This window comes from Fistularia commersonii, chromosome 12 (assembly GCF_037954325.1).
Source record: "Fistularia commersonii isolate RoL2024-O1a breed Wild chromosome 12, RoL_Fcom_v1.0, whole genome shotgun sequence".
Taxonomy (NCBI): domain Eukaryota; kingdom Metazoa; phylum Chordata; class Actinopteri; order Syngnathiformes; family Fistulariidae; genus Fistularia; species Fistularia commersonii.
The window spans coordinates 9,507,444-9,651,622 of NC_141295.1; the positions used below are offsets into that span (position 1 = coordinate 9,507,444).

The 144,179-nt window shown below is 40.6% G+C and overlaps 6 protein-coding genes across 26 annotated transcripts; 2 read left to right on the forward strand and 4 right to left on the reverse strand.

Moving 5' to 3' along the window:
- The first annotated feature begins 7,246 nt into the window (after positions 1 to 7,246).
- cxcl8a (chemokine (C-X-C motif) ligand 8a) lies at positions 7,247 to 8,397 on the forward strand. 2 transcript variants are annotated; one of them, XM_086156094.1, is made up of 4 exons: positions 7,247 to 7,428; positions 7,553 to 7,685; positions 7,802 to 7,888; positions 8,014 to 8,397. In XM_086156094.1, exons 1-4 carry the CDS (start codon positions 7,371 to 7,373, stop codon positions 8,024 to 8,026), a joined length of 291 nt encoding a protein of 96 aa, XP_086012220.1. In that variant the 5' UTR covers positions 7,247 to 7,370; the 3' UTR covers positions 8,027 to 8,397. The 2 variants fall into 2 exon arrangements, with proteins under 2 accessions (XP_086012220.1, XP_086012221.1); XM_086156095.1 differs by lacking the exon at positions 8,014 to 8,397 and having other exon boundaries at positions 7,802 to 7,892.
- Positions 8,398 to 9,447: 1,050 nt separating this feature from the next.
- Positions 9,448 to 47,281, forward strand: camk2d2 (calcium/calmodulin-dependent protein kinase (CaM kinase) II delta 2). 15 transcript variants are annotated; one of them, XM_086156912.1, is made up of 22 exons: positions 9,449 to 9,906; positions 14,707 to 14,801; positions 28,486 to 28,545; positions 29,543 to 29,597; positions 31,356 to 31,421; positions 32,287 to 32,359; positions 33,670 to 33,772; positions 33,965 to 34,048; positions 34,220 to 34,314; positions 34,643 to 34,765; positions 34,944 to 35,027; positions 35,282 to 35,324; positions 36,264 to 36,304; positions 38,263 to 38,322; positions 39,684 to 39,728; positions 40,231 to 40,279; positions 40,608 to 40,706; positions 40,984 to 41,004; positions 41,367 to 41,442; positions 41,533 to 41,627; positions 44,755 to 44,983; positions 45,725 to 47,281. In XM_086156912.1, exons 1-22 carry the CDS (start codon positions 9,845 to 9,847, stop codon positions 45,726 to 45,728), a joined length of 1,662 nt encoding a protein of 553 aa, XP_086013038.1. In that variant the 5' UTR covers positions 9,449 to 9,844; the 3' UTR covers positions 45,729 to 47,281. The 15 variants fall into 15 exon arrangements, with proteins under 15 accessions (XP_086013048.1, XP_086013038.1, XP_086013040.1 ...); XM_086156914.1 differs by having other exon boundaries at positions 36,267 to 36,304; XM_086156918.1 differs by lacking the exon at positions 40,608 to 40,706.
- An 834-nt stretch (positions 47,282 to 48,115) lies between these two features.
- ank2a (ankyrin 2a, neuronal) lies at positions 48,116 to 120,488 on the reverse strand. 5 transcript variants are annotated; one of them, XM_086156907.1, is made up of 47 exons: positions 120,363 to 120,488; positions 115,928 to 116,029; positions 109,586 to 109,684; positions 108,176 to 108,274; positions 107,957 to 108,055; positions 107,684 to 107,869; positions 106,168 to 106,266; positions 105,701 to 105,799; positions 105,496 to 105,594; positions 104,962 to 105,159; positions 104,492 to 104,590; positions 104,304 to 104,402; positions 103,153 to 103,251; positions 102,734 to 102,931; positions 101,863 to 101,961; positions 101,640 to 101,738; positions 101,117 to 101,314; positions 100,903 to 101,001; positions 99,961 to 100,059; positions 99,759 to 99,857; positions 99,571 to 99,669; positions 99,312 to 99,384; positions 98,858 to 98,908; positions 98,237 to 98,363; positions 97,884 to 97,965; positions 97,667 to 97,770; positions 97,336 to 97,371; positions 96,358 to 96,582; positions 96,140 to 96,238; positions 95,514 to 95,668; positions 95,119 to 95,330; positions 94,425 to 94,632; positions 93,359 to 93,455; positions 92,412 to 92,640; positions 92,140 to 92,265; positions 91,930 to 92,052; positions 91,798 to 91,830; positions 91,687 to 91,708; positions 82,772 to 82,849; positions 82,530 to 82,661; positions 82,163 to 82,303; positions 81,857 to 82,067; positions 81,397 to 81,475; positions 51,218 to 51,301; positions 50,949 to 51,107; positions 50,690 to 50,863; positions 48,116 to 50,176 (listed from the first exon to the last, which is right to left on the reverse strand). In XM_086156907.1, exons 1-47 carry the CDS (start codon positions 120,486 to 120,488, stop codon positions 50,162 to 50,164), a joined length of 5,568 nt encoding a protein of 1,855 aa, XP_086013033.1. In that variant the 3' UTR covers positions 48,116 to 50,161. The 5 variants fall into 5 exon arrangements, with proteins under 5 accessions (XP_086013033.1, XP_086013034.1, XP_086013036.1 ...); XM_086156908.1 differs by lacking the exon at positions 97,336 to 97,371; XM_086156910.1 differs by lacking the exon at positions 96,140 to 96,238.
- Positions 67,994 to 73,644, reverse strand: LOC147228738 (uncharacterized). Its single transcript, XM_086156106.1, has 8 exons — positions 73,597 to 73,644; positions 73,345 to 73,476; positions 71,444 to 71,502; positions 70,796 to 70,963; positions 69,751 to 70,582; positions 68,436 to 68,541; positions 68,086 to 68,225; positions 67,994 to 68,002 (listed from the first exon to the last, which is right to left on the reverse strand). Exons 1-8 carry the CDS (start codon positions 73,642 to 73,644, stop codon positions 67,994 to 67,996), a joined length of 1,494 nt encoding a protein of 497 aa, XP_086012232.1.
- On the reverse strand, positions 75,890 to 81,363 carry LOC147228739 (uncharacterized). Its single transcript, XM_086156107.1, has 9 exons — positions 80,991 to 81,363; positions 78,727 to 78,866; positions 78,532 to 78,585; positions 78,306 to 78,411; positions 77,705 to 78,095; positions 76,886 to 77,491; positions 76,332 to 76,549; positions 76,173 to 76,228; positions 75,890 to 75,898 (listed from the first exon to the last, which is right to left on the reverse strand). Exons 1-9 carry the CDS (start codon positions 81,361 to 81,363, stop codon positions 75,890 to 75,892), a joined length of 1,953 nt encoding a protein of 650 aa, XP_086012233.1.
- An 18,018-nt stretch (positions 120,489 to 138,506) lies between the features above and the next one.
- hpf1 (histone PARylation factor 1) lies at positions 138,507 to 143,615 on the reverse strand. Of its 2 annotated transcripts, none has more exons than XM_086156096.1 (8): positions 143,542 to 143,615; positions 142,715 to 142,898; positions 141,304 to 141,490; positions 141,089 to 141,187; positions 140,207 to 140,366; positions 139,922 to 140,009; positions 139,614 to 139,786; positions 138,507 to 138,838 (listed from the first exon to the last, which is right to left on the reverse strand). In XM_086156096.1, exons 1-8 carry the CDS (start codon positions 143,578 to 143,580, stop codon positions 138,704 to 138,706), a joined length of 1,065 nt encoding a protein of 354 aa, XP_086012222.1. In that variant the 5' UTR covers positions 143,581 to 143,615; the 3' UTR covers positions 138,507 to 138,703. The 2 variants fall into 2 exon arrangements, with proteins under 2 accessions (XP_086012222.1, XP_086012223.1); XM_086156097.1 differs by having other exon boundaries at positions 138,507 to 138,842.
- Positions 143,616 to 144,179: the final 564 nt, after the last annotated feature.

The following is a 144,179-nucleotide window of genomic DNA, read 5'->3' on the forward strand; positions in this document are numbered from 1 at the left end:
TGTGGAAAACGGTGAAGAATACAGTATATCGGTAGAAGGATGGTGAGGTTGGTGCTGCCAGGCGGGAGCCCTAAAGGAAAAGTCGAAAGGAAAAGAAGAAGGAAGTTAAAATATGCAGTTGCAGGTTATTGAAATGTGTGAGATATAGGGGCTCATGAAAGCCAAGCAACTCACAGTTAGAAGCAAGCACAAAAGAGAACCCTGTTTTTCATCCATACTCACTCAATGCAATGTTGTCCCAGAGCGAGTGAGCTGCAGGTTTACCAGGGATGAGAAAAAAAACAGCAAAGTGAAAACTGCACTAAATGGATCGGCGACATCTTGTCATGTCTGACTTTCCAAAAGTCATTTCTTCATTATTTCATCTTTGTTTCTGTTGATGCGAGCGGGTGGGTGAGCCACAACTATGAATCTCTTTGCTACATTTTTTTCAATCTTCTTTTCTTACCTCAGAAGGTCACATATGAAAGGATAAATCATGTAGCATTTTACATGGCTGTGGTTCATAATGTGGAGATACAACAACTCATAATGTCTGTGGAGGTTCTCAGTCATCCAGGTCATGGTGAATTCTTGTCAAAATCTTCAACTGGACTTGAATTTCTTCACTTGGAGACGTTTCACCCCTCATCTAAGAGGACTCTTCACTTCTAAACTGAACTGAATTCTCATCGCAGAAGCAAAAGAAGCTTCTTACACATCTGTTCTTGTGAGCAAATCGGGGTTTTTTAATGTCAATCATGGAACAAGATGTTATTAATCACTTTTGAGCATTTCAAAATAGGATGTTTAGAAAGTTCAAGTGTCATAAGCAGATGTGGCAACTTCCTGTATCTTCAGCTATGATGACAATTACTTGAGAAGAATGTTTCAAGGGATATTTTTTAACAAATATGTTACAACTCATTGACTCATAAGTGATATCTTTTTTTTTTTTCGATTTAGAAAACGTGAAAGGTATAATTTATTAACATTATAGTTTACACGAACCCTTGTCAATAAATTTGAAAATTTATTTAATAAGACTCAGAACTGACTTTGCAGGATTTTTTTTTTTGACAATTGCTTATAGTAATACTAATTATGTTTTTCTTTCAATTTCCTCTTCTTTTTCAGTTGTATTGCATCTCCTTTCTATTCTCTGTATCCTCCTCTCTCACAACAACTAACTTCATATCCTCTCCCACTACATCCATAAATCTTATCTTTTGTCCTCCTCTAGACCTCCCGCCTGGCTGCTTCAATTCTAGCATCTGTCTAGCAATATACAGTATTCACTATCCCTCCTCAGTACATGACCGAAGCATCTCAGTCTGGCTTCTCTGACCTTCTCTCCAAAACATCTAACATGTGCTGTTTCTCTGATAGACCCATTCTTGATCCTCTCCATCCTTGTCACTCCCAAAGAGAACCTTAGCATCTTCATCTCTGCAACCTCTAGCTTTGCCTCCTGTCTTTTCGTCATTGGCAGTGTTATTAGGCTGTACAGCATCGCTGGTCTCACCATTGTCTTGTACACCTTTCCTCTCATTCTAGCTGATAGTCTTCTATCACATTGTACCCCTGACACTTTTCTCCGCCCATTCCAACCTGCTTGAACTGTTTCTTCACCTCTTTTCCACACATTCCACTGCTCTGGAGTGTTGACCGCAAGAACCTGAAATCCTCCAATTTCTTGATCTCCACTCCCTGTAGTCTCACTGTTCCACCTGGGTTCCACTCATTCACTCACATATACCCTGTCTTGCTGAGACTAACCTTCATTCCTCTCCTTTCCAGGACATACCTCCACCTCGCTAGATTTTCACAATATCATCTGCAAATATCATGGTCCATGGAGATTCCTTCATAGGCTCATCTGTCAGCCTGTCCATCACCACTGCAAACAAGAAGGGGCTCAAAGCTGATCCCTAATGGAGTCCTGGAGATATGTATTGACGCACACCGGACCACAAATTCAAACTCCTGGAGAGAATTCAAGTGGAAAGTAATTATTAGGTTTTTCAGAACACCGGAAGTAATAGCTAAGATGGGGCCGACACGTTGTAGTTCTTGCTTGAGTAAAAATTTGTCAAAGATATTGCCAACCATACACATATATTTTGGCTTTGCCCCAAATGAAGTTTATTTTGGAAGGAGGTTTTTGACGTCCTCAAAGCGGTCTTAAAACTGGACCTTCCACAAAGCCCTACAACTGCATTATTAGGAGCAACCCCTATGGGTATAGACAGAAAGGATGAAAAATACCTCCTAAACATATTGTTCACAGCAGCATTAAAAGCTATAACTATCAGGTGGTTAAAACCAGATCCCCCTACATAATACATAGATCCAAAAAGTATTGGATGTTTACATTTAAGTATGGCGCAAATTACTTGTTAAAACTTCAGAAGCCTATCTTTACTAGATGATGGGCTCCTGCCATGTCTTTACTAATACAATAAGGTTAGACTCAAAGAGTTTTGGACTGGCACTGGACATAAGTATCATATCCTTTTAGATTACCTATGTGGAGTGGATTTTTTTTTTTTTTCGCTTGTTTGTTTTCTGTTTCTTGTTTTTGGATAATGATATGTACCTGTCATTGATGTAGAGAAAACCTAAATAAAAAAAACAAAAAAAAAACAATTTTAACAAATTTGTGCGGGTTTTTTTTTTTTTTTCTTTATGAAATACTTAAAGGTTGTAATCTTACATAACAGCAGTATTCTCAGTGTCATGGTTAAAGTCATACTATTATGATTCACCATTTAACTGTATCATTGTAATATGTTATTATATGATCAGTATGTATGATTGATATATACAAAATATATGACTATATCATCATATGGGAAAATTTCATGACAGAATGGCGAACGTGTACAGGCATGACATGTAACGTCAGAGGGAAGCTGTTACACATATATGGAATGTAAGAACCTTCAGGCAACACATGCACTCATGTATATCACCCCTTTTTTCGTAGCCAGAAATTTTCTGACATTTCCTAACCTGTAAACAGCTAATGATTACAGTTTCCTCCAGGGATTTTCTTTAGCCACATTTGAAGAGTTTCAACATCAGGCCCACCCCACATTGTCAGCTATTATGCAGAAGCAGCTGTATGAAATGCCATACAACACAGTGAAACTGCCGCTTTATTATCAGCTGCATATAGTTCCCAAAGGTGAAAGACAGGATGATGACATGTTTGTGATTCATTTCTGAATTTCCCGGCAACTGTTATTTATCCTCACTTGTCACAGACCTCTGCAGAAGTGTTTTTCCAGTCTTGAAAACCCATTCATAAATCAAGTCACTCTTCATGACTCATTAAAACTGCAGACCCAATCTCAGCTAATCACATGACGGGGCCTATGGTAAATAATCCACAAGTGCAGTGTAAACTTCCTGCTAAAATTCCTGTTTCTTCTCTTAAGATGCAACAACTGAAATGCTGATTATATACTTATTTTTTATCTTAATCTTTGCCTCCCTAACTTCTCACTGTTTCAGTGTTTTTTACGTTCCTTTGGAGCATCATGGTATAAACTTTGCCACTGATTTAATCTTGATAATTCAAGAATGTAAGGTATAAATGATAATCCACAAGTACACTGTGACCTATTCAAAATCCCGGTTTCTTCTCTTAAATTGCAACTACTTAAATGCAGATAGTATACTATTTTTTGCAGTTTCAGGGCTGTAGTAGTTATCCAGTAGAAAGAGACTGATTTTTTTTCCATCAAAGAACATATCATATGTATATACATACGAATATCTATATACACATACATACATATTGTCACGAGGCGCGGGGCGAACTCGGGCAGGGAACCGCACCTCAGAACAGAAAGCTAGATCGAAAGCGCTTTATTGCGTTGAAATGGCATGTAGGGTGTTGCAGGTAAGCCCCTGGCCCCGAGAAAGAGTTGCACAGGCCTGGGTCTCACCAGGACGGGTTGCAGACGGGACTGCAGACGGGATCAGAGGTTACACCGGCCGACTGGGTCCGGTCGTAACGGGGTTGGGGTCCGGTCGTGGCAGGGCTCTGCAGTGGTCTGAGAGCCACAATCCCCCGGCGGCATGCAGAGCGTGCCGCTGCCCTTTATAGGGATCTTGATTAGCGGCATCTGCTGCAGCTGGCGCCGATTACAAATCGGGATTAGGTGTGAAACCCTGACACATATATATATATATATACATACATACATACATATACATAAATATACGAATATATATATATACACATGAATATATATATGTGTATATATGTATATATCATGTATATACGAATATATAAATATATTCAGTTTGATGTATGTATATATATATATATATATATAAACTATTAATTTATTTATTTTCTAAGTTACCCAGATATTTGAATGGTTTAATGTCTCCATATGTTGCTCTATAAATGACCTTTTTGCTCTGTAAGTGATAACTCCAGGGTGGGCCCTGCCTCTCGGCCAATTTTACCCCGGTGACCGTGACTGCAGGATAAGCTGTATTGATGATACATAAATAAAGCATATTCATAACTTGAAGGATAGAGAGAAGAAGTCAGTTTAAAATGAGAGAAATGTTAGTTTAATGTGAGAAAGCTGTTGGTCAGATAATACATTAACACTTAATGTCCGATGTAGAACTACAAACGACCATATCAGCCTTACCAAACTACCAGCTTGGGCTCCTTCCTCGCCAGAGAGGTGACATTCCTTTTCCCAAGAGCCAGCTTCTGGCTTCTGCAGTCGAGGATCAGACCCCCTTGTCCCTTTCTGTGGGTGGTGAGCCCAGGGGAAGAGGGACCCCGTTGATCCTTCAGGCTGTGCTCAGCAGAGCCCAATGGGTGAATCCCCGGCCACCAGGTGCTCGCCATCGAGCCTCGCCCCTGGGCCTGGCGAGCTCTGGTGACCCACTGTCCAGGCAATGGAAAGCAAGGTCCAAAGTTGTTCTTCTCGAGGGTCTTCTGAACTGTGCTCTGACCTCACCTGGAAACTGTTTGCCTTGGGTGACCCCCCCCAGGGGTATAAAGCATACATAGCTCCCAGGAGCACTGGGACGTGCATGCAAATCCCTCCACCACGGTGAGGTGGCAGCTCACGAAGGGATCTAATGTAACAGCCCACATTTAATCAATTATCACTGTCTCAACAGCACTGACATCCTGTTCACTAAGGGAATGTGTTCAAATGAATAGATCAGTTACTTAATATTATGTTTATTTCATTTTTAACTAGTCCGTGTCTATAATGGTTTCTCTGAATGGGAGATATCAGTTATTAAAAGGTGATTGTGATCAGTCAGTTAATTACACCTTTCTTAAACACAAATTTACATGAAAACATTTCTTTTTTGCATTTGTTGCTGTTGTTTAGCTAAAAAAGCATTGTTAAAGTTGTTTTATTTTTTTTCTGCAGGATAGTTAACCCTCTCAGGCTCAAATTAAGTTGTGGCGTAATTAGCTAAGTAGCATTTAGCTGTCGCAAATCTGCAACATCTGCCTGGAGAGGGTTAATATCATATCATAGCAAATATCAGTGATATCCATCCAATACATGACAAATATCACCCGCACTGTCACCAGAAAGGGTTACGGTATTGCCAAAGTTACTGGAGATGCTCTCTGTGATCACTAAACGACAGAAATCTTTCTTTGGAAATATGAAGGATTTTTTCCGAAAATGGTCTGTTTTCTGACTTGTTAACTGGAATGTAACCGAGCCTTCCTTTGTTTATTATGCACTTGTGCTTTTGCCAAGACGACTGGAATTGCTCTTTTGCAGCAAAGAAGGGTTTCACTCTACTGTGCGTGTTTCCTATCAGATATATGATATTTTTGATGCTCCAAAGCCTTCCATTAATTTATTATTTTAAATTGCATGAGTTTAAATTTCAGCAAGTCTTAATGTTGTAAATCTAATCTGTTGTTGGATGCCAGTGTAGCTATGCTGATGCCCTCTTGGCCAGGTCTCCCTTGTAAAAGAGATCTTTGAACTCAACGGGACAAACCAGGTTAAATAAAGTCTGAATAAACAAACGAATGAATAAACATTTACATACAAGTATCATATCATTTGCAATGGCCACAAAAGAAATACAGGTATTGAGTAACAGCTGATCAGATGTCCTTTATGATTAATTACATGTAAATATATATATTAAATACTAAGACAAAATTCAGAGTAATTTCATTAAAGGTCATTAGATGCTCCACATTCAGCTGCAAGCAATTTTTACAATTTGTTTCATGCTTCACAGGAGAGATTAAGTCATAGGAGGAGAAAAGAATACCGAAATGTATGAGTGTAAAGATAAAATCTGAAATAATTATGCCTTTATCTATTTTCTTTGTTGATCTTCCAATCAACACTTGACGATGAAAGAGTTTAGAATGAACAGTCAGTATGTCAAAACCACAAAATGATCCGCCGTCTTCACAAATTTCACCACACATCCTTCAAACTTCTGACAGTTGCTGTAGTGACGTCAGCCACAGTGAGATCGGGACCTTTAGCGATGCGTCACTCTTTATAGCTCAAGAATGTTTCATTTGCATGACTTTGCGTTTTTAATGCAACACTGTGACACATCAAATTAAACTTTATCGATATAAACACAGCCTTGTAAAGGGAGAGTTAAAAAGATGTAATTTTTTATGTATTTTTCTGTTGAAATGCATGTTCTTTACGTGCTCTATTATCATAAGAATGAACCTGCAACCATGAGCATTGTTGTTAATAACACCGAAACATGACGTTTCACAAAGTTTGATTATGTCGGTTCAGCAACTGATTCGGGAATCGGTTACTGACGTGGACTCGGTAAAAAAATTTCCAAGATTGAGAGTCATTGTGCCTCAGAATTGACAAATGGTTGACTTGGATGACTTGGTTCATTTGTCATTGGCCGCTTCACAAATACCTCAGTTTATAACGTGGACCCTGCAATTGTCATTGCTTATTGTTTGATATAACTAAGATATGAGCAACCGGTTTATAAGCAGTGATTGCACTTTCGAAGCATTCTTATTACACATAGTAAACTTCAGTCACTATATATTTCCTGAATAACTAATACAGGTGACAAGATCTCAAATCAGAACTATCAAATACCTCACTGCCTCCTCACAGGGTGAATTCCCCCGGGATTATCTGACAGTCCAGCCTTGCGCAACACTTGCATGTGACGTGACTCATTACAAGGAGACTTCTTTAAAAGGGGGACGGCACCTCTACAGCGATAGTCAAACAGACCTGGGAAAGTTGAAATCAGTTGAAAGGAAAGTTGGAGAGGACAGCAGCTCAAGGACTTTGGAGTTTAGTGCTTCAGCTTCTGCTAGACAGTATTATTGCAGTATTATATCAGACCTAGAACACAACAAAATGATGAACATGAAAGTCGTCGTTGCAGTTCTCCTGACGTGCATGGTTGTCACTGAAGGTGAGATCACTTCGCTTTCCTCAGCTTGGCTTTTAAACTGTCACTATTCTGCATTATTCTGAGCTATAATGTAGCCATATCAGCCTTGTTGCAGTGGACTGAAATTGACTTCTGACCCCTTCAGGCATGACTCTGAGAAGCCTGGGAGTGGAGCTGCGCTGCCGCTGCATCCAGACGGAGAGCAAACCCATCGGCCGCCACATTGAGAAGGTGGAACTGATTCCTGCCAGCGCGCACTGCCAGGACACCGAGATAATGTAAGACCAAATTTCATTTTAAGGCTGATCTTAAAAAGTGCAGGATTGAATATGTAGTTGGGATTTTGATTTGTCGAAGCATTCTTGCTCTAAGTTGCATCTCTGCATCTTTATAGTGCCACTCTGAAGAAGACTGGCCAAGAGGTCTGCTTGGACCCTGAAGCTCCTTGGGTGAAGAGAGTGATTTCCTTGATCCTTAAGAGGTAAGTTAATAAGTTAATAAGGGTGTTCGGACACGGGCACATTTTTGTACTACACTACTCCGAGCTAAAATGTCTGATTTCATATTTGATTTGTCTAAAGTGTCTTTTTCCTGTTTTTCCAACAGCAAAAAACGCTGAGTGCACATGTACCATCAGCCTGATCTAGTTGGAAACTTGAAAAAGGCCCATATGGATCCTACGATGAAATCTTGAAGACATAATTTGAAGACATCTTCATCGTGCACCTGTTGAAATGGACAACAGAATTCATTTGAGCCATGTTTGTATCAAACGTCCTAAAGTTTTTACTTGGCTGCTTAGGCTGGTTACTGTGATTTGTGAAACAGCAATATTTTATCTGATATATATATCTATACATATATTTAACATATTGATTTATTTATATACGTATTTATAGCTTGCAAATCTGTTTTTTACATTATACCTATCTTTTATATATTTTTTGTAATGTGATTTCCTCAAATGCGTGTGTCTCAATAAATATGCACATGAAGTAGAACTTATGATCGCTTTTTCTTTATTTCTCCCTTTCACACAGTGCTTGATAGATAGATAGATAGATAGATAGATAGATAGATAGATAGATAGATAGATAGATAGATAGATAGATAGATAGATAGATAGATAGATAGATAGATAGATAGATAGATAGATAGATAGATAGATAGATAGATAGATAGATAGATGCATATGTTTTTCTCTGCACTGCACAGTTTCTTTGAACTGTTGGGATGTCCAGCAGAAAGTTTGGAGTTTGGAAGTGGGGAAGGAAATGTGGAGAATACGCTGAGGTTCTCTGAGGGTGATGAGGATGGATAGGATCAGGAAGGAGCCCATCAGATGGACAGCAAGTGTGGGATGTTCTGGAGAAAAAGTCAGACTGGGATGGTTTGCCACGTACAAAGTAGGGATGGTGAACATCTGGCTGGAAGGATGCTGAGGTTGAAAGACCGTAGAAGAGATTTATGGACGTGAAGTTAGTTGGCCCCCTGAAGGGGAAGGAAAATGTACAGGACTGTCTCAGAAAATTAGAATATTGTGATAAAGTTCTTTATCTTCTGTAATGCAATTACAAAAACAAAAAATGTCATACATTCTGGATTCATTACAAATCAACTGAAATATTGCAAGCCTTTTTTATTATTTTAATATTGCTGATTATGGCTTACATCTTAAGAAAACTCAAAAATCCTATCTCAAAATATTAGAATATCATGAAAAAGTATTTTTGTTTGTTTAATTGCATTGCAGAAGATAAAGAACTTTATCACAATATTCTAATTTTCTGAGACAGCCCCGTATATGCCAACACTGAAGACAAGTGGGAAAATGGGTTGGTAACACTTATTCTTATTTTTTTTATTAACAGATTTTTCTCATAATCCGTCGCCGATTTCGTTTTTGTTGTCTTATTAGTGACATTGAAACAACGACAAAAGGGTGAAGACATATCTGTGCGATCGCTTTTCTTGTTTTTTTTTAAATTTTTTTTGGCCTTTGTGAGGATACAGGCGAGGGGGCGGGACTGAGCGCTCAGCCGGGGGTAGGTGCGGTAGTGCAGCGCGGGTTCGCGCAATAAGACGAGGCTGCGCGCGGAAACAGGCCACGCACAGACCATTACCCCTAACGCAAAAATAACAAAAAAAAAAATGCTGCGTCTACGAGATGTTACAGACCGCTGGATGTAAACGAGAAGAAGAAGAAGCTCCAAACGTCTGAAGGGTTCACACGGGCAAAAAAAAAAAAAAAATCTCCCCGCCACGCCACGCCACGCCACGCCAGATCTCCTCGCTGACGCGCTTCATTCGTGCATGAATCCCTCGCTTGCGGTTCCACGGCAGAAACCGGGCGGTGTTGACGACTGCTTGCGGCGGCGGCGGCGGCGGCGGTGGATACCGTTTGCCAGTGAACACACCCCTTGGCACCTCCTTCAGGATGGCGTTAACGATCTGCACGCGATTTACCGACGAATACCAGCTGTTCGAGGAGCTGGGGAAGTAAGGACACATGTGTGTGTGTGTGTGTGTGTGTGTGTGGGTGTATGTTTAATTTTCATATCATCATCCGGCATCTTATATGTACATGTCAGCACATTATGTAATAGGCCGCCTTGGTTTAAGGACGCGTATTCCCTTGTCTGTGCGCATTGACGTGTGTGTGTGTGTGTGTGTGTGTTTGTATGTGCAAGTGTGTGTGTACACGCGCACGCGCCTGTCAATGGAGAGTCGAAGCCCGACCGGTGTGTGTGTGTGTGTGTGTGTTGGGGGGGGGTCTCAAATCTCAAATTATCATGCAGGTTTTCTGCGTTTCCAATCCGGGTTTAACCCCCGCATTTGAAATCCCGCCCGCGTGTTGCGTTTACGAAAGAGGACGTGGGAACGAGATCTCACCCCCACCCACCACCCCGCACTACCCCACCCCTCCCAACCCCATCCTGTGCGGGTGCAAATGTGTCATTTCAACCTTTTGCGGTGCCATTGAGATGCGGGGAGCTCCCCGTGCTGAAAAAAAAGTGCGTCGCGGTGTGCGGATGCGCATCCAAATCAATAGAGATATAAAGAAATGAATAAACAATCATCCCCCACCCCCTCACCCTGATCTGCCTGAAATACTCAGCAGTAATGCGACAGTAGAACATGCAGTTGGCAATGGCAACGGGTTTTTGAATGACACCCGTGCGGGGAGGTTCTCCTAGGATTGTCTGCATGTATGCGGGCTTCGGGATGACCTTTTACACCTTTTACGCACAGTTGCGTGGCACGTTGTGCGTCTCCCCCCCGTGCACGTACAGGGGGTTGCGTGCGCATTCATGTGGTCACACGCACACTGACCTGCTCGAACTCCCGCGGACGGTCTACTTTGTCCCAGATGTCTGCAGAGATAGAATAGGAGAGAGAGAAAAAGAGATGCACTGCCAGTTTCTGATTTTCTGTTCCAACATTATAAGAAAGCGTCAGCTTCTTTTGCATTTATGACTGTGCTCATTCATTCATTCACTCATTCATTTGTTCATTATCTATTCCGCTTGTGTTGCGCTCATGTTTGCATGGGAACGGATCCCAGCTGTCATTGGGCGAACGGCAATGTTCACTCTTGACCGGTCACCAGTGGATCACAGCACATAGAGACAAACAACCATTTGTCATTTACTCATCGTATAGGCGTACGCTCTGTTATTTGCATGACCTTTAGAGATAAAAACACACATGCAGCCCCTCCTCATTCACCCATCATATAGAACCATACAAACAATCATCCTCTCATTTACACATGTTATAGAGCAGGGGTATCAAACTCATTAGGCCACATATGGCCTAATTTGATGTAAAGGGGGCCAAACTGGTAAAATCATTACCTAGAAGTAACACTAAGTCCAAATTTTTGCTTTGTTTAAGTGAAAAGGAGGTAAGCAGGTAAATTATAAAAATCTCCATACGTCTTGAACTGTTCCTCTAAAGAGTAATTGATGAGATTACAAAATTCACCTTAAAATTATTGTTGAGTTAAAAGAGAAAATCTTGTCGGAGTGGGAAAATTTGCCACTACAATTTATTAGAAAATTGATTAGTAACATGTACAAGAGGAGGTATAATATTTATAAGGCTATTCTGGTTATTAAATCAATCTTTTTAATTTTGCCGCAGGTTTTTTGCCATCGTTTTTTTTTTTTTTTTATAGAAATAAGAAAATATCATTTTAACAATGTCACTAGACAATCATTTTGTTTTTCAAATTTTGAAGCAAAAAAAATACATTGCAAAGTTACGTTTTCATTTTTTTCCTTGCCAGTTTTTTTTTTTAAACCCACTGATGCATGTGAGAAAAAATGTGCGGGCCGCACTAACACAAATATTTGATTTCAGGCAGGGGGCCACAAAATATTGTTCCAAGGGCCGCGAGTCTGAGACCCCCGTTATAGAGACATACAACCATTTAACTTCTCATTCACACGTCATTTAGGGACATATAACCATTTACCCTGTTATTCAGGTGTCATATAAAGCCATTCAACCCTCTCATTTACATATCGTATAGAGACATACAACCATTCACCCAATGGCTTGGGTTTTGCACTGTTGGTTGTCCGCACACAACCTAAAAACATGCATACAGAAAACACGCCATCACATAAACACACAGATACATACAGACACATGTTAATCAATGGATGCCAGCGGATTCGTCTTACTGTAGAACAAACTGCTAACATGGTTTTAAATTTGCAGCATAATTGGAGGATCGGTGATCTATTTTATGTTGTATTTTTGATTCGAAGCACATTTTAGTGCGTGATAAATAAACATATAAACATGTAATTTTTTTAAAATCCAAGGTCGATAAAGGATCCTGTTGATTTATTAACAGATGATGTGGAAATTTGCATTCTCTTGATGTACAGTCATCAAAATGAGCTGTTTCTCCACTGTTCTATCATCACAGAGTCACTTCCTGTCATAATCTAAATCCTGTTGTTTGTCAGTGATGACTGTGGTTGCTGTCTATGTACTTAATATTACGGCACCTATTTCTGATTGGTTTCCTTTATTTCACTTCTAAAAGCAATCATATTCAGACAGCAGATGCAGTTAATATATGCACTTCTCTGTCAAATCTCCTCAACTATCCAAAATAGTTAAGTAAAATTCTTATATAACATGTAATGCTATGATAATTTCTTTACCAAATCCCCTATTAATAAGAGGTAAGCCTTAGTGGCAAGCTGCTCACTTCAGAGGATGTTAGATAACATGGCAGACATCACAATATACTCAGTGGTGCTCCGGCAAAGCTTTATTTATTTTCTTTATTTTCATATTTAAATATTTAAATGCACTTCACCAAATAATGATGACACCCAGCGTACAGGAAGTGGTGCACAAGGTTCATTTAAGGCTAGCTTACAAATACTTTCAGCTCATTCCCTGTTTCCTTATTGTGCCTGATATTAGCGTTAATATCGGGAAGTAAAATAAGTTTGGCTTTGGAGCACAACGGATTCATTTTGAAAGAACTTATGCACGCAGACATAGATGGAGGTTGAATATCGCCTGTTTGGCTGGAGAGGAACTGTCCACGGCTGCATTTAGACATGGGAGATGCAACACTCCAGTCTCCTCTTCCATTCAAATATAACCGACCTAGTTTTTGATCTTCATATATGTGTCAGAAGTAGCATAGAACACATAAGTTAAACGACATTTAACACGTTTGGGTGTCTGTTGCTGCTAATAGGCTTGTCTATTGATTATGATCGTGTTATATAGGGATTATGACAGTGTTCCTTATCGCAAATACTTTTGTCACCATCAAAAGTTAGAATTTCATCTCAAGGTTACAGACGACCATCTGTGATATCTGAGGACTCCTTGGTGAAGTCATTTAAAAGAAGCCAGACTTATTTCTATAAATTGTGCTTTTTAAAAGTTCAGCCTGCATTCATTTGGAAATATATGGACGTATAATATATTAAATGTCTTATAAAATTGGGAAAATGGCAACTGAGAGGGGGTGGCACAGCAGCACAGTGATCACCGCTTAGGCCTTACAGCACTTTTCCCAGTTTGCATGTTCTCCCCTGGTTTCCTCCCACAATTCAAAAGCATGCAGCAGGTTAATTGGAAAAAAAATCGGGAAAATTGCCCGAATGAGTGAGTGAATGGTTTTCTGTCTTTGCATGTGGCCCTGCGTTTGACTGGTGAGCAGTCCAGGTTTTACCCCACCGCTCACCCGATGACAGCTGGGATGGGTTCCAGCATCCCCTTGTGACCCTTAGTGCAGGATAAGCAACTGGGAGGGCGTATCGATATCTTCGTCACGCTGTGGGTGGCATTTGCAGACATTTTCTGCCTGTACTCGTACTACTCACAGGTGGGGTTGCAGAAATCATTGTGGTGGTGCTTTTGGCCCTAAATTAAATGGTTGAGTCATTTGAAGAGGAATCATATACGATTACAAGCTCTTAACTAAAATCAACACCAACGGGAATTTTTTCGGGTGATGTTTCAGACTTGACTTGTGATAGGAATCAATGTCTTAAGGTATTTGCTGTTGCCCAAGACCTTTTTTTTAGGTCACTTTCATGGGGTTTCTCTTTAATCACTGTCCAGTTGTCTGTCTTCAAATCAACCTGAGCTCAGTCTAAGCCGTGTTGGGCTCATTCTCACAAGAGATTTTAATATCCCAGCCAGTCTTCAATTCCCCCAGAGCGCCTTTATTATTAACGGTAGCCAGATTTAGGAATATACTGATACACTGTTGCACATTAGTTTGTAATTCACATATACCCAAATAAAATATATTAAAATGACAATACTAAAAGAAATTGTGGCTTCACAAAACAATATTGTGCTTATAAGTTTTGCTGGACTAGCTTTTTGTTGACTCTTAGGCTAACACAATAAACCTTAGGTCTGGGGAATGTGAAAAAATACTAATAATCTGTTGTTACATGTATTCAGTGATAAGATCTTTGTTTATATTTTTTCTCTGTTAATATATTGTGATTTTCTCAAACTGCGGCTCCTGTATTGACCCCCAAACTGCATAATTAATAAAAAGTAAAATAATAGCATAGTGTATATTGGTGTTAGGGGTCAAAGATCCCATACGCTTATCAAATGCAGGTATTCACATCAAAATGATCTATAGGACTTTGTCAAAATAAGCCTCACATTTTTGACACTTATTTATGTAGCATGCATCCAGTACCTCTCAGAACATCAGCTAATATTGAGCCTCACACAATTTTCTCAAGTTCTTAATGTGATCATGTGTTTCTTTGTCTGTAATCATTCCAGGGGAGCATTTTCTGTGGTTAGAAGGTGTGTGAAGATCTCATCTGGGCAAGAGTATGCTGCCAAAATCATCAACACCAAGAAACTTTCTGCCAGAGGTAGGATGCATAGAGTTAGAATTTTAGAGAAACTCACATTTTTTGGTTGATCCCTTTTTTTTTTTTGCATTAGTTTGTGTTTACGCGTATGCGATTGTGCTGTAGAAGCCAGGAAGGACAAGCTGTTGTTAGACTTTACCATATATATAACCTACTTTTTGTTTAATTTATGACACCATTTCAAAGAAGCACTTTAACGTTTTCAGATCTGCATCGGTGATCCCAAAAGGACTGCGTATATAGTAATGAGAAAATGGCCTTAACTTGTCACTTTTAATATCCTGCTAACATGCTTGTGGTCGCGGGGTGTGTTTCAGGTTGCGACCTGTCATTTAGAATATTGTAACTGATGGTTGCTTGACATGACTGGTTGCCTGTGTCTCAGTCAGATTCTCCTCCTTTTCAGCTCCGCCTTGTCAACATAAATACGGCTTCTCAATCGCCAAAGCGTCTTGAGGAGATATTTCAGACTTGACTTATTACCACAAGAGACACTTGTTCCTTTCACATAGTCTTGCAGAAAAAAATGGGAAATACTCAGACAAGACATCGTGGTGTGAAATGCACTAAATCTTTTGGCCGGCGAGGAGTCTCATCAGGGACTCCTTTCTCGGGTTTGTTTTCTCCCACGCGTAGGCCCTAACCACTTGATTGCCAGGTTCCCCTTCTTGTACTTTTTGTGCCGTGATCCACACACTTTGTCCATTTTTAATCATTATTTTCTTATTCCGCTTAAATGTTCAATACATCCAACCTTACGCGAGCGTGTGTGTTTGCCTATGTGCTTGCATGTGCCTGCATGTGTTCTGAATTGATTCAGGGCTCTGACTGGTCTTGTCGTCCCAGGGGGAGATCTCTTGCAAATCCGACCCAGTTCTTTCACATCCGTCACTGTAATTGTAGCTGCTGGCCTGGTTGCCACAGGGTTTGGGCACACAAACACACACACACACACAATTACACACTAGCTCACACACTGACATGTACACACATGATCCAGGAACTGCTAGTGGTGTTTGTGATCACAAGTGGTGTGTTATGGTGCTGCTGTTCCTTCTTCTTCCCAGACCATTGGTGTGCTTTGTCACTACTTGCCAGACTTTGATAACCTTTCACATCTTCATTCTACTCATGGTGAGAGGATTGTGTAGATATGTGCCGTTTCTCCAAAAAAAAAAAAAAAAAAAAAAATCGCAGCATGGTTTGTGTGCAGTAAGTTGAAAATCTCTGCCTTCCCTATTTGTAGTATTTCCTTTTCTTTACATCCTTCCGGCAGCTCCCCATCTGTTTCCGTCTCTGTTCATGTTCGTTGCTACTTTGCTATAATTTTTTATATATTTTGATTTTTGACAAAATTATGCATGTCTTTTCTCCTTCTAAAAGTCCCTGACTTGTTCCTTATCTTCTCCTGCCTCCTCTACCTCTTGCATGTTTTCCTTGTAGCATGTGTCTTCCAGTTTTGACCAACAGCGTATTGTACCTTATATATCTCCCTCAGCCACAAATTCTGTTTGAATATATGAATATATATAGACTTATAATGAACTAATGGTACAGCGAGAGTACAAAAGAGCTTGTAATTACAGGATATCCCACGTAGGTACGCCGTTTAAGATAAACATCACCATTCCTCTGCAAAAGTTGATTGAAGCTCATTCTAGCAGTTATATGTATAACTCTGTCTAGACTAAATCTTAAATGTTAATAACAAATGCAGATGACAGCTTATATCCAGGGATTAACAATGTGGTGTGGTGATGAAGACTAAGAAGGGTGTTTTGTTTTGCGATTTTGGATAGATTTTTGTGCTTGTGCTTAGAAAAAAATGTAAAATGAAAAAATGAATTTAATTGTTATATTTATTAAATGATTTGTACTATAAAGTTATTTTCCACTTAACTTCACCATTTCTAGTTTTTTTTCCCAAAATCGCTAAAAAAAAATTCACATTTACAGTTCAAATATGAAGAAGAGACATGCAGTGACACAGTAATCATCTTAGCTCACAATGGATTGCACAATTATTACGCTAACTGTGCAGGCATGCTATGCACTGAGACTGCATTGCTGTCTCTGTGTATGTCACTATTAAAATATTCAAATGCTTAATATATGAACTAAATTTCCACAGTTTATCTGATGTGTATAATGTCTTTTGTCAACAACTGCAACGTGTTTTTTGTGCTGGGCAATCTTAAAACGGCATCGAAGAGACATTAACTGAGGCACGCAGTAACGGTGCCTCGTGGTAGGGGGCGCCGCTGATCCCAGGGATCCTTCTTACTACTCGGCTACAGAATAATATTATTAGCAATTGCAAGCTACAGTAAACGTCAGCGCCTCACCAGCCATGAAACTCACCGCACCTCTCTGCACAGCTTCCTATTGGTGCGCACGATGTTGGTAATTGACACCTCTGCAGAGAGATCGGTATCTGACAACGTGGATATACGGATAGACCTTCCAAAAATACTGCAATGGGTTATCTATGGGTGGTCAAATGTACAAACATAAACGCTCTCTCTGTAGCTCTCTGCGTTTCAGTGTTCAGAGGTTTACATGCCGGGCATGCTGGCGTGTCAGATATGGTCTTACCGTCTTTCCATGATAAGCCTTAGACTTGCACTGATTCCCATCTCTCTGGCAGGATCATGACCTCCCCAACCCACTCCCTCACTGCGCATGTGCTCCATTTGTGTATGTGAGCATATATAATTGAAAGGGGTTTAGAGTAGGATTGGTAGCTCAAATGCGGGAAGATCAAGGCTGTGTGTGTGTGTGTGTTTGTGTGTTTGTGCGATAAGCACATACGTGCATGTGTGTGTACATACGTGCATGCATGTGTGTGTGTGTGTGTGTGTCTTTGTGGTTCTCTGATGAACCAATAGGATCTGCTAGAGCACTGCCATCTGCAATCCTGATTATGTGGTATTTCATTAAGAGTTGCAGATGACTCAATGAATGAGAGGAAGGGTTAGGAAAAGAGGAAGTGAAAGGTTGGAAGTGAGAAAGAGGAGGAAGAGAGAGATAAACCGACAGGGAAAGCAAGAGCTGCACATCAGCACTGACTTGTATGTGTGTGTGTGTGTGTGTGTGTGTGTGTGTGTGTGTGTGTGTGTGTGTGTGTGTGTGCATATTCCTCACAGCAGTAGAATATTCGCCCTCTCCCTGCATGCATCAGTGTCACTATGACTCTGTCTGTTATCCTTTGTCACTTTGTATTTGTTTGTGATGAGTGTGTTATGTCTCTTTTTGTGTCTACATGTCCTCCTCTTTTCGTGTGTGTTTATGGGTCCGTGTCCTTGTCCTTTTTTTTTCTAAGGCACCGACTTAACCGCTCTAATGTGTGTCTGCCGGCGTTTCTCAACAGCTGGGTCTTTTTGCAATGTTCAGTTTAAGGTCACAACAATAATTCAAATTTTTTTTACAAGTAAATGCGATTAAATCAAGCATTAATAAAACACAAAATTGTATTATATGCATTAATCTTCATTTAAGATAAATGCAAATGGTGAAATATAAATATATTTCCATAAATTAATTTTTAATAAAATCATATGCGGACCTGCAAACGTACTGTTTTTTTCACTTGTATTATTTCTGGGTGTTAATAATATTTGTGCTACATTTGACAAGTGTTACAATTGTTTGTGTTTTTCAATTCAATAATCTTTAGAAAAAATAAGAAGAAATGCTGAAACGGCAACTCGTTCAGCTGATTTTCACAGAACTCAAACTCTGTTTTTGAGATTCAGACAACTACAACTTCGAAAACAGATATAATGACATGTAATCACAAATAAAATAACCACAGAAAAAAAATATTACAAATGATGCATCGATTTAACCGGCTGACACTGAATCAGTTTCTACGTTCATGATGTTGAGATTATAAAGGAAGAAGTGAAAAGGAAAAGGATCGGTAGTGAGGGGGAATGACACTCTGGGGTTTGCTAAAAATATATTACCCTTTTCTTCATCCACCCCTCCTCCCCTCTCACACACACACACACAAACACACACACACACACACACACACATACAAGTACGCACACAGAAATGCTTATGTATGCATATGTATTTTTGCTATTTCAAGTTGAAACTATCCTCACAATGAAATATTTATGGAAAACAAGTGTCCCATGTTCTTTTGGTCTTAAATCAAAATAAAGCACAGTCTGGAAAGAAGTACTTTAGGATTTTAGCTCTTATCCAATTGGATATTATACTCATTGAATTACATTTGTGGACTTCCAGATTGAATTCACTCTGTATTAAGTGAACATTTTAAGATCCAGCCCACAAGACAAGAATAATATTTCCATGACAACAGAGACTCCGTCTGCAGACAGGGTTTTTTTCACTAGATGAGACTTAAGATCTGAACTCAAATGACCTGACATTCCCCCGATTGGAGGTTTAATGTACGTGCACTTTGTAAATGATGGAATCACAAAATAATAATGATCCTCCAGCTTGGAAATACGAGGACAATGAAGGCAAGGACACCATTAATTACTGACTTATAAGCTCCTCTGTCTTTCTTCTTTTTCAATGACTCCTGTATGGCTTTTTTATTTCTGTGTTTTTGATTCATTTTATTGATTTTTTTTTTCTCCCCAGCGACACTATCTCTGTATAAATACCGAGGAACTGTTGAAAGTTAGACAGAGGTGAGGGAGGACGCCTGTAACCAAGGTGACAAACAGATTGCCGAGAGGGAGGCGGTATCTGAAACGATAAAGGTTATTAAACTGACAAAATCATCCGAAAAAAAAAACCCCTAAACACTGCAAAGAGTGTCGCAATATTTGCAGACTCGCAAGTCTTGGGTATTTCCCTGATCAAGGTTTTTTACCATCCCTGTCAGTCATTTAACCTTGGATCATGCCAATACTAAGTCCAGATGTGATTGCATTGTGAAACTCATCTTGTTTTTTCCCTTTCCGCAGTAACAAAGTAAACATTACAAGTTATTTTAAAAGGCTCTTATCACCGTCCTAGTACGGCATTTTTTATTTTAGTTTTTTTTTAACAAACAGCTCAACAGGTTCCAGTCCAGTAAGCCTGCTTTCAGGATGTTACGTCCTGTCATGAATTGTTTGGGCAGAGAAAGTCCCAGTGGTGTGCATAAAAAAAATGCACTTAGTAATAATGCTTTTTTTGTTTCAAAAGTGGAAATTATTGACAGAAGAATGAATATCGAAGTTCAAGTGTAATATATGTTCAGATTTAAAAAGGAGGAGGTCAGAATCTCAGACAAATATCCAATATACAAGAGTTTCCCGATTGTATGTGTGTTTTTCATTCTTTATCTTTCCTGGAACTCTAAAAACAATCCATAAAATGCTACTAAGTTACTGCAAAGTCTTTGCCAAATGGACAACTCACCAAAACAGCAGTAAAGATACACAACTCAAATACTCCAAATAAATATTTATCTCTCACAGTCACCACCTTTTGTATGTCCTCTTACGAGAAAGCAGGATACCGTAATTTCTGGACTATTGAGCGCATCTGAGTATAAGCTAAATACCGGCTAAAAACAAATAAATGAATACATGTTTACATATATATAGGCCGCACTTGTCTATAAGTCGTAGGTATCCACATTGTAACATGAGATTGTTCCACAGATACATTTGTTGTAAACTTTTAATTAAATACATACCGATAACATTGACAAATAAGTACTGGAAATGCTTTTTTCTGAACAGTGCCTGTAACACTGTAACCTGATGAAAAAGATTAATAAAAAATAACACAAAGAAAAGTCCATACATCCATCCATTTTCCATCCCCGCTTTGTCCAACTCCAGCTGACTGTAATATTTGTCTAACTCCCGGGCACTAAAATCATTAACGTCTTCTTCTTCAGCGTCGGAATTGAACAGCTTCAGAATTTAACGGTAATTTTATTGGTTTGATGTGACGAGGCTAAATGTTTTTGCAGGGTGAAGCTTGTTTGCACAAAAAAGCTGCAATGTTCAAAGCGTGTAAAAAAAGTAGCAGCTTATAGTCGGGAAATTACGGCAGTTGTTGGAATTTATAGGTAGTGTCTTTGTTTTCCCTCAGAATGTTTTTTTTTTTCAATTTTCATTTCGATTTCTCAGCGAAGAATTAACAGTTCAAAACTTGTTACTTGTTTTAATGGCATTTGCCGAACATGGCTGCAAAGCACTTGTTGCATCAATGATTTTAAACTTCCCATGATGCTCAAGGCACTAACAATTTCAGATTTCATGATTTTCAGATTTCAGATTTATATAACAACCCCTGTCCAAAAAAACATTTAACCATTTTTTTAATATTTTTTCACTGTTGAGTATCAGGCATTGAATCCCCACTTATTACACACACAGTATGGGGCATTTGGAGAGTTGCTTATGGACACCATATGAATATTTATTAGAATAATAAATACAAAATGATGCACCTCAATTTGACAATGACAAGAAAATAGAAAATTAATACATAAAACAAAAAGTAAATCTTGTATATTTTTTCTTTCCTTGTTTTCAAGGCAGGTCATTTCACGTTGAGCGTTATGTGTTCCTATTTAACCTTACCAAACATAGGGCTAGTAAGGTACAATATTTAACCATGTTGATGGTAATGACCTGGTCTTGGTAATAGATATTACACAAAAGAATTGCTCTCTTGATAAAAGGGTACTGTTAACATTCCACACATGTATCACACTTTTTATTTCAATACATCTACCCTGGCAACAAGGTGAACACGCCAAACCCCCCCGCCACAAAACCTACTAATTTCTAGTAGTTTCAGAAAACCTAGTTAATACATTTTTTTTCTTTGTTTAGGTGGATGTTATATATCAGTGGTCCCCAAGCTATGGCCTGGGGTCCGGATACGGCCCGCCTCCATATTTTGCCCGGCCCCTGAACAATACCAGAGATACATTATGATTTTTTTTTCATTCGGGCCACGTAATGGTGACTCGTACATGCATAGAACGTAACATTCTATTCCATCCTTCTGCAGTCTGTGCCTTATCTGAAACCCATACCTCAAAAAAAAAAATCCTGGACATACCTCTGTCAAATAACACAAAATAATGGCGAAAAGATTTGGGAAGAGACAAATAGATTTAGAATGTGGGGTATTTAACCTGCAGTGGAAAAACAATTATTTTTTTTTGTTTAATTCAAAGAAAAGGCTGTCTCATCTGTCAAGAGATGAGACAAAGACATTATTCATTAATAATGTTCTTATTTATTTTCTGATTTTTTTTTTCCTGTCAAGATCCAAGAAAGGGTTAATTTTTGGTTATGTGTCGCTTTCGGGAAAACAGTCAGTGTTTAAGTTTAGACACCTCTGCGATCATCACATTTTTTGTTACAAACTGGCACGCCCCCCCCCCCCCCGTCAGAGAAGGGAAAAGTTATTTGGCCCTCGCAGGAAAAAGTTTGCGGTCCCCTGTTATATATGGACTTTCCGGTTAATTAGGGATATCATCCTTGGCATCACGTAGACCCTTTTTAAAATATAATAAGGCTTCAATGTTGAGGTGGTTTGAATACATTTATTATGAACAGAAACACAGAAGCACACATTTTTCCAACGAGGATGATTTAAATGAATTTTCATACGTTACATCTGTGGCAGCAAAATTCATAGTGATATTATACAGTCAGTGTAAAGATACAAAGCATGTCCACAGTTAAACCCTTTTAAGTGAATTCAGTTTCGGATGTAGAATCTATTCTACATCGGTCTCTTCCTGACTCTGACATGACCGGACGCCGCTCTTCATGGCGTTTGTTCCGTCTGTATTTGTGTCCTTCTCTCATGTCAAACTGCAGCTTTGGAAAGGCAAGGCAAACATAAACAAACATTCACACAAACACACAGAAACACATGCACAGATCACGACACAAAACAACAACAGTGCAGTGACAGTGCAGTGCAGCACATTGGGAACACTCAGAAACAGTGAAAAAAAAAAGTGGAGAATTGCAGTGATTTATAGAGTAAAGGTCAGCGAGATGGCTGCTTTTCTGATTCTCTGTTCAAATTGTGAAGAAACTCCTAATGGCAGGAAAATTAAGAAAAAAAATCATTGTCTTCAATGTATTTACCCTTGAACCATATCCTTTTTTTTCATTGCAATTTATTATCTATTATCTAATATTTTTATAGACATCAAGAGTTTTAGACAGACATAGACATAGAGTCTAAAACTCTTGATGTGCAGTCAGCAGAGAAATTGTCATATTTATTCAATGATTTGTACTAAAGTTATTTTCCACTTAACTTCACCATTTTTAGTTTTTTTTTCAAATTGCTGAGAAAAAATTCACATTTACCGTTCAAATATGAAGAGGAGATGTGCGGTGACACAGCAACCATCTGAGCCCACTATGGATTGCACAATGATTATGCAAACTGTGCTGGCATGCTATGCACTGAGACCATCTTGCTGTCTCTGTGTATGTCACTATTAAAATTTTCAAACACTTTTAATATATGAACTGAATTTCCATAGTTTAGCTGATGTGTATAATGTTTTTCGTCAACAACTGTAATGCATTTCTTGTGCTGAGAAATCATAAAACAACTGCGAAGACATTAAGTGAGGCACGCAGTAACAGTGCCTCGTGGTAGGGGGCACTGCTGATCCCAGAGATCCTTCTTACTTCTCGGCTACAGAATAATATAATTAGCAATTGCAAGCTACAGTAAACGTCAGTGCCTCACCAGCCATGAAACACACCGCACGTCAAAGACATTGACATAGACATAGACATAGACATAGACATAGACATAGACATAGACATAGACATAGACATAGACATAGACATAGACATAGACTTAGACATAGACACAGACATAGACATAGACAAGCTGGGGGTTCATACAGAGACAGCACATGTAAATACAGAATATTACCACTAGCAAATAGAGAGATGAATTGGCTGGGCTAGCATTTTATGAGTGGTTAGTCATAATTAATAACACCCCTTGGGGCTCATCAACTCTAAGACATCAGGGTTTTGTATGATATTGTATGATCAGACTGCAGTCAAAGGTGGACACCTGAGAGTGCACCTATATAGCATTTAAGCTTTATATAGTTTAACTCCCTTCTGCTTACAACGTTGACCCTGGAACAAATCTCCTAGGGAGACGTTTGACTCCTTTTCTGGAGTTGTACAGGGTGAAAAGCCTTTGGGGGGGTGTAGGGTTACTCAAAAGACTCCAGCTGAGTCCCATCGTGCTAGCATTACGAAAAAAAAAGAGCATCATCTATTTGTGATTAAGTGGAGAGATGTCTAAACCTCTGGCCATTATTTTGGTTTCCTCCTCAAAAATTCCATAGGAGAGTTAAACTTCTTGGAGAAACTGTTTTTTTTTCATGACAGGAAAACTTTGTTCATGGATTTTTCAATGCCTGCAAAAGCAATGTGGAAGGTAGTAAACATTAATACCATTTAGTAACTGGGCTTCTTGGGACAAAGAGTGATCATGAAGAACTTGTATACAAGTATCAGTAAACAGGGTACCAGAGCATAAATGCTGGATAAATGCGTTACTCTATAGAGTTATAAAAAGATCTACTGTGCATGTATGTCATTATGACTTAAGTGCCGGTAACCTAACTGTCTCCTCCTCTTTCGCTCCTCATGTAACTGTGAACAGCCAAGGGGATATCGTTTGTTGTGTTCATTTTTCTTTCACTCTCTGAATGTATTAAGTATTTATTTTGAAAAAACTTTCCTATCTCAACATTATCACATGGCAATGCTTAAATAGATCTTTAATACACAAGTTACTGCAAAGATCCCATCCGATGATTTCATATAACAGGGGAGCGATTGACTGTATTTTAATTTTTGAGTGCTACTGCAAAATTAATATTTTTGCTCTTTTTTTGTATGTAAGTTAAGCAGACTTTGATAATTGTGTCCGAACTCTTGGTATCAGACATTTGCATGCAAGGCTGGTTCCACTGCAGAGAGGAGAGGAGGGGAGGCCTGACAGTTCTGATTGGTGCTGGAGTTGCTAGACAACAGAAGTCCAGCCAGCTGGGAGATGGACTACCTGTGGAGGAAGGAGAAATAGGACTATGGCAAACATTTACAATGTATACAGTAATTTACCATACAGTAAATACAGTAATTTACCATACAGTAAATACAGTAACAAACACTATCAATGTAATGGATTATTCTTTTGTTATGGTTAATATATTATGATATACATTTCGAGCGCCTGCCATGAAATCTTCACATCTCCAAATATTCAGAAGACCATAGAAGGATTTCTGGTTTGTGAGATTTGTTCAAAATACCTTGTTTTTTTGGCTTTTTAAAACGTTTGTGCAAATTGACACAGATTAATGTTTCAAATGACAGAAAATGTTGATGACAAGCTTCTGGATAGTTTAGAGGTTTCGCAGTCACTTCTTTTCCCAAGCAGTGGATTCAGATGAGTACTAGGCTTTTTTTTTTACCAATTCTGCCCATGATCTTATTTTCCCAGAAGTCCGTCTCAGAATTGCATGTGAATACTAGGTAACTTAATTCGGGCACAACTAATATGTGTCTTAATGTCTTATGTAATTTCCAAAATGTATACACTATCACTCATATATGCAACGATTGATTTTTTACGTTAACTTTAAATTTATTGTCCACTATTTTAAAAATAGAATGATCAGTTTGAATCATGTTTAGGAAGCAGTAGTCTAAAGTCACTAGTCCTAGCTTACAACTGATAAATTCAACTTTACATTAACTGGGAAAGAAAATTGAGGTTTTTGGTATGGATGGATGAACTGATTATGTTTAAAACAATAATGCAAAAAAGACTATTTTTTTCATATCCGGAGCTGTCAGTATCTTTTTAAATAGATTACCACACTAAATAGTATGAGCAATGGCCACAGGCCTGGTGCTGCAAAGTGGCCTCACCTATGACTGATCAGCGTGACTGAATGTAAAAAGGAATAACGAGTGACAACTCATACAAACGTCAGAACAATCAATTATAGAGTGTTGGTTTTGGAAAGAGGATACATCCTGCTTTCCAAATCCAGATTAAAATGCTCAGAAGTTCCAACTAATCATGAAATAATGGCTAAGTTGGCCTTGTTTCTGTAACTGCCTGTCAGGGCGGCTGTTTGCCTCGATGCTGCTGTGCTCGTCTCGAGAGCACAGACTTTATCTAAACAAACGCAGAGTGACTTGCTCACGTAAGCGTTACGTTCGAATTATGTCTGTCAAAGGCCCCGCGAGAAGAACATCACTTCGCAGAATATTTCGTGGTGTTTTCAGTTACTAAATGTGGCTGTGGAGGTTCTTGGTCATCAAGGTCATGGTTAATTCTTATCCAAATATGTTTGTGGCAATCTGCCTTGGAATTTCTTCCCTCGAAGACGTTACACCACTTCTCATCCTAGAAGCCTCTTCAGAGCTGAGGTACAACAGAAAGATTTCGGCAAGAGTAAACGTGACAAGTTTACATCCTGCTTCTGACTTTTAAGGTATGTCAGTCAGCTGTCTGAAATACAAGCGATTTAGTAGGCATAAGATCAAATGGAAGACCAAATGCTAAATAAGACCACTACATGAAAATGAAATGTAGCTATAAAACAAATCACTGTGGGAATATTCATTGCTCATTTCATTTCAGTATTATTACTTTCAAGCTTTGAATCCATTTGAATGAATGTAATAATGTGTGGGCTCATGGCTGCAAAACCATCATTTCCATATCTTAGTAAGGCAAACCAGCATCCTTTCTCTTTGTTTCACATGGAAAAGAGAGTACGTGAAGCTCCGGGGTTTCGCTCTTTATACTATTTGTTTCAACATGTGCACTCGCAGCTTGTGTCAACTTTTTTTTTTTCATGGCTTGATATCTCTCTCTTTGAGGTAAAAAAATTCTCCGTCAGGCATGTATGAACCCTCTCTCGGTCAAATTATAGTCAGCTTTCAATAATTTTGTATTACGCTAATTTGAACCCCAGTTTAATTCCCACCATACTTAAACAAGCAGATACCTGCATCTATAATGGGAATGGAAGTACTCTGTGTTCTCCGCTGGTCTTGCTTTTCAGCTCAACTGAGTCCACAGTTTCCATAGCACCCACAAGATCAGAGGAAGGAGAAAAGGATACGAGTGAAAAATAGGCGCCCTATTTTATTCGGAAAAAAAAAAAGTAGAACCCTCTGCTCTTTTTCCTCTCCCTCACTTTCACTCTCTTGCTCCCCATGTCCCGAGGCAAAGCTGAAATGGGTCGCCTCAACACTGTACTGCGTACTGTGTACACCGTAACGACCGCTCCTTTGACTCATTTGCTCCAAATCACTATCATCAGAATTAGGTGTCTCACAGTGAAAAAAAAAGAACAACGTTAGGACGTCGTTTTTATAAATTATGACGGAGAAATGGTTGACCCTCTCTGATGGCTACCGAGCCACATATTCCTTTCTCTTTGCAGCCACAAGGCGGCAAAACATTAATCTCCGTGTCAGGTGACCTTTCTATGTGTGACAACTATATCATGTTCCATTTGCAAAATATTTGCTTTTCGCTCACATCCAATGTTGCCCTTCGAGTAACAGCTCAAGTATGTGAGGATTACATCCCCATTTATTATCCATCTGGACTCCTGCCTGACTGAGCAATTTTGGTTGGCATATACATCATGATATACTGCAAGGAATTTTTGAAAGGTTAATGGATACAATAGCAAAAAAAAGTGGAAAAAATGAAGTTACACACATGTAGGCCAAAGGTGTTCTCACTTGATTAGCATATGAAAAAAAAGCATTATTTTTTTCCAGGGCTCCTGATATGAAGGATTTGCAGCTGAAGTGCTTATTTTTATTTTTGAATGGTATTGAACCAACTGTTATATCGATCTGAAGGAGAATCATTTCCACTACCATTATTCACCTAACGAATTATCATTATTTTTGGTACCATAGATAAAAAAAAAACAAAACTAAAAGAACTGATTCTAAAAATAATCTAAGCATAAGGTCCCCTGCAGCGGCTCAGTGGTGCAGTGGTTTGCGCTCTCGACTCGCAGCCAGAAGGCTCCTGGTTTGTGGATCTCTCCCGGTTTCCCCGGCTCTTTCTCCCAAACACATGCGGTTCGATAAATCGAAGACTCCAGCTTGTCCGACGGCATGAACGCGGGAGCTAATATGACCTGTGATTGGCAGGGATGGCTTTTAAAGACAGTGAATGAATGAATGGATGAATGTCCAACTGGTCTGTTCCGTATACTAATGTGTTATGATGCACTTTGTAAGGGTTATTCTCAAACTCTGAAATTTAATCTTTAAGATAGCCAATGAATAGACCCTGCAAGTGCATTTTAGGATCTCTTTGCAGTGTCTAATATGTGCACCTTTTTATAGCCATTTACTGTGCTCATTCCTCACTTTTGCCCAGATCCCAACCAGGAACATATCGATTCGCATTACATTTGTTAAAGCGCTTTGCGTCTGACAAGGAAAGGAGCTGAGTGGACGCAAACGGGCACGGCTTGCTTGAACACACATGGTGTCGCTCGACGTCAGGCACCTCAACACACCCAAACTACTGTGCAGCCAAGTTCACATCAGATTATTCAGATAGCCAGTCAACGCTTTAAAAATAACCCACCTGTCTATTTCCCTTTTTGTCTCCTCTGTTTTTCTACCAGATCATCAGAAGCTGGAAAGAGAGGCGAGGATTTGTCGTTTACTAAAGCACCCTAACATCGGTGAGGCCCGAAATTTCAAATGGGCACAAACCACCGCTTACTCATGTGCATAGACATTTGATTCTGGTGACTCTTGCTTTGGGTTTTTTATCTTCTACTGTGATACAAAAAGCAAGTGGTGATGGTGTTTTTCGTGCATGTGAGTGTGTGTGTGTGTGTGTGTGTGTGTTAGGTCCATACTGGGGTATCCAATATCAAATTGTCCACTCTCCATCATCAAAAATGTATGGATGCCTTGGCCTTCACTTATTATGAGCATGTTTCTCCCCATTTCTGAGAGGTCCTCTTTTTGGCTCCTTGGTTTCCTCCAACTGTGCAAAAACATGCACAGTTTAATTGAAGCCTTTAAATTGTCCCTAGGCATGAATATAGGAATATTTTTTGTACACTTTTATGCATGACCCTTTATCTGGGCTGGCCCAGGGCCTTGACCAATGACCCTGTCCAATAGATAATGAATGAATGAAGGCTCCCACATCGCTGCTGTGTGTGCGTATATGGAAATACTAATGTGTCCTGCCGTGACCCTGTGTGCATGGTTAAGTGCTAGAGATAATGAATGAATGATTGAATGTTGTGTCGCAGCTTGTTTCAGACAACTAATTTTTGTAGCTCATGGCCTACACCTAGTTGCATCATCCTGCAAGATACATTTTGAATCTGACCTCAAAGGGCTAATTTCTGAACTTTACTTTTTCTGTAAACAGGTTTTTCCATAGTCAGATTGGATGGTAATTATGTGATGGCAATTTTGCTCGGAATGAACAGCTTGTAGGATTACTGCATCGTGTAGAGGTAGAAACTTTAAAATCTAATTTTTACACCTGATTTCGCACTTCATTTTACAGATCTCACATGCATCTGATTTCCAGGTCCAAATCTGTGTGGCTCAGTAACTAAAAAGGGTTGTTAAAAAAGTACTGACAGTATTCTTTTCTTTACCTCTTTCCTCTATTTCTTCCCCTGGCCTGTATTTTTCATTACATTTTCTCGACAGTACGGCTCCATGACAGCATATCAGAGGAGGGGTTCCACTATTTGGTATTTGATCTGTGAGTAAACACTGACAAGCACAGCTCCATGAGCGTGCGCACACACACACACACACATACACACACACACACACACACACACACACACACACACACAAACACACAAATACACACACACAGCGCACACCTGCCATATATTGCTGTGGCTTGGGAGCACAAGGCTGGCCCTGGTTACTTGCAATCAGTTAGCTCCTTTTCCTTGTAGTTGTACACTAGCGACCAATGTTCCCTCTAATTTTTCATATGTCTGGGCATACAGACAACCTCGCTGAGCACACTGAGGACCACTGTGAGCAACTTTAGACGTGCACGCTGTGGCCACACATCAGTATCACACCTGAGATCATAGCTTCAATTTTGTCCAAAATTTTCCATCATACTACTTTAGCTTCGCTGCATGTTTTGCAGAGCAGACCTTTCTCTCTCAAAAAAGGAAAAAAAATCTCACCCACTTTCACCGCTGGTTCCTGTATTTGCACACACCCCACCACCCATTCCAACTTAAAAAAAACACTTCTTTTTTTATTTTGTTTTTTTGTTGAGCGGACGAATCACATTCACTGCTCGATCGTTTCGCCATGATAAGGGGTTAGCATGTTAGCATTAGCGTCACTTAACTCCGCCACACTGCTATTATTGTTATATAGTGTGTATGGGCAGAGCATGTGCGCAAGTACTGTCAATGCCGTGATTGGCTGCGTAGCGTAATTGCATCGTATCGTATGATTGGCGCATACCTGTCACTCACTGAGTTACACAGCAAAATGGTACACAGAAAAAAATGTTATTTATCTAATTCATCTGCAGTGCGCTCACTGCGCTGGATAGGTTTTCTTGTGCGCTGAGCGTGTGCGAGCAGTGCGCAATTGCGCAGTTGCGCAGCTTAGAGGGAACATTGCTAGCGACTCTCGCCTGGCTGACCGTCCTGACCGGGGTTCCCTTTTTGGTGTTACTAGAGCCTTCCGCCGAGCAACCCGTCCCCGACTGGACTTCCCTCAACCTTCAGTGTATGCTACTACCTGTCGCCTGGCCGCCCGTCCCGGATCGGGCTTCTCCCTTGTCAGTGTACGCCAGTGACTCTTGCCTGGCCACCCGTCCTGACCGGCCTTCCCTCGTCAGTACATGGTTGAGCCTTCTACCTAGCCACTCGTTCCTGACAAGACTTTTTCTCCCTCAGCGGTGTATGCTAGTGCCTTCCGCTTAGCCACCCGTCCCTGACCGGGCTGCCCTCTCCCTTAGGTGTATGCTATTGCCTTCCGCCTAGCTGCTCATCCCCGACAGGCTTCTCCCATGTCAGTGCATGTTGACGCCTTTCACCTAGCCCCCCTTCCCCATGGTTGGTTGTATGCTGGCACCTTCTGCCGGTTCCTGCCCAGTGTTCCTCTTCCGGTTCTTGCCGAGCATCCTCCTGCCTGATGCTGCCGAGCGTTCCACTACACGATCTGCGTGTCCCCGTTCACCTGAAGAAAGTAAACTTGCTGTTTCAAACCCTGTCTATTTTGGTTCGGGGTTCTTTGAGTCTGTGTCCTACTGCTGATCCGTAGCAATCCATCTTACAATTATTTATAAGCAACTTAGTTTGCTTTGTGCGTTTCCCCATTATGGGACTAACAAAGGACTATCTTAGTTTCATCGCGATGGTGTAAATACAGCTGCCCACAAGAGTTTTGTTTATACCACCGAATCCAGGAATTATTTTCACTTTGGAATGCAAGGAGACAGATTTTTTTTTTCCTGCAATGTTATCTCTTGTGACAGGGTTACAGGGGGAGAGCTGTTTGAGGACATTGTAGCCAGGGAGTACTACAGCGAGGCCGATGCCAGGTAACACACACACACACACACACACACACACACACACACACACACACACACACACACACACACACACACACACACACACACACACACACACGTCATTTACCCGTAGTTCTGTTCCTCAGGTTTGTGTCAAACTCTTGCAAAAATAGGAATGGAGGCATTACCTGATTTTTTTTTGATAAATTACATTTTTACAAATAAAACATTTCATTATACTTCTTATTGTCCAGTAATTAGAGTCACTAATTTGTATTGTGTTCAGCCAGAAATGGTCAAAAAAGTCAATTAAATTAAACTTAAAAAACTTCTGCTATATCAATTGAAAAGATAAAAATCTTATTCAGATAAGAAATATATTTATGGAGTACCTTTCATGGAGTACCTGCTCTTTATGAGCTTCAAAAGCAACTAGTTATTTACTGCAAAGAACAGCCATGTATATTTCCTTGTATTCTGCAATTTACATTTGGTATGATATGTCTCTGAGGGATCTCTGAGCGTCATATATTTAATATACTGTATATATATAAGTGATTAATGGCATATCGCCTGGGTTATTAATCATACCAACCTACCTTACAATGTCTGTATCCCCCCCAGAGAGAGAGGACAAATGAGAGAATGTATTTATATATATGTATACTGTATTGTATATACCGTAAGCCTTCTGTCACATTAGATTTTGTGTAGAATGCTTATGTGACTACGCAATGCTACGATATGCCATTTTAGGATTTTTTCCCCTTCTCCTCCCACCGGATAATTGTCTTTCTTTCCTCTTCTCCGCCTCTCCCTCCATTATTTTCTTTGCCACCTTGCTTTTATTTCCATCCTTATTTATCTCCCGCCATTGTGCCCCTGCACTCAGCCACTGCATACAGCAGATTCTGGAGAGCGTCCATCACTGCCATGTTAATGGCATCGTCCACAGGGATCTCAAGGTTTGTGTGTTCCCTCCCGTGGTATGGACGTATAGACGGCGACGTACAAAAAAAAAAAAACAACTATGATTTGAATCTTTTTTTCACAAGCACCCATCATTTTTTTCAATTTATACACGGCAAAATAATTATAGACTAGATTTTTTTCAAACTCCCTCTTACGCAACGTAAAGGCCCTTCCTTTCCTTTGAGGTAGATACTAATTGAGGTAATTCCTTTTCTTTGCGCAATAAATGTCACGCTTGTGTCTAGATTAAGAGCTATTATTCTGTAACTACCTTGACATTCTTCCTTCCCGGAATCTTTATATGTTGTAGCGGGTGTGTCGTTCTAATTGTAGTTTGGCGGTTTTTGTAATAGAAGCGGCTATGGACCGGGAATTCAGGACTGACAGGCATTTATATGGTTATAATAAATATCGATTTGAGAGTTTCTATTGTCATCAATATTCCAATGGTAGTATATATTATAATCTCTCTTAAGTGTGTTTGTGTAGAGGAAAGCTTCCTTCATTATCATTGTGAAAATGTTTTTGTGGCATAAGAAACAAAAACATGACTAACCACGGTGGTTTATCGGCTTGCGCTTGAGGGTGTTTATTTTAGACATTCTGTTACGTTAAGGATTTATCCGTCACTGTTCTGTAAATGTGTCTGATTGTTAGTTAGTGTCTGCGTCGATTCAACCAGTCTGACATGAAGTGAGTGCTTCACGTGTCTGTGTTTCGAGTCCGAGGTTAATAAGCACCTTTCTGCATCTCTATATGTGTGGACTTAGTAATGCGTCCTCCTGTTAGTCTTGTATATATTTACAATCATACCAAAGTCTGTGTGGGTTTTATTTGTTGCGCCCCCTATATGCCTGAGTCACTTGTTTTCTACAACCACATCTCCTGTGACACCTCATCTCCCCTGTATCTTTCTTTCTCCTGTGTGGCCTTTTTTTTCTCCTCCCATTAATAGATATGATATTACATTGGAGTTCCTGTGGACAAGCACATTCTGTCTGCAACCAATTCACTCCTTCAGAATCCATCAGTCTGAGGGAACATGTCCAGAACTCCCGAAGGGATTTTTTTTTCCATGGTCATGCTGAGATTGAGTGTCATGCACATGTCTGTCACTGTCTTTCATGTGGCAGAAATGGGGAGTTGCCCGTGACACTGATTTAAGAGCAGTTTAGCATCATTGACCCCTAAGAGTTTTAGGATTTGGTTCGGCTAATCTGATTTTAGATCTGTGTCTGGTGGCGGCTTGATCCCAGAGTGTGTGACCTCTCACCTCTAACCTGTTTGACTCCGCCCCCCCCAGCCTGAGAACCTTCTATTGGCCAGTAAGCTGAAGGGGGCGGCGGTCAAGTTGGCTGACTTTGGGCTGGCAATCGAGGTGCAGGGGGACCAGCAGGCATGGTTCGGTGAGTATCCACTCATCGATTTCTCGATCCGAGTCGGTTGGCAAACCGCTCAAACCAGCCCTTATTTAGTTTGCAGACCGACAGCATGGTCTGTGACCCCCGACCCCCCCACACTCCCACACACCCACCCACCCACACACACACACACCCACCGTTCTGCATCTTCTCCCTCCCCTCACACCACCTCTGCAGGTTTCGCTGGCACCCCGGGATATTTGTCTCCGGAAGTCCTCAGGAAAGACCCGTATGGGAAACCAGTGGACATGTGGGCCTGTGGTAAAGTATTCCCGCTTCTCCCATTTGCGTGACCATAATGGTAAAGCAGCTATTGATTGTGGTTCTGATGTTGCTGCCTCAATCAATCAGGAGTGTTAAGACATTGCATTATGGTATATTTTGTCCAAAACTATTGTTTTATATCTGTATTCTCATGTAACATCCTTGCAGGTGTGATTTTGTATATCCTGCTGGTGGGCTACCCTCCCTTCTGGGATGAGGACCAGCACCGCCTCTACCAGCAAATCAAGGCTGGGGCCTATGACGTACGTATTTTGATACATTTAAAGTGAGGTCATCAGCCTACTTATTAAGTCACGGTTGAAATGTCAACATAAATAATAAATCTCTAAAAAAAAAGTTTTCAGTTTTGAAATTTACATTCACTTTGGGTATTTTCATGATTACATTCACTACTGAAAAAGGTTTAAACCACAAACAGCCGATGGCTAATATTTTGCATTGTCTCTTTACGTTATCATCACAAAGCGCTCCCATGCCCAATTTTCATCGTTTTCCGCTCTGCCTTCTTGCAACAGACGTGCTACGAGATTTTGTTTTTAATTTATTGATTTTATTATCTATGTTTGACAGTTTCCATCCCCGGAGTGGGACACTGTTACTCCTGAGGCCAAAGATCTGATCAACAAGATGTTAACCATCAATCCCAGTAAACGAATCACCGCTGCAGAAGCGCTCAAACATCCCTGGATCTGTGTATGTGTCTCTTTATATTGTATATATACTCCCCCTGTTTCTCTTTCTCACACACACAAAGACGCACCGACGCTCACTTTTTTGGAATTCATCCTGTTCAATTACCTTTAGGTTTTTTTGAAACCTATTGTTTTGTTCTCATCTTCCTGTAGCTTAATTTTTTTTTTTCGCTCTGCAGCAACGGTCCACTGTAGCTTCCATGATGCACAGGCAGGAGACCGTTGAGTGCCTGAAGAAATTCAACGCAAGGAGGAAACTTAAGGTGAGATTTTGAAGATCCCACGTATTCATGGCTATATATAAAACATATCGTCCAGCGATCTCCCTCCTCCACTTCTCCCTCTCTCCCTCCAGCAAGACATACTACACATTTAAAAAAAACCTTCCTCATGCTCCTCCCTTGAGCTCTTCTATCCAACTCAAAGCCCCAAAATAACATTTAATATAATATCTCTGCCATCTATTCCCATTTTCTTCCATCGTCATACCTTCTTTCTGTCTTTCCTTTTACTCCAGGGAGCCATATTGACCACTTTGTTGGTCACAAGAAACTTCTCAGGTATGTCCCCCACCCCACCTTTGGCGAACAGTGTCCCCGAAACATCTTATGAGCTAAAAGTCTCAATACCAACAAAGAAGGCTTAGAGATTTTTATTTTTTTTATTTTCTGTGAATATATTCTCAGGAATCCTTGTTATAACAGATTATAAGCACCTGATAAGAGATTCGAAAGCCTTTTAGATTTAGATCTTTGCACAAAGATATGATCTCTTTATCATCCCTATTTTAGCTGCTGCTCCTTCACTTTCTTTTCCATACTCTTTTGCATGCTTTTTTTTTTTCTTCGACCTCTCAGTCTTTTTCAACTTTTACCAGCTTCCTTCCCTAACGTGCAGTGCATTCGTGTTTGCGTCTCCTTTTTATTCATCAGTTTCTTCCTTTTTTTTTTCGATTTCCTTTCCTTTTGTTTGGATTGTGGTATCAATTCGAGGTAAGATTTTTTCCAATGACAGGGAATTGGGTGGGATTCAGCTTTAACAGACACGCTCTTATGTTTAGTTTTCCGTGCATGAGGATGAGTTGTTTGGTTGTCCATATTTCTCCTGCATGTTTACAAAAAAGTGCCATATTGTAGATCAGATGGCTCTTTTTTTTAACTGTGGAGAATGCATTTTTAAACGTAAAGACGGTTTTATAGTCTTAATGCCGCAAAATAAAAATGCGACTTGAACGTCTAACTGTCAAATAGATGACTGCACGTTTCTGTAATTGGCTGTGAACACGAACGATAGATTTCCCCTTACGTTACTCAATAAATACACAGCTATTGCACTATGTACCATTAGTACTAGTTTGAAAACAGTCCTGTATGGATCACTTTGTAGATAAGCCCACTGGATAGACATGCCTGCTGCATGTTAGCATAGTCTAAGGCTTCAGTTTGTTTTTTCCACTGACACTCCTGCTGAAGTGCTTTATCTCTCTCTTCCCACTGCAGCAGCCAAGAGCTTGCTCAACAAGAAGCCAGACGGTGTGAAGGTGAGGGCCTTTGCATAAAAAAAAAAAAAAAAAAGAAAATTCTGTGTTTATTGCATATGTGTGATGCAACTTCTGAGGAGCCTTATTATGGAATCTTTATGCATCGTGCACTTTGATAAATCCTCATTCAGGGACAGTCACTCCAAGCAGTGGGCAAGGGTTGGTATTGTTTTAGCCTGATCTCCAGCACAGCAAGCCTCGCAGAGTTACTTTTTTTTAAATTTTATTTTGATACTCGATTTCCTAATACTGGAAATACTCCCCGGTGTCTACTAGTGAACCGTGTCTTATAGTTCGAGAAAATGTAATATTTAATACATGGCTATGCGTTCTATTCTATCTCTTTGTGTTTGGGGGTCAATCTGAAATTAAGACTTGTTGCAGAATTGCATGTGTTCAGCAGTACACATGATGTGTGCCCATACTTGCATGACTATATTAGTTTTTGTTATTTTTTTTTATTGATGAACATTAGTTTGAGATTGGACCTCTAAATACACTGCTGGAATCAGTGTTACTGTGATCGGGTTCTGCTGTGGCTGATAATATTTACTCACTGCAGGTTCCATTCCAAGCTGTTTATCTCTCATCTATGTGACTTCATTCCATTTTTGTCAAATAACTACACTATTAGAAAAAAAAAGGAACAACAAGGCGTGTGTCTGCATTTAGTTTTGTTGAATTGTTTTTTCACCAAAGATTAAATACAGAAGGTACCTCCACCAAATACGACACCAGTATTGATCTACCTCGGTTACAACTTCCCCACGTGCCCTTCTCACAAGTTCTTTTGTGCCAAAAGCAGAAATTAAAACAAAGCCGGGGCGGCGTTGTCGAGTCTGTGTACCTTTAGTCCGTGTTAAAATTCAAGTCTCCTTTTGTTTAAGCCCACGTCAAATTATGTGTCACCTCACAAATTTTGAGGTTGAGTTCAGAGTCAGGACAGGCAAGTGAATCAGCGTGACATTTGGTGAGCGCACCGTGCCTGTCCTCGCACGACCTGGATTTCATCATGGGAAAAAGACATTAATTTTTTATGCCCAGTGATCAAGGCATATTGTGAAAGATCCAACAAAAAAGAACTTTATATCAGTTTTGTATATGTTATTTCATAATTTATATCAGCTGGAGTCTGAGGACGAATTAAAAATGACTACATGTCTCGAATCAGAGCCCTCCATAGCCGAGTAGAAGTCCAGGACTTGAGTAGCACGCCTTAAAGAAATGCCTTTTTCTTGCAATTTTCTTCTTCAAAATAAATTCAAATAACTCTTTTGAGACCCCTTTCGAAGTGAAGTAGGACTTTTTGGCACAGCATCACCCATTTCCAAGGTGTGTTGTTAATGGGAAAGAACTTTTGAAAGGATATTATTGGACAATCACAAATCTTACTCACAAACTGTTAGAAGTATTTTATACCACCTAAAATATTTTCTCCTAAAATAATTGTTTTGTATCAGACTTTTTAATTCCTCTCCCTTCAGCCGCAGGGAATCTCAAAATCTTTGTACTTAAGACCTTAAAACACTTTATAGCCTTGACTTTGACACTTTATAGTTTTATTTGTATATCTTACTCTCCCCCCCCCCCTTTTTTTTTTTACTGTCTATACAATTTCCTACTATTATTTATTATTGTTATGTTTCACATGAAACTCTGGCACCACAATTTTCTTCGGGATAAATAAAGTTATTATTACTCTTATTCTTATTCTTAGAAAATGCGGTTTTAGAAGAAAAAACAAAAACAATATTTGTATAAATCTACCGAGCAATTGCCCACTCCTTGGCTCTTAGCCACTGCGAATGCGGATCTCTCCTTCGCACATGTACAACTGTGATGCTCATTTTGCACTGCACATTTTCCCAACTGAATGGGGAGTGAAAGCGTCATTGTACCGGTGTGTGTGTGTTTGCAAGTGTGTATGTGTCATATACCCTCTACACTGCCCCCTGCAGGTCAACAACAAAGCCAACACAGTGACCAGTCCAAAAGACACTGGCCCTGCCCCCGCACTGGTATACACACTCACTAACATCCACACCCTCATCGACCCCCCCTTTCCAATGATCACCCCAAAGCAGAGGAGGTACAGGTTCACCCTGTCACACCTAAGATCTATACCACCTGTCTAAACTATGTCCTGGTGTGATAACAGGGGGTTAGATCTACTATTTACCTGATTTTTTAAGCCATCCCTGAATGAAATAGTGTTTTACGTTGCAGCATTTTTCCACCGTATGTGACACGGCTAAGCATCAAGAGCATGTATTTTTTTGATTCAGATTGATGTGTTTGTTCAGTCATCTGAATTATGAGAGCATGCATGACATATAGTGTATAGATATTGAAGGGATTTGATGGATTGGTTTATCACTCATGAGCGTTTACATATTCGCAAATTCAGAATTAAGGGCAACCTTTACCTCAAACATGACTTTCTTCCATCTCATCCCCAACCTCTCCTGCTGAAACCCCTCTCTCTCCATTCCCCTCTGCATTTAAACTTATTTCCCCGTCATAAAATGGACGCGCTCGCCCTTAGGATTTACGCATAAGATGATTGGTTCCTGAAAAGCTGGCGTGTTTACAGTTTTTGCTTCTAATACCGTTTGTCTGTGCATGGCTGGATCGCGAAGCTGCTTGTCTCACTGTGATTCTCTACTCTCAAGGCATTCGGTCACCCCCGATTGGCCGGCGCACAGTGTTTGCTGACTGGCTGGCTGCATGAAAGAATGTGACTGGTGCTCTGCATGATGTCAAAGACATTCTGTCCTCTCATTTGCTGAACACTCTGTCCTCTCATTTGTTGATTATGCATGAGCGCAGGCACATGACATCTTTCTCTTTCTCTATCCGTCTTTATCCTTGCATGTGTGCGCGCAACCACCCACCCACATACCCACACACACACACACACACACACACACACACATAGACACACACACATACATACACAATAATGTTATAATCTAGTGTATAATCTAGTGAAATCTGTAAGAGTGATTAGAGGGACTGACATGGTCACTGGGATCGAAACTCACGGTTTAACCGAAGGTCATTGGCGAAGGCTGATGAGAAGACGAAAGCGCACACACACATGCGTGCATGTGCACGCACATGCACAAATGTGCACATGGACGCACACACACACACACATGCGCGCCCACACACACACACACCCACACACATACACACACAGTGAGCATTTATACAGAAACTTACATACACAAAAAGAAATATGGATTGCATTGTATTGACTGATAGACAAACAGAAACATTGATACTACACAGCGTGTTTTATTTCAAATATTTTCTGTGCTGTAATACATGTGTTGGACTCCTTTTAGTTACACACGCTCCCATTTACACGTTGTAGGAACCACAGACGACCGTGATCCATAACCCTGTGGACGGCAACAAGGTAGCACAAATTTCTACCGTTGTCACATCAAACATATTTACCTTAAAAACTAATCAGTGTCAGAGCTTATGGTACTGTGTTTTTATGACATATAAAATTTGACTAGAAATTAAGTATTGAAGGTTATGTTTTCACACTCAGTTGAAAAAAGGGGAGATTAAAAGTCAGAAAAAAAAATCTTACATTTAAATAAAAAACATAATTACGCAGCCATCTCTGATTTCTTTCTCAACCAAGTAACATTTGACGATTGACCTTGAGAGTCTGCTCAGATCTTCTCCTGCAGGATTATCATTGGACGCTACCAATATGTCATCTAGAGCAACCGGCTGCAGCAGCGCATGACTCATGCTGTTTCAGGCTGTGACTAAAACAATCGTTGAAATTTTACCTCTAAAGAATTTTAATATGAACCACGTTTTTGCAACACTGTATTTGAAATGTTCAAACAAATGCACAAACAAAATCTCCAGGAGTCTAACGTGTGTTACTATATTTGAAGGAGTCGGTCGAGAGCGCCAACACCACCATCGAAGATGAAGACGTGAAAGGTAGGGAGTTCTGTCAGCTGCAGAATCTCAGTCAGACCCGTCACTCCTTCCTATGTTTTTCTTCATTTTTTTTCTGTTGAAAAAAAATTCATTATCACTAAATGTTTTTTTATCTGTCTACTTTGCTTTTGCTTACCCCCTCCCCCCTCATGTCTTGCCAAGAATATCCACCCCCTGCCCCCCGCCCTAACACACACACACACGCATCTGTTCATGCATATGTGCTGTTCAAAAAAAAAAACAAAAAAAACCCTGACCTCTGTTACCTCCCCTTCACCCAACACACTCTGACACCCAACCGCTCGCCCCTCCACGCGACCCATTCCAGCCCTGCGTCTGGGCAGCTTAGTGAGCGGTATCTTGAGCTCTAAGAGCCGCTCCTCACAGATGTCTGAGTCCAGGCAGACTCCCAACTCCTCATTTCAAAGTAAGTCCCTCCCCGCACGAGGGAGATGACCCCCTCCCCACCCCCGCCCCACCTGTTGTTCGGCCATTTCCGAAGGAAACCTCTCGCTCTGCGAGTGTGTGTGTTTCCCCGATTCCTTTAAATGGCATTATTGACCTCTTTCCAATTTAAATATAGATGCTCCATACCTCAATCAGGTTTGCTAATGCATATTTATAAACATTCTGTATCTTTAATTATTTTCTTTGCTGTACAAATAAAGTAATGTTTTCAACGCCCCCCCCTCCTCCCCTCCCAGCTGGCACCAATAACAATAAAGGTAATTTCCAAACTTTTGTAACGTTTTGAGTGTTGGTTTTTACAGTTGTTCATTCCCAGCTTTGTAGATTGGAGTTGCATCATCCTGCATTCCAGTCGCAGAGTATCATAATTTGTCATGGGAGGCATATGGCTCTTGTCACACGGACGCAAAACCACAGAACCTTTTGCAAAATCCTCCTTTTTCGAGTGTCTTCCATTTGTAATAGTTTTTGATGTCGTGCTGATCCGTAGACTAGAGTTCATCCGATCTAAGATTTCATTTTTTAACCTCTGACTCGCATCTGCTTGAAAGCGCAGATGGCGGTGGCCCTTGAGCATTACTTTTGACATTTGACAAGCTCTCTTTTTTTTGCGTTTAAGCCCGTAAACAGGAAATTATCAAAGTCACCGAGCAGCTGATTGAGTCTATCAACAATGGAGACTTTGAGGCATATGCGTAAGTCCTCTCTCTATGCTCAGTGATCTGATCCGCCAATCTGATTATATTTGCTTCTCATGATCATTTTATCCTCTTTTGATGAAACAGGAAGATATGTGATCCTGGCCTGACATCCTTTGAGCCTGAAGCTCTCGGCAACTTAGTGGAAGGGCATGATTTCCACCGTTTTTACTTCGAAAATGGTAAGTTCAAGGACGTAACCTGGGGTAACAAATACTACTTAGAAGCATTCTCAATATTCTGTCAGGTGCAGGTGACCCTAAACCACAATATGGATTGATTATTCATAAATGATCAATCTTTATTAGTCATTGCTGTGTTTCACAATTTAAAATCTAACAGGTACCTGTGAGGTGCATTTGAAATTTGTCATAGCTTTGGACTTGTCGGAGCCCGTTAAGCTGGCGCAGCACCGTAAGCCAAAAAGGTCAAAAAGTGAATTTTCACCTTGAATGATACAGCACTATCTATTACTCATTAATACGCTTCAGCTGATGGTTTTCATGCTACGCTGGAGATTCTAAACAAATATTTCATCAACCTGTTTACTAATACCTGCGTTTCTGTTCCATATTTAATGCATGAGTACTCCGCTTGAGCTTGATACGGGGCATCTTTCAGTTGGTCGCACTGTGGCAGATGAACCGAACAGTTAAATTAAATATTTATTCATTCATTATCTATTCTGCTTATCCTGCACTCAGGGTTTGGTGGGGAGAGGGGGTTGGAGCCATTGGTAGCTCCTGGAGAAATTATCGGGGGGGGGCAACTTTTGCAATGGTGACTCGTGGTGACCCATTCAGTCGGTAAATAAACAGGTGACTAAACAATCATCACAGTTTACACTTGTCTTTTCAAAATTACATAGCATTACAACTTGTAACCAATGACTGGCGAGATAAACACAAATATGTACCATCTCGCCAAGTAAGATTCAAGGAAGTTACGTCAAGGTACATCACTAGCAGTCCCTTGTTTATCCCGGGGGTACCATACCAGAACCACGCAAAAGGAAAATCAAGAATTTAGCGTCCATATTTTCATTTTATAATATATATAATTTTATGATATATATATAATATATATACATACATATTAAAGCTTCCCACACTCTTATTAACCTTTATATATATATACACACACACACACACACACACACACACACACACACGCACACACACATATATATAATTATATATATATATATATATGTATGTATATATGTATATATACATAAAAGTTAATAAGTTAATAAGAATCCATTTCACATCGATGTGCAATTACTACTTACAGTGTTACTCTGCAGTTGTGTTTATGTGAATTATATAGAAAGTGTTTATATGAGTTTGGAAGAGGTTAACAAGGGCTAGGGTGAAAAAGGTTAATAAGAGGGTGGGAAGCTTTAATATATATACGTATATATATATAAAAGTTAATAAGAGTGTTAATAAGAGTGTAATGGGTGGGAATCTTTTTTATATATATATCTATCTATATATCTATATATAGATAGATATATATATATTTTAAAGCTTCCCACACTCTTATTAACCTTTTTCACCCCAGCCCTTGTTAACCTCTTCCAAACTCATATAAACACTTTCTATATAATTCACATAAACACAACTGCAGAGTAACACTGTAAGTGGCGATTGCACATCGATGTGAAATGGACGATGCACGGGCACGATGCTGAATTCATGCTATGCACAGGAGATGTAGAGAACGATGCTGCGGTTACTGAGCCAATCAGAGCCCAGGATACAGAACACCATCATCTGGTTGGTCAGCACCCTAGGAAGTGATTATTTTGCCATAAAAACATTTAAAATCATAAAATGACGCCCTTTCGTGTCCTGAGCAGATTATGTAATGATGAATGCCGTACGTGCATCTGGAGCAGGTTACCTAATGACAAAAGCCCATATGCGCAAGCCATCCTGGAACCCATAGGAAATGTATTAAAAAGCCTGTGTTTATTTTTTTTTAATTTTATTTATTTTTTTAAAGAAAAAGGATTTCACATGATTTTGGATTGTGGGAGGAAACCGCAGAACCCCGGGAGGAAACCCACTGAGACACGTTGGAGGACATGCAAACCCCCCCATATAGAAAGGCCTCCAGTCAAAATCGAACCAATCGACCTTTTTTCTTTTGCCCAAATCTACTCATTGTTAACAAATTAACTCAGAATCGAATGTAACTACAGCAAAAAAATGCATCTTCTTCTACTTTCACCGTCAGTGAATTGAGTCTCGGTCAAAAGGAGTTGACGTCATCAGACCTTTCGTTATTGGGTGTTTCAACCCTGAGCTGTAACACTGTCCCAACAGCAGGTCAGCAGTGGTGGCCAAGTCACTGCCCATCTTTACCTCCTTGCAGATTAATTCCTCCCTCCTGTTCCATAATCAGTGTAAGGTTCTTACTGCTGCCTCCCCTATCTTGCAAGCTGCTATCTTTCTCTCCCTACCAGTCATTCCAATGGCGGTGAGGAGTCCCCATACTAGCTGTGCAGGAAACCCTCTGTAGCGTACCTTGACTGCCATGCCTGCCAGTCTTTTCCCCCTGCGGTACTCGAAGAGGTCCTGTTATTTGCCTCTTCTGATCACACTACCACATCCAGCCTCAGGGTTGACCGGACTATCCGGGGAAACAGCAGCCTCTCCCCCATCTCTACCTTCATGTCCCATGAATTTGCTTTTTGCAAGTAGGCTGCTTTTTGTTGTTGTCATAGGTCTATGCTTTCTCCCTCCCTTATGAACTGAATGGATGTTTTTCTACCACGTGGTTTGCGTTTCTTGCGTCTATTGCGCTCTATTGTCATAAGCACGCATCAATGGTCGCTGAAAAAAACACATATATTGTTAATACATTTGAATTTTGTGACTGACTGCCGTCCAGTCCGGGGTTTGTCCCCTGCTTCTTGCCCAATGCAAGACCTTACATGCAGGATATGTAGGAATGCTAATGAGCGAATGAATGAATAACGGTTGCTAATAATCTGGTTTACAAATGTTATGTTTGTAGCCATCGTTGCAAGTCAGTTAGTTATTCCAATATGCATAGTTTGGTTCTCTGTGATTATTTCATCTATTCTTCAAGGCAACATGCTCCAAATACCACAGTCAGCTCTGTCTTTTGTCTCTGAACAGCTGTGACGGAGTATTTGAGGTCTCCTGTCACTAATTTTAAGCCCAGTGCACATTTTCGAAAGCGAGAGGGGAATATTTTGTTCCATTAGTGTGTGTCTGTGCTACTGCGGTACGATGCATTTTGCTCACACTAATCTCTCCTGTGTCTAATTTTCAGCCCTGTCCAAAGGGAACAAACCAGTGCACACTATCCTCTTAAATCCGCACGTGCATCTAATTGGGGAAAATGCAGCCTGTATTGCCTATATTCGTTTGACACAGTACATGGATAGCGGCGGCATGCCCCGCACCATGCAGTCTGAGGAAACCCGCGTGTGGCACCGCCGAGATGGGAAGTGGCAGAACATTCACTTTCATCGTTCCGGCTCACCTAGCATCCCCTCTCAGTAAGAAATATACAGATTTGGGAATCTTAGAGTAGAAATGATTGTTTTATTCATCTCTAGTGGCTACATGTCTCTAGACAGACACTGTGGGATATGTTATAATCATCCTACGGTATCTTGAGGGAGGTAAAAATCTTTTATTTGAATATTTATTATCTAAACTGTATTGAATCTGTGATGAGCAAAAATAGACAAACGTGAATTTCAACTGCTCGTCAATAGTATTTCTTGTAGATTTCAAGTAAATGTATATCAACTTAACACGCCGTGGTCTTCAGCTTCTGTTGCTGCCGTTCTCCTTTGCTGTCTGTTGTCATCGTCTATTTCAAAAACCCATTTTAGAACACGGATATAATGCCAGAAAATTAGATGAGTAACTGCAGTTAGATGAGCTGGCAGGAAATGGATTTTACAATTTGCAAAAAAAAATTACAGGGAATTCACTTACATACATTTTCGTCATTGAATTTCCAAAGAAATGTGACTATATAAAGAAAAATCAAATGTTGCAATAAAGTTTATCAGTAAGTAATCAAGAAATAATTGTAAAGTTGATAATGTATTCATAAATAATGTATTATTCCATTTCATTTTAAAATCATTTTTGTAGTTTAAGACATCCAATCACAGAAGTGACATTTTTAAATTTCATTTATTATTTAGTTTTTTAACTCAAGGGTTCCTTTGGGTGTTAAATGGTGGAACCTCATATGATACATTGTTCTTTCTCCATCTCTGCAGTTAATGGAGTATCATCGTGTTAATAACTACAACATCAACAACAACAACAAAAAAAAAAACAACAAAGATCATCAGCAAGTGTGTGAATAGGGCGGTTAAGTTAGCCAACCCATAACTGCCCTCTGACCTCTGACCCTTCTATAAGGACATGACATTGCACCGGACACAAGTACATTTTATTGTTATGGCATTTTCTCAATGGACATTATTCAAAACCACCACCAGGTGGCTGCACACTGTAGGACATTATGAAATGACCATATTGACAACATTTTGTTTGTTTTTTAAGATGTTTTGGTATGCATTTTAAATAAATTAAATTAGAAAATATTCTACTGTAACTTCTCCTGAAAGCTAGTTCTGTATTTTTATGTGTAATTATGTGTGTGCAATACAAAAACATTTGGGAAGATCAGAAAGTTAAAAATTGAGCTTGCTTTTGTTCTGGTGATGTATATACATTGTGATTGTTGATGAAAACACAAACAAACATTGGAACTGCTATTTCTGCTATCAGAGGAAGTAATGATTTCTGTAAGATCCAGTTAATGAGCTACATTTATGTTTGCTATGAGCTAAGTCATACTGTATGAATTGTGCAACTACAATCTATAACGCTAATTTAAATGTAAAGAGGTCAGAGCAACTTATACTTTGCATTAAAATATGTTTGCTTTTATATCAGTGAAATAAGAATTAAGAGAATGTAGCATATATGTAATATATGATAAATTAAGACTATTCTGTAGTGCATGGGGGGTTGTTGTGAGTAAGATCATATGATACTATATCTTCTATTTGATTTGTGAATCACTGACTTGTTTGTTTGCATTGGTTAATGTTGTGCATCAGTCCTGTCCAAAACGTTTATAATGTCCTTCAGTATCATGGAACCATTGTAAGAGCAAGAACACCCTTGAGGATAATGCCCAGATAAAAAAAAAAAACAAAAAAAACAAATCCAAAGTGAATATTGACTCGGTCGCCAAAACACTCAACAAACACACAACAATTTTTGTATAAAACTTCGGTGAAAAAATTAGCCCATTTTTCATAATGTTTGTACTTGTATTGTACTAAGTATGTAGGATTTCCGTTGTCATGTTTTCCTCGTCATTTCTAGTGTGTCATGTTGCCAATTGCACAGGGAAGGCGGATACAATGGAGACGGCTCAGTGAATCTTCAACCTCACTTAAAGTCGTAGGGGGCAGAAAAGATGAGGAATGCTGCAGATGGGCAAAAAGATGAAGAAGAGAGAGATACAGTGCAATTAATATTCGGATGTCTTCCTTGACGATGAGTACTTCTACTAGCCAGTGGTCTCCGGACCACCACAGGACAATGCCAGTGTCTTCGTCAACCTCACTGCTTGCTCTTTTCAATTGGTGTGTCTCTTCTTTTAATGGGAAATATACAAAACATATTTCTTTTTTGACAAAACGTATGATGTCAATTCAATGCACCAATCCTTCTGTGGTGTGTACCTGTTGCCAAAAGGCAATGGCTGGCTTACAATGTTTAAGAAATAAATAAATCAATAAATTGAAAAAGTATAATACTGACTGCGATTTTGATTTTGCCTGTGTCTTGTGTGTCGGGGTGGTACACATGGAGGAAAACATCTCTGAAAGTTGCTTTGTTTATGTAAATAGTTTGGTAAAAATATCAAATGGAATTAAAATTGCAAATGTAGATTCACGACATATATTAAACTGTCTTAGTTTTATACACTGTAAATTATAGGATGCTTTTTTCTACTGGGTATTCAATACTGATTAGTCTTTTCTATCTAAACTAGAAATAAATAATCCTTCCCCTAACTTATGTATATACATTCATCTACCTTTCACATTATGTTTTCTTTGTAATTTATTTATTTAAAACCTTGACACCATTTGTATTTTTTTGTTTATCTTATTTTATTATCTTTATTTATTCCTGAAAATCTCTTCCTATTTATGTATTTATCTCTTTCTGTATGGAGCATCTGAAACCACTCAATTTCTTTCGGGATCCATAAAGTATTTCTTATTCTGATTAATCTCGGTATCTAGGTTTTATACAAAACTTGACATGACTTCATCTGGCAACGATATTTTGTGATGAAGATGGCTAATGAACTTTAATGCCCCTGTGACTGTGGATCTCATTATTTATTGAAAAATGTTAACCAACTGACTACCAGTTTGCTGTCATTGTTTTTTCCCTTTTCTCCATAGTTCTCACTTTTCAATGTGAAGTCAAGAAAGAAAAGAAATGCATATCTTTTTACTTTTTGGCTTACAGCCTTACTTATTTACATCAAATTTGAGGGATGAAATCAAATTGAGAGCACAAAGGTGGTACCGCTAAGAGATGTATCAAATTTAAAGACAAAAGCAAATCCAGGAAACTGTTTGTAGATTTTTATTCTGGATCAACCATAGACACACTGCAGCCATTTTCTTTTTATCTTTTTGGATTTTGAAACAGTAATACATGCCCTAAATAGATATATTTTTTTCTATGTATGTAACTGTCATCGTCACAGAAAAAGGGATGCTAATTTTTAAAATCAAAAGCATACCTGTCACAGTGAACTTCCACTAGATTGCATTTATCTAAATTACAAAGTAAGAGTGCATGTGAAATAAATACAATGCTTATTTGGGTACATACGGTAGCAAGGTTCTGAGCTGTGATTAATGGTATATTTTTGTCTCATTTCGCTTGCATCTGGTAGGTCGCCATCACGTATGCATTGTTTGACCCGGCTAAATGAGACCGTTCCTGCTAAGAGAAACCGCACCTCACGTCCTGTGCACGAAAAGTAAGAAGGTGGTCTTTCCTGATATTCAGGAGAGCTTGATGCGGTTTGTGTAAAATAAATAGTTATTTTCTTTGCTGACATAAATTAGTGCACAATCTTTTACTACACTCAAAAACTCATACGCTCACAATGAAACACCTAACAGGATTGAAAACACCTCATCAGACACTTTCTGGGCAAAACAAACAAACAAACAAAAAGACCAAGAAAGGAAAAATATTCTCTTAAAACTAAGCCAAACAAAGGAACTTAAAATTTTAACTATTATGTTGGACAACAGCATGTGGTCTCATTCAGAAAACCTGAATTGAAACTTGTCATTGGCATACAAAGATGAAATAATGCATTTATGGTCAATGGATCTACTGCAGTAAACAAACAAAAAAAAGATGATGGAATAAGAAAAAAATTCAGCTAAAAATATTTCACACAATCTTCTCAAAGCAGCTGGCATTACTGTCATTAGCTTTGAAAAAAAAAATCCAAACAAAACTCGAAAACAAACATTCGGTTCTCACAGTTTCCCCTCACTCGCTCGGCCATTCGTGCTTTAAGATCGACAATTTAAGAAAAAAATGGCCCCAAAAATATGATAGAAAACACAAGCACACACACATATACGCAAATAAAAAGATATGCAGAGGGAAAAAATCCATGAAACTACAAAGCAGTTTATGCCAGGATTGTAATGGCAGATGTTGATTAGTCATGCCGGCTCTACTTCACGTGAGTGATTATTAATTCCTAGGCTACAGATGTTGGTATTGTCTACATAATAGGTAATATATAATGCCCAAAAGACAGACTACACATAGCCTACACAAAACACAGCAGCAGCAGCAGCAGCAGTTACATTGAGTGTAAATAGATTCTGGTTTTCTCCATGGGACATCTTGACCACCCGAATCAAAAAAAGCGGTTTAGAACATTGAGTGGGATGCTAAGGGATGTCTTAGAAATATCTGCTGAGAGGCAGTGAAGTGTGAAATCTGAATTTCAGTCCAAGCACCCACTCAGAGAGTGTTTTACGGATAAAGTGTTCTATAACGTCGGGAGGTTCTCGAGTTAACTGATGTGTGTCTAGCATTTCTGGATTTTCTCGCGTTGTTCGTGTTGCCCTACCACAGACTGAAGTACCGGGGACGAGATTCTGACACACACACACACACACACACACACACACACACACACAAAATCCTAACATAAACAAAAACAAAACAGGGTTCTTTGGTCACAAAAAATAAAGACATAGAAGAAATAGTAACACATAATATGAGGCAGAGAAAGAAACTCTTGATTGTGAGCGATTGTTCTTCTGCCGGGGCTTAAATGGGAAGACTGTGGTAGTGTTGAGGCGGCGCGGTGCACGTTGGGATTCGGGAGGCTAAAGCACAGGATAAGGAGGAATCTTGGTATGGTGGGGAAAATGTAGCACATTCCTCTATCTTCCTCCTCTTCTGCCTTGTTTTCGTCAATATTTTGTTCCTCATAGTTGTGGTGAAACAGCTGTTGTAGCGGCTGATGGGAGTTCATTTCGATTCTGCCCCTATTTCGGGGCTGTTCACATCCTCTAATAAAGCCTGTTTCGGACACCCAGATCCTTTCACCACTGCTGAGGGTATGACCCTTATGCCTGTGGGCCCTATAGAGGGGGGCGAGAAAAATATGGGATAGTAGTTAGCTATATCGCTGAAAAACATTCACATAGATGCGTGTGCAAAAATCTGCATAATTATGTTGGTCCTTGAGGGAAAAAAGAAAAAGGAACACACACACGCACACACACACCACACACATACCCAATCGGCACGCACACAACTCTTTCCGTTGTCTTTGTCAGCATCCCTTTTCTACCACATCAATAAGGAAGCTCACATTCAGCGGAACAAGTTAAAAAAGGAAAAAAAAAATCTTTGTGGCTTAAAAAGGGGGAGCAGAGAAAATTAGTTGCTATACATATAAAAACGGATTAAATCAAAAAGACGAAGCGGGAGAATAATAAATTCAAGGTCCAAATAAATATGTGCACGCAAGCCACTTTGTTTACACTCGCATTTATTTCTATGTTGGTATTCTTACTTTGCGTCAAATCAAAACAAAATCTAAAATTGGGAATCAAGGTTACGTAGCAATTGTAATAAAAGTATTGACAAACCTTTTTTAAGTCATCTTGAGCTGATGGGAGGTCTGAAGCCATTGGTGGGTCACTTTGGTGTGTCACTGTCCATTCACCTTTTTCCACCTTTTTACTTTCTTCCAAACTAAGCGTGCAGGACTCAGACGGCTCCTCTTGCGATGTGGGGGAACCCCGACACTCGGGGAATGTTACCTAGTTCACGAATAAAGAATGAATTAGCAAAGAGGGATGAGTCTGGTATTGGTTAATGATGAATAGACGGTACGTAAACACATACTTCTGTATGGTCTCCGTCACTCTTTAACACATCCCGCCTCATGATCTTTGACGATCCATCACCTATTGCGGTCCTGACGGACCCCTGGTGAGGGCCCTCTGCGGAGATACCTTCGGCACCATCCAGGGAAACACATTTTTGAATATTTGTACGTGTAACCTGAGGAGGGCCAGGGGGTGGAAAGTCATTTTTAGAATAAACAACAAACTGTCACAGTCCTGAAGCATATGATATGTGCTTGTAAATGATAATATAAGGCACATTTTTACCCTTCTGATGACAATGTGTCCATTTTCATCTTTATATGTTTCTTCGGTCACAGACTGGGCAGGGAGATCAATCATTGCTTCAGCCTGTAGATAAAGAAATACAGAAATAATAGTGTCTTAACTATGCAGAGTATAAAAAATCCTAACTGAAAAGCACAAAGGATTCCTTTGTATTTTCTGTGTGAGTCGGTGTTAAGTTTGAGTTTTGCAAATAAAATCAAAGGGGTTATATTAGTTAATAACAACAGTCACAAAACTTTCACTGCAACAGAAAGCTCATTCAGAAAGCAATCAGTATTGCAAGCAAAGTTATTGAATAGCTGTTCTCTTTTTCACCATTGTGATGTTAAAACATTTCATCATTTGAATTCTAAATTCCACCCTGAGCTCCTGACCGAGTGACAGAAATCCATCAAAACATTAGTGCTTAAATCGTATGATAATCAGAGTAAACTATTTTTTAGCATTTACCCTTTCTTATCTCAAGTCTAAAATAAAGCTTATATTTAATCAAGTAATATTTTCAAATGTGCCATTGATTGCATGATATGTGAATAACAGACAAGTCACACCGGCCATGTAATGGGGTTATGGGGAGTCTCGGATCCCCTGAGAGTTTGCATTCCTCTTCGAGACGAATAATAATATCAAATCCTAGAAAAGCTTGCACACTGAGCGGGCAATGCAATTCTTCTCTTACCCTCGCCAGAACTTTAGTCGTATTACGATACGATTCCTCTTCAGAAACAAAAGGCCCGCATAATGTGAACACTTCACTGGGTGTTTCTGAATGACATCACTTATTTCCCCCTCTCTTCCAATCCATCATTATTGGATTTGCAGACAAAGGAAGCGTCCACATAATCTTCACTTTTGAATGACAGCGCCACATTTATTCTTCTCCTTCACATTTATCTTGCGCTCCGCATGGTACGAGACGATTCTGAGACCGACCTCGGCTTTTGCTAGACCTTATTTCTTGTCCCGCCAGGCTCACGTCTGAGAAATCAGATGGTGGGCTGTCTGCGGTCAAAGTACGACTCTGGATCAGAAAACTGAGACCTTGAACTGTTTGTCGCACCATCTTCATATTCTTTCACGCAGGTATAGACAGTGGGAGTTGGGGACATCTCTCTTTACCCTTTTGAGTGTATTTTCTTGTATCGTTTCCTTGAAACTAAGATTTCTTGCAGATTTTATTTTCAAGAGTGTGAAATCTGAAGACTGCAATGGAGAAAAATCTTCAGTCCCAGTGGATTCAAAACAAGCTGCCTACCACAAGGGAATGCAGCTCTTGGTTACTCTGTGTCGATGCTTCGTCTCACACACATAATAGCGAGTAGTTAATGCTTTTGCAGATTCTTTGGGTGGAAAAAAGGTGGTGGTAAAAAATAAACTTCAGAGTCGTATTTTCAGCAAATATGGGTCTCTGAAATACATCTGGTGCTACGCTGGTGTCCGTGTAGTGCTCAAAGCTTCACAAATTTTGGGGGGAGGAATCCGGAATTTAAATGGACGATACAAGACTTTTATTTCCTTGATGGCACAATGTGCTTTCTTGATACCTCTGTTTGATCAGAAATAGTTGATTACTTTGGATTTGTCATGGATTGATGTCTGGAAATATGTGTAGGAAAGACAATCGTATGGGAGTGGATGTAATGGGTATCACTTTCCTCAAATGGCTTTTTGAGTGGGTCTGACCCTCACCCTAACCCTAACCCTGACCCTTAACCTAATTAACTTAATGGCCACTTATATATAGGTTATATAGGTTTCATCTCTCCTGATTACATCTGACTAAAGCTTGTTACATGAGGACATCAAGATATTGTTGGCTTATGCAAGCATGATCACTATATCACTAAGCCTGTCTTTAGTTTCTTGATAGGATGAATTTCTTGTAGGTGACCTTAGTTTTCATAAGCCAGAATCTTCTTTGGGGATACTATCTTTTCATGCTTCATATGTCAGTGTGACATAATTTTTTTTAAAGAGGCCAAAGATACCTGAAATGGCAATGCTATTTTCCCAGTTGAGTCAAGGATGGTGTCTTAATTACAAGGTTCTCACAATGCTCTGAATCACATTGTTTTCTTGGGAGAGTGTGATGACACTGAAGCCTAACCCTAACTGTACGTTGAAGTGCAGAAGACGTGTATATTATTCGTAATTATAATTTTCAAAAATAGTAAAATAGTCACATGATGAAGCATTTTTCAAATGTGATATAAAATTCAATACATGAGATAAGAACTTCGTGTCATGGCATGCCATAAAGAACAACAATGCTTATTGTCATAAAATACTGCACCTACCCCGATACTGCTATATCGACAATTATCTTGTTTGCTGCAGCTACTATGCTAAAGCTCTTTGCTCTATTTATAAATAAACATTTTTCAGTCACAAGCATATTGTTTTGTGTCCCAACATTTCAGACAGAATTTTCATTTGTCAACTGCTCTTAGTCTGAAAATGAATAGTTTTTTGCTGCCTTTTTCACTGTATGGTGCGTTATGACATGTCATAGAAAAAAAACATAATACATAAATGAAGCAGTCAATTACGGAAGTCTAAAACTATTCCAAGGCCCAATTGATTATGTTTTTTTCCCTTTTGAAAGGTAATGTATTGCTTTCTCTTCTGAGTGAAGCAGAGCTTCGACTCTCTTGCTGGCTCAACAATCCTTTGCAAATGGACCTTTAACTTTCAACATTTTTTAACATTTATTCTTACTCTGAAAACAAACATCAAGGCATTTTGTCCCTGTTTGCTGTAATTAGCGATGTTCACATTTACTATCAGCTCAAGTGTATTTTACAGTCAATTTTACAGTCATTTATGTAAAACCAAGACAACCAACAGATAAAAAGATAACATGGAACTTTCAGGTTACATTGTTATTGTTAGATTTGACAATATGGACATTTTCCTGTATATAGGAGATCATATGAACTTGATATTAACGTATTGGTAGTGTGCTTGCAATGTTTTCTGTACTTTGCAAAATTCAAAGATAAGGAAGGTGATGAAGTCTGAGGGGGAACACACGCAAGGCTATTCTGTTTTTTGCCGTCCTCAATTTTAATAGTTGAAGAAGCATTGTCAGAGAGATAAAAATCACTCATTAGTGGATGTGATGGTTTTGATTCCTTTGTGAATAAATGTCTTTCATGACTACCGGTACATTGGAAAATATTAAAATTATGGGAAAGAAAAACTGATGAAGCAGAAGATTCATCGTTTTCACCCTCTGAGACAATAGCCTCTGGTGAGTAGGCCCTGTTTAGGAGATCTTTTTCACAAAATTCTGAATAGCCTGTATCGGACGCGATTGAAATAGGCGAGTCTGCTCTCACCTCAGACATTTGCAGATAATACTCACAATGTTGATTCTTCAACCGGCAAAGTGCTATGTCAGAAGAAATAGACAAGTTCTCAACTGATACCACGGACTCCGGGGACGATGGTCTGAAGTCTACTAGCCAGTCCTGAAGAAGGCAAAGGTCAAGATCAGAAGACACAGAGTCTGGGGACAAAGGCCTGCCAAGAAAAATCCTTTCCAAACCAAAGTCTGATGACACTGACTGAGGCGACTCTGGTCTACTCACATCAAACAGTGAGCTTAGACACAAATCAGTACCCTCCCAGTCCGACATAGTTGACTGTGGTGAAAGAGACATTTGTCTTTCATATTTCAAATGACAACCGACATCAGGCCATCGAAACTGGGGAAGAGGTGAGTCTGGAGTAAGGGCCCTTCCAGTAAACAAATTGTCCAAGTCCAAATCGGATGACACTGACTGGGACGATTCTGGTCTACTCTCGTGAAATAGCATGCTAACACAAAAATCAGTACCCTCCCAGTCTGAAATGGTTGACTGTGGTGAAAGAGACATTTGTCTTTCATATTCCAAGTGACAACCAACACTAGGCCACCTAAATTGGGGAAGAGGAGAGTCTGGGGAAAGGGACTCGTACTCAGTCTGAGAGATCACAGATTCGCGAGACTGTGGACGTACTTGGTCGAGCCAATCGTCTATCATAAAAGCAGTGCACTCATCTTCTGGAAGTAAGGCATGCAAATGAGGTCTGGATTCTGAGGTTTCATCCTCCAACAATGTCTCTGCTTGTCTGTCACCGGTAAGGCCACGGACAACATCTGCATACGTAAACGATCCAAAACTGGGCTGAAATTTGCGGTGTATTATACCCTTTCCGCCTCCTTCATTTTCACCCTCTGAGAAAATAGCCTCTGGTGAGTAGGCCCTGTTAAGGAGATCTTTATCACAAAATTCTGAATAGCCCGTATCGGACACGATTGAAATAGGCGAGTCTGCTCTCACCTCAGACATTTGCAGATAATACTCACAATGTTGATTCTTCAACCGGCAAAGTGCTATGTCAGAAGAAATAGACAAGTTCTCAACTGATGCTACGGACTCCGGGGACGATGGTCTGAAGTCTACTAGCCAGTCCTGAAGAAGGCAAAGGTCAAGATCAGAAGACACAGAGTCTGGGGACAAAGGCCTGCCAGTAAAAAGCCTTTCCAAACCAAAGTCTGATGACACTGACTGAGGCGACTCTGGTCTACTCACATCAAACAGTGAGCTTAGACACAAATCAGTACCTTCCCAGTCCGACATAGTTGACTGTGGTGAAAGAGACATTTGTCTTTCATATTTCAAATGACAACCGACATCAGGCCATCGAAATTGGGGAAGAGGTGAGTCTGGAGTAAGGGCCCTTCCAGTAAACAAATTGTCCAAGTCCAAATCGGATGACACTGACTGGGACGATTCTGGTCTACTCTCGTGAAATAGCATGCTAACACAAAAATCAGTACCCTCCCAGTCTGAAATGGTTGACTGTGGTGAAAGAGACATTTGTCTTTCATATTCCAAGTGACAACCAACACTAGGCCACCTAAATTGGGGAAGAGGAGAGTCTGGGGAAAGGGACTCGTACTCAGTCTGAGAGATCACAGATTCGCGAGACTGTGGACGTACTTGGTCGAGCCAATCGTCTATCACAAAATCAGTGCACTCATCTTCTGGAAGTAAGACATGTAAAGGAGGTCTGGATTCTGAGGTTTCATCCTCCAACAATGTCTCTGCTTGTCTATCACCGGTAAAGCCACGGACAACATCTGCATACGTAAACGATCCAAAACTGGGCTGAAATTTGCGGTGTATTATACACTTTCCGCCTCCTTCATTTTCACCCTCTGAGAAAATAGCCTCTGGTGAGTAGGCCCTGTTAAGGAGATCTTTATCACAAAATTCTGAATAGCCTGTATCGGACGCGATTGAAATAGGCGAGTCTGCTCTCACCTCAGACATTTGCAGATAATACTCACAATGTTGATTCTTCAACCGGCTAAGTGCTATGTCAGAAAAAATAGACAAGTTCTCAACTGATACCACGGACTCCGGGGACGATGGTCTGAAGTCTACTAGCCAGTCCTGAAGAAGGCAAAGGTCAAGATCAGAAGACACAGAGTCTGGGGACAAAGGCCTGCCAAGAAAAATCCTTTCCAAACCAAAGTCTGATGACACTGACTGAGGCGACTCTGGTCTACTCACATCAAACAGTGAGCTTAGACACAAATCAGTACCTTCCCAGTCCGACATAGTTGACTGTGGTGAAAGAGACATTTGTCTTTCATATTTCAAATGACAACCGACATCAGGCCATCGAAATTGGGGAAGAGGTGAGTCTGGAGTAAGGGCCCTTCCAGTAAACAAATTGTCCAAGTCCAAATCGGATGACACTGACTGGGACGATTCTGGTCTACTCTCGTGAAATAGCATGCTAACACAAAAATCAGTACCCTCCCAGTCTGAAATGGTTGACTGTGGTGAAAGAGACATTTGTCTTTCATATTCCAAGTGACAACCAACACTAGGCCACCTAAATTGGGGAAGAGGAGAGTCTGGGGAAAGGGACTCGTACTCAGTCTGAGAGATCACAGATTCGCGAGACTGTGGACGTACTTGGTCGAGCCAATCGTCTATCATAAAAGCAGTGCACTCATCTTCTGGAAGTAAGGCATGCAAATGAGGTCTGGATTCTGAGGTTTCATCCTCCAACAATGTCTCTGCTTGTCTGTCACCGGTAAGGCCACGGACAACATCTGCATACGTAAACGATCCAAAACTGGGCTGAAATTTGCGGTGTATTATACGCTTTCCGCCTCCTTCATGTTCACCATCTGAGACAATAGCCTCTGGTGAGTAGGCCCTGTTTAGGAGATCCTGATCACAAAATTCTGAATTGTCTGTATCGGACGTGATTGAAATAGGCGAGTCTGCTCTCACCTCAAACATTTGCAGATAATACTCACAATGTTGATTCTTCAACCGGCAAAGTGCTATGTCAGAAGAAATAGACAAGTTCTCAACTGATACCACGGACTCCGGGGACGATGGTCTGAAGTCTACTAGCCAGTCCTGAAGAAGGCAAAGGTCAAGATCAGAAGACACAGAGTCTGGGGACAAAGGCCTGCCAGTAAAAAGCCTTTCCAAACCAAAGTCTGATGACACTGACTGAGGCGACTCTGGTCTACTCACATCAAACAGTGAGCTTAGACACAAATCAGTACCTTCCCAGTCCGACATAGTTGACTGTGGTGAAAGAGACATTTGTCTTTCATATTTCAAATGACAACCGACATCAGGCCATCGAAATTGGGGAAGAGGTGAGTCTGGAGTAAGGGCCCTTCCAGTAAACAAATTGTCCAAGTCCAAATCGGATGACACTGACTGGGACGATTCTGGTCTACTCTCGTGAAATAGCATGCTAACACAAAAATCAGTACCCTCCCAGTCTGAAATGGTTGACTGTGGTGAAAGAGACATTTGTCTTTCATATTCCAAGTGACAACCAACACTAGGCCACCTAAATTGGGGAAGAGGAGAGTCTGGGGAAAGGGACTCGTACTCAGTCTGAGAGATCACAGATTCGCGAGACTGTGGACGTACTTGGTCGAGCCAATCGTCTATCACAAAATCAGTGCACTCATCTTCTGGAAGTAAGACATGTAAAGGAGGTCTGGATTCTGAGGTTTCATCCTCCAACAATGTCTCTGCTTGTCTATCACCGGTAAAGCCACGGACAACATCTGCATACGTAAACGATCCAAAACTGGGCTGAAATTTGCGGTGTATTATACACTTTCCGCCTCCTTCATTTTCACCCTCTGAGAAAATAGCCTCTGGTGAGTAGGCCCTGTTAAGGAGATCTTTATCACAAAATTCTGAATAGCCTGTATCGGACGCGATTGAAATAGGCGAGTCTGCTCTCACCTCAGACATTTGCAGATAATACTCACAATGTTGATTCTTCAACCGGCTAAGTGCTATGTCAGAAAAAATAGACAAGTTCTCAACTGATACCACGGACTCCGGGGACGATGGTCTGAAGTCTACTAGCCAGTCCTGAAGAAGGCAAAGGTCAAGATCAGAAGACACAGAGTCTGGGGACAAAGGCCTGCCAAGAAAAATCCTTTCCAAACCAAAGTCTGATGACACTGACTGAGGCGACTCTGGTCTACTCACATCAAACAGTGAGCTTAGACACAAATCAGTACCTTCCCAGTCCGACATAGTTGACTGTGGTGAAAGAGACATTTGTCTTTCATATTTCAAATGACAACCGACATCAGGCCATCGAAATTGGGGAAGAGGTGAGTCTGGAGTAAGGGCCCTTCCAGTAAACAAATTGTCCAAGTCCAAATCGGATGACACTGACTGGGACGATTCTGGTCTACTCTCGTGAAATAGCATGCTAACACAAAAATCAGTACCCTCCCAGTCTGAAATGGTTGACTGTGGTGAAAGAGACATTTGTCTTTCATATTCCAAGTGACAACCAACACTAGGCCACCTAAATTGGGGAAGAGGAGAGTCTGGGGAAAGGGACTCGTACTCAGTCTGAGAGATCACAGATTCGCGAGACTGTGGACGTACTTGGTCGAGCCAATCGTCTATCATAAAAGCAGTGCACTCATCTTCTGGAAGTAAGGCATGCAAATGAGGTCTGGATTCTGAGGTTTCATCCTCCAACAATGTCTCTGCTTGTCTGTCACCGGTAAGGCCACGGACAACATCTGCATACGTAAACGATCCAAAACTGGGCTGAAATTTGCGGTGTATTATACGCTTTCCGCCTCCTTCATGTTCACCATCTGAGACAAAAGCCTCTGGTGAGTAGGCCCTGTTTAGGAGATCCTGATCACAAAATTCTGAATTGTCTGTATCGGACGTGATTGAAATAGGCGAGTCTGCTCTCACCTCAGACATTTGCAGATAATACTCACAATGTTGATTCTTCAACCGGCAAAGTGCTATGTCAGAAGAAATAGACAAGTTCTCAACTGATACCACGGACTCCGGGGACGATGGTCTGAAGTCTACTAGCCAGTCCTGAAGAAGGCAAAGGTCAAGATCAGAAGACACAGAGTCTGGGGACAAAGGCCTGCCAGTAAAAAGCCTTTCCAAACCAAAGTCTGATGACACTGACTGAGGCGACTCTGGTCTACTCACATCAAACAGTGAGCTTAGACACAAATCAGTACCCTCCCAGTCCGACATAGTTGACTGTGGTGAAAGAGACATTTGTCTTTCATATTTCAAATGACAACCGACATCAGGCCATCGAAATTGGGGAAGATGTGAGTCTGGAGTAAGGGCCCTTCCAGTAAACAAATTGTCCAAGTCCAAATCGGATAACACTGACTGGGACGATTCTGGTCTACTCTCGTGAAATAGCATGCTAACACAAAAATCAGTACCCTCCCAGTCTGAAATGGTTGACTGTGGTGAAAGAGACATTTGTCTTTCATATTCCAAGTGACAACCAACACTAGGCCACCTAAATTGGGGAAGAGGAGAGTCTGGGGAAAGGGACTCGTACTCAGTCTGAGAAATCACAGATTCGCGAGACTGTGGACGTACTTGGTCGAGCCAATCGTCTATCATAAAAGCAGTGCACTCTTCTTCTGGAAGTAAGGCATGCAAATGAGGTCTGGATTCTGAGGTTTCATCCTCCAACAATGTCTCTGCTTGTCTGTCACCGGTAAGGCCACGGACAACATCCGCATACGTAAACGATCCAAAACTGGGCTGAAATTTGCGGTGTATTATACGCTTTCCGCCTCCTTCATGTTCACCATCTGAGACAATAGCCTCTGGTGAGTAGGCCCTGATTAGGAGATCTTTATCACAAAATTCTGAATAGTCTGTATCGGACGTGATTGAAATAGGCGAGTCTGCTCTCACCTCAAACATTTGCAGATAATACTCACAATGTTGATTCTTCAACCGGCAAAGTGCTATGTCAGAAGAAATAGACAAGTTCTCAACTGATACCACGGACTCCGGGGACGATGGTCTGAAGTCTACTAGCCAGTCCTGAAGAAGGCAAAGGTCAAGATCAGAAGACACAGAGTCTGGGGACAAAGGCCTGCCAGTAAAAAGCCTTTCCAAACCAAAGTCTGATGACACTGACTGAGGCGACTCTGGTCTACTCACATCAAACAGTGAGCTTAGACACAAATCAGTACCCTCCCAGTCCGACATAGTTGACTGTGGTGAAAGAGACATTTGTCTTTCATATTTCAAATGACAACCGACATCAGGCCATCGAAATTGGGGAAGAGGTGAGTCTGGAGTAAGGGCCCTTCCAGTAAACAAACTGTCCAAGTCCAAATCGGATGACACTGACTGGGACGATTCTGGTCTACTCTCGTGAAATAGCATGCTAACACAAAAATCAGTACCCTCCCAGTCTGAAATGGTTGACTGTGGTGAAAGAGACATTTGTCTTTCATATTCCAAGTGACAACCAACACTAGGCCACCTAAATTGGGGAAGAGGAGAGTCTGGGGAAAGGGACTCGTACTCAGTCTGAGAGATCACAGATTCGCGAGACTGTGGACGTACTTGGTCGAGCCAATCGTCTATCATAAAAGCAGTGCACTCATCTTCTGGAAGTAAGGCATGCAAATGAGGTCTGGATTCTGAGGTTTCATCCTCCAACAATGTCTCTGCTTGTCTGTCACCGGTAAGGCCACGGACAACATCTGCATACGTAAACGATCCAAAACTGGGCTGAAATTTGCGGTGTATTATACGCTTTCCGCCTCCTTCATGTTCACCATCTGAGACAATAGCCTCTGGTGAGTAGGCCCTGATTAGGAGATCTTTATCACAAAATTCTGAATAGTCTGTATCGGACGCGATTGAAATAGGCGAGTCTGCTCTCACCTCAGACATTTGCAGATAATACTCACAATGTTGATTCTTCAACCGGCAAAGTGCTATGTCAGAAGAAATAGACAAGTTCTCAACTGATACCACGGACTCCGGGGACGATGGTCTGAAGTCTACTAGCCAGTCTTGAAGAAGGAAAAGGTCAAGATCAGAAGACACAGAGTCTGAGGACAAAGGCCTGCCAGTAAAAAGCCTTTCCAAACCAAAGTCTGATGACACTGACTGAGGCGACTCTGGTCTACTCACATCAAACAGTGAGCTTAGACACAAAGCAGTACCCTCCCAGTCCGACATAGTTGACTGTGGTGAAAGAGACATTTGTCTTTCATATTTCAAATGACAACCGACATCAGGCCATCGAAATTGGGGAAGAGGTGAGTCTGGAGTAAGGGCCCTTCCAGTAAACAAATTGTCCAAGTCCAAATCGGATAACACTGACTGGGACGATTCTGGTCTACTCTCGTGAAATAGCATGCTAACACAAAAATCAGTACCCTCCCAGTCTGAAATGGTTGACTGTGGTGAAAGAGACATTTGTCTTTCATATTCCAAGTGACAACCAACACTAGGCCACCTAAATTGGGGAAGAGGAGAGTCTGGGGAAAGGGACTCGTACTCAGTCTGAGAGATCACAGATTCGCGAGACTGTGGACGTACTTGGTCGAGCCAATCGTCTATCATAAAAGCAGTGCACTCATCTTCTGGAAGTAAGGCATGCAAATGAGGTCTGGATTCTGAGGTTTCATCCTCCAACAATGTCTCTGCTTGTCTGTCACCGGTAAGGCCACGGACAACATCTGCATACGTAAACGATCCAAAACTGGGCTGAAATTTGCGGTGTATTATACGCTTTCCGCCTCCTTCATGTTCACCATCTGAGACAATAGCCTCTGGTGAGTAGGCCCTGATTAGGAGATCTTTATCACAAAATTCTGAATAGTCTGTATCGGACGCGATTGAAATAGGCGAGTCTGCTCTCACCTCAGACATTTGCAGATAATACTCACAATGTTGATTCTTCAACCGGCAAAGTGCTATGTCAGAAGAAATAGACAAGTTCTCAACTGATACCACGGACTCCGGGGACGATGGTCTGAAGTCTACTAGCCAGTCTTGAAGAAGGAAAAGGTCAAGATCAGAAGACACAGAGTCTGAGGACAAAGGCCTGCCAGTAAAAAGCCTTTCCAAACCAAAGTCTGATGACACTGACTGAGGCGACTCTGGTCTACTCACATCAAACAGTGAGCTTAGACACAAAGCAGTACCCTCCCAGTCCGACATAGTTGACTGTGGTGAAAGAGACATTTGTCTTTCATATTTCAAATGACAACCGACATCAGGCCATCGAAATTGGGGAAGAGGTGAGTCTGGAGTAAGGGTCCTTCCAGTAAACAAATTGTCCAAGTCCAAATCCAAATCGGATAACACTGACTGGGACGATTCTGGTCTACTCTCGTGAAATAGCATGCTAACACAAAAATCAGTACCCTCCCAGTCTGAAATGGTTGACTGTGGTGAAAGAGACATTTGTCTTTCATATTCCAAGTGACAACCAACACTAGGCCACCTAAATTGGGGAAGAGGAGAGTCTGGGGAAAGGGACTCGTACTCAGTCTGAGAGATCACAGATTCGCGAGACTGTGGACGTACTTGGTCGAGCCAATCGTCTATCACAAAATCAGTGCACTCATCTTCTGGAAGTAAGACATGTAAAGGAGGTCTGGATTCTGAGGTTTCATCCTCCAACAATGTCTCTGCTTGTCTATCACCGGTAAAGCCACGGACAACATCTGCATACGTAAACGATCCAAAACTGGGCTGAAATTTGCGGTGTATTATACGCTTTCCGCCTCCTTCATTTTCACCCTCTGAGAAAATAGCCTCTGGTGAGTAGGCCCTGTTAAGGAGATCTTTATCACAAAATTCTGAATAGCCCGTATCGGACGCGATTGAAATCGGCGAGTCTGCTCTCACCTCAGACATTTGCAGATAATACTCACAATGTTGATTCTTCAACTGGCTAAGTGCTATGTCAGAAGAAATAGACAAGTTCTCAACTGATACCACGGACTCCGGGGACGATGGTCTGAAGTCTACTAGCCAGTCCTGAAGAAGGCAAAGGTCAAGATCAGAAGACACAGAGTCTGGGGACAAAGGCCTGCCAGTAAAAAGCCTTTCCAAACCAAAGTCTGATGACACTGACTGAGGCGACTCTGGTCTACTCACATCAAACAGTGAGCTTAGACACAAAGCAGTACCCTCCCAGTCCGACATAGTTGACTGTGGTGAAAGAGACATTTGTCTTTCATATTTCAAATGACAACCGACATCAGGCCATCGAAATTGGGGAAGAGGTGAGTCTGGAGTAAGGGCCCTTCCAGTAAACAAATTGTCCAAGTCCAAATCGGATAACACTGACTGGGACGATTCTGGTCTACTCTCGTGAAATAGCATGCTAACACAAAAATCAGTACCCTCCCAGTCTGAAATGGTTGACTGTGGTGAAAGAGACATTTGTCTTTCATATTCCAAGTGACAACCAACACTAGGCCACCTAAATTGGGGAAGAGGAGAGTCTGGGGAAAGGGGCTCGTACTCAGTCTGAGAGATCACAGATTCGCGAGACTGTGGACGTACTTGGTCGAGCCAATCGTCTATCATAAAAGCAGTGCACTCATCTTCTGGAAGTAAGGCATGCAAATGAGGTCTGGATTCTGAGGTTTCATCCTCCAACAATGTCTCTGCTTGTCTGTCACCGGTAAGGCCACGGACAACATCTGCATACGTAAACGATCCAAAACTGGGCTGAAATTTGCGGTGTATTATACGCTTTCCGCCTCCTTCATGTTCACCATCTGAGACAATAGCCTCTGGTGAGTAGGCCCTGATTAGGAGATCTTTATCACAAAATTCTGAATAGTCTGTATCGGACGCGATTGAAATAGGCGAGTCTGCTCTCACCTCAGACATTTGCAGATAATACTCACAATGTTGATTCTTCAACCGGCAAAGTGCTATGTCAGAAGAAAAAGACAAGTTCTCAACTGATACCACGGACTCCGGGGACGATGGTCTGAAGTCTACTAGCCAGTCTTGAAGAAGGAAAAGGTCAAGATCAGAAGACACAGAGTCTGGGGACAAAGGCCTGCCAGTAAAAAGCCTTTCCAAACCAAAGTCTGATGACACTGACTGAGGCGACTCTGGTCTACTCACATCAAACAGTGAGCTTAGACACAAAGCAGTACCCTCCCAGTCCGACATAGTTGACTGTGGTGAAAGAGACATTTGTCTTTCATATTTCAAATGACAACCGACATCAGGCCATCGAAATTGGGGAAGAGGTGAGTCTGGAGTAAGGGCCCTTCCAGTAAACAAATTGTCCAAATCCAAATCGGATAACACTGACTGGGACGATTCTGGTCTACTCTCGTGAAATAGCATGCTAACACAAAAATCAGTACCCTCCCAGTCTGAAATGGTTGACTGTGGTGAAAGAGACATTTGTCTTTCATATTCCAAGTGACAACCAACACTAGGCCACCTAAATTGGGGAAGAGGAGAGTCTGGGGAAAGGGGCTCGTACTCAGTCTGAGAGATCACAGATTCGCGAGACTGTGGACGTACTTGGTCGAGCCAATCGTCTATCATAAAAGCAGTGCACTCATCTTCTGGAAGTAAGGCATGCAAATGAGGTCTGGATTCTGAGGTTTCATCCTCCAACAATGTCTCTGCTTGTCTGTCACCGGTAAGGCCACGGACAACATCTGCATACGTAAACGATCCAAAACTGGGCTGAAATTTGCGGTGTATTATACGCTTTCCGCCTCCTTCATGTTCACCATCTGAGACAATAGCCTCTGGTGAGTAGGCCCTGTTTAGGAGATCCTGATCACAAAATTCTGAATTGTCTGTATCGGACGTGATTGAAATAGGCGAGTCTGCTCTCACCTCAGACATTTGCAGATAATACTCACAATGTTGATTCTTCAACCGGCAAAGTGCTATGTCAGAAGAAATAGACAAGTTCTCAACTGATACCACGGACTCCGGGGACGATGGTCTGAAGTCTACTAGCCAGTCCTGAAGAAGGCAAAGGTCAAGATCAGAAGACACAGAGTCTGGGGACAAAGGCCTGCCAGTAAAAAGCCTTTCCAAACCAAAGTCTGATGACACTGACTGAGGCGACTCTGGTCTACTCACATCAAACAGTGAGCTTAGACACAAATCAGTACCCTCCCAGTCCGACATAGTTGACTGTGGTGAAAGAGACATTTGTCTTTCATATTTCAAATGACAACCGACATCAGGCCATCGAAATTGGGGAAGAGGTGAGTCTGGAGTAAGGGCCCTTCCAGTAAACAAATTGTCCAAGTCCAAATCGGATGACACTGACTGGGACGATTCTGGTCTACTCTCGTGAAATAGCATGCTAACACAAAAATCAGTACCCTCCCAGTCTGAAATGGTTGACTGTGGTGAAAGAGACATTTGTCTTTCATATTCCAAGTGACAACCAACACTAGGCCACCTAAATTGGGGAAGAGGAGAGTCTGGGGAAAGGGACTCGTACTCAGTCTGAGAAATCACAGATTCGCGAGACTGTGGACGTACTTGGTCGAGCCAATCGTCTATCATAAAAGCAGTGCACTCTTCTTCTGGAAGTAAGGCATGCAAATGAGGTCTGGATTCTGAGGTTTCATCCTCCAACAATGTCTCTGCTTGTCTGTCACCGGTAAGGCCACGGACAACATCCGCATACGTAAACGATCCAAAACTGGGCTGAAATTTGCGGTGTATTATACGCTTTCCGCCTCCTTCATGTTCACCATCTGAGACAATAGCCTCTGGTGAGTAGGCCCTGATTAGGAGATCTTTATCACAAAATTCTGAATAGTCTGTATCGGACGTGATTGAAATAGGCGAGTCCGCTCTCACCTCAAACATTTGCAGATAATACTCACAATGTTGATTCTTCAACCGGCAAAGTGCTATGTCAGAAGAAATAGACAAGTTCTCAACTGATACCACGGACTCCGGGGACGATGGTCTGAAGTCTACTAGCCAGTCCTGAAGAAGGCAAAGGTCAAGATCAGAAGACACAGAGTCTGGGGACAAAGGCCTGCCAGTAAAAAGCCTTTCCAAACCAAAGTCTGATGACACTGACTGAGGCGACTCTGGTCTACTCACATCAAACAGTGAGCTTAGACACAAATCAGTACCCTCCCAGTCCGACATAGTTGACTGTGGTGAAAGAGACATTTGTCTTTCATATTTCAAATGACAACCGACATCAGGCCATCGAAATTGGGGAAGAGGTGAGTCTGGAGTAAGGGCCCTTCCAGTAAACAAACTGTCCAAGTCCAAATCGGATGACACTGACTGGGACGATTCTGGTCTACTCTCGTGAAATAGCATGCTAACACAAAAATCAGTACCCTCCCAGTCTGAAATGGTTGACTGTGGTGAAAGAGACATTTGTCTTTCATATTCCAAGTGACAACCAACACTAGGCCACCTAAATTGGGGAAGAGGAGAGTCTGGGGAAAGGGACTCGTACTCAGTCTGAGAGATCACAGATTCGCGAGACTGTGGACGTACTTGGTCGAGCCAATCGTCTATCATAAAAGCAGTGCACTCATCTTCTGGAAGTAAGGCATGCAAATGAGGTCTGGATTCTGAGGTTTCATCCTCCAACAATGTCTCTGCTTGTCTGTCACCGGTAAGGCCACGGACAACATCTGCATACGTAAACGATCCAAAACTGGGCTGAAATTTGCGGTGTATTATACGCTTTCCGCCTCCTTCATGTTCACCATCTGAGACAATAGCCTCTGGTGAGTAGGCCCTGATTAGGAGATCTTTATCACAAAATTCTGAATAGTCTGTATCGGACGCGATTGAAATAGGCGAGTCTGCTCTCACCTCAGACATTTGCAGATAATACTCACAATGTTGATTCTTCAACCGGCAAAGTGCTATGTCAGAAGAAATAGACAAGTTCTCAACTGATACCACGGACTCCGGGGACGATGGTCTGAAGTCTACTAGCCAGTCTTGAAGAAGGAAAAGGTCAAGATCAGAAGACACAGAGTCTGAGGACAAAGGCCTGCCAGTAAAAAGCCTTTCCAAACCAAAGTCTGATGACACTGACTGAGGCGACTCTGGTCTACTCACATCAAACAGTGAGCTTAGACACAAAGCAGTACCCTCCCAGTCCGACATAGTTGACTGTGGTGAAAGAGACATTTGTCTTTCATATTTCAAATGACAACCGACATCAGGCCATCGAAATTGGGGAAGAGGTGAGTCTGGAGTAAGGGTCCTTCCAGTAAACAAATTGTCCAAGTCCAAATCCAAATCGGATAACACTGACTGGGACGATTCTGGTCTACTCTCGTGAAATAGCATGCTAACACAAAAATCAGTACCCTCCCAGTCTGAAATGGTTGACTGTGGTGAAAGAGACATTTGTCTTTCATATTCCAAGTGACAACCAACACTAGGCCACCTAAATTGGGGAAGAGGAGAGTCTGGGGAAAGGGACTCGTACTCAGTCTGAGAGATCACAGATTCGCGAGACTGTGGACGTACTTGGTCGAGCCAATCGTCTATCACAAAATCAGTGCACTCATCTTCTGGAAGTAAGACATGTAAAGGAGGTCTGGATTCTGAGGTTTCATCCTCCAACAATGTCTCTGCTTGTCTATCACCGGTAAAGCCACGGACAACATCTGCATACGTAAACGATCCAAAACTGGGCTGAAATTTGCGGTGTATTATACGCTTTCCGCCTCCTTCATTTTCACCCTCTGAGAAAATAGCCTCTGGTGAGTAGGCCCTGTTAAGGAGATCTTTATCACAAAATTCTGAATAGCCCGTATCGGACGCGATTGAAATCGGCGAGTCTGCTCTCACCTCAGACATTTGCAGATAATACTCACAATGTTGATTCTTCAACTGGCTAAGTGCTATGTCAGAAGAAATAGACAAGTTCTCAACTGATACCACGGACTCCGGGGACGATGGTCTGAAGTCTACTAGCCAGTCCTGAAGAAGGCAAAGGTCAAGATCAGAAGACACAGAGTCTGGGGACAAAGGCCTGCCAGTAAAAAGCCTTTCCAAACCAAAGTCTGATGACACTGACTGAGGCGACTCTGGTCTACTCACATCAAACAGTGAGCTTAGACACAAAGCAGTACCCTCCCAGTCCGACATAGTTGACTGTGGTGAAAGAGACATTTGTCTTTCATATTTCAAATGACAACCGACATCAGGCCATCGAAATTGGGGAAGAGGTGAGTCTGGAGTAAGGGCCCTTCCAGTAAACAAATTGTCCAAGTCCAAATCGGATAACACTGACTGGGACGATTCTGGTCTACTCTCGTGAAATAGCATGCTAACACAAAAATCAGTACCCTCCCAGTCTGAAATGGTTGACTGTGGTGAAAGAGACATTTGTCTTTCATATTCCAAGTGACAACCAACACTAGGCCACCTAAATTGGGGAAGAGGAGAGTCTGGGGAAAGGGGCTCGTACTCAGTCTGAGAGATCACAGATTCGCGAGACTGTGGACGTACTTGGTCGAGCCAATCGTCTATCATAAAAGCAGTGCACTCATCTTCTGGAAGTAAGGCATGCAAATGAGGTCTGGATTCTGAGGTTTCATCCTCCAACAATGTCTCTGCTTGTCTGTCACCGGTAAGGCCACGGACAACATCTGCATACGTAAACGATCCAAAACTGGGCTGAAATTTGCGGTGTATTATACGCTTTCCGCCTCCTTCATGTTCACCATCTGAGACAATAGCCTCTGGTGAGTAGGCCCTGATTAGGAGATCTTTATCACAAAATTCTGAATAGTCTGTATCGGACGCGATTGAAATAGGCGAGTCTGCTCTCACCTCAGACATTTGCAGATAATACTCACAATGTTGATTCTTCAACCGGCAAAGTGCTATGTCAGAAGAAAAAGACAAGTTCTCAACTGATACCACGGACTCCGGGGACGATGGTCTGAAGTCTACTAGCCAGTCTTGAAGAAGGAAAAGGTCAAGATCAGAAGACACAGAGTCTGGGGACAAAGGCCTGCCAGTAAAAAGCCTTTCCAAACCAAAGTCTGATGACACTGACTGAGGCGACTCTGGTCTACTCACATCAAACAGTGAGCTTAGACACAAAGCAGTACCCTCCCAGTCCGACATAGTTGACTGTGGTGAAAGAGACATTTGTCTTTCATATTTCAAATGACAACCGACATCAGGCCATCGAAATTGGGGAAGAGGTGAGTCTGGAGTAAGGGCCCTTCCAGTAAACAAATTGTCCAAATCCAAATCGGATAACACTGACTGGGACGATTCTGGTCTACTCTCGTGAAATAGCATGCTAACACAAAAATCAGTACCCTCCCAGTCTGAAATGGTTGACTGTGGTGAAAGAGACATTTGTCTTTCATATTCCAAGTGACAACCAACACTAGGCCACCTAAATTGGGGAAGAGGAGAGTCTGGGGAAAGGGGCTCGTACTCAGTCTGAGAGATCACAGATTCGCGAGACTGTGGACGTACTTGGTCGAGCCAATCGTCTATCATAAAAGCAGTGCACTCATCTTCTGGAAGTAAGGCATGCAAATGAGGTCTGGATTCTGAGGTTTCATCCTCCAACAATGTCTCTGCTTGTCTGTCACCGGTAAGGCCACGGACAACATCTGCATACGTAAACGATCCAAAACTGGGCTGAAATTTGCGGTGTATTATACGCTTTCCGCCTCCTTCATGTTCACCATCTGAGACAATAGCCTCTGGTGAGTAGGCCCTGTTTAGGAGATCCTGATCACAAAATTCTGAATTGTCTGTATCGGACGTGATTGAAATAGGCGAGTCTGCTCTCACCTCAGACATTTGCAGATAATACTCACAATGTTGATTCTTCAACCGGCAAAGTGCTATGTCAGAAGAAATAGACAAGTTCTCAACTGATACCACGGACTCCGGGGACGATGGTCTGAAGTCTACTAGCCAGTCCTGAAGAAGGCAAAGGTCAAGATCAGAAGACACAGAGTCTGGGGACAAAGGCCTGCCAGTAAAAAGCCTTTCCAAACCAAAGTCTGATGACACTGACTGAGGCGACTCTGGTCTACTCACATCAAACAGTGAGCTTAGACACAAATCAGTACCCTCCCAGTCCGACATAGTTGACTGTGGTGAAAGAGACATTTGTCTTTCATATTTCAAATGACAACCGACATCAGGCCATCGAAATTGGGGAAGAGGTGAGTCTGGAGTAAGGGCCCTTCCAGTAAACAAATTGTCCAAGTCCAAATCGGATGACACTGACTGGGACGATTCTGGTCTACTCTCGTGAAATAGCATGCTAACACAAAAATCAGTACCCTCCCAGTCTGAAATGGTTGACTGTGGTGAAAGAGACATTTGTCTTTCATATTCCAAGTGACAACCAACACTAGGCCACCTAAATTGGGGAAGAGGAGAGTCTGGGGAAAGGGACTCGTACTCAGTCTGAGAAATCACAGATTCGCGAGACTGTGGACGTACTTGGTCGAGCCAATCGTCTATCATAAAAGCAGTGCACTCTTCTTCTGGAAGTAAGGCATGCAAATGAGGTCTGGATTCTGAGGTTTCATCCTCCAACAATGTCTCTGCTTGTCTGTCACCGGTAAGGCCACGGACAACATCCGCATACGTAAACGATCCAAAACTGGGCTGAAATTTGCGGTGTATTATACGCTTTCCGCCTCCTTCATGTTCACCATCTGAGACAATAGCCTCTGGTGAGTAGGCCCTGATTAGGAGATCTTTATCACAAAATTCTGAATAGTCTGTATCGGACGTGATTGAAATAGGCGAGTCCGCTCTCACCTCAAACATTTGCAGATAATACTCACAATGTTGATTCTTCAACCGGCAAAGTGCTATGTCAGAAGAAATAGACAAGTTCTCAACTGATACCACGGACTCCGGGGACGATGGTCTGAAGTCTACTAGCCAGTCCTGAAGAAGGCAAAGGTCAAGATCAGAAGACACAGAGTCTGGGGACAAAGGCCTGCCAGTAAAAAGCCTTTCCAAACCAAAGTCTGATGACACTGACTGAGGCGACTCTGGTCTACTCACATCAAACAGTGAGCTTAGACACAAATCAGTACCCTCCCAGTCCGACATAGTTGACTGTGGTGAAAGAGACATTTGTCTTTCATATTTCAAATGACAACCGACATCAGGCCATCGAAATTGGGGAAGAGGTGAGTCTGGAGTAAGGGCCCTTCCAGTAAACAAACTGTCCAAGTCCAAATCGGATGACACTGACTGGGACGATTCTGGTCTACTCTCGTGAAATAGCATGCTAACACAAAAATCAGTACCCTCCCAGTCTGAAATGGTTGACTGTGGTGAAAGAGACATTTGTCTTTCATATTCCAAGTGACAACCAACACTAGGCCACCTAAATTGGGGAAGAGGAGAGTCTGGGGAAAGGGACTCGTACTCAGTCTGAGAGATCACAGATTCGCGAGACTGTGGACGTACTTGGTCGAGCCAATCGTCTATCATAAAAGCAGTGCACTCATCTTCTGGAAGTAAGGCATGCAAATGAGGTCTGGATTCTGAGGTTTCATCCTCCAACAATGTCTCTGCTTGTCTGTCACCGGTAAGGCCACGGACAACATCTGCATACGTAAACGATCCAAAACTGGGCTGAAATTTGCGGTGTATTATACGCTTTCCGCCTCCTTCATGTTCACCATCTGAGACAATAGCCTCTGGTGAGTAGGCCCTGATTAGGAGATCTTTATCACAAAATTCTGAATAGTCTGTATCGGACGCGATTGAAATAGGCGAGTCTGCTCTCACCTCAGACATTTGCAGATAATACCCACAATGTTGATTCTTCAACCGGCAAAGTGCTATGTCAGAAGAAATAGACAAGTTCTCAACTGATACCACGGACTCCGGGGACGATGGTCTGAAGTCTACTAGCCAGTCTTGAAGAAGGAAAAGGTCAAGATCAGAAGACACAGAGTCTGAGGACAAAGGCCTGCCAGTAAAAAGCCTTTCCAAACCAAAGTCTGATGACACTGACTGAGGCGACTCTGGTCTACTCACATCAAACAGTGAGCTTAGACACAAAGCAGTACCCTCCCAGTCCGACATAGTTGACTGTGGTGAAAGAGACATTTGTCTTTCATATTTCAAATGACAACCGACATCAGGCCATCGAAATTGGGGAAGAGGTGAGTCTGGAGTAAGGGCCCTTCCAGTAAACAAATTGTCCAAGTCCAAATCGGATAACACTGACTGGGACGATTCTGGTCTACTCTCGTGAAATAGCATGCTAACACAAAAATCAGTACCCTCCCAGTCTGAAATGGTTGACTGTGGTGAAAGAGACATTTGTCTTTCATATTCCAAGTGACAACCAACACTAGGCCACCTAAATTGGGGAAGAGGAGAGTCTGGGGAAAGGGACTCGTACTCAGTCTGAGAGATCACAGATTCGCGAGACTGTGGACGTACTTGGTCGAGCCAATCGTCTATCACAAAATCAGTGCACTCATCTTCTGGAAGTAAGACATGTAAAGGAGGTCTGGATTCTGAGGTTTCATCCTCCAACAATGTCTCTGCTTGTCTATCACCGGTAAAGCCACGGACAACATCTGCATACGTAAACGATCCAAAACTGGGCTGAAATTTGTGGTGTATTATACGCTTTCCGCCTCCTTCATTTTCACCCTCTGAGAAAATAGCCTCTGGTGAGTAGGCCCTGTTAAGGAGATCTTTATCACAAAATTCTGAATATCCCGTATCGGACGCGATTGAAATCGGCGAGTCTGCTCTCACCTCAGACATTTGCAGATAATACTCACAATGTTGATTCTTCAACTGGCTAAGTGCTATGTCAGAAGAAATAGACAAGTTCTCAACTGATACCACGGACTCCGGGGACGATGGTCTGAAGTCTACTAGCCAGTCCTGAAGAAGGCAAAGGTCAAGATCAGAAGACACAGAGTCTGGGGACAAAGGCCTGCCAGTAAAAAGCCTTTCCAAACCAAAGTCTGATGACACTGACTGAGGCGACTCTGGTCTACTCACATCAAACAGTGAGCTTAGACACAAATCAGTACCCTCCCAGTCCGACATAGTTGACTGTGGTGAAAGAGACATTTGTCTTTCATATTTCAAATGACAACCGACATCAGGCCATCGAAATTGGGGAAGAGGTGAGTCTGGAGTAAGGGCCCTTCCAGTAAACAAATTGTCCAAGTCCAAATCGGATAACACTGACTGGGACGATTCTGGTCTACTCTCGTGAAATAGCATGCTAACACAAAAATCAGTACCCTCCCAGTCTGAAATGGTTGACTGTGGTGAAAGAGACATTTGTCTTTCATATTCCAAGTGACAACCAACACTAGGCCACCTAAATTGGGGAAGAGGAGAGTCTGGGGAAAGGGACTCGTACTCAGTCTGAGAAATCACAGATTCGCGAGACTGTGGACGTACTTGGTCGAGCCAATCGTCTATCATAAAAGCAGTGCACTCATCTTCTGGAAGTAAGGTATGCAAATGAGGTCTGGATTCTGAGGTTTCATCCTCCAACAATGTCTCTGCTTGTCTGTCACCGGTAAGGCCACGGACAACATCTGCATACGTAAACGATCCAAAACTGGGCTGAAATTTGCGGTGTATTATACGCTTTCCGCCTCCTTCATGTTCACCCTCTGAGACAATAGCCTCTGGTGAGTAGGCCCTGATTAGGAGATCTTTATCACAAAATTCTGAATAGTCTGTATCGGACGCGATTGAAATAGGCGAGTCTGCTCTCACCTCAGACATTTGCAGATAATACTCACAATGTTGATTCTTCAACCGGCAAAGTGCTATGTCAGAAGAAATAGACAAGTTCTCAACTGATACCACGGACTCCGGGGACGATGGTCTGAAGTCTACTAGCCAGTCTTGAAGAAGGCAAAGGTCAAGATCAGAAGACACAGAGTCTGGGGACAAAGGCCTGCCAGTAAAAAGCCTTTCCAAACCAAAGTCTGATGACACTGACTGAGGCGACTCTGGTCTACTCACATCAAACAGTGAGCTTAGACACAAATCAGTACCCTCCCAGTCCGACATAGTTGACTGTGGTGAAAGAGACATTTGTCTTTCATATTTCAAATGACAACCGACATCAGGCCATCGAAATTGGGGAAGAGGTGAGTCTGGAGTAAGGGCCCTTCCAGTAAACAAATTGTCCAAGTCCAAATCGGATAACACTGACTGGGACGATTCTGGTCTACTCTCGTGAAATAGCATGCTAACACAAAAATCAGTCCCCTCCCAGTCTGAAATGGTTGACTGTGGTGAAAGAGACAGTTGTCTTTCATATTCCAAGTGACAACCAACACTAGGCCACCTAAATTGGGGAAGAGGAGAGTCTGGGGAAAGGGACTCGTACTCAGTCTGCGAGATCACACATTCGCGAGACTGTGGACGTACTTGGTCGAGCCAATCGTCTATCACAAAATCAGTGCACTCATCTTCTGGAAGTAAGAAATGTAAAGGAGGTCTGGATTCTGAGGTTTCATCCTCCAACAATGTCTCTGCTTGTCTATCACCGGTAAAGCCACGGACAACATCTGCATACATAAACGATCCAAAACTGGGCTGAAATTTGCGGTGTATTATACGCTTTCCGCCTCCTTCTTTTTCACCCTCTGAGAAAATAGCCTCTGGCGAGTAGGCCCTGTTTAGGAGATCTTTATCACAAAATTCTGAATAGTCTGTATCGGACGCGATTGAAATAGGCGAGTCTGCTCTCACCTCAGACATTTGCAGATAATACTCACAATGTTGATTCTTCAACCGGCAAAGTGCTATGTCAGAAGAAATAGACAAGTTCTCAACTGATACCACGGACTCCGGGGACGATGGTCTGAAGTCTACTAGCCAGTCTTGAAGAAGGCAAAGGTCAAGATCAGAAGACACAGAGTCTGGGGACAAAGGCCTGCCAGTAAAAAGCCTTTCCAAACCAAAGTCTGATGACACTGACTGAGGCGACTCTGGTCTACTCACATCAAACAGTGAGCTTAGACACAAATCAGTACCCTCCCAGTCCGACATAGTTGACTGTGGTGAAAGAGACATTTGTCTTTCATATTTCAAATGACAACTGACATCAGGCCATCGAAATTGGGGAAGAGGTGAGTCTGGAGTAAGGGCCCTTCCAGTAAACAAATTGTCCAAGTCCAAATCGGATGACACTGACTGGGACGATTCTGGTCTACTCTCGTGAAATAGCATGCTAACACAAAAATCAGTCCCCTCCCAGTCTGAAATGGTTGACTGTGGTGAAAGAGACATTTGTCTTTCATATTCCAAGTGACAACCAACACTAGGCCACCTAAATTGGGGAAGAGGAGAGTCTGGGGAAAGGGACTCGTACTCAGTCTGAGAGATCACAGATTCGCGAGACTGTGGACGTACTTGGTCGAGCCAATCGTCTATCATAAAAGCAGGGAACTCATCTTCTGGAAGTAAGGCATGCAAATGAGGTCTGGATTCTGAGGTTTCATCCTCCAACAATGTCTCTGCTTGTCTGTCACCGGTAAGGCCACGGACAACATCTGCATACGTAAACGATCCAAAACTGGGCTGAAATTTGCGGTGTATTATACCCTTTCCGCCTCCTTCATGTTCACCATCTGAGACAATAGCCTCTGGTGAGTGGGCCCTGTTTAGGAGATCCTGATCACAAAATTCTGAATAGTCTGTATCGGACGCGATTGAAATAGGCGAGTCTGCTCTCACCTCAGACATTTGCAGATAATACTCACAATGTTGATTCTTCAACCGGCAAAGTGCTATGTCAGAAGAAATAGACAAGTTCTCAACTGATACCACGGACTCCGGGGACGATGGTCTGAAGTCTACTAGCCAGTCCTGAAGAAGGCAAAGGTCAAGATCAGAAGACACAGAGTCTGGGGACAAAGGCCTGCCAGTAAAAAGCCTTTCCAAACCAAAGTCTGATGACACTGACTGAGGCGACTCTGGTCTACTCACATCAAACAGTGAGCTTAGACACAAATCAGTACCCTCCCAGTCCGACATAGTTGACTGTGGTGAAAGAGACATTTGTCTTTCATATTTCAAATGACAACCGACATCAGGCCATCGAAATTGGGGAAGAGGTGAGTCTGGAGTAAGGGCCCTTCCAGTAAACAAATTGTCCAAGTCCAAATCGGATAACACTGACTGGGACGATTCTGGTCTACTCTCGTTAAATAGCATGCTAACACAAAAATCAGTCCCCTCCCAGTCTGAAATGGTTGACTGTTGTGAAAGAGACATTTGTCTTTCATATTCCAAGTGACAACCAACACTAGGCCACCTAAATTGGGGAAGAGGAGAGTCTGGGGAAAGGGACTCGTACTCAGTCTGAGAGATCACAGATTCGCGAGACTGTGGACGTACTTGGTCGAGCCAATCGTCTATCATAAAAGCAGTGCACTCATCTTCTGGAAGTAAGGCATGCAAATGAGGTCTGGATTCTGAGGTTTCATCCTCCAACAATGTCTCTGCTTGTCTGTCACCGGTAAGGCCACGGACAACATCTGCATACGTAAACGATCCAAAACTGGGCTGAAATTTGCGGTGTATTATACCCTTTCCGCCTCCTTCATGTTCACCATCTGAGACAATAGCCTCTGGTGAGTAGGCCCTGTTTAGGAGATCCTGATCACAAAATTCTGAATAGTCTGTATCGGACGCGATTGAAATAGGCGAGTCTGCTCTCACCTCAGACATTTGCAGATAATACTCACAGTGTTGATTCTTCAACTGGCTAAGTGCTATGTCAGAAGAAAAAGACAAGTTCTCAACTGATACCACAGAGTCTGGGGACGATGGTCTGAAGTCTACTAGCCAGTCCTGAAGAAGACAAAGGTCAAGATCAGAAGACACAGAGTCTGGGGACAAAGGCCTGCCAGTAAAAAGCCTTTCCAAACCAAAGTCTGATGACACTGACTGAGGCGACTCTGGTCTACTCACATCAAACAGTGAGCTTAGACACAAATCAGTACCCTCCCAGTCCGACATAGTTGACTGTGGTGAAAGAGACATTTGTCTTTCATATTTCAAATGACAACCGACATCAGGCCATCGAAATTGGGGAAGAGGTGAGTCTGGAGTAAGGGCCCTTCCAGTAAACAAATTGTCCAAGTCCAAATCGGATAACACTGACTGGGACGATTCTGGTCTACTCTCGTGAAATAGCATGCTAACACAAAAATCAGTACCCTCCCAGTCTGAAATGGTTGACTGTGGTGAAAGAGACATTTGTCTTTCATATTCCAAGTGACAACCAACACTAGGCCACCTAAATTGGGGAAGAGGTGAGTCTGGGGAAAGGGACTCGTACTCAGTCTGAGAGATCACAGATTCGCGAGACTGTGGACGTACTTGGTCGAGCCAATCGTCTATCATAAAAGCAGTGCACTCATCTTCTGGAAGTAAGGCATGCAAATGAGGTCTGGATTCTGAGGTTTCATCCTCCAACAATGTCTCTGCTTGTCTATCACCGGTAAAGCCACGGACAACATCTGCATACATAAACGATCCAAAACTGGGCTGAAATTTGCGGTGTATTATACGCTTTCCGCCTCCTTCATTTTCACCCTCTGAGAAAATAGCCTCTGGCGAGTAGGCCCTGTTTAGGAGATCTTTATCACAAAATTCTGAATAGTCTGTATCGGACGCGATTGAAATAGGCGAGTCTGCTCTCACCTCAGACATTTGCAGATAATACTCACAATGTTGATTCTTCAACTGGCAAAGTGCTATGTCAGAAGAAATAGACAAGTTCTCAACTGATACCACGGACCCCGGGGACGATGGTCTGAAGTCTACTAGACAGTCCTGAAGAAGGCAAAGGTCAAGATCAGAAGACACAGAGTCCGGAGACAAAAGCCTGCCAGTAAAAAGCCTTTCCAAACCAAAGCCTGATGACACTGACTGAGGCGACTCTGGTCTACTCACATCAAACAGTGAGCTTAGACACAAATCAGTACCCTCCCAGTCCGACATAGTTGACTGTGGTGAAAGAGACATTTGTCTTTCATATTTCAAATGACAACCGACATCAGGCCATCGAAATTGGGGAAGAGGTGAGTCTGGGGAAAGGGACTCGTACTCAGTCTGAGAGATCACAGATTCGGGAGACTGTGGTTGTACCTGGTCGAGCCAATCGTCTATCACAAAGTCAGTGCACTCATCTACTGGAAGTATGGAATGCAAAGGAGGTCTGGATTCTGAGGTTTCGTCCTCCAACAATGTCTCTGTTTCTCTGTCACCGGTAAGGCCACGGACAACATCTGCATAGGTAATAGATCCAAAACGAGGTTGAAAGTGATGGTGTGTCATTTTTTCGCTCCTTTTATCGTTCTCACCATTGGAGAAAAGTGCATTTTGTGAGTTTGCCCACTTTCTTGAGTCGGGATAATCGGACCTATTCTCATTCAGAGATGTGACAGATTCCCTGGTAGTTGGTGTTGGTAGATTAGTGATGTTGAACAAATTATTTTCTTGTGAACAAGGGTAGTGATCTATTGATTCTGGGGGAAGCAGCTGAGTTGACTTCCCAGTGCATCCTTCAAAATCATCTTCATATACAGGATTTGCTAAGCTAGGCAGATGCTGGTTGGGTTTTTTACTTCCACATCTTTCTTCTACTTGTTTGGGCAAAGGCATAGTTTCTGGGAAAATATCTTTTCTTTTTGTATTTGAAGATACTGTTGCTGGAAAATTCAAAATGTATTTTGGTCTGTCCACAAATTTGAAGGTCCCTGATGGGTGTGCATGTTCTTTGGTACCGTTTCTCTGCAATTTTGAAAGTTTGCCTGATGATTCTTCAACAGAATCATTTTTAGTGGAATGATCAATGTCATGAGTTTCTAAAATGTTTGTTCCACTGTTTGCCACAACAAAATCTGACTCACCTGCTGAGTTGATGTCAGTGGACAAATGAAATTCCGACTTTGCAAACCAATAATCAATAAATGGTTGACTACCTTGGTTGTCTTGATCTGAAACTTTTGTATATATTGATCTTTCTTGCAACAACAAATGAATTTCCCCTGAACTGCCTGTTTCTTTATCATTAATTACTATTTCCTCCATATTTGCAAGACTTACTTCTGAGGACAATGCAGCTTTAAACGGATTTTCTTGTTTTATTTTAAACCATGTTATTGAATCATCTGCATCTATGCTGTGGTATTTACCTGGAGTTTGAGTAGCAGAAGTAAGGTTGACTCTTAAATATTTCAAAAAATAATCACAATATTGACTCATGAGTTCTTTACGGGTTGATTCAGAGAGGAGAAGTTCAAGAAATGAGAAACTACACTGAGAAGTTTGAGATTCTGGTGAGAAAGGTCTATCTGAGCCTTCATCTCTGTTAATTTCTGTGTCTTTGTCATTTGAAGATCCATCTCTAGCAGAAGAAAATTCTTTATATAAAATGTCATCACAGATAATGTTTGAAGTCCTACTTGAAAACAACTTCAGCTGTCTTGGAATCTGTAACCCTTTTGCTGAAGGTGAACTATTTTCAAGTAGTTCAGAGTCAGCAAACAGTGAGGTATGATCATGCCTTGACTCATCTTCTTTTGCATATGGCAAGGGTTCATACTGAAATGCATATGATGGGCAACCATATGCTTTATTTTCAGGAATAATCTTTGCCTCAGTTGAATTACATTCATCAGCCGTCTGACATATTTTCCCACTGCTACCTAATATATTTGCAAAGTCATCAGGTAAAGTCATTCTTTGTCCCTGAGGAGAATCAGGTGACATTGCTCTGTAATCATTAATTGACATCAGAGATTCAGGGGATGACAGTCTAGGTATATCGTCATTTAATATCCACTCTTCTGCAGATAAGTTTCTTTCTTCATAATCTGTTGAAACTGCCCCACACTGCATCTTGGATACCAAACAGTTAATACTCAAAGAGTCATAACCTAGGAATGTAGAAGGCAATGCATAATCTTGCTCTGGTGATTGTGCTACACAGATATGCTTGCTGGAAGAGGATAAGTTTACCGTTTCTGTGTGAAAGTCACTGTCTGAACAAAAAATGTAGCTATTAGCTGGGTCATTGACCATGTGAGCAAGGTCTCTGCTTTTCAAACTATTTGTCAAAATTGTATTATGGATCTTTGCTTGTCTATGTTCCTTCAAGGTGCACTTAGGTGCTAGAAAAAGGTGTTCAGTGGCCTGTACTTCCTCCTTATCTTCATCAATGAATCTCATGTATTTCAGACACCAAATGCTGTCCTTTCGAGATTGTTCATTTTCTTCTTTGGTAGTTTCAAAACATATATCTCCACTTGGACCCTTTGGGATATTGTCATGACCAGAGAGGACTCTAAAATAGTGGGCCGTGATGTCATCAATCCATTTCTCTGAAATATTACTTCTTTCATTCAAACCTGCGTCATCTTCATTCATTCTCGGAATTGCTTGTTGGTCGTTTTCGGCTTTAACTTCCTGTTTCCTATCGTGGAACTCGTCATGAAGCTCACTGAAGTCAGCCTCAGCTTTGGTCGACTCTGACAGGCTTAAACTAAAGTCTTTGATAAATATAGACGATTGCATCTTCAGGTTTTCAGAGGACGGCACTTGAAGATATTTATCTCTCCCCAGGCTGTGCTGGTGATGTAGATTTTGACTGGGTTCATCTCTGACTTGGCAGAGAGCACTACACTGGGGAGACCTGAAGAACGGACTCTTAATATCACAGGAAACGTGCTGGTCTTTCACTTTGAAGCTGTCATCCCGAACCTTAGATGCCTGGTTGTCCATTGCGACATCTTTTGAGGTAGGTAGCGTACTTACTTGTTCATCCAAGTTGTCATAGCTTGCATGTTCACGTGCAATGACATCTTCAGAGGTCCACAGGTTAGTGTTCAATTCACTGTAACACAAAAGCAGGCCAGGACATAAATATCATTATTTATAAGCATACAGTCATATTTCAAAGCAATCATCTAGAAACCAATGGGGCACATACTTAGGCTTTTAGCCAAAAAAGTAGAATAAGAATAAGAATAAGAACAACTTTATTTATCCCGAATGAAATTGTTGTGCCAGAGTTTCAAGTAAAACATAACAATAAAAGATAATAGTAGGAAGGAGGAAGAATAAGAAATACAGATGATAATCAGAAACAAGAGAAGGTTTAGTTTTGACTGCTTGTTTTCATTTTTTATCTTCCGCTTTACAACACATATGGATTTAATTCACAGCACACAAAATGACACTAGAATTTAAGAATCCTTTGAAATAGATTATTTACTGTGGGATTTCAAGCTCCTCCAACAGGTCGCCATGAATGTTGTCTGAGAGGGTGTGTCCGACAGGCTCAGCCCAAGAGGGAATATCCAAAAGTGATGCAACTGAAAGGTCTTCTTCAGACACAGCTGGAGGTGGTCTACGGTCTGATTCCAACCTTCTCGCAACTCTGGGACTATCTGTATCTTCTTGAACTGAAGACAAGGCAACTGACACTAGAAATAAGATCAAGTTGATGAATCTATTAAAAGAAGTCTACAGGAGGAACGACTTTTGAGACGGCTTGATGAGTTTTCAGGTGCATTCCTACCTTCACTGTGATCCAACGTCTTCTCTATTTCAGCATAGGTCCTAGATGTTTGCTCTTGAACTGACTTATTCATCTGCGTCTCAATGAGATGAACGATGTCCATGCGGTTGATCTTTGTTAGTCTCTTTATCAGGCAATCCTCTGTGGAGGGTTTTGTCAATAAATTATTAGAAAAGCATCAAAAATACATTTTAGAAAAAAACAACAGCTATATCTTAGATATCACTGAAAAGAAAGATTATCACTGTAATACGCAATTGTTGGATCTTTGAAAAATATTTTTGAAATGTAGATAATAAATGATGTACTAATGATTAAAACACAGGAAGTCAATATGAATATATTAAACAAAGATTTTTTTATTTACCAGTGGCGTATTTGCCCTCCCGCTCAACCCATCTCTGCAGTAAGGCATGACTCTGCTCCTGAAGTGAATTTGGGTTTTCTGATCTAATTAACTGTATGTCATCCTCACTGAATTCCAGTTCCCGTGCCAACTCTGGGATGATGGAAAGAAATCTAAAATCACCCTAGCAGAAATGCTTTCAGATAAATTCATATTTAATTTGAGGGAAAAAAAAACACTCATTCTATCAATTCACAGCTTACCAGTCCAACTGAAGCCAAGAAGATCGGCAATAATAGTTAATGTTTCTTCCCTCCTGTCAGCATCATCCTGCCAATCCACTAAAATACCATCACAACAAAACGTCAAACCTTAACATGACTGCCAAAGTTCTAAGAGCATGGATATACATTTATTTACAACAACTTAGGCATGTATACATATAGCACTGGTTTTAACATTCACATAGAATACACTTTGTAATTCTAAATATCTCTAGAACTCAATGTCAAAGGCTGTCAGCGTACACTGTGTGAGTTTTTGGCATGTGGAGGTGGATGACAATAGAAGGTTTGAATTGTATAATTATGAGCTGGCTAATCTGCAGACTATCACAATTTAGTCACAACTCGCAAGTGACATTTTTCAGTGTAAGCTACGATATGATGATTTGCTGATAGAGCAACATAGACGTTAATATTAGTAAATCTACATTATTGTTACAGGTGCTAAAACAGGGGTGGATTGCTTCACCAAAAGTAGTTAAGCTACTATTTAACAATTCTGGCCAGTCAATCTTGAGATTTCACATGTACAATGGCAGAAATGTAATGCATCATCATGCAAAATATCAATATAAACACACACACACACAGCAGACATTGAAAAAATGCTGCTCGATTGGACAAGATGAAAGCACAACACACAATACGCACAAAAAAACAACAAAAATGACTAATGCTAGTATTATTTTACAGCAAAAAGGAAACAAGGTCTCACTGGAGGGGAACAGAGGAAAGAGGTAGGAGAGCAAAAGCTCATGTAGGCCTTGCCATACCTGCCGTGCATTCTGAAGTTTGTTCATCGATGACTCTCCGGCTCTGAATTTCCAGTTTTTCATCATAGGTAGGCTTGGACTCAAATACATCCTCTGTACCAGAAAACTGTTCTACACCCGTCAAAGGAACCCCATCAGATTCTGAGCTTTGTGAAGCTGGGATGTCATACATGAAGATCACAGAATCCACACTCTGACTCACACTGCTGACATCCTCAGTATCAAGACTAACAGATGAGTCTTTAGTGTCAGATAATAGGATTTCTCTCTTTTGGGCAGAGGAAGGGGAGCTTTCACACGTGAGAAACTGGGGTTTTATCAAATTAAGTGATCTGGAAGGGCAGAGGTGAGCTTCATTGGCAGAGTGAGTACTGTCAGAAGAACTCCTGTTGAATTTAGTAGAGGATTTACTTGTTCCTAATTCTGCCTGAGATCTAGTCCTGCGATTAAATGCAGAATGTTTTTCATCTCGGGTATGATCAAGATCAGAAGTCGCTTCTATGTTTGTGGCGTTTGATTTGATTGGCAAAGGTGAGAGTGAATTTGCATGGCCTAGGATGCAAGCCTGTTCACCTGAAAAAGACATTTCTGTGACTGAACATTGCTCTTCATCTTCCTCTTCTCCATTTTCACCGTCAGCATCAGGAGACAAATCTGAAAAGACATTACTCTCCCTAAAGTGCAATGAACGTGCAATTGCATTGGACTGGATTTCTTCAATTGTCAGGTCTAGATCGTCAAGACTCAAGCCGGGAGGGCCTCTTAAATCATCCTGTATTGTGGCGCTTCTTTCGATCTCTCCCGGGGAACCAAGTATAGCTTCGGTGGAGCTTCCAAGATCTACTTCAGAAAGTGGCTTCTCAATATTTGACTTGGGCACTGAGGGTTTACTGAGAATTCTGGGTTTTGGAGTTGGAAGTTCACCTTCCCCGGTCTGGAGAGACGATGTTGGGGTCTCCTGAAGAATTGTATCACCACGTAAACTAATGCTCTCTAATGTTTCGGTTTCCCAAGGATCCTCTAAAATGACTTCATTGACTGGATTGTCCCCTAATCTAAGAAAAGCAAAGGTTTCTTCATCTTCATCGAACCTTCTTGTTACGTCAATGGCACCTCCTCTGGTCATTTCAAAAAGCTTTCCCTCTTCAAACTGAAATTGATCATGGGTTATCTCATCTTCTAGTGGTTGAAACTGCGCTTCACCAAGCCTTTTATTCTCTTCTACAAGATGGTTATCCTCCACTTCTTTCTCTTTGTCCTCTGCATCAAAATCTACATCCCCGCACTCCGGTATCACAAATTCTACTTTTTTGGTACACTCTGATTCAATAAGAGAATTTGATGCATCTGCTAGGGACGAACTTACTTGACGATGGTAATCATATGTCTTGCAGGTGGGATGCAAATTGATGGCGAGATCTTCTCCAAAGTCAGCTTGTATTTCAGTTTCACTTTTTTGTATCAAGTGCACAGACTTTTCACTTTCTGGATCAAGCTCCTTATTGTCATTTGCACTTAAGCACTCTGAACCATCATCTGACTGAGTAGAGCTTAAATGAGACCGAATTCCTCCACATTTCTCATTGCTTGAATCAATAATTTTTTCCTGGATTGGTGTTGGAGTGCTTTCTACCACTGGTTTGTCAAAAAACGTATCTGTTCTGTCTTGTGAAGAATATCCATCAGCTGGGGAAAATGTTACATTTACCTCTTCATCCTCATGGCTAGTTTGCTTTGATAATGCAGTAGCATCTACAGATGTGTCGATTTTCATTTTAGCCTCCTGTTCCATTTCCTCAAATGTTTTGATCTTTGCAGCCATTTTAAACATCTCCTCTTCTGGAGTGAATTGTCTGTCAAGGTAATTTTCCTCAATAGCAGCCACTTGGACAGAATTTTCCTCTTCAAACTCATTTTCATCCACGTGAATATTTTTTTCAGGAGCCAAACATGCTTTAAGCTGGGAAGTGTAATCCTCATAGACAGCTAACTTGGCAGTTACCGTGCCGTCTGTGTCCCTTGTTTGTGTGGGACTTCCCTCGAGAGAGTCTGCACAAGGGGATTCTCTAGTGGGGCTCGGCTCAATAGAATCAGGAGATGTCACTGAAGATCTATCTTCTGCCAGTGGACTTGACTCCAGTGAGTCTCTATGACACACTTCTTGGGCTGGATCATCAAGATCAACAATTTTTAGATTCTCCAAATCAGTTGGTCGTTGTATTGTGTCATAGCCAATCAGTGTTTGCACAGCATCGGGTGTTTTCGGCAGTGAGTCAAAGGATACCGTGTTATTATCTGTTGGCGCGGAAATGTTTGTAAAGTTCAGAGTCTCTTGGATAGACACTCCAGTTGGTGAAAATTGATCCTCAACTTTTCCCCTTGCGAAACTCATGTTTTCCTCATTTTCACGCCCATCTCCAGAAGTTCCTTTTTCATTGGTGTCAATGATTTTTGAATCTATATTGACATCACTTACATCAGTTCCGTGGCACTCGTCTACTATTCCGTGCATCGCTTCCTCCTCACTAATTGGTATCTCCTCGTTTTGCATATCCTTTTGCTCTCCCACCAGGTCTATTGTCAAATCTTGCTCTAAATCACTACTGACAAGTGATATCATGCCCATCAAATTCTTCTCAGGTGTCAGTTGTCGGGGAAGTGTCTCTCTCTCACTACAAATGTCTTCAAAACATGTCTCCACTACAGATGTTGGCATAATCTCATCGACTTCATGCATGTCAGCCTGCATTTGTTTCAGTCTCTGGCCATCTGTGCTGTCCTCAGGGTCACTAAGAGCCATTTGTGTGTCCTCACATGTTTGATTGTCATTGGTGGATATATGGACTTTGCGAAGAATAATTTGTTCAAATTCTTCCTTAATATTGTCTTCTTCTGGTCCATGATGGATAACTGGACTGTCCAAGAGGTCTTGGTCCAAATCATGAGTAAGGAGTGACATCATGCCCGACATATTTTTCTCAACTGTAGACAGTTGCCGCTGTGTTTGTCTCTCAATGCGAACTTCCTTGAATGGTGTCTCTAATGCAGAAGTAACTGCTAGTTCATCGATTTCGGCCAAATTGGACCGCTCCTCTTTCGCTGTCTGCCCGTCCGTCTCGTATTCCACATCAGTAGCAAGTGTTGTTAGCGTCGTTTCAAGCATGGCCCCTTGCTTGTCACTGGTGGATTCTTGACCTTTGCTAAGAATAATTTGGTCACATTTTTCCTTTACAGTGTCCTCTACTGAAGGTTGATATACAGCTGGCCTGTCCAAGAGGAACTGGTCTAAATCACTGGTTAAAAGAGAAATCATGCCAGACATGTTTTTCTCGGGTGTAAAGTGATGCCGATATGTCTTTCTCTCAATATAAACTTCTTCAAAGACGGTCTCTTTCTCTTGTGAAGAAATTGGTGTCATTTCTTTGACTCCGTCCTCATCAGCCGACACATCCGTCTCATCTCCCGCATTTGTATCACCGGACAATTTTGGCTCATCGCTAGAAAATTCATGGGTTTTTGTAAGAATAGTTTCCTCAAATTTCTCCGGCACCATGTCGTCCTCAGAGGGCTGGTAACGTAATGGTGACCTGTCTAAAGGATAATCATACAAGTCACCGCTCAACACTGATACCATACCTGACACATCCCTTGCTGTTGTAAGTGTCTCACTTGCAGGAGATTTCTCTGCCTGCTCTTCCTTCATTGGGGATTCTTGGGACAAGGAGTCCATGTCTCGACTTCCCCTGCCAGCATTTTCCTCTGTCTTTCCATGAATGAAAATTTTTGGCCTTACAACAGTCTCCTCAAAACTGATCTGTAAATTGTAATCCCCAGGCTGTTCAACGAAAGACCTTGTTCCTAGAAATGGATCGGAGTCATCAACCTCTACTTCATTCTCAGTTTCTTCAGCTTCCAATGAACCTAAATGATCCCTCATTTTTCCAGCGCCAATATCTGGCTCATCGCAACTCAGTACCTCCCCTGTATTTTCTTCACAGGTCGGGATATCCTTATATTTTTCCTTCGTTAAAACAGTTTGCTCAAATTTGTCCTGAACAATATCTACCGATGGGGATTGACGTATAACAGGTGTAGCTTCCAGACACTGATCTAACTCTGTGTTTAATAAAGACACCATTCCTGACATATCTTTCACTGTAGCCATTGCCTGACCTGAAGTTTTCTTGCCAATGTAAACCTCCTGAAATTGTGGCTCCTCAACTGAGACCTCTGTGTCTTCGGTGTCCTGTTTTGTTGACACTACTGTGTTTCCATGATCACTACTTTTCGCGTCTTTAACTACATCATTCAATGCATCGTCCTCTGAGGAAAGGCTTCTATACCTTTCTCTTGTTACTGAATCAGCATGGATTTCATTCATTTGATGGTCGAGTGTGAGCTCTTCATAAAATCTGCTGCCTTTCAACCGGATGTTGCCGGTGTCAACAATTTCATCCGAGGATTCAGCCATACTTTCAAGCTCCCGACTTTTGGGACTGCGATCCTGATCCATGATTTGATTCTCCACAGGACATTCATCTTCTCCAAAGTATGTTAAATGAGAATTTGGGGCTGATGCCGGATTTATACAAGAATCATCAACCAAAGTAACTCCTTCTTGTTCCTCAATGTGATCACTGCCAGATGTTGTGGATGCCTGTTTGAATAGCTGGTACTCAGGACTTTCTTCCAGCTCAGCTTTTATGTCAGCGGTGAAGTCCTCCGATGGTCTTCGGTCAGGGCTGATCTGCAGGTCTTCAGATAATCTCCTGCAACTGCTTATCATTGGTTCCTCCAACTTCATCAAGCCTACCATGTTCCCTGATGACTTTTCCCTCTTGGGAAATACTACTCCAGTATCACACTCATCTACTTGTGCAGTTGTTACCATATCTTTAAAATCTGAAATTATCTGTGAGTCCTTAGATTTCTTTTCCTTTAGCTTACTTTCTTGAGACTCCGAATAAAATTTCTCACATACGGTTATATCAGTTTGTGTTTCCGATTTCTCTTCGACTGAGTGATCGATCCTGTCTCCGTCTTTTGAAACAACTAATTTAGATAAAGGTGCTGGATTGTCAGGAGGATAGATAAATTTCTTTCCAGAAAGACCGGCTTTGGTCTTCGAAGGATCCTGCTCAGACTGGAATTGTTTCATCAGCTCCCTCACGGACATCTTCTCCTTCCTAGTGTCAGTATGAGGGCCGACACTTCCATCATCAGACATAATTATATCAGAAAACGTGACTGTCTTTTCTAATTGTCTATTATCTGAAATGATAAGCGACTCCTCGGACTTGTGTCTCATTGTTGGATCGTCTCCTGAGTCCATTGTGTCAGAGTCCAGTGGACCGCCGTGATGGTCCACATCTGTGATATTCACACGGTGGGTTGGTGGTGTCACTTCTGAAGGAATTTGCACGATGTCCCAAATTTCGGGATGTATCTCCTCTGAAACTACGGAGTCAGATTTTAAAGTTGAGATGCAAGAAGCAGCCATTGCTTGATGCTCAAACAGCCCAGTTTTATTTTTTGAAGGATCCTGGCCAGTCTGGAATGCTTTCATCAGTTCTTTAACAGACATTGTCTCTTCTAACCTTTCTGTCTGTGATCTGGGTGATTTAGGGGACTTTGGAATATTTGGAAGTTCTGGCATATCTTCCTCCACTTTCATTGTGACAGAAGATGGCTTGGGAATAGATAAGGGCAGAGTTTTTTGCTCCTCCTCTTCTTCCACTTTCCTCTGCAAAGCTTTAACTCTGTCTTTTATACATCCAATAGGCGTCTCAACCACGAGAGGAGAAGCAGGTGGCGGTGTAACTGTGGTGGCGACAACATCACTCTGCTTAAGAAGGACGTCACCATCTAAGGACTCCTCGGAGCTCATCCTTTCCAGCTCACCTTCGGAGCTGCTATATCCAGAACGTTCTCTATCTCGGAGTTTCTTCCTGATAGGTTTCTTTATATCTGGAGGACGTTGTTTCCCCTCATTCCTTTCAATAACCGGTAGATCCCTGTTTTGCGCAAGGTTTTCGAAACATTCTCTCGTAACTAGTGGGTGGTGCTCCTGGTATTGGTCCATGTCGATGCTGTGATATGAGACCATGGCACTGTCCTGTCTATTTAAATCCCTACTTTCAGTGCTGCGCTCCTGGAGGACCAGATGGTCAACTGGTTCATTAAATTGTTCGACAACCTGTGAGTCGAAGAACAATTTTTCTTCTCCAGGACCGTCTCCTTGCCCTTTCTGCCTCGTGATAATTATCCAGTCACTTTGCAGATCTCCAACATTTTCAACCCTATCTTTGAACTGTTCCATGGGAGCTAAATTGTCGTGTTCCTCAAGCCCTCCATCGACAGCTCTGTCTTCATTAATGAAGTGACTCATTTGATCTATGGTCAAAGCTGTAGATATTTTGATGTCTGACATGTCTGACAGAAGATCCGGGCTCGCAAGGGTTACGGGGTCAAGAGCTTGGTTAGTTTTCAGCGAGAATGTCTCCATTGATTCAGATTCATCATCTTCAGATAAAAAAAAGTTCACAACCAAAAAGGGCAAAGAACATAGGGGACAAATGAAGTGGGGAAGAGAGACATCAGAACCATTAACAACCCATCTTCATTTCAGAGAGCAAGGAAAAGACTGACTAGATTCAGGATCAGGGAGACTTGAAAGACCGAAAAGATGGCAAAGTGATGTAGAGGAGTTTATACGGCAGTAGCAAAGAAGTTGCGAAAACAAAGCCAGGAGGCAAAGCAAACCAGAAAAAAAGTGGGCAAGAATAAGCCTATTCATATTTGTTTGAGATTGTAATCAGAGTAGAAATGAAGGAAGTAGCGTAACAACCAAAGGGGAAAAAAACCAAACAAACAAACAAATACACAAGGAACAGAGGAAACTGCAAATGGAAAAACAAGAGGAAGAAAACACACCAGACAAACAAAACCTCTCAAGATTGTCGCGGAAATGAAGAACCATGTCTGCTAAAACATAAACAGCGTAAAAGTCTGGGACTACTACTACAAATTATATAATGATAATATAATAATAATCATAAAAGTAATAATTGTATAATATATAGCATAAACTGGGACAAGTTCTTGGTTATTTAAATATCATTAGCTATGGTGGTGGTATTTGTCGCTAAAGCAAAGCAATGTGCATATTATTGCAAAATCCAAAAGGTTTTGATTTATAAGCGTGAAGAGAGTATTGTCCTTTTTTAATGGAATATTTGCTTTTGTTTTATGACCTCATCAAAATAAATTGTAAGTTCTGACTTGAAGTAAAAGATATGTGTAAATGTTTATTTTAATCTTAGTGTACCTGAATGAATGAATAAGAAGGAAAGAATGCAAATCAAGCATGTAAAATATGAGAATGTACCCTATGTATGAAAAAAAAAAGATAGCAATGACTCAATAATACAAAAGAACCGTACCACTAAAATTAAGAAATAACTTAGAACAAGGCACTGGGAAAAGTGATTTAGACCACAGAATAAAGTGAATGGTCAAAATAATCACTTTTGATATTAGACAGTTGCCTCAAAGATGTGACGGAACTTTAACATAAGCATCTCAAAATCAAACCAGTTTCCAATAGAAATAAATAAAAAAGTGTTTCACAAATGATAGTAAGTTAAAGTAAATTCAAAAGTGAAAGATAAGAAAGGCAGTGGGGTGTGAGAGAAGAATGCAGGAATAAATATCAGCCGTTGCGCAGCTAAAAATTACAAACACCGTAACTACGGTGTTAGTAGAAAAGAGGCGAGCGAGATGTATCAAACAAATAAGTAACACAAAAGTCATTCCTTGCACATGCAGATGTTTATGTTTTTAGTTCTTGTGTGCTAATCAAGTAAAGTTTCACGGTTTGTCGTGTGAAAACAATAATCACGTCGTGGATGATAAGAAAGAGCCGGTAATCTCTGTGGCAGCACTGACCATTAGAAACATATTGTCAAATCTCTAAAAAAAACATGAAATTCCAAAATAGTACATTATCATGACCTTCTTCTGACTAAAGTTTTTATTAAGATATGAAACCAAAAACATTTTCAACGATTTACAATAACTTTTTATTAAATGGAGCGTATAGAACAATTGAGTTCTACTTACATTTCTTGTCACTTTTCTCACTCTGCAAAAAGCGAAAAGTTAAAAAAGAAGTTATCTATTTTTTTAAAAGATAATTAAATTTACAATAAAACTGCAGCGCATTGTGCTCACCTCATCATCAGCATCTTGGTCTGAGTCAGATTCCTAGAAGGCATGACAAAAAAAATGAAAACTATAAAATCACTGCAGCCAAAAAAGAATAAATAAAATAAAACTGCTACCTGAATTTCCCTTCAAACTTACCTTTGAGTATGCTGGTAGGGTTATGTTAAGGTTGCAAATGGCAGTGTGGTTAAGACTTCGATATGTGCGCGGTTCCTTTGTGAAGGACAGTCGACCACATGGCTCTTGTGCCGTATCTCTGATCTGCTCATCAATAAAACATAAGTTAAGTTCACCGATAACATCCTTTTCGTTCTTTTCGTCACAGCCGTTTCAAATAAGGTGGCGTACTTTGATGAAGAGGGCAAGTCTGTTCTCTTTGAAAGCGAAGAAGCTGAACATGTGATGTTGTCCGCTCTTGGTAAGGGGCACCAGGTTTCCAAAGCAGTCAGCAAAAATGGGTTTTCCCTCCAGAACCTGTGTGCGATTACGACAGCGAACATAGTGAACATCAAAATAGTGCAACGGGATTTTTTAGCACATTTGTTGCTTTCTTAACAATCGGTTGTCTTGTCATTTGTTGTACTATTTACTCATTGGTGCATGTACTGTAACTTCCGTACCTCGACGTCTCGACTGCGAGCCACTTCAGTGAAGTTCTCCTGCTGCTCCAGGGTCTTGTCCATTTTGTCATCAGTCATACAGAAACACCGCAGCCGAGCCTCGATCGGATCCAAGGTTTTAGCAAAAATGACAAACTTGGCCATGTACGGGACACAGATGATCTCTCTGTACAGCTGAGATGAAAAGCCGACAGAATCCTGGACCTGTCGACAGTCTATCAGCCAAAACCTGAAGACAATTAACAAAATATCATATAACATAGTGTGTATCCACACTATTCAAGCATATATACAGCTAGCCACCACTGATATTTTATCGTTTATAAATACTTGTTGTGAAATTTGTTCTCTGCAATTAATCTGTCATGGATGAACCATCCAATAGCGGGAGCAGTTCAACATGACACTGAACCGACACACTAGGAGGAGCCCAGAATCAAACCAGAAATGTTAGGTTCCAAAGATGAATACTCTTTAAGACTTTTAGCCATTTTATGGCTTAAAGTCTGAAGTCATACCAAAGTGAAATTCAAAACTTTGATATTTATTTACAATTGATCACAAATAACACTTAAATGAAATTATATCTACATGTATTGCCAGGCAGTATCAGCAGAGTTGAATAGAATAGAGTATGAAGTGCCTTTAATTTCAATTTGCAAAGCAGAAAGTGGACAGTTCAGTCAGAGCAGTCGGTACATTCTAGAAAACACCTGTTTACAATAATATCAAAAATTGTGAAAATGAAAATATAACAATATAAACACTTGCATTCAAAAATGGAAAACCTATCTACAGTCAACAGCTGCAACACCTATGGGTGAAATGGATGCACATATTTGATGTACATCCATAAGTAAAATCACAAAAAAAAGGAAAAAGGAGGGATTTTCCCGAAACAATAACATTCTATATTAAACACGAGAATACAAATTGGATGGCTGTACCTTGCTGAAACGTTTGTGGTGAAGGAGACACACTGATTGACAAACGTAAGTGGTGTAGAGCCGGTGATGTCTTCCCATTGTGCAGGTGTTGTTCCACCTGAAAGATTTATCTAATTATTTATAGTGTTATAAACAATCTTGAACATAAATTAGAACTCTGGCCAGTAACATGCCCCTAAATTCTGTTCTTTCCTTTCCACTCTTGCCAGCCCTCCCTAAACACTATCTTTTGTTCAACCCTGTACACCAGGAATAACACTTCATATCATTATGTCTTTTTTTTTTAAATAATATAATTAAAAAATAGATAATACATATCATACTGGATGGACAATATCATTATTTGATATTACTTATAAATCCAATATGTGGTGCTCCTTACAACTTCACGTGAAAAAAATGTTTTGTTGTTTTTTTTAAATTTCATTTGATGTTTAATATTAAATATAAATGAATGACTGAAAGTATTATATATATAGATTTTAAAAATACATCGCTATTATTATACCATTAATCAAATGTCACATAGGTCTACAAAATAAAAGTACCGAGCGCCCAGGTAAAAATTTTGCTTGTATAAGGGAAAAAGAACAAGAACGGTCTATACTGTATGTTATATTTGCCTATATGTATATTAAATATTATCTGGAACTATTGCCCTCTTTCCAGCTTTTAACAAATACATTATATATATACATTATATGTATGTATATATATACATATACATATATTACACACACACACACACACATACATACATATATATATATAAACACATTTATTTACATTATGTTACTTTCAGTAATTGATAAAAAAAATGTTCAAAATGTAACTTAAATGTCTTGCTATAGATTATGCCCAGGGATTTGTCTCCTCATCGATGCGCAATGTACTAGCTAACTAGCACCACCAGTACCATCTAATGGTACCGATTACTATGCTTCATTACAGTTGTCTAAAATACATCCACTGACATCAGCTGATAGCAGGCAATCAGATTTAAAAGTGCTGAGACTGTTTATTTAATTTGTCATTTGTAGACGTCAACAATGGTCATCATATTCACCTGTAATGCTGCAAAGCAGGCGTAAGGTCGGGGTCTCTCCGCCGTAGCCTGCGCTTTGCCCCTCATTATTGGAGCTATCGGGAATGGGGATCGTCATGGTGATCGGCTTGTGGAACTTCCTCCTTCTGGGCTCTAACGTGACAATTGGGCTGAACGTGGCCTTGTTTCCTAGAATTTTTCTCACCACCTCAACATCAATGGGCTGAGCCTAAGACAAAGTATAAAAGGAATCTCAAGAATCTTAACAATGCTAACTTTTATTCTCCTCTTTGGATTACAAGTAGACTGAGCAGTAGATCATCTATCAGTCTAGCCATGGAATATATACTGCTCAAAAAAATAAAGGGAACACTTGAACAACACAATGTAACTCCAAGTCAATCACACTTCTGTGAAATCATAGTGTCCACTCAGGAAGCAACACCGATTCATTTTGACTTGTTTTAAGGACATTACATCAAAGTTGGATCAGCCTGGAGTTTGTTTTTACACTTTAATTTTGAGTGTGATTCCTAATCCAGACCTCCATGGGTTGATACAATTGATTTCCATTGATCATTTTTGTGTGATTTTGTTGTCAGCACATTCAACTGTGTAAAGAGCAAAGTATTTCATAAGAATATTTCATTCATTTAGATCTAGGATGTGTTTTTTAAGTGTTCCCTTTATTTTTTTGAGCAGTGTATTTTTGTACCTGTAGCCCGACCCTGATCTTCTTGGTCAGGGCTCCCTCGGGGAAGACAGCTTGAACCTGCGGAACAAGAGTGCTGCTGAGGACGCCGCCCTCCGGTCCGATCAGATGACTGTCCTGCTTGATCCGTGACACCACGGCAAAATACTGCGGGAAGTCTCGGGTGATAATGCGGCATATTCTTTTCTTCTCGAGCTCCTCGGGGGAATCCAGCTCTGTAAATTTGAGTGACATTCAATATAAATAACCAGAGTCCGGAGAACCTCGTTCGCCTTTTCAGTTTATTATTGTTTTGTTGTGCCATAAACCGTATAACTGGAAATGTATTACTTGTTGCAACGTCTACCTCTAATAGCTAAATGTTTGCGGCTTTTTTTAATCATGTTTAGGTATCTTACTCTCATCCATGCCGTTAAGTATCTGGTTCAGCTCCTCTTCAGTGAATTCGCAATGATGCTCTCTCCAACTTTCCCCTGTTTCACTCCTTAAGATCACCAGCTCTCTTTCTGTGCCCCTGAGAGCTGCAAAGTGAGGGATCTCCACGATCACAGGCCTGCAAGGGGGGAAAGGAAAACAAATTACCAACCAAAGAGATTAATGGGTAAGGTAAAAGGTAGGCTAACCGGATGAGGAAAAGAATCCACTGCTATAGAGGCTACATTCCAAAAAAAAAAAAAAAAAAAGGAAAAAGACAGAGGGAAAAAACACAATTTTCAAACACAATTTGCATATCATGCTTAGTAAATAAAAATATGCAAAAAAAAAAAAAAATGAATCGTACAAAACAACAGACTAAATAAAGGAGAATAACCCAGCATTATAATGCATAACTTTTTGTTTCAAAATTCATCAGGCTTGAGATTTTACATTGACAAGGAACAAAGGAAAGGATGGAATAAAATGAAAGAAAAAAAAAAACAGATAAAAATAACTTGAAATTTTGGGTTTGAAATGATGACAAAATAAAGGTGAGCGAGTGACCAAGATTCTGGGGTAGCGCGCCAAACCCCGATCATGGTCCTACCCGAGGAACTTGGTTCCCGGAGGACCCAGCTGCAGGATGCGACTGACAAGACTCTCGCCCTCATTCAGAGGCGGCGGAGCTGTGGGAAGGTGGAGCTTACTGTTCCATATGCAGCATAAGGAGGGATCGAACAAGAAAGCATAAACACACTAGAGTAAACACATGAGCAAACACACACACACACACACACACATATTTCCTTTCACACATTCACTTACCCCAGAAACTGGGCACCAGTGGGGCCCACTTCAATGATGCGCCCAGCCAGTCCCTCACCCTCCACCAGTGGGGGCATCGAGGCCAAGCGGTGCCTCTTGACCAGCCTGCATGTTACTCTTGTAGGCGCAGAGCACTTCCTTGGTGGTACAATAATCCGCAGACCGTTGTGCCGGCAACCACGCATGGCCCCGCCTCTGGCGTCTACCATGAAACTCACTAGGAAGCTGAGGACAGCAATGAATTTGGTTTATAATACATTCGGTACATTGATGTGAGATTATGTGGTTCCATGCAAAAAAGGCCAGTTGGGTTCATGTAAGATGGAGGAATTCCCATGACGCAATTCAGTTCTGACTCAACAACAAGCGCATGTCAACAGAAATATCACATTCAAGTTCATTATCTTTTACATTCATCGTTCCGGTTTCATTCCATTCAAATTTTAATTCAAGCCACACTAGGAAAACAAGAGGGTTTAAACATTTCACTTGTCAAGAAAGGGAAAATTAGGGGTAGAGGATGAAATATTCTGTAGTTCCCATGCATTTGCATTTACATCAATCAATCTCAAAACCACTGTACTGAAGATTAGAGAGATCGGCACGCAAACTTATTTAGTCCGTTGCAATTGTATGGACTCCACAGTCCAGGCAACTGTTTCATTAAAAAACATCAGCTTTCCAAAATAACTTGGAAAGCATAACTGTATTGAATGGAGGATTATTTCAAAATGCAATATGACTCTGCTCACTTAAATGCATTTGAATTGTCACTTATGTAGATTGTTTATCATGTTTATATAGTACAATGTATCAGTTGATTGAAATGCTAACAAGTTTCTTGTGAAAATGCAGTTCCAGAATGCAGATCATTGGGCCTGATGAGTAAGAATGCTATTTCAAATAGAAGATGAGACATAAAGAAAGAACATGGCGGAAGGGAGACAGAGAGATGAGGCAAAATAAAAAGAGTATCACCTGCTGTTGTCATGGTCTAGGCAGGGAGAAGAACGGCTAGAAGCAGAATACAACACACGGCATCACAAATCACAAAAATGTGCACAGAGAAGCACGACCGAGATCAAATTAAAAAGGTAAGTGAGGGAGAATGAGTCAAAAGTGAGGGAAAAAATAGGCAAAAATATACATCAGAAAGTACACATGTACTTTGTACATGTACACATGAGAGAAAAAAAATCACTGAAAAAAAAAATGATTTGGTAAATGACCCACATTGACGAATAAAATTTTCTGTCTTCATTTTAACAATTTTTTCACACCCAAAAAACATTGTGAATGAGTTTAATACCCAGAGTGAAGGAGACTGGAGGACAACACCACATTATCGAGGTGCTCGGTGCCCCAGCTCAGCCGAAACGAGTCCTTTTCGTGCTCCTTAGAAAGTGCCGAAACCTAAAAAAAGCAAAAAAATCGGCAGCTTGGTTACAAAAGCAGTGCTTCTCCAGTAGTCAACAATTGAATAATTAGTGTGTGCATGTGTGTGCATGTGTGTGCTTTGTCCCAACCTGATGGCTTGTGATCATTTCTTCAATGAGAACCCCGTCTCTCTGATGGAAACTTTGGTGAATTGGGGTTAGCTGACCCCTGCTGGATATGAAGGTTAGGATTTCAGAGTTTCAAAACAAAACAAATACTATTGTTACTATTGATATGATTATTAATATTATTTCTAATATTTACCAAATTACACAGGACATTAGTACATTAAAATACAGTATTATAGAAAAGTCGCACACCGACGGGTTGGACTCAATAGACCTTACCGGAATTTTAACCTTATCTAAACTTGGATAAACTGGAAGATAAAGATTAATTTGTAAATAATCGCATTAATTTTGTTGGGAAATCTCTGTGTGACCTGTCTAGGTTGTGGTTCATATAGCTGAAGCTGTCCAGGTAGTGTCCTGGCAGAGAGTCATCCCCAAGCTCTCGGAGGTCCTCCGCTCTTAAGTATTCTCCTCCGTCACCCGTCATCGTATCCTCGCCTAGTCAAAGGAGAATTTATGTTGGATGCATTTTTATAATGAAAATATATGAATGTTCATATGGTTCTCATTGAGGTTTTAATCTTTCATGCAATACATCGTGGTCACAGGATGCACAAAGGAAATATATTACTTTATATGCGGCTTACATAATCTTCATTCCACATGAAGCCTGATTTATTCAAACTAGAGTTGCAATATCTATGCACACGTGAAAACTTTTTGCAGTTGTTCCATTTTTTTCATTTCACTACGATTATATCCTTTCAGTCGATGTGTGTTGATGTGCGAATTCAAATAGAGGGTTTATTGAATGTAGAATAAACAAAAATAAGCAGGTTTGATGGAGAAACGGGTTATTTTAAAAGGACAAAAGGAGCAAAAACACCCAAAAAACAACCCAAAAAAAAAACTGTTTTGAGTTTCACACATTAACAGCGATTAGTACATAGTTCACACCAGGCGGGCAGTGCAGGACAGACATTGTGCTGTACCTTCCACCTCCACTGACATCTCAAAACATGGATCATCTTCAGCTGTTAAAGCTACGGGAGATAAAATTTTGAGAACTGCGGCCGTAATAAGCTCTTCAGTCAAATGTCAAATGAAATGGGAGAAAACAAAATTCCGCACAGTTACAGACAGAACACACGTGTCCCTAATTGTGTATGACATTTATGTCAATGATCCGCTCAACATCTCAAGCCAGAGGGAAAGGTTTGGAAAATTGCGGAGCCGTTCTGAAGACAACATTATGCCCCCTCATGCTTGTCCCAATATGTTATGAAAGATTATATGTTGCTTTCTCATCGATGGTGTTACCCATCTACACATAATCCAAAAATCTAAGCTCTTTAAGATCATTCGGCACACAGAGATTTGCTTCTCAGAGGGCAGTAATATAAATATTTTGAATCAATAGGTCGTATTTCTATCAAAGTGACTCACCTTCTTCATCAGAAACGTCAAGGATTTCCGTCATGGTCTCCGGGACATTGAGCTTGTGTTTCTCCGTGACCATCTGAAAGGAAAGCACAACCACGGCTACAGTTCTTACAAGGGAAAGTGTGATTTTTTATTTTTTTATTTTTTTTTTTTGAAAGGCTTTTTCAGAAACATATAGGGTAAAAACCAATATTGGGTTTAAAAATATACTTGAGTATGCCTTTCAAATTATCAAGTGCATTGGGACAACGGTGGCACTCACTGTTGTGGAGGTGGTGATTTCCTCTGTGACAACTCTCAGGGTGTCCACGACGGAGATGTAACCCAGACGTTTAGCAATGGACAGAGCTGTGTTTCCGTTCTGATGTAAAAAAAAAAAAAAAAAAAAAAAAGGAGTCCATTTTCATTCAACTTTTCACAAAACCGGGTTATTTTTTTCTCCTTTCTTACCACAGTTGTAACATTTGGCTTCGCCTCATGATGGAGCAAAAGATTAATGATGTGTGTGTTGCCTTGTTGCGCTGCCTGGTGGAGCGGCGTGTATCCGTTCTGTACAACCGATTGAAAAACAATGTGGTAATGAGGGACTGTAATAGAGCTGTTATTTGTGATGTTTTTTGTTAATTAAGTTAAACCAAAATGTAAATCTTACCTTGGTTTTAGCGTTGACGCTGGCACCTTGCTGTAAAAGGAAATTGACCATCTTGGCGTTTCCATAGTGACAGGCCACAATCAGAGGTGTATATCCAAGCTGATAGGTAAGAGGGGAAATCGTAAACAGAGGTACAGTAACTGAGAAATGTTTCTTGTTTTTTTTGTTTTTTTTTGGCCTTCTGGTGCTATGATTGTGCAAAAATTAGCCGGCAGGATTTCAACAAGCAAGGTAGAAGATAAAGAGGATAAAGAGCATCAGATATATTTTGCAGCAGGCTGGCTCAAAATACTTAAACAGTTGTTTTTCTTTTCTGTGCCCACAGTGGACTAATGAATTTACAGAAAGCCCCTCTGCCACTGAGGTAAAGTAAATGGGGGCAGAATTAGATACCCAACTACATAAGGTTAGGTTGACCTGTGAAAGGACAAATAGGAAAAAGTAATTATAAAATAAAAAGGGACCTTGGGACCTTTTATAGTATTTGAAAATTGTCAATTGTGTTCCTTCCCAGCCAGAAACATTGTTAAGCACTGCTGAATTAAGCAGATGTAAAAAACTGCAATGTTTCCAGAGAGCCAGTAGATGGGAGATGTGAGCAATATGTTTCAAAATAGGACATTCCCCTTTTGAAAGGGATCCCTTTGCCAACTGAATGCAGTAAATAAATAAATCAACGATATCCACAGTCTGCAAGGACTGTATGATTCCTAACAAAGGAGTGCAATGTAACTATTTGTGTTAAAAATAATCCAATCCAGATAATCCAGAGGGAGATATTCTCTACAATCACAATTCTTGTCCTATTCATGAAATTCATGACTGATTTGAACAAAATCACTGGTCTCTGTCTCTTATGCACATTCTTCACTGTTGAATTTAAACCTTTAATTATTAGAAAGTAAGAAATGCCCATTTGTGTCAGTATTTGTGAGCGTGTACCTTAGTTTGTTGGTCTAAGTTAGCATCATGTTTTGCCAATACTTCAGCAGTATTTATTCTGTCCTCTTGTGCTGTGAGATGCAGAGGAGTCAGTCCGCTCTGTAACACAAACAAAGAATCATCTCTACTGATCTCGAGTAAATCGCACATAAAGTGTATGTAGAAATATGTGTAACCAGTTTACAAATGAGAACCAATTTTAGTTGACTGTGACCTTGGTTGCACAGTTGATATGAGCTCCTTTGCTCAGCAGCAAGCTGGCCATCTCTGCGTGAACTTCCTGGGCTGCCAGGTGAAGGGGACTGACCCCCTGCTTGGTCAGAACATTTGTCTCTGCCCCGTATTCCAGCAATGCTAATGCTATGTTAATCTGATTCTTCTTAGCTGCGATGTGAAGAGGAGTGTAGCCGTTCTGCACGGGAGAAAAAGGTCAATATGAGTACCGGTAACTGGATTTGAAGTAATATCCTAATTGGTTTTATTTGGTGCAGCTAAAATGCTAATTATTCTGGATTTCACTTCCAAAAACCAAAGGTGAAAAGACAAAGCAATGTTGGTCTTAAGTACAAAAAAACTGAAATAATATGAATAAAATGGTTCAACCATGACGGTAATGGTGACAAAGATTAAAACTACAGTATATCCGATAAAGCAGAGTATGCCTCAATTTACATGACAGTACGAGTCTCTTAGAATGCTGGAAAAGTATTTTACTGTGTTGACATATTTTGTCTAACCTTTGCCGTTGCATGAGGCGATGCCCCTTTTTCCAATAGTAGGAGAGCAACCTTTTGGTTGTCATAGTGAGCCGCAACATGCAGTGGAGTCAGACCATTCTGGGAAAGGAAGCATGAAGGTACAATAATGGCATTTTACCATGGAATAGTATAGGTACGTTAATTAATGTGCAATATTTTTCACTTGAATTAATAACAAATCTCTAGATGTATCTTTGTCTACCTTGCCGGCATCATCGAAAGGAGCTTTGCGTTGAAGTAGTAGTTTTGCAACATCAAGGCTTCCATACTTGGCTGCTACATGTAAAGGAGTGAATCCTTTCTGTGGAAGTTAAGTGAAATCAAAATTCCATTCCTGTGCTGATGTATTTGGATGTATTTTGGATGTATTTTGGATGTACTTTGTTTATTTCTTTTAAATGGATATTTGTGAGCCTAAAACATAGGTGTCAAACTCTGGCCCACTGTAATTATATTTGGCCCGCAAAGCCATACCAAATGACTATTAGAGCTGGCCCGCCGATATAGTCTACAGTGCATGTATCGCTAATTCTACAAATCCCTGAAGTTTCTGCGAGTGTTTTGGCACGAAAATCACAACAGTACCCATAAACACCCTCTCCTCTGTTGACAGTAGTCAAAGCGACCTTATGCTGATACTGGCACCCTTCAGAATTTTGCATGTGTGCAATATTAAGTTATATTTATATAGAAATACTTATATAAAACTTATATAAGTTATATATAGGTTATATATATGTTATATATATATATTCTTCCCAATAACTCTGTCTAGGTTCTGTTCCTTCTGTTTTTACTTGTGAAGCGTCTTTGAGTGTCATGAAAAGGGCTATAAAAATCCCATGTATTATTATCATTATTATTATTATATATTGTATAGCATTAAGCTATGCTTGTTCCATATTTAGTTTTTAAGCAAAACCTGTTTGGGTCCATATGAAAGGGTTTATTGCTATATCTGGAGGAAATTTGTTTTCAATAAATATCAATGTTGGCCCCGCGACTTTGTCCCAGTTCTGAATTTTGGCCCACTGTATATTTGAGTTTGACACCCCTGGCATAAAAGATCTCACCTTGGTTGCCATTGAGTGCGAAGCTCCGGCCTCCAACAGCACAGCGGCGGTTTCGACCTGGCCCTCTCTGGCGGAAATGTGGAGAGGTGTGTAGCCGTTGGTGGTGGCGGCATCTGGATGGGCCATGTGCTGCAGGAGCAGCTGGACAATATCTGTTTTTCCTAAACGGGACGCAATATGGAGGGGAGTCTGGTCCTCCTGGGAATAGGAGTTGACAGTGTTTAAGCATGATAGGCAAAAGTGAGAAAATAAAGAATTATGTTGAGTGTTGGAGGCATTGGAATTAGAAAAAATGCGGCATAGCCTTTATGTGTATGTATTGCTATCCTTGGGGTAAAAAATGACGAGTAATGATCTGAAAAAAATAAATAAAAACAACCCAAAAAAAAAAGAAACAATTGACTGTAAGTGTGACTCACCCTGGCCATTGCGTCTACTAATGCTCCATTTCGTAACAAACAGCGCACCACTTCCATCTGACCCGCTCGTGCTGCCATGTGGAGAGCTGTCTCACCGCGCTGTTGAGCAAAGACATTTCACTCACACATGATGCTGGTGAGTCAAAACAATTCGGAGCACTGTGTTTAGGGTACTTGAGAGACGTGAACAACTTAGAATAGTTTTCAGCATAATACTTCAATATGTTGAATTAAAGAAAACAAAGGTGGCTATTATTAATGGCTTGCGGATAAATGGATTGTATGGCGCATAAAGGCAGAGAGAGATTTTTTTGTAGAGTTTAACGTATTTTAGACCACTGGATCAAATTGCGTCATACAAGTCTGGATCAACCTCATGTTGTAAAACAGAAATGCTTTGGGGCAAAGCAGCGAGGAACACATTGAGGATTTGCGTGACTTAGTCCATTTCAGTTTCTATATCGTCATAACAAATCCCTTTTTTTTTTTCATTTACTGAGGATCTAACGTTTCCTTTCAATTGGTACACTGTTCTTAGTTTCTGAAATGGAAAATACACCACAACCACATGGTACAACAGTTATAACCACAACAATATGGTAATATTGCTTTTCAGGTGTGTAGTTCACAGCAGCCTTTGTTAGACAACAATACTTCCAGGCTCAAACACTCATTCCTAGAGCCAGTTGGTTGAGTATATCATTTTAGCTACGGTTTAGCTATATGGTCCGGTTCCTCACAAATATTTTCCTTGCATTTCTTAAAATTCCAGATATTTATGTGAGCTATTACTGGAAAATTAAAAACTTTATGATCCCTAAATCTATAATCGTTGGATTTATCAATGCCTTTTAACTTGGATGGTCTAAGCTTCAAATACATTGATGCCCTGGTTTCACCATTTTTTTAAATTTGTATTTTTCTAACCTATAAATGTGGTACATAGAATAAAAGCAGCTAAAATGACTGCCTGTGTTTATTATAAATCCAAACATTTATTTTTGTTTGCTATAAATTTTGACAAATTAGCTAAGTTGTGCAACTGAATGAAATACATTCCAGCAAAAAAGGTTCAATATGTAACAGATGTCATTTGAATTTGCATTTCTTGGTTCTATATATTGTACGGGAGCAACGTAAAGTGCACTTACAATATTACGGACATCAGGTGACGCTCCATTCTGCAGCAGAAGCAGGACAATGTTGAGGTGGCCCATGAAGGCAGATACATGGATGGGGGTCAGACCAGACTAGAGGGATGGAAAGAATATGAGTAGAATAAGTAGGATTCCTAAAAAGTTATTTACAAAGTGGATGCACTTTTCTGCCGTTATCTCACCTCAGTTATAGCCTGGATCGATGCTCCGTATTTTACCAGCAGTTCCATTACTTTCACCCTGTTCTTCTTACAGGCGATGTGTAGAGGAGTGAAACCATTCTGGTAGACAAAGCAATACACAAGGGTGCTCATTCTTGAAAAAAATAGAAATAAATAGAGGTAAAAAATGACAATGCAATGTGTTTCTCTGACAGGGAATGTGTATGTGATTGCTTTCGCCCTGAATTTATACATATCAGCGCAATTTTACTTCTACAAAAGTTTATTTCAAGTTCATTCTGACAGGGAATGTGTATATAATTGCTTTATCCCTAAATGTCTACATGTAATTTATTATTGTTTATTTTCTGTGCCTGTGAATGCTGGCCAGATGCACTGTGGACAGCAAAGTAATCATTTCATTGTATGTGGAAACACATTTCCACATTGTACATATGACAATAAACACTTTGAATCTTGAATCTATATACCAGTGCTCTGGCATTTGGGTTTGCCTTCTTGTCCAACAGTAACTTGGTAACACGGTAGTGGCCGCAGTGAGCAGCAACATGCAGTGCGGTGAGATAGTCTAGCGTGACATCGTCCACTGGCGCCGTGTGCTGCAGCAGAAGTTTCACACACTCGATGTGGTCCCCCTGGGCCGACATATGGAGCGGGGACAGTCCGTTCTATGAGGGGATAAAGACACAAACATGCAAGGATTATAAAGAGAAAAGAACCCGTTGTGGTGTGAAAAGGTAGGATTGCGGAGACGAAGGCGAGTTCCAACTTTAGTCCTTTTAAACAACATAACTAACAGTGAACTTCCGTGGGACAAAAAGCCCCGGATCCAAACCATGACCCAGTCACCAGTCACGTGGGGTGAGAGGCCACTGCCCTTAGTGTCCGCCACGCCGGTATATTAAAGTCGATGTTTACGTAGATCATTTATTGTGAGGAGCAATTCTTTGACGTTTGATCAATACAAGAAGCAAATGCGCAGATGCCTTAGGAGTAGAAAATACCTTGGTTCTGGCTAAGATGGGTGCTCCTCTTTCAAGCAATAGCTCCACTGCAGAGTCATGACCGCTCCTGGCCGCACAGTGCAGGGGCGTCAGCCCATCCTGTTGGCAAAAGACATATGCAATATAACTTAAAAATTGGAAAGGAAGAACATACATTGATTAAATTAAATTTTACCATTAAGTAAAATCTGGCACCCAAACTCACCCTGGTTTTAGCATCGATTTGAGCCCCTCTGTCCAACAGCAGGACCACCATGTTAGTATTACCTCTCTTAGAGGCCACGTGGAGAGGTGTTATGCCATTCTGTGAGGGCAAGGGAAGAAACAAGGAATAGCGAAGTATAACTATTAACACACAATAGTGATGATAATTGTCTGTTTTTTTCTGCTTTATTATTCCTTGTTTGTTTTTGAGGCTTGCCAGATGAAATTACTGTTGACGGTTTCAAATACATATGTTTGGCCACGGGTTCAACATGCTCTGAATCACTATTAGCCATGTAGATGAAACTTCTATGAAATTTCACAATTCACATAATCCATTAATAAAGTCTTCAATGAAAGATGTGCAATTTTAAAACACATAACTAGACAAGCAGCTAACTTATACAACACATTGTCCCGCAAGAAGCATGATAATGTATCAGAAGTGACAAATAATTGTGGCCATACCCTGGCTGTGAAATCCACAGCAGCTCCTCTGTTCAGCAACAGGGTGGAGACATTCACGTTGCCATAGTGAGCAGCAATATGCAGAGGGGTGAAACCGCTCTGTTTGGTAGATTTTTGGAGGGCAGAAGGACAGGAAGGAGCAAGAGGGAAAGGAAATTTGGGCAGAGGAAGGGGAGGAAGCAGGAAAAAATAGCTGGTGAAAAAGTTGAAAATATTTGTGAAAAAAAGAACGAAAGAAATAAAGAAAGAACGAAGGAAAGGAAAATTATCTGCTTTATCATGAGCTGGCATGCGAGAGAAAGAAAAAGACAGAAAAACAAAAAACATCTTATATTAAAGAAAGCATAAAACAGCATAACCTAAAATAGCACATGCTAATACATAATGCATGTCATAACCCTTTAATTCTGCCATGCATGCTTAAAGATACATTCTGAGAAAAAAAGAAATAAATAAAGAATAGTTATTTAAAAAAAGCATTTTAAAAAAATCCCAAACTGAAAACACAAAAATGACAACTAACAGAGAATCAGCTGACGGACAAATGGACAGTTGTGTACATAATGGATCGCTATCTTTAATACACAGTTATAGAGGTGTTCAAGCCTTACCTTCCCATTCTGATAGACACGGTGCAATTTAATTAAAAAACAGAGTTAACTCAAAGATTGACAGAATCTTCCAAAAATCAACAAACTATCATGCTTAAAAGGAGACATGCTATTAGGCATGTACAGAAAAAATAAAGAAAGAAAGAAGTGGAAAGTGACATAATGCATATTGGAGTGCTAGCAGTGTTTGCATCACATATAAATGGACTTTTTAAACCAAAAAAACTTTAAAGATTGATTTCCTTATTTTGAAAATATAAATTGATTAATGGTATCTAGAGCAACTAATACTGTACATCATACATTTATAGAACACAGTGTGTTTCATTGTCAGCCATGCAGGAGTGTATACTGCATGGTAAGATTCATGCATTCAAACAGGTATATGTATTTTGACGTGCATATGTAACAGGTCGAAATACGGGAAAGGTCAGGACACAAATGCTGAAATCGATGGCCAGAAGTGACAGTAAGGAACTGAGAAATGTGATTAGTATCTATACCTCTGTGGTTCTATTGACCATCATCTGGTTAGGACGCATAGAGAGAGAGGGGGCATAGGGTAAGGGGATGTTAGGGAATGGACTTTTAACAACAAATAATACACAGGGCAGGTTTACAAAATCACACAATACAAAATAAATAACAACAACAAAAATCAGAAGGATGCAAACGGCAAAATACACTCGTTAAATCCAGTCAGTATTGTCATATTCCTAGAAGGTCGCTTTAAAGACAACTGCCAAGATAAAAAAAGCATCTGTTGGCTATTAGCCATCTGTCTCTCCTCTGGTTACTGCTGCCTTATGTGGAAAATGCTCACTTTCCAGAATTCCTATATCCCTTTAAGTCTTCATCACCTCCACCTGTCTTTGCACACATTTATGACGGTAATATTTCTTCACCTTGGACTGGACATCAGCATTGTGGTCATTCTGGAGCAGCAACGCGGCCGACTTGGTGTCGTCCTTGCGGGCTGCGATGTGCAGGGCTGGCAGACGCACTTTGCCCTTGGTGTCATGCTCCAACAGCAGAGAAACCACCGAGTTGTGGCCTTGCTGGAGTGCGATGGCGAGAGGAGTGAAGCCATCCTAGCGGAGCAGAGGCCATTTCAGGGGAAACAATCTAGTGTTTGTCTTTTTATTAAGTATGAGAGAAATTACACACAATCGTATTACCTCTGTTGCAATGCTTTGGTTCCCTTCACTTTCCAACAGGTATCGTACCACCTCCAAATGATTCTCCTGGGCGGCCATGTAGAGTGGAGTGAAGCCATTCTGAACAAACAAAGAAATTCACATAGTTCCTTTCCATATCACAAATGCAGCATTGCTCAAAATTATACCACTGGTGTTGACTTTGTAATTATTTTATTTCTGATGTTTACAAAAGGACACCTGTGACTGAGCATTGACATCAGCGCCCCTCTTCACGAGTAGTCGGACAACTTCTCTTTGTCCGGCCAATGAGGCAATATGAAGGGCGGTATTTCCTTTCTGCAAAAAATAAAAGTTTAAAAGGTTACCAAAAAGGTATTACGTGAAGGTATACACACATTAATGGCTGAAACAGGTTACAACAGAGGTGTCAACCTCTGGACCCCGGGCCAAAGTTTGACACTTCTGTTCTAACTCTGGCCTTTCTGTGGAAGTTAAGTGAAATTAAAATTCCATTCCCGTGCTGATGTATTTGGATGTATTTTGTTTATTTGTTTTGAATGGATATTTGAGAGCCTAAAACATAGGTGTCAAACTCTGGCCCGCGGGCCAAATTTGGCCCGCACTGTAATTATATTTGTCCCTCAAAGTCATACCAAATGACTATTAGAGCTGGCCCGCTGGTATAGTCTACAGTGCATGTATCGCTAATTCTACAAATCTCAGAATTTTCTGCTGGTGTTTTGGCACAAAAATCACAACAGGACCCATAAACACCCTCTCCTCTGTTGACAGTAGTCAAAGCGACCTTATGCTGATACTGGCACCCTTCAGAATTTTGCATGTGTGCAATATTAAGTTATATATTGTATAGTATTAAGCTATGCTTGTTCAATATTTAGTTTTTAAGCAAAACATGTTTGGGTCCATATGAAAAGGTTCATTGTTATTTCTGGAGGAAGATTTTTTTCCATGAATATCAATTTTGGCCCGCAACTTTGTCCCAGTTTTGAATTTTTGCCCACTGTGTATTTGAGTTTGACACCCCTGGGTTAGAAGTTGAAAGTTGAATTTTTACCTACAAATGTTCATCTGTCCTAAGGATGTGAGGATTACTGTCTCCTAATACCAAAAGGCCAAACTAATGTCAATCAAAGGACACGGTGTTGGGATGACAGGTTTCTTCACTGGATGTTTAGTGTTACTGGCTGTTAAGACAGGCACATGAGACATTTGGGGAGTCACATTGCCAGCAGCTTGCCAAGCCGCTCATTCTCATAAGTCCAATGTGACCCCTCTAAATAGTAATACTCGGAAGCAGTTGTTGAAAATGTTGACATTTCATGCAATCATAATGAACCATCCAATGGGATTAGTCGCTATTGTAATTGGAGCAAAGACATCTTCGCCACGTTGCCTTTGCGTTAAAGTTTTCCGCATGACTTCCACGCTCCTTGGTTACTCTCATGTCTTTTTATAGGGTTAAATATAAGAAACAGTGAATTTATGAGTACTTTACGACTGGTTGTATTAAACATCATTCATATCATTTAATAAACCCTCCGATCATCAGCCTCGCTCTGTTTTTGTCACGTCACAGAGACAAAAACAATCCACGAAAGCGTTCTCGCATCGCTTATGTGGATTTACCTTGGTGGGGGAGTCAACCAAAGCTCCTCTCTCCAGCAGCTCCTCTACTAAGTTCTGGTGTCCCTCCTTGGCAGCAAGATGTAGAGCATTGAGACCATTCTTGAAAGAAAACAAAGGTGAAAACAAAAGCTAATCAGCATCAGACTGTGAGAAAACAAGTAAGATTTGATCCCATGAAGGAGAAAATGATCATTGGAACATCAGTGTTTAATAACAGTTAAATGACGAACAGTAAACCTGGCAAGTATTTGACGAATTGAAATGACGTCACACAAGAAGACTCATTTCCCATATTAATGACTCGGCAGAAAACTTCACACTTTTTTTATTGCTGATCTAATGAATAATGACTAAGGAGAAAAGAATATGACTGAAAACAGTGATTTTTGTTCGGCGGGATGAATTTTAGTTCTACATATAGCGCAGGAAGGGGAAAATACTTGGAGAAATGCTGTTAAGTTTCCAATAAGAGGTTGGATCACAAGAAAAAACTTGGCTTACATGTCGTGTTGCAAGTTTAATCAAGAGTTTAAATTGTTCTGCCCCATCAAACAGAGCTGCAGGTGAGCAGGAAGAGGCGAGTAAGTTTTAGAATAGCAGGCATCGGCAGTCCCGTGACGTATTTATATAGCATACCCATGCAATCACAGATAAATATAAACACAGAAAAGTGATTCACCTCATCCTCCTCGTCTTCCATCGTGCGCCCCACCTAATTTCCCCGAAGGTCTGCTGATTTCCCAAAAGTAAATATGTACTTTTTCAGCGTTGTCCTGACAGGACTTTTCCTAACTTCCTATCTTTCTGTCTTATGCTCTAGGATAGATTTGTAGAAGTGACGGGACTCCCCTGCCCCTCGCCTAAATCCAGCTGGTTCAGGGCCAGAGTTCTGTGTCAGTCTGGTTTCGACTGCCCGGCTGGCTGAGATGTAAAAGTAAACCCGTTATGTTGCAAACACCACTCTCATCCTTTCATGATACACATCTCCGGCACCCCCTGCAAGCATGCGCAAAAACAAGATACGGGCTGATAGACTTGCGCATGTAGAAGTGCACCTACAAACACACACACAGTGAGTTGCCAAATGCCACGCAGGGTCTCACGTTTCACCCCATGTTTCTGCACAGTCATAGAGGGTAAGTAGGACGCAGCACATAAACATAGATACCCCGAGGCACTTCTCTGAGGAGAAATTATATTCAGCAAGTGATACTATGGAGTGAATAACATCATTCAGAGATCAGACCTTATTAAGTTAAAAATGGTAGCCAACATCGTGATCATTCCACATAGTAATGTCAAGCAGACCATTAATACTGATGCAAGGCCGAGTGAATGGCGAGTAACACTCCGACTACTTGTATTTCCCGTGTAGTTAAAAGTATTCTAACAGGAAGTGCTTTCCTTACTTTCAAAGTTAATTCACAATTCAAATTACCCAGTAGAATCAGGCTAAAAGTACACAGAGATCCCATGGAGTTAGACTTGATATTTAATTGTTTGGCCTTTAAATATCTTTATATCTTACATCTTTCCTGGGAGTTCTGAAATCCCAAATAATCCCAAATTATTTAATGAAAACATCAAAATGAGTCTTAAGTTTTATCACTTCTTTATTATCATTAATAATTAATGCCTTAATAGTCGAAGCACATTTTTGCAAAATCTACCCCGATGGTTTGCCAGCTATCTATACGTGTCTGCTAAAAAAAAACAAAAAACTAAAAATACATATTTTTCACAGTTGTCATATTATAATAACAGTAAAAGACTCATGACCTGCGCATTGTACACCCTACCCATTCAGTCAATTGGGTTTTGACTGCAGTCCCAACAGGCCGAATAAAAATAAATTCCTTTTCAATTTTCTGTGCTGTGGTTACAACATGCAGTGAATCGCGGGTTTCACATTGTTACAACATCAGTTCTGAAATGGCGGTGTCATTGACAGAAGCATAAATCATGCAATCTTATTACAGCTTTTCAATCACATTTTAATGACACATGCACACACACACACACACACACACACACACACACATACATGAAATCTCCTTTTCTAAGCTGTAAGTAAAAGCTTCATTTAGCTAATGGACATCCTGCCCAGCACTCTGGTCACAATGGTCGCCAGCGGTTTGTTGTCCTCCCGGGTCAAGAGCACCACAACTGACCTTGAGCCAGCAGAGATTAAATCATACTCCTGACACCCTGGATGTTAAAATTTGTTATAATCACATATGGTTATAATGATCAAATGTATTTAATGTAACACTATTGTCCTGCAGTCAAATGAGATGAATGTTAGGTAAAAAACATAAAATAAAAAATGAATGAATGAATGATGTAAATGCAGGAAGATTAAGTGAAATAATGCTTTCCAAGGATTAACTTTGGGATAGATTAGAGGAGAATCTGGCCTTTAATTGTGAGGACACAAAAATGAGCAGCTAACACACATGCACACACATACACACACCCATGGGCACGAGAGAGCCGAAAGAAAAATCCTTTAAACGCAATGTATGAAAGTAGATAAATAAATAAAAATAACTGTAATCAAGATGCAAAAATGTCAGATCAATTTGCTTTTCGAAGATGTATTTATTTCATTCATAAAACATGTGTAATAGAGAAGTATATTAAGACTTTGCATTTGGCAGGAGGGGAATATCCGTACTGCTTTCTGCCAAATTTTTAGCTTTCGAGGATTTTCCTATTCAGTTAAAAATGAAGGAGATGTGGAGTTTGACTTTTCACTGATATTTTGATTAATTTCATTTCCTAATTTCTAATTCATCAAAAGGAAAAGACAGATATTATGGTGTGATAATGAACGGACGCAAAATGTGTAATCGCAAGTTAAACAGGGACACGAGACGGCCATTAGTTTCAGGTTACATCAGATAATTCAGGTAGATGAATGACATTTCATGTTTTTATATGATTTATTGCCGCTGAGTGCTCTTGTCAACACAGCTTGCTTTGGCTTTCCAGATAATAGCACTGTAATTGCATGGAATGCTTGTCCACTGATGTGATTCTGTACTACTCATTTCCGTAAGAGCAATTTTGTGCTAATCATGAGTAACAAATACTTTTGAGGAATCATTCTGGGTCCGTCATCGTGATGGTTTGGTAAATTAACATCTGCTGGAAATATTGTTTGGCATTATTGTTCGAATGGCAAGGTTCACCATAACAAACATCTCTCTTAGACCAATAGCCATATTTGGTGTTTGGCTTGAAAAGTTATTTCAGAGGAAAACGTAACTCAGTTACAAAAACAATCACCAGGACGTGATAAACCTTCACCTCTGTTTGGATTTATTTATCCAGGGAGAGTTGTGTCAACAGGATGTGAATGTTTGGCCTTCCAGTCTTGCTGGAAGAGTCGAAGTGATTGTTGTTGGTCACAAACATCTTTGAGAAGAATATGAGCAAAGCCTTTCCGGTCACTGAGCTTCGTAGTAAATGTTGAAATAAGTGGCTCAGATAGTTCACAGTAGTACAGCAGTTTGAGAATCACACTTTTAAATGTTTTTTATAGGTATAGAGTAATTACGCAGGCTCGTATTCCATAAATGGATACAATCATCTCTCCATAATCCATTACGGGCGACTATATGTGGCCTTGTGAATGACTGGCGATTATTATCAAATAAATAATAGTAGCCCGATTTAATTACCAAATGGTCAAATTCTTGTTGAACTCTTGTCGTGGCAACTGGACTTGAATTTCTTCACTTGAGGACATTTCACCCTTCATCTGAGTGGCTTCTTCAGTTCTAAAGAACTTCTAAGGAAGGGAAGAGGGGCCCAGTTGGCACGAAAAGAAAATTTCAGCAAGAATTCAGTATGGGAACCTCCACAGACATACCAAACGGTCATTTATTTATTATCTATACCACTACGCCTGCGCTCTGGGTCGCGGGCTTGTGGGGGGGCTATCCCAGCTGTCGTTGGGCTGGTCGCCAGTCCATCACAGGGCCACATATAGAAACGTGCAACAATTCACTCTCTCATTCACACATCTGGGCGATTTACTACTGCATGTTTTTGGACTGTGGGAGGAAAGTGGAGGAAATACACGCAGACACAGGGAGAACATGTAAACTCTGCAAAGTAACCCCCCTGTTGGCATGACCTGGTCATTCATTTTTTTATAGTATTTCTTATTCTCCCCCCTTTTTTATACTGTTTATACAATTTCCTACTATTATTTATTATTGTTATGGTTTACTTGAAACTCTGGCACAACAATTTTTCTTCGGGATAAATAAAGTTGTTTTTATTCTTATTATTCTTATTCTAATTCATATGGTGTTTAACCCCAAATCTGACTACTATAATTTCCCAATATGAATGTATTACAGGAATTGCAACTCATTTGACCCCAAAATGTCTTTTTCTTGCATCTTCTAGATTCAACAAACCAACTGTTATTTTCACCTCATATAGTCATCCAACATCTTGTTAGGTCTTTCAGCTGCAGCCCTATGAGTTTTTCGGCAAACCATTGTTTACATGAGCAATTATGATGTGTCTGACGATCCCATTTTGTCATTTAAGCATCATTCTTTTGGAACCAGAGAAATGGTTGAAAGTGAAATATTTTGCACAAACTTAAATCATCTTTTTTTAGTCCTCTGATGCATATTATTTGATCATAAGAAAAGTATTACCTTAAATACATATGTTAAATAAACGAGTATTGTAAATCTTTATATAGGTGTATACTGTAATTAGTAAATAATCAACAAGAAAAATTTATGTGCCAACTTATGTGCGTTTATGTGGCTGTCTTCAGTACTTACTGAGGACAGCCACAAAAACAAGAAAAATATTCACTGTGTCATCCTAAATATTTGAATTTCATCTGACCAAATAAGACCAAATTACACCAAATGCAAGGTCTGTAAGACAACTCTGACTGAATCATACATCAGATGCACACACTGAGTGAGGGCATCACTGCGATATATATTTAGAATGTCACTCACAGTGTTGGTCATCTGACAGCGGCTCAAATATTATCATCTGATGCCTGACAGATTCTTGGAAGGGCAGGACTCTCCTGTTGCAAGGAAGGAGGTGTAACCCTGTTTGTGTGTGGGGGGAAAGGGGGGGGGGGGGGGTTGTCACAAAACAGATCCAATAGGGCCCATGGCAACAAAGGCTAGGGATATATTGGCAGCTGACATTTCTGTCCAAGCAACCAGTAACAGTCAAGTGTATGAATGGTTGCACTTAGAGAGAGTAATGAATAGTAATAGTAATAATAATTAGGCAGTACTGGGACTTTGGAGCCCTCCAAACAAACACATACATGGAAACTCTGTCTCCTTATAGGAGATACTGTGTGACTTCTGTAAATCGTGTTGGCACAGACAGCTCGGAATGGGGGCTCAAGTCATTTCGCACCCCCTGTAGAATGCGAGTGACAGTGGGTATGGGGTGCAAGAACAGCTGTCAGGAGGTGTGGGTTGGGTCAGATCTTTCAACGACGGATGAAATCGGTGGGCAGGATAGTGGCGGAGGCGCTCACTAATGGTCGGTATTCTGTTTGTGGCGAATGGTAGCAAGTTGTGTGTTGTACCCCCGGCTTAGCTGACGCTGTTGTGACGCAGCAGTGTGAAAGTTGGACTCCAATTTAACAGTGCCATATGTTTTGTGAACAGTGGGTACCAAATAAACCTCTGCAAAATGTATATGTATATATTATTTCATGTGAAGAATATTTTTGTTTATAAAGTTAATTTTTTCCTGACTTGATATTAGATAAAAAGGTGAAAATAATGGCAATCCCAAGAGACAAAGAAATGTTTTCAACAAATTACCCACTTTTTTTTCATTCATATCGTCAATCAATTATTAATCACTCCCAAACCAATTCTGTAATACACACCTTCAATTCTCAATTTTGGTAAATTCTAGAAAAGGTCCACCCACCCCGAAAAAAATTCTGATAAAGGAAAAAAGGTAAATACTTTGGGATTAGAACAGAGAGCCAAAAAGCAGAGAATGAAGAAGTAGAAAAATTATGTAAAATTAGTATTTGAAAAAATGACACAATCAATAATTCAAAAGGGGTGAGACAATGACAGTAATGGAAGTTCAATTTTATATTGATGTTATGTATTTGCATTTAATGGTGTGGCTAATGTTATGTTTCATTGAGGTAAAAATAAGCATACTGCAAAATGGACGGATGACTGTAGATGTGAGCAGATTGCCTGGAGAGGCAAACAATAACAGTGACATCATCCGCAAAAGTAGAAATAGAATGCCATTCAGTTCCGCTAAGTTAAATATAGTCCATATTTTGGTAGGATGTTCCCTTACCTGGTTAGAGGTACTGATGTCGATCCCATTTTTCAAAAACTCGAGGACTTTATCGATGTTCCCTGACCTGGCAGCCCGCAGAAAACTTGTATTGCTGTCCGACTGGGGGAATAAACACAGATTTAAAAAAAAAATAAGCACAGTATTGTCATGCAAGCCCATATTTTTTATCTAGTCTTTCATAGTGCAAAGTGAGTGATCTCATTGTGTTATCAGTACTGGTAAACAGACAATTACTAACAAAGGATGTTAGTAATTGTGTTTTTACATATTTTCAAAAATGTAAAAAAAACAGTAAATAACATAGTTGTGTTTAATGGGACCCCGACCTCCTGCTTGGATGAGTTGGATCTTCCAAATTTAGCCGCCAGACACCACAGTTGCACAAACTGTTCTCTGTCTCTCTCTCGTTCTCCCTCACACACAAACACACACACAAACACACACACACACACACACACAGACATACACGATCCTTGCACATACTTATATGCTCACAGGATGCCCCTCAAAAATGTTGACCTAACTATGCATGAGGATGGAAGGTGAGAGCAGTGCTGTTCAAAGGGCTTCATCCTCTGACCTGGATTCACTGCCATTCATCAATGACAATCTCAGCCCTCCTCATCATTCCTCTGTTCCATTACTCGTCATTAATGTAAGTATCTCTTTCAGAACATGACAGATTATGGCCAAAATGACCCACATTTTTGTACAAAAGTGCATTAATAGTCATCTTCAGCTCCGCCCAAGTATAATGATTACATAAACAGAAATTCTGCATCATCATGGTCATGCTTTTCAATTGTGCACCTAATTTATTAGCACCTGATTTATTAGCCTTGAAACAAGACCCAAAATACAAACGCCTTTCCTCTGATCTAAAACCGTAGCATAAGCGTGCGAGGCGCCAAGATGCTCTTCTATATATGTACTTATTTAGGCTTAGAACAAAATATAATCATTCCTTTTAGCACCACGTACATTTATAGATTATAATGATTAACTTATATGGAATCTCTTTGAAAGAGGGGCCAACTTTTAATTTTAGATCTTGTCATTTCCACTAGTTTAGTTATCTCAAAACTAACAAAGTGAATATCAAATGTCAGTAGTTGCTTTATTAGAAATGCTTCACGGGATTCCCGTATCAACAAATCAAGGTAATATGTAAAGTTAAAGTTTAGAAACAACATGAATGGTGATAAGGGTATTTATTGTCAATTACTTGAATCCATTGCTGCACGGTTTTCGCTAAAGAATATACAGTCTCCATGTAACAGTGTACTGGCTTGGTTTTGATCCATTGATTAGTCGGGTTAAGAAAGTGCAAACAGCCAAATCCAATTCTTTATGACATGTCTAACAAGGAACCAAGCCCCTGGGTAGGTTCAAGGGCCTGTACTTTGACGTGAAATGTCACAAGACACACACACACCATAAGTACACAACATGCAACATAACACAGATTGGTGTATATATTTGGAAAAGTAATTACAACAGACACTTCTCATCTCTTACTGGTATATCATCAGGTTTACAGTTATTCACAATGCAGATGCAGGAGTTTTAAATGTAGCCTTAGGGCGCCACGGGCCAGTGTCTCCCTGAGCCGGTTCCAAGCCCGGATAAAAGCAGAGGGTTGTGTTAGGAAGGGACGCAAAATTTTTGCCAAAACAAAACATGTGAATCAAATCTAATAATCTCATACCGGATCGGTCGTTAACATCGGCTGCCGTTGATACAGATCACCTATGGGGTACCAGTGGAAATAGGGCTACTGTGGGTCAAAGAAGGAGAGGAGGAAGGTGTGTTTAGAAGAAGAGAGAGAAGAGGAAAGGCAAGAGTCTGAGACTGAGAGTAGGGACTTTGAATATCGAGACTATGACAGGAAAAGGTAGAGTTGGTTGACATGATGCAGAGAAGGAAGGGGGAAAAGCTCTGGGTGATCAGGGAGAGCTTCCAGTTGACTGGAAAACTACAGCTGATGCTATCAGGGAGACAGGTAGGAGAGTACTTTGTTTACCATCTGGAAGGGAAGTCGATACGGAGACTTGGTGGTGGAATGAGGAAGTGCAGGAGTATATACAGTGAAAGAGGTTAGCAAGAAGAAGTGGGACACTGAGGGGACTGAAGAGTACAGACAGGAGTACAGGGAAATATAGCGTAAGATAAAGATAGAGCTAGCAAAGGCAAAACAAATGGTGTACAATGACTTGTATGCTCTGTTGGACAGTAAGGAGAGAGAGAATGATCTATACAGGTTGGCAAAACAGAGAGATAAAGATGGAAAGGATGTACAACAGCTCCGGGTGATTAAGAATAGAGAGGGAAATGTATTGACAAATGCTAGAAGAGTGATGGGAACATGGAAAGAGTACTTTGAAGGGCTGATGAATGTGGAAAATGAAAGAGAGGCAAAGGTAGAAGAGGTGACTATTGTAGACCACAAAGTAGCACAGAGCCTAGAGTGGCAGAGAAGTATGTTAGACTGGTGCAGAACATGTAAACTAGCTGTGAGACAGCGGTGAGGTGTACTGCAGGGGTAACAGAGAAGTTCAAGGTGGAGGTGGGACTTCATTAGGGATCAGCTCTGAGCCCCTTCCCAGAGAACAGGTTGAGGAAAATCTAGAGAGGTGGAGGTGTGTGCTGGAAACGAGAGGAATGAAGGTTATTCGCAGCAAGACAGATTATATGAGTGTGAATGAGTGCAGGTGGAATGGTGAGGCTACAAGGAGTGGAGATCAAGCCATTAGAGGATTTCAAGTACTTAGAGTCAACAGTCCAGAGCAATGGAGAGTGTGGAAAAGAGGTGAAGAGACAGGTTCAAGCAGGTTGGAATGGGTGGAGAAAAGTGTCAGGGGTACTATGCGATAGAAGACAATCAGCCAGAATGAAAGAAAATGTGTACAAGATACTGGTGAGACCAGCGATGTTGTATGGTCTAGAAATAATGACAATGACAAAAAGACAGGAGGTAGAACTAGAGGTCGCAGAGATGAAGATGTTGAGTTTCTCTTTGGGAGTGACCAGGATGGATAGGATCAGGAGTGGGTCCATCAGAGGAACAGCACATGTTAGATGTTTTGGAGAGAAGGTCAGACAAGCCAGAATGAGATGGTTTGGTCATGTGCAGAGGAGGGATAGTAGATTTATTGGTAGACGGATGCTGGAATTGGAGCTGCCAGGCAGGAGGTCTAGGGGAAGACCAAAGAGAAGATTTATGGATGTAGTGAGAGAGGATATGAAGGCAGCTGGTGTGAGAGAGGAGGATACAGAGAATAGGACTAGATGGAGAGGATGGACTCGCTGAAGCGACCCCTGAAGGGAAAAGCCGAAAAGGAGAAGACGAAGAAGAAGAAGACGAAGAAGAAGAAGACGAAGAAGAAGAAGAAGAAGAAGAAGATGCTGAAGTTTTAATCTTTAACTAGTTGTTATACATGTCCGATATGATGCTGGTGTTATGGGTAGTTGGGTAAGCCACATTTAGCGGTCAGATGAATTAGGATTCCACATGATCTGTGTCCTTAAGTGCTCTCAGTTGTTTTAGGACTACAAAGTACAACCCACCCGCCCCCTGGCCTGTTCCCTCTGTAAAAGGCAAATGGATGGACTTTATAATCTCATGCACTTACTTTACCATTACCATCACTCTATCCTTTCTGGTCCTGATTAAAACTTTTCTGTTCCCTTAACAGCACAAATGTATCTTCTGTAGGACAACAACTGTAGCCATAAACCTTTCAACCTGTCCTCCCTGCTTTGACTGATTTTGACTTTTAAGACCTTTTCTATCATTCCCACCAACCCCAGGTTGGGGGTGTTGGACAGAACCCATGGTGAACTGAAAAACATCACAGAGTCAGTATAATAACAGGGAAATCCAGACATCTATCAATGGAGGTATTCAACATGATTGTACATGATGTGTACATGGTGTGCATGATTTGGATAACCGCTACATCAAACTCCTAAATTGGTCATGACGAAAACAAACATGTAAACAAGCATGTGTCTACTCTCAGAAAGAGGAGACTTCCAAGTGGGTTGATTTGATTTAAGATCAGACTGGCTGACCAACATATGACCATAATCCAGCTAAATATTAAGTCTCAAAGTCCAATTTCAAATGCACATATTATCTACTGCTTACCCTTGTCCTGCCAATGACCGAAAAAAGTACAATAAATATATAATGTAGTCAGAAAACAATAATAAATCATAATAAATCTTAGTTTGACAAACATCACTTGAAAAAACTAAACTCAAAGCTGGTGAGCAGGCTAACTATTCAGAGTGCATTATCTCAATACACCGACATCCATAACTTTGTTTCGTCCAATAAAAAAGTAAAGGCAATATCATGATTAACGTTTTAAGCACGCCTATTGCAAAATTTGATCATGAGTTGGTTTGATTCGATTAAGTGTTTTACCTGTCGCTTTCGCTCAGCCCTCTCACGCTGCCGCCGCCGTCTCTCCCTTGCCTTCTGCAGTGCCTTGTAATCTGGATGCTGCTCGAGCTCCCTGGCCTTCTTTAGGTGGGCAGCTGCATGGGCCATGACTTCGTTTTTCTAACTCTACCTGTTTTTATCCTTGTTTAAGGTGTCCTAATGTGGCTAACAGTTGCAAATTATCTATAAAAACACTTAGTATTAACATAGAAATATTAAGTATTAATATAGAAAAACCTCAGAGGCAAATGGAAAAATACATTATAAATAAGTTTTTGGGAGATAATGCAATCTTTGCAAATAATAATGTAAAAAAAAAAAAAAATCAAGAAAAAGTAAGCAAAAGCAAAGAAAAAATCCCAAGAGAGATGTGGCTGAAAATTACATCCTCTGGAGTATTTTTCTCATTCAACTCTTGCAGGGTTTTCTCCTCTTCATTCCAATTCTTCTCTAAAGAGTAGCGGGAGGCCTCACATCTTTCACGTCACACAAGGAAATAGTTCTTGAATTTTCGAATATTTTCATGCCAAGCCCCACGGGTCCGCATATCCACATGAGCAAAAGGAAAATGAAAAAATCCTGGCACAAACATGAGAGAGGGAGATGACAACTGTAAAGAGTTGAATGATGATATAAAGACCCATCCATTCACTTCATATTCATCCCCATCCCCCCACCCCCACTCACCCACACACACACACACACACACACACACACACACACGCACACCCACACACACACACACACACACACACACACACACACACACTTACAAATACCCACAGGGAATGACCCAGTCCAGATGCACATGAAAACCTTCTCTATGTGAACAGCTGTGGCTTGAAAATGTGTTGGTAATGTGTTTGTGTGAGTGTGTGCATGTGTGTGTGGGGGGCACGTATTTATGTAAGTGTTTGAGTGTTTGTGTTTGTTACAATCACTGTTTTGTGTGTATGGGTTTTAGTGAGGCTGCGAGCTTCGTGCCTCTGCTACAGCCGCAGCTGATCCCCCAACTGTTGTGTAAAAAACATATAATAACAGTAAAGAAATCATTGCTTCCTCAGGAAAAGGGGAAATGGTGAAAACATTAAGTTAACATCAGTTGTTTGAAATAGGTAGATTAGAAGAGGAAAATGAAAGAAAATATAAGAAATAGATGAAACTCAAAGGTATAATTTGCAGGGGTATAACGGCATCCAGTGTCTAGGTAGAGATTGCGAACCATATACCTGGATATTTACTGGATTCATTTACTTGGAAGAAAAAAAACAAAAACTAATGTACTTATTATTGTCACTTTCAACACTTGCATCTTGAGTTTTTTCTGACTTTGTCATAATCTTGCAGCCTTTGTCATAACCTGTCGTCTTCGATATTTACAACTTATAATTTTTTTTAAGACTGCACTGTGTGTCTTAGAGAAACGCAGTTTCCATCCTCTGTATGTGTGAAACATTTGGCCGTACTGGCAATAAATTTGACTTTGACTTTATTATGCATAACACTGTTTGCTCACTAACCCATTCGTACACTAACACACTGCTGGCGGAGGCAGCAATGCAAAGTGCCAACTAGCTCATCTGTTGCAAATATGGGGTTTCTGTTCAGTGCCGTGCAGTCAGTAGAGGCAGGGGAGGCAGGGCCTCACCTGTCATCATGGAAAGAAAAAAAATGTAAAATGAAAAAAAAAAATTAAATGGTTATATTTATTCAGTGATTCGTAAAATAAAGTTATTTTCAACTTCGTATTTTTAGTTGTTTTTTTTTTCAAAATTGCTGAAAAAAAATCATATTTACCGTTCAAATATGAAGAAGAGACGTATAGTGACACAGCAAACATTTTAGCCCACTATGGATTGCACAATGATTATGCTAACTGTGCTGGCATGCTATGCTCTGAGACCATATTAACATATGAACTAAATTTCCATAGTTAAGCTGATGTGTATAATGTTTTCCGTCAACAACCGTAATGTGTTTCTCATGCTGAGCGATCATAAAACGACTGCGAGGAGACATTAAGTGAGGCACGCAGTAACGGTGCCTCATGGTAGGGGGCACTTGTGATCCCAGGGATCCTTCTTACAACTCGACTATAGAGTAATATAATTGGCAATAACAAGCAACGGTAAACAGTTAGCAAGTCAAGTGCAGCCATCCAGTTATTTTTTCCTCTTTCTTGGCCTTATTTCCAAAAAGGAGGATTACATAGCTAAACTGAAAGAGATAGTTCTAAACAGTTCTTCTGTTACTTGCTCATAGACAACCACACCACTCACTGCAAATAGGTATTGCTCTGTTCTATGTTCCTTAAAGTAGGTAGACAAGAGAAGGATGTTGGCCAAGCTAACCCTCTTAACAACAAGCTTGAAACTCCAGGGCATAAACACCTCCGACAAATTACCGTTGTGTCAACAGTGCAGGAATGATGGATGACTGTTGGTCTTTCGTACTGTCAGCAGTCAGACTATCAAATACCTGTAGACAGTAGTTTGTTATCACCCACAATAAACGACGTCACTTTTTAAAAATAAAAGTCTAGGTTTCTTGTACATTTTCAGCTAAACAATGCAATCATCCCTCATCAGTATGGTTTGTTACCAGACTTACTACTTATTTTCCTCTTAATTGCAAAAATGTTCACTAAAGGCATCCACATTGCCTTTACACCCGCATCTATCACGCTAAAAAATTAATCAACAAGCACCAGTCATTACAATTCTCTTTTTTATTACAATATAAGATGTCAGCCCAACTGTTTGCACCTATGCTGACCTTGAATATATTCAGAATTTGGAAATACAAGCTTTCAGTCATTTATTTAAAAAACTTCAAAGATTATTCCCCTTTTGTAGCACCAGAGCAAATAATAGACTAATTTGAGAAGAAATACTTTGATGCTGCTCTTCTCAAAAGTGACAAGTGGAAAACAATCAATTTTGACATATGTTGAGTAATTACATTTATTTCTAATCATTCTGACAATTTAGCTGCAACTTCCTGCAGAGCTGCAAAGCATATCGTTACTTTTCAAGCTAAAAGTTGTAGCTAAAACAAGGTGGAAAAGTCCAACCAGATGGGACGGTAAACCTCGTTTCCAAATTGTTTTTTTTTCTATTCTTCCTGTCCTTTAACAGCCTTACGAGTTAATAATAAGGATCATATGTTCATGTTTTAAGTCTCTTTCTATCTCTTTCTATCTTCCTCAGTTGGTTGTCTGGTAGAGGTCAACGGTTTGAAGGTTTTGAGATAAGTTTATCCTCTTGAAAAGCTCAAAAGTTGCACAAAAACACAAATGTCTGTACACTGTGACTGATCTACAAGTACCCTCTTCATGTGATGAATGTCACTGGAGAAAAGGTCACTGGTAACAATAAACGTAGACAGCTGGCATTTAATTAAAATTAAGGCTTAACTTCTCAATGCAATTGGTATCAAATCTATTAAAGTCTTTTCAGGCAGAATAAAGGGCACAGGTAACAGAATTACAAAAAAAAGAAAATTAACTTGAAGAATGACCGCATGAATAGAAGACGAAGAGGAGCAGGGAGGGATCTAAGTGCGGCATGTACTTTTGTGAGCCAAGTAGAGACAAGACATGGCAAAAACAGCGAGGAACAGGGACTTGAAAATTGCCTGTGAATTAAAACATTCCTCCAGACTGCAGGGAAACTGATCAGCCAGAATCTCGCCTGCGCTGCACCTGATTTATAAGACAATCTGATTACTTGTGATTTTTTGTGTGTGTGTGTGTGTGTGTATTTGTGTGTGTGTGTGTGGACCACCAGCAGACAGTAGCTAAAGTAAGGTACTCTGGGGATATGACTTTTGCATGTAATCAGCACGGAAGCTCCCTCACACCCATTTTTCAATTTTCAAGAATACAGCTGATGATCTTACTTTCCCATTCAACAGAAGAAAGAAGACAATTGACGGGACGGCATCCCATTAATCATGAATGGCTCAGATCTGCTGAATCACTGCGCTCTCTATTGTTATGTGGAAGATTACTGACTGGTGCATTAAGTCCTTGTACTCCATCCATTCTTGTCCCTGACGTAAATAAGGGGCTGATCCTCTACTGCTCTCTACTGGTAAATCAGAATAAGGCATTTTTGGAAGGCAACAGTGAAGGATCTTGAATTTAGAAAAAAAAACAAACAGATGTTTTACTATTGTGATACTGATTGCTAGACAATAATAATTGTTGGGCAACAAGCCTAACCGAAAATATGAGCTCACTGCTGCCAACATAGTTTCAAAGTGCATGCTGATGGGTAAAGGAGAAATTATCCGTAAATGCAAACCTTCTAAAAACTTGATCAGATTTATTTTTATTTGGGGGTGGCGGTGCTGAAAATCTCCAATACAATGTGAAAAATACATGTCCTAACGTAGAGCGGACTGTCACCCAAAATTGAACATAACTTTCACAAACTACTGAGTCTGCACTTCTTTACTGTGCATCCGCATGTTTCAGTTATAACCATATAAGCACATCATTGAGGATTTTAACTGAACTTGCAGGAGCATTCTGACAGTAATCTTGTGTTTGCTTGTGTGAGCATGTGTGTGTCCGTGCGTGTGCATGTATCCGCGATCCTTCTAGACAAATCAATTGCAGAAGAAAACAACTGCAACGTCTCTTTTTCTAATATATCTAATTAGCTCCTCTGCACAATAAATGGTAAATATATGTGCTTCTCATTAATAGATCCAAGAATCGTATATGTCCCATTAGGAACGTAAAATAGCAAGATATGAAAAGACATTTTCCTACAATGGCTATTCTTGAATTCATTATGTTTTTGGGTAAATTTTCGTGCACATGGTTTGCTACGTCAATGGAAAGCAAGTGGAACAGTGAGACTACAGGGAGTGGAGATAAGGAAGGTGGAGGATTTTAAGTACTTAGGTTCAATAGTCCAGAGAAGTGGAGAGAGTGGAAAAGAGATGAAACACATTCAAGTTGGAATGGGAAGTGAAAATGTCAGGAGTGATGTGTGATGAAAGAGCTAGAATGAAAAGAAAAGTGTATAAGACAGTGGTGAGACCACTCGTGTTGTACGATTGAGAGATAATAGCATTGAGGAAAAGACAGAAAGCAGAGATGGAAGTAGCAGCGATGAAGATTGTGAGGTTCTCTTTGGGAGTGACTAGGATGGATAGAATCAGGAATGTGTCTGTAAGAGGGACAACATGTGTTAGACCAGGGGTGGCAAACTCAAATACACAGCGGGCCAAAATTCAAAACAAGGATAAAGCCGCGGGCCAACATTGATATTTATTGAAAAAAAATCTTCTTCCAGATATAACAATGAACCTTTTCATTTGGACCCAAACTGAATATGGAACAAGCAAAGCTTCATTCTGTTCAACATATCACTTAATATTAAACACGTGCAAAATCGAAATTAAAATTAATAAGTGGCATTCATTTCTTAAATTATAATTAAATCAAAACTTGTATGCCTCTTTATTTGCAACCTTCTGAATTAAATTTCAACAATAACCTTTTTCCAGAGGCTAATAATAATATAAAAAATAAAATAACAATAATAAATCAATTAACTAATAATAATATCCTGCAATGAATGTGAAACCATTCAAGCCCATGTCTTGGAGTAGCAAGAAAAAGATCATAAAGAAAATGTTAATTATAGCTCTGTATGCTACACACTGATCTACTCTGCCTTTCTTTTCGCCATTTTTCAGAGTGGTAGCACAGTGCTAGTATTAGCATAAGGTCGCTATGACTACTATCAACAGAGGAGTAAGGCTTTTACGGGAGCTGTTGTGGTTTTCGCGCCAACACAGAAGAGCGTTTCTGGATTTGTAGTATTAGCGGTAAATGCGCTGCAGGGCCAGCTCTAATCGCTACTTGGTGTGGCTTTCCGGGCCAAATTTGGCCCGCGGGCCAGAGTTTGACACCTTTGTGTTAGACGTTTGAGATAGTCAGTTGGTTTGGACATGCAAAAATGCATGTGAATGATAATAATGGATGCTGAGGTTGAAACTGCCAGGCAGGAGGCCTAGAGGAAGACCAAAGAGAAGATTTGAGGTTGGAGTAAAAGAGGAGATGAAGTAAGTTGATTTGAGAGAAGAGGATAAAGAGAACAGGGTTGGATGGAGGAAGTTGATTCAGTCTGGTGAAAAGAGCAGCCTGAAGAAGATGCTTTGTCATGTAAAGTACCATATTTGTGTTTATATGAACAGACTTCCAATTTTCCACCAAATTGATGTTTAAAGGAGGTCCTATTTTGTCCACAGAACTTAATATTGACAATAAAGTACCAGTGTAATTATGTAAATTCCCAAAAGCAATAAAACGAACGTGTTCTCAAAATAATGCTCCATTACAGAGCAACATAGTGTAATTTTAATTCCACTATAAACAACCTGAAAATACTCTGAAAGCCTATTTTTACATCTTTTCAAATCATTGTCCGATGCTTAATTTTGCAAAAAAAAAAAAAAATGATCTGCCTTATAAAATGTAGAGAGTGGAATAAGAATCTACATTTAAAAATAGGCACGTCCATGCTTCCGAAAAAATAAATCTTTTATTTTTCTGTTTTTTCAGTGCCTTTTGACATTGTTGTTGTTGCAGTTAATGATTGGCCTGCCTCCTAAGGGAGCTGCAATGCACTCCGCCATTGATGAGTGCCTGGCAGTATGTAATGCATCTACGATTTAATGGAGGGAGGCTCTTTTTGCTTTGGAACTCATTTAGATGCTCATACGTTTCGTTTTCAGTAATGCCTGATGTTAACCTGTTAAAAGTGTGTAGATGCAAAGCGCAAACAGGGAAGACCTTAACTGTTTTGAACCACTGAGAGGGACACCCAAAAAGCCGCTTTCAAAGGTTTCTAAATTTTCAGCCTACCGACCAACTCTGGTGAAACACCGTTTCACTTTTCATTAAAAGACAATTCACACTACCGAGTAAGATCCCGTGTGTCAATAACAGTAGCAGGGTGTCCGTGGAAGTACAAGGGCAAATCTTTTGACGGATAGATGCCTCTAGCTGGATTAACTGGATCCAACTGCAACCATCAGATTTCCCCAATGGGGATCAATAAAGTATTATCTTATCTTATCTTGTCTGATTCAGCCCCCGATCAAGTAGCAAACCGGTATTAATCTTAAAACCTATCTCACAGCTAAATGAATACATTTACCAAAAACAGACCATTTCTGTTGTCAAGGGAGTCAAATTTGCACTGATACTTTTTTATTTTTGACCACGGACTAGTGCCAGGAAGGCTTCTTATTACCAGCAGTTTGCAATCATTTACTTTTTTCTGGGTTTAACTTTGCACCTCGAAAGCTACAAAGATATATTTTACTCAATCTATACCCAGGATACGAGCAGGAGGGCCGCAGTGGCCAAATGAAGCTCAGAATTTGCACAGATAGATCACTCACCTCTGCTGTTCACACCAGTATGCATTTGAACTCAGGCTGTGGCAATTTATTACCTGCATGATAATTATTCTGCTAGAGATGCATGGGAGTTAAAATAAAAAAAAAACAACAACGCCTATCATTTGCATTTAAAACAAGTGGTGTTGAAAATAACAAGCAATGTGCTCCCAATGGTATAAACTGGTAAATAAACATACTACAACATTGACAGAAAGCACTCCGATGGCCATGGGATTTCTCAATTACCAATTCATTTTTTAATATTCACATATGGTAATAAGGTGAAATAAATGTCTTAATCGTTCACTCTCCTGGAGCAAAGAGCTAATTAAGTTTATAATTTGGGTAAATCCATCCCTGATTGTATGCATGTTAGTTATTAAGTCAAGACACTGTCTAAATGCATGGGAGAGGTGGGGTGTTAAAATCCACAGGCTATGACAGGATCTGTCCATTGCTCATTGACGCGGATATATTACATGGACAGAAGTAAACATTCTTAATGGGTCAAAGCCGTGGTAGTGCCTAATTTGCATAAATCCAGAGAATACTGTAATGGATAGGACAGCAGATAGAATTTAAATGTCAAGTTATATTGTAGCCTCTTTCAAGAAAGGTCAAAGCCATCAGATACATAAAGAGTATTTGCTCTTTCGCTCTCTTTCTTAAACAGACAAGCAGACACAACTAAATCATTCACACTCCATGCAGGGTAAGATAATACCATTTGGACCACACCCAACAAAGACAATGACTAATGTTGAGAAAAAGATAGCATGTGAGTGTGTGTATGTGTGTGTGTGTGTGTGTGTGTGTGTGTGTGAATGTAGGGGAGGGGCACTGTGGATGGTCAAAAAAAATCCTGATATGGGCAGACCATATTTCTCCAGAGGATATTAACCAAGGGTGAGAGACAGTGGCAGCGGGAGAGACCACACCCTGTTGTTATCATGTCTGCACACTAATGCACTTGAAATATGACCAAATACAAGAAAAAAATGGTGATTTGTGACAGTACAGGCCGTAACATAACGTCCTTCACTGGAGCTCTACTGTAAGCAACCATACCCGATGCAGCACTGAAACAGGAACCTGAAGGCAAACAGCAGCATCACTTTAACTGATTGCTGCTTTTGCTGATTTAGGCCACCGCAACCCTTAAGAGACATTTTCTGTGCAAAGCCGGGGGGAGTCTAAAAGAATCTACATGGCTAGATATGCAGAGTAATCAACCGGCTGAGTAATAAATATATTATTCACGTCCCAGAACTCACCTCTGGTTGACGCAGTGCTGTGCCAAACAGCTACCAGTAAAACACTGATGCTGCACTGAGAGTCACTCTTACGAGTTGATATGATAGCCGTTCCCCTGTAAATGGCCGTCATACTGATTTACAACTTTCCCCTATTTCTCTTCTTGCTGCCCCTTTAGAGCTGATGACATCAGTTTGCCCTTCCTATTAATGAGATGAGAGGGCCCGAGCCTGCCGGAAATACACACACCAATAAAACCTCCAACCCAGGATGGATACTATGCAGCAATACCTCTGTTATGACAATGCTAAGGACAACAGTAAAGCGTCGAATTCTAAGAACATTTTTGGTTTGTCAAAAAAACTTTGAGACCAGTATGTAACCAAGAAAATACAGCCAAACAGGACATGTAGAGAAACACCTATCATGTTGAGTATTTCTTTTAAAAAACAAAAAACAAATAAGTGACGGCTGGACTGATCCTGCGTCGGATGATGAAGAGTATTGAGGCATGATGTGAATTCACCTGGAAGTGAAATGTATAATGAATAATGAAGCTCAAGACCTTAAATTCACTGCAGAACACTTCCATACCAGGAATGTTGTGTGATGTTTTCAGCTACGTGAGAAGGAAAGAAGAAAGGAAAAAAGGAGGCAGGCGATCTGTGAAATACAAAACTGAGGGCAGCTAAAATTTGGAGGCAGAAGGATGTTTGTCAAAAACACCACGTAATGGCGACCATGAAGACGTCATTAGCGTGCATGTTTTAATGTTTTTTTGTGGTTTCACCCTGAGTCTGTCCTGTTGCATAGAATCCTTCATGTATTTCATAAAAGCTGTGCAAATCTTTAATTCCAATGTGAAGTCAAGGAGGGTAAGATGCAAATGCAGAGGGATTTACAAGCTAATCTGCATCCTTTAAATTTGATGACCAGAATTGCATTACGGCGTCCCCCTTGGCCGATGCGGTGGTGTTGGAAGACACAGTATGTGAGTCATTTGGTGTGAGCCAATTGAGTTTCAACAACATGCTGAAAAGCTTTTACGTGCTTTCCAGCGAGGAACCTTGACTCCCCTCAAACTCGATGACTGAGAGAAGAAAAGGATGGTAAAGGAATTGAAGTGAGAGAGTGCAGAGACTACACTTATGTTAAAAGTGTTTGAGCTGAGCTTCTGAGAAGTCCATTGATCACCAACCACACCCTCCTCTGTCTGTCTATCTCTCTCTCTCTCTTTTTTACCAGAAAGTTACATGTGCGTGACAAATCCTTATTTGTCTGAATATTTTTGTATTACCATCAGATCAGTGCTTATGAATATCTTAAATGACTATCAAGTCAGCAAAAGCGACAATCATGTACATTTATTTAATGACGAAAAAAAGGCCATCTTTTAAAAAACAAAAAACATCTAACAGTCAACTCTGATTCATTTTCACATGGAATAATGAACTATTTTCTTGTCTCATGTTCTACAGTATAATTGCCGTATACAAAGGTGATTTTTATTTTTACATGTGAAATGGTTGACCATAGCACTCTAGTAGTATTGATCAATAGATTATATTGTGTCTCAATGTATATCAAGGCAAAGGGTTATTTTTAAAGGTATCTGACGTTATGCTGGTATCCAGCAGTAATGGTAGATGGAGGATCTGCGTGTTAGCATTTAAAACCAGCGAGCTTTATGAACCTCTCCTAAATACAGCCACGTAATTGAATGTCTGCATGTGTTTCGACAAACACGCTCATATGTAATCTGGTGGCCTCACTTTGAGAGCCTAATTTTCAAAACATCCCGGCTTGCCTTTGTGAAATGCAGACCGCTGAGGCAATGTGGATATGTGTGTGGTTGTAGACATAATGTAATGAAGGCTCTGACTCCATTAAGACTCTTTCCTGCAGGATCACTTACAAGGCAAAGGAGAGATAGACGGATACATAGGCAGATGCAGAGAGACGGAGGGAGATGCAAAAAGGCTGCCATGAAATTGGACCTCCCAGAACATCAGGGCATTGAAAGACTTTTAGTGGAAAGTAAAGGACAGACTGGGTGGAGGAGGGGGAATGAGAAATGAATATTAATAACAGCGAAGACAAAACGGTTTTGCAAATAGAGACAGCGAGAGGAAGTTGGGCTGATGAAGAAAATTCTGAGCAAAATGAATTGTGTTGAGGGAACGTGGAGCGGGAGGAGCTCGGAAATGAGGGAAAGGGGATTGTGCAGTGAGTTTACTTCAAAGAGGATCCACCATCCTAGAGATAAGAAAAGAAATAGGTCACGTTGGCAAGTTATCAATACAAGTCATCTAAATGTAGAGGAATATATTCCACACCAAATGCAAATATTGCCTCCTTGTGTTTAATCATACCGTTCACAAATATCAAATGTCGTCCGTGCATTCTGCAGAAATGCAATGGTGTATTATAAAACGTCAAAAATCTAATATTGAGTGGTGTGTCCGGATATTTCACTTCCCGACGGACTGAAATGCCAAACTAAGCTGATTTCTTGCAAGCTGAGATGCACCTATATCCACTTCACCCACTAAAGTGAACTGGCACGCAGGCAGACAACAGTGACCCGGTCTCTGTGTTGTTGAGATATGAAAGAGAAGAAGACGTCAAGCCCAGAGCAGTACGGCATGTAAATACCCAGTGACAGTGTGGTTCAGTGAGCGCAGACATGGACGCAGCGCCGAGGTTATTTAAAGCTACTTCTCTTTAGGACAATCGCATCGAAGACAGGCGGTATTTTTAAAACTCCTAGACTTGCATCACAGAGCCCGCCTTTTTTATTTCTCTTTTTGCCTCACATAGAGGATAAGCTAGTCCTCTGCCAAGGATGAGCTCTACCTTGGGATTATGAGTGTTTACTCCTTTGATTCGAATGCTGCTCCTGCAAAAAAAAAAAGAGGCCACTTCTGCGTGCGCTGCATGGATGCCAGCAGTCCCATCTAAAATTTAAACTCGTGAAAAACACGGAAGCTGAAACTTCCCCAGAGCTGCTTCTCTTTAGGAGACTCTCTCCTTTTTCCACTTTCTAGGGTGAATGTAGTACCTAAGCCGTGTCTTCGAAAAAGAATTCCAGCACTGATTCTACATGAAGGGTGGAGCGATCTCTGTGTAGCGCGAGTGAATGATCAAGCCCTTTGGGCCAGGGCATTATAAATGATTCCCCCAAAATAGGAGGTGCAGGACACAGAGCCAAATCAGTTCTCCCTGCCAACCCTCTAACATTGTCAATCATGGATCAATATTTAGCAAGGATCTAGCTTTGCTTCCCAACCCCACCTCGCTTGACAGGAGCGAGAGAGGTTACAGCTTTTCCTAAACCAAACATTCTTAAACCTGAACCTCCAGAATGGAAATAAACACAGCGATGGCATTTGGAAGCTTTCTTTTTTCATGCCATCCTTCAATTTTCAACACATGAGAGGCATGTGACTGATGCCGACTGGGGGAATCCTCTAATATTCTCCAATGAATTTACAATTTTTAAAGATCTTGCACTTGAATACTTCTTTGTCCATTTTTCAGAAAACAAGGGACATTCCTGGAAATATGTTTATTTTCCTAGCCTGACAGATGACTTCAGGATGACTCGTGCTTCAGTTTTTGGATATCCAACATGATACACAACTGGATAAGGCCATGACAAGAATTTTCTTAGCTCAGTGGAAGAGCTACCTCAGAAGGTTTGGAAGTCCTACATTCTCAAATATTGTTGCAGTTGATCCTAACCTGGAAGATTCATGTTGGCTGTTTTGACACGGTGCAATGTATCATTTCTTGGGAAGACTGAGCATCACAGCATTACTCCGTTGTAACGCGAAATGGCATCGAAGAGAAGCGCCACTCATGTGCAACAGTCACATATGTGCATGCACTTTCACTATGCAGCTGCCGGCTCATTGACTGTATGCTTCAATTTGCTAATGACGTCGCGATTTTTCCTCCTCTTATAACCCTGAGAGCTTCAACAAACACCTGAAAAAGGTCTTTAAGTGCAAGGCAGACCTGTTTTGGCTGCTTCCTGGTGCTCCCCTGCAAGCTATCTTGGAGATAAGACTGCTGCTAGCTTGGGTTTTTCCTTTACTGTAAAAGAGATGGGGTGTTACAGTTTGTATAAGAAGATACAAGCCACTTTCGGACAGAACGCTTCCAAGACCGCAGTTCTAAGAACTGTCCAGCTCCAATTTCACACTCAGAATTACCCTCCTCTAGGCGAACATTTAAGCTTTTCATTCGCATGGCCGGTAAGGGACCACGATGGAGACAAGTGGTGACGCAAACGTCAGTGACATGCATCTTAAGCATAGCGCTCAAAAACAAAACCACCGCAGAGAAATAGAAGACGAAACAGAGAGCGAAGTCAATACAGTGTTCATTTTCTGCATGGTGGGAAAAGTAACAATGGATTGTCAAATGGGTCCTTTTATTTTTTCCCTGCACTACTTCACCATTTAAAAAACCCCATGGCTAGATAACGCCACACTTATTTTAAAAGTGGCACTCTGCAGTCAACAAGAATAATATGGTAAAGTGTATGGCTTATGACTTCTACCAATCGCCAAACACCTACCTCACAGTTCCTATGGAGCTGTAAAAAGACCCTGCCTTAGAGTTGGAGCTAAAATTGTTACAATAGTGTGTAAAGGGGCTAGTGATACATTAAATCGGAAAAAACAAAACAAAAATAGACAAAAAAATACAACGCCTTCAAGACGCACCCTTTGAGGTAAGTTATTTAATGAGAACCAACACCGATAATCTCAAGACTACATATAGTTTCATTCAAAGAAGGTGAAAGATAAGAATTTTTCCTATATAAATATTTCCTTGTTTATACTGCTATAAACTTTGGTCTAGTATGGGCTTTCAAAACCAGAATTTCACAAAAGTGTACTTTTTCTTTATGCAGTATTCCCACGTGTATGGATGATTTGACAGAAATCCTCCGCGCACTGTTCTTTGCCTCCTGGTTCAATGGAGCAGTTTCACCGCTCACAGATTTACTCTTTTCTAACCTCTTTCCATTAAACAATCTAAATGTGAAGACCATCAAATTTACAACAGTGCTTGAACCACATGATGCCAGAAAAGAGTTTTATTACAAAAGAACACTAGCAAAATTGGTGAAGAGGTTATTGTTACCTCTGATTGAGTTTGATTCTTCACATGCACAAGGGCTAATTTCCCCTCTCTCTTTGATTTAGCTATAGTTACTGAGCTTCTCTTGACCGTTATGGCTGACTTCTTAAAAAGTATTGATCAATGCAAAATAGTCTCGCTCCCTCCTCCTCCTTCGTGTAAGTGGTGTCTTCAGGGCAAAGCAGATACAACCAGCCAGCAGTGATGCTGAGACTCACTGTGGACCTGGCAAGGGTTTAAACAAAACAGAAATGTACACACAGGCCGAGGACAACGTGTGATCATTTATCATTCTTCTGCCACTTGTGACTGATTAATGAGGCTAAACTGCAGGGACTGTGGCTATGGACTCAACATGGATCATATATGACGGCTCCTTCGCATCGTGCACGGACAAGTGTAAATTTAAAACACAACATCCCTTGTAAACATCACTATCTGTATAAACATCTCGGTGACTGTTATCTAAAATTTGGGGGAAAAAAAAAGCTATGTACAAATCCAGAAAAAAAAATAGAAATTAAATGGTGCCCAGTTTGATGAATAGCAGCAAGTGATGAAATATGAGGCAGGAATCATTAGACCTTAAGACAAGCGGGGAAAATTATTATATTATATTATATTATATTATATTATATTATATTATATTATATTATATTATATTATATTAAAAAATCTTAATATTTGTGTGGATGTACATATCAAAGTTCTTCTTTATCAAACTCAAAATCAAGCGAATGCACCCCATTCTGAGCAACAATTAGTATGACAACACTTAACATATGCCAACGATAAGGATCTTTCTCTGTGATATTTGTAGCATTCATACACACAGCGACTTCACGCACAAATGTAACTAAGCGACCATTTCAAAAGATGCTGTGATCATATCACAGGATCACCAGTGAGATGACATGTTTACCCAAGTTCAGCTGATGTAATACCCATAATATCCTGCTTCTGAGCGATGATCATACGAGGAAAGATCGACTCATGTTTGGATACAGATTTCAATAGAGGGCAATATGCAAAGGGACAACTACAGTTGTCAACAATAATCCTCCTAATTTGGAGATTTTTAGGCTTGTCATGTTTGCCTCTCCTCATTTTGGACTTCATTGACATTTACACCCTCTTCTTTTATGGATTTAGCATTATAAATGTATACATTTAGATAGGTTTTGTGTATCTGAAGATATCTTCAACACTTGCTTCACAGGGCGAGTAGCGTCTCACTATGTGAGCCCGGCGGCCCCACCCCAAAAGTATAACGTGTATGCAGCTCTGAACTCCATTATGGAGAATCAAATTAGACTAAGAGAGTACAATGAAACAGGAAATGCCAACCATCTCCTGACTTGCTTTCGCAGCATGCAAACACTACACAGCCAATCAATGAGTTGTGATACATGACATTGATTTTATGTATACATTGCACACTTCCCCCAACAGGATGGTCGGAAATGTAAAGTCTAAATTGGATGTTTCCATTTGGTGTTATAAAAAAATGACTGTGATGGCTGTACAATCAGCGACTGGTTATAGCAATAAAAGTTGAGAGGAGAGGAGAGGAGAGGAGAGGAGAGGAGAGGAGAGGAGAGGAGAGGAGAGGAGAGGGAAAAGGAAGAGTCCATAATAAGAATTTAAATAATTGAAATGTATTAAAATCGAAATTCCAGTCCCCAAAAATGAGATACAATTAACTACAACAAATTACAAATCAAGAAGTGGTTGACCAATGTAGAGAGAGATAGTGGGAAAAGCAGCAACTTTTCTGAAGCATGCTAATATTCTTGTTTCTGAAATAGTTCTGGTGTGAAAGGGACCAGATGTGCATATTTAAGTACTAATATGAAGGCCCTCCGAGCACAAAAAATAAATAAATAAATAACTGCAGTAGGCCATCTGAAGGGTTAGGTCTATCAAAGGCCACTGTAGTAACTTAATTAAAAGTCACGATCAAACCTAAAAGGTGGTGTCTTAATTTGAACAAAATAACGGCCGGTCAATACCTAGGGTATGGTAGTTCTCCACACATCCTAGAATCACTTTCAATTTGGATGTCTCTGCAGGGGGTTGGGGTGGTGTTGGTGGGGAGGCTTTGCTCGGGAAGATCCGCTGGATTCAATGGATCGTCAGCAGAGCAAGGCAACGCCTTTCGCCCGCTCGCCCCCGTGCAGCGGCGGCTCCCAGGCGTGCACCCGACCGGAGCCGGTCACTGCGGGGGTGGTGGTGGTGGGGTGCAGGGGGGGGGGGGGGGGGAGACGGGACACCCACCTGCCGTATGCGGCTCTGGTGCAGCGGCGGTGGTCCACCCTCCGGGGATGTGTTGCCCGAAGAGGCAATCTTCAAGTCGGAGCCGCCGCCCCTGGAGAGACCTTCTTCGGGGCTACTTGACATTCTGTCTTGGGCTTGACTGCTGCTGCTGGTGCTGCTGGAGGCGCCGCAGTCAGAGCGGATCCTTTTTTTTTTGTTGTTGTTTTGCTTGCCGGTACAAGGTGCGTTTCCGTGCGGGCCTCAGAATCCACACGGGTCGGCCGGGAGCGGGGACATTTTTCCCGGATCGGCCGATGCGTCAGTTATTCTTCCGGCTTTGACAAAACAAGCGAGCGTTCCCTGTGTTTATGGGATGCAGCTGATGCGCCTGCTGAGGCTCCAGTGTGTTGGTTTGTATGGAGACGTGAACGCGCCTCTGACGCGCTTCCCCGAAACTCTGCAGGATCAATGCTGCCTTCAGGGACAGTCAGTAACTCCGGGCACTCCGACCGACACAGAAGTCGGGAAATGAATAAGATTCCACTTGTCTGTGAAATACGACCTTAATAAACACAAATGATAATAAGCATACATTAACCTAAGATCTATCGTATTTCGTTGACATTAATACCTCCGGTTATAAAACGGACTTATTTTTATTCGAATGCCACATCTTTCCACGTCATTTTCACACATGGACATCATGTTGCAAACCATAATCCAAAACCACTGGATTTTTTTTTCAATTAAAAACTTGCATAATATATACAAATGTATATATTATGCAATATATATACTTATATATGTATTTTTATTTTAAATCGAACCACTCTAAAACGTTCAGCAATTACAATGGGATATGAACGCACCGAAACGCAGTCAGCCAGCGCGTCCCTGTTTTTGCGCCTGTTCTTTTTTTTCCCTCCATCCCTGATGTAACGAAGCAGTGACTGGATGAAATGGAAAACTCAAAAACACATGCGTTATAACGTTGCTTATGCGCATGTAAAATTATTAAATGTCAGGCACTTGGCTCAGATGATGTCATCTTCATCCCCGTATTCTTACAGCCCCCACCTTAACCTGGGTCCTCTCATTCAGATTCAAATATAATCGAGGTTGTCAGTGCAAAATCAACAGCGGTGACTTGCAGAAACCAGGAGCAGCTCCGCTGGAGAGTCGGTGACAGAGGACAGTGGACAAGGAGCCGTGCTAAAAAGTCACATAACCGGCATCCATCGAGCGGCCTTCAGAATAAGATGTTCATGGACACGCTGTTTCTACTTCCCGTCAGGTCTGGATTGAAAAGTGGAAATACTAGTTATCGGAACATGTGATTATTGTGTAACAATATATGCATTCCTGTGTAAGTTTTACTTTATTCTCTGAAGTATTGTGGTCGTCATCAAATCAGATTCAATATTTTTTTCCAAAAATGATACAAATAGGTATATAGTGCTATAAATTAGTGCAGCAATATTAGATTAACTTTATTGTTCTGTATGGTTTATGTCGGGATCTAAATAAAACTTCTTGGACATGGATGGCTCACTGTTGGCTAACAGGGGAAATCATAAGTGGCTTAGAAATTTAAATGCAAATTTAGTTTGAAATTAAATAGGACTTGGCTAGATGGAGGTCATTAGTGGGTCAAGCTGTGGTTGCAATTATACATTTTAAAAAGAACAGCCCTAAGTCACTGTTAAGATAAATGTAAACAGTCATTGATTCAATGGAAATTATAGCTTGTATGTATTCTATATGCAGGGTATGATGGTTGGTGTACTGTATCTCTCACAAATAAAAAACAAGAGCGCCAACTTGTATAGGATGGCCTCCACCAACTCAATAACCAATCAGCTTCAACATCTGACCTCAGACTAAAACACACATGACACAAGTAGAACTTATTTGAGACAATCTCAAATAAATTTGCCTCTCATGACATGAATACTGGATTACATTATTTGTAAATGCACAAAACGTGAGAATGAGACTTCAAAGATATTTTGGAAGAGAAAAAAGGGGCAAATGTTAAAAATATAAAAGATGACTTTAATAAACATTGACATGTACCTTTAACAAACATAACATGAACTAGTTCCAAGTCAAATCAGCAGCAGGAAAACAATCGAGAAACATCAACATTTACAAATAACACAACCGGGATACGTGGTTCTAGCTTACAGAGAGGGAGAACATTTAGAGAACTATGGCATATATGAACGTTTCTAATGTGCAGAGAGCTGATCCAGGTCATCGTGGCTGCGGCTAGAGAGGTGGGCCTCCAGGATTTCCCCAAACAAGTTCCTTTTCAGCAAGCTGTAGTCCATTGGCAGAAGTTGCTTGATAACTTTGTGGAAGTACTGTCTAGGACAAGAGACCAAAGATTAATCAAATATTTTGTCGAGCCTGAGTTTGTGGTTTGACACATTTGTGTTAACTGGGACGTTAAAGAGCAAACCCCATGTCTTTATCTGGAATACAGCTGAAGTAGCAGAAACTTTAATGACTTTCAGGAAGAAGTAGGGATAAGAATCAGTATGGATTTTTTCTCAGATTTATCAGTGATGAGAACTTTGACAATGTCTTAGGTTTAGGAGGACTATAATCATTAAAAAGGTAAATAGCTGTGGCAGCAAAAAAGAAAGCATTTTAGCTCAAATGGGAAGTTGGTCTCAATTTAGAGACGTCGCTGTCGATGTCAAATGCAAGAAGAGTGGAAAGCTGATTGTTAAACTGCAATTTGGAAGGTAATCACTGTAATGGTAATGTGACTTTCCTGATCTATTTAATATTTGGATTATCTACTTTGTTTGAATCAGCAAGAGCAGAACAACAGATAATCTTGGATTATTTCACTGAATTTCTTTATGAGGCTGTCGATTATTTGTGTCGAAGACTTAAAATTGCATTTTGTAAAATTATAAAGGTTCATGTAAACTATTCATGCACTTGTATTACTTGTTAGTGTAAGTCTGATTCCCAAAGTTTGGAGGTGATGTAAAATGTAATTCATCATTAAAACTGAAAATCGTACGAAGACTAGCACACATGCACACGGACAGGTTATGTATGGTGTTTATCGACAAGAATAATTACTATGCTAAGTGATCTCTACAATGTGCAAATTTAACTCACGTGAGATCCAAAACAAAAGAGGTCTATTCCCAGTTCATAACCCATGCCGTAGTCGCACTCATCATTTGCGAACTGAACAAATGTGATAATCTCCTGGAGCGGTCCAAATGCTTTGACGCGTTCTTCATCATTCTGCGCTTCAACGATGGCCTTGCAGATTTTCTTGAGACCAGCTATACACAGGACAGAGAACAAAGTAAACCCACAATCATGCATTGTAAGGTTCAAGTAAAGGGTGGAACATGATGAAGGGCGAATAGCAATATTTATTACAATATGTTCAATATATGCTCATGTTATGATCTCACCATCAGTTTCGGGCAGTTCTCTGTACCCCACACCATTCTTATCTACAGGCACAACTATTCCGGCGCTGTGGAACGTCTTGGTGACCACCTGTAGTGTTACAACAGTTTTAAAGGAAAGCGTATGGTTGGAATAGTAGGTAGCATCCAAAATGCTCATATACACATTTCTGGAGGTTCATATGTAACTTTTATCTCACCACATGATGTAACATTTTTTGTTATTTCAGGATTAAAATATAGTATCTCGGAGCATGCAAAGAAAACCCTCTATTTTGTAAAAGGTACCTTGCTGTCCCTCTGCTTCATAGCTTTGGTTTTTTGCTCCAGCGGTAAGCCTAGAGCCTCTGCCTGGTCTTTCAGTTTAGCCTCCAAGTTTTCAAAATCTTCTCCCAGTCTCCCCGTTTTGTCGGTGCTCCTTTCTTTCCTCTTCTTGAGTAGAAACAGGCTGTTGAAGGAGAGAGCGAGCAGAGTGAGACAGAACTAATAAAACCATCATGGAGAGAGTAGTGTTGCAGCATCAAAATACACAGGTATCATACTATATGAGTTTGGTTGAAACTGAGAGAAGAAATGAAGACTCCGTATTCATTCACTGTAAATATGGAGAGGCTTGGATACTCAAAGTAAACTCATGAAGACATTTCCTAAACTACTTTCTTATCTCTCTGAATAAGTTCCTTTACAAGAAAAGCACCCCTCTACATTCATATCATTGGAATTTTAATCCTCTATCTGAAACCATCTGAATGCAACTTGACTTTTGAGTTTTTTGTTTTCCATCAGTAAAAATGGGGCCGATCCCATTCTAAAAATTAATATTAAGCATTACTGACAACACACGGTTTGGAGAAAATTCTTTAATTGTCCTTGAATCATTACATTGTTACTGCATACAACTGATCCAAAATTACTTTTTTCATATACTGGAGTATGGCATAAGATGTTAAGTCCACAATTATAAGCTTAAATGATCTCAAAATGTTTTGATATTAAGTAGACATCAAAATATAACAACCTTCCCATGTTAAACCTCTTTGCTGTTTGTAATTTTGTAACACTTGTTCAATAGAAGCTCCACAGAAGAAAATGTTGAATTAACCAATCAATATAAAGCAAATCATAACTATACAAGATAATTACTAGCACAAGTGTTAGTTCAGTACTCACTAGACAGCAGCAAACACATTGTCGCCTGTCTGTGTTATAGTGCAGCCCTTCTTGGCTTCATTCACCCCAGCAAATGAAGGCAGGGCATCTGGTGAATCTCTGGTAGTTTAAAGAAAAATCATTTTAAATTGTTCATCATTATTTGATTTATTCATTAGAGGCTATAGCAGTTACACAGACTCTTAATAAGAAAGGGGTTATGAGTTTTTTCTTACCTGTAGTAACCAATATGATGCTGACTGTCCTCACTGCCCTTGATTATGGTCTGAAACTCTGGTGGGTCATAAAAATACCTCCAGTGAAGGTGAAAATTGGGCTGAGATTTCTTGGAGTTCCTGTGGGCTCCAGCCAGAACTTCAAAAGGACCAACCAGCTGCAAACCAAGCGTTTCTTTCAATGCACCTATAAATATCAAAAATCACGTCAACAGAAGACATTGAGATAGACATAATTTTATAGATACACATATAGATTCAAAAGTTCAAACCACTGAAATGTTACAATGGTTGCTACCAAATTCAATATCAAAATAACACTTGAAATAATGTTGTTTTTTTTCAATAAAGACACCCAGTCAAGGATCTCTCATGCCACTGATACTTAAGATACCACAGACAAACAGTGGTAACAGATACTATGGTATGAAATAGTTGGGAAATTCCTAATGCATACACTATCCAAATTCATGAATCCATCTCCCGCAAATTATGCCATTTACTGCACATATGAATTTTGTATACAAGTCTTAATTCATCATCCAAATGTAGTTTTTGGAAGCTGAACTAACACCACAAAACTTTTTTGGGTGGCGGAACCAAGAAATAATGGCAAATTTGTAAATACAGTAACTGTCCACCCTGCTCATCGAAAATTAATTTGAAAGAGTTGGTTGGCAGTCAACAAAAGGAACCCCAGTCGCTCTGATGCTAAATAAAAATCCTTTATGCATAGATTAAACGCTTTGACTGTCTTTTATGAGTCTTCATCCAGATATTAAACTGGACTGAAAATTGTTGTTTCCTCCATCCCTTCATAGAGTTGAGGCATAACAAAATACAGTAACACTCTTGTCTTAGAGCAACTACATTTGTGACATACAGCATTTGTAAGGAGCCTATTGTCTGAACAACTAAATTGAAGACATTTCACCTCTCATCTGAGAGGCGTCTTCAGTTTCGAACAAAGAGGCCTAAGAGGGATGATATCTCTTTAAGGAAAGAAGTTCAAGTCCAGTAAACATGAAAAGATTTCAACAAGAAAGAACTAAATGGTGTATTTCAATGGTGAGGTACAGATAGTTGGATATTATTGCTCTTTTTATTATTCTGCTATAGGATATCCTCTGGATACCTCTTAGCTATAACTAAGTTCGCATTTTTTTAAATGTTGCCTTGACATTCGATCCAGCTGTTCATAACACCCAAAAAAGATTGATAGTAAATACAAGAAGGGTACATGACACACTCATACACACAAATAAGATCAAATGCTATCTTTACTACTTGCTTGCACTCTTCCCATCTTTGAGTCACAGTCCATTCTAATAATTGTGTTAATGTTTTAAAAAATCCTCAATTCATCCATTTCACAACCAAGGAGGGGAAAAATAAGAATAAAAGTGCTTACCGCAAGGGTTGTCAGGGCAAATCTCTTTGCAGAAGTCCCAGAAAAGGTACAGATCTTCTGGCATCTGAAGCTTGTAAAGCTGCAAGATCTCATCACGCTGACACGAATCCACTTTAGACACCGGTTTGGCTTTTAGACAGTCGGAACGGTTCTTCTTGACCTTCTCTTTGCCTGGATCGGTCTCCTGGAAGACAATCATCGGTAGTTACCAACAGCTGTGTGGGTGAACGATAGAAAAAAAGGCAGACAAACATTTCAATGAAGCACCAGACGGTTAACAGCGCGTAGCCTCAAGACCGCCTCACAATTTATTTTCAAAATAACATTTTAAAGCAATTTAGGAAACGTTAGAATTCTGACACTCGGGCGAGGGGGTGTTTTAATGTGACAAAAAAAAAAACAACATTATCGTTGCACTCGTGTTAGCTACTCTGCGGGCCTCCATTCATTCACGTAACGTTGACGCACAACGGCTAGCTAGTTATTGGTTTGCAGGTACCTGACTTAAAAAGGATAATAATTTTTTTTTACATGTATACATTGTATGTGTATTATCCAGATACTATACATGGCTCATAATTCATTTAACGTTGACTGTTGTTGAGTTAAAAAAATCGATATGTAACGTCTGACCGTTAAGTGACCAAGCGACTGTACAGCACTGCTGCCATGTTGTCCATCGCGGTTCAAACAACGTGCCAGACAAACACAAGGAGTTTGGTGGGTCTCTATATTAAGCCATATATAACGCAGTGACTTAACTATAAACGTGTTTGTAAAATAAACATATCTGCATTGAAACCCACGTCGGCGTGGCGCAATATTACCTGAACGGATTTGGACTTTCTTTTTGCGCGCCCTGTCATTTTTTTTCCTTGTGTCGCTCCGTCAGGATTCTTCCTCTGTGTGTTGGAAGCCAGCGTAAAGGCGAGTGCGTCAAGTGAAAGCGCACTACTGCTCTCCACAGACATGAATGAAGAACTGCAAACTCCGATGAAATCGTCTCCGAGCAGACCTTCATGGTGCCAAGGTAGTTGCACTTGCTAAATGAATAAGTCATTCATTTAGGCTGTTGCACTTGCTAAATGAAAGACTTATTCATTTAGCAAGTGCAACTATCTTGGCACCATGAACGTCTGGAGAAACCTTCGGGTCGGCGGTCCGAAGTAAACATCCCTCTTCCTCATCCCTTTACTGCAACATCAGCCACCGTAACAGGCGAGGTAAATAACTTTTTTGGACTTGGGCCAAAGATTGCTGTTAAAATTTAATTGTGGAAGTTCTGGGAACACAAGTGACCACTAATTTCTAATTTCGGCTTCACCCTAACAAATGAACTTTCTCCACGAGACCCTATTCTCTGTATCAACTTCTGTCTCACTTGCTGACTTCATGTCCTCTTTCACCACATTCATCATCTCTTCTTTGGTCTTCCTCCAGGCCTCCTGCCTGGCAGTTCCAACCT

Bases quoted from the DNA above. Each gene is read 5' to 3' on its own strand.
- cxcl8a (XM_086156094.1), top strand. From the start codon at position 7,371: ATGATGAACATGAAAGTCGTCGTTGCAGTTCTCCTGACGTGCATGGTT. The intron at 7,429-7,552 runs GTGAGATCACTT...TGACCCCTTCAG, and splicing joins GTGCATGGTTGTCACTGAAG to GCATGACTCTGAGAAGCCTG. The intron at 7,686-7,801 runs GTAAGACCAAAT...GCATCTTTATAG, and splicing joins TGCCAGGACACCGAGATAAT to TGCCACTCTGAAGAAGACTG.
- camk2d2 (XM_086156912.1), top strand. From the start codon at position 9,845: ATGGCGTTAACGATCTGCACGCGATTTACCGACGAATACCAGCTGTTC. The intron at 28,546-29,542 runs GTGAGGCCCGAA...TTTTCTCGACAG, and splicing joins ACTAAAGCACCCTAACATCG to TACGGCTCCATGACAGCATA. The intron at 35,028-35,281 runs GTGAGATTTTGA...CTTTTACTCCAG, and splicing joins ACGCAAGGAGGAAACTTAAG to GGAGCCATATTGACCACTTT.
- LOC147228738 (XM_086156106.1), bottom strand. From the start codon at position 73,644: ATGTCGGACTGGGAGGGTACTGATTTGTGTCTAAGCTCACTGTTTGAT. The intron at 71,503-73,344 runs GTGAGAGCAGAC...TGCCTTCTTCAG, and splicing joins ATTATCTGCAAATGTCTGAG to GACTGGCTAGTAGACTTCAG. The intron at 68,226-68,435 runs GTGAGTATTATC...TTACGTATGCAG, and splicing joins CCAGTTGAAGAATCAACATT to ATGTTGTCCGTGGCTTTACC.
- LOC147228739 (XM_086156107.1), bottom strand. From the start codon at position 81,363: ATGGACAACCAGGCATCTAAGGTTCGGGATGACAGCTTCAAAGTGAAA. The intron at 78,096-78,305 runs GTGAGTATTATC...TTATGTATGCAG, and splicing joins CCAGTTGAAGAATCAACATT to ATGTTGTCCGTGGCTTTACC. The intron at 76,550-76,885 runs GTGGCCTAGTGT...TGATGTGAGTAG, and splicing joins TCTCCTCTTCCCCAATTTAG to ACCAGAGTCGCCTCAGTCAG.
- ank2a (XM_086156907.1), bottom strand. From the start codon at position 120,488: ATGGCCCATGCAGCTGCCCACCTAAAGAAGGCCAGGGAGCTCGAGCAG. The intron at 102,932-103,152 runs GTGAGTCACACT...TCCTATTCCCAG, and splicing joins TAGTAGACGCAATGGCCAGG to GAGGACCAGACTCCCCTCCA. The intron at 93,456-94,424 runs GTGAATATGATG...TAAATCTTTCAG, and splicing joins CCTGCTTTGCAGCATTACAG to GTGGAACAACACCTGCACAA.
- hpf1 (XM_086156096.1), bottom strand. From the start codon at position 143,580: ATGACAGGGCGCGCAAAAAGAAAGTCCAAATCCGTTCAG. The intron at 141,188-141,303 runs GTAAGAAAAAAC...TTAAACTACCAG, and splicing joins CATCATATTGGTTACTACAG to AGATTCACCAGATGCCCTGC. The intron at 140,367-141,088 runs GTGAGTACTGAA...CTCCTTCAACAG, and splicing joins AATGTGTTTGCTGCTGTCTA to CCTGTTTCTACTCAAGAAGA.